Source organism: Haemorhous mexicanus, chromosome 1 (genome assembly GCF_027477595.1).
Source record: "Haemorhous mexicanus isolate bHaeMex1 chromosome 1, bHaeMex1.pri, whole genome shotgun sequence".
NCBI lineage: Eukaryota > Metazoa > Chordata > Aves > Passeriformes > Fringillidae > Haemorhous > Haemorhous mexicanus.
The window spans coordinates 70528358-70672536 of NC_082341.1; the positions used below are offsets into that span (position 1 = coordinate 70528358).

The 144179-nt window shown below is 38.8% G+C and overlaps 2 protein-coding genes and 1 long non-coding RNA gene across 13 annotated transcripts; 2 read left to right on the forward strand and 1 right to left on the reverse strand.

Moving 5' to 3' along the window:
* Nucleotides 1–24445: 24445 nt before the first annotated feature.
* On the forward strand, nt 24446–51141 carry ECI2 (enoyl-CoA delta isomerase 2). 2 transcript variants are annotated; one of them, XM_059853301.1, is made up of 11 exons: nt 24466–24599; nt 35338–35526; nt 39208–39370; nt 40686–40784; nt 42450–42641; nt 43456–43525; nt 44886–44988; nt 46527–46647; nt 48694–48783; nt 49618–49761; nt 50591–51141. In XM_059853301.1, exons 3-11 carry the CDS (start codon nt 39248–39250, stop codon nt 50744–50746), a joined length of 1098 nt encoding a protein of 365 aa, XP_059709284.1. In that variant the 5' UTR covers nt 24466–24599; nt 35338–35526; nt 39208–39247; the 3' UTR covers nt 50747–51141. The 2 variants fall into 2 exon arrangements, with proteins under 2 accessions (XP_059709274.1, XP_059709284.1); XM_059853291.1 differs by lacking the exon at nt 35338–35526 and having other exon boundaries at nt 24446–24599.
* A 7737-nt stretch (nt 51142–58878) lies between these two features.
* Nucleotides 58879–84043, reverse strand: PRPF4B (pre-mRNA processing factor 4B). 4 transcript variants are annotated; one of them, XR_009487388.1, is made up of 19 exons: nt 83932–84033; nt 78943–80136; nt 75858–76031; nt 75426–75581; nt 74612–74693; nt 72891–73101; nt 70457–70530; nt 68987–69077; nt 68465–68612; nt 67132–67269; nt 65786–65939; nt 64766–64880; nt 64129–64280; nt 63584–63670; nt 62141–62918; nt 61587–61632; nt 60980–61066; nt 60113–60158; nt 58879–59069 (listed from the first exon to the last, which is right to left on the reverse strand). XR_009487388.1 is itself a non-coding variant. In XM_059853313.1 (15 exons), exons 1-15 carry the CDS (start codon nt 83967–83969, stop codon nt 62715–62717), a joined length of 3018 nt encoding a protein of 1005 aa, XP_059709296.1. In that variant the 5' UTR covers nt 83970–84033; the 3' UTR covers nt 58879–62714. The 4 variants fall into 4 exon arrangements, 1 of the variants encoding a protein (XP_059709296.1); XR_009487390.1 differs by having other exon boundaries at nt 61587–62918; XR_009487386.1 differs by having other exon boundaries at nt 60980–62918; nt 83932–84043.
* A 21-nt stretch (nt 84044–84064) lies between these two features.
* On the forward strand, nt 84065–97068 carry LOC132330676 (uncharacterized). Of its 7 annotated transcripts, XR_009487395.1 has the most exons (5): nt 84065–84168; nt 84722–86052; nt 88188–88287; nt 90508–90608; nt 92264–97068. It is a non-coding gene; the product is annotated as an uncharacterized LOC132330676 (long non-coding RNA). The 7 variants fall into 7 exon arrangements; XR_009487398.1 differs by lacking the exons at nt 84065–84168; nt 84722–86052 and adding an exon at nt 89941–90056 and having other exon boundaries at nt 86060–88287; XR_009487399.1 differs by lacking the exons at nt 84065–84168; nt 84722–86052 and adding an exon at nt 86060–86967 and having other exon boundaries at nt 89941–90608.
* Nucleotides 97069–144179: the final 47111 nt, after the last annotated feature.

The following is a 144179-nucleotide window of genomic DNA, read 5'->3' on the forward strand; positions in this document are numbered from 1 at the left end:
CCATCTGTAGGGAAGTTGTCTGGTGTCAAGTGGGCAATTCTCTTTATCTCTCTCCCTGAGATCATAATCACTCCTCCCTCGGCAGGGGACATCTGCTGATAACAAGCTATTGAATGTCACTGCATGACTGATAAGAACTAGAACATCCCATTGTGAGATGCTCCGCCCAGAGGGAGGAGCCAAGCATTGCTACCCAGATATAGTCTGGAGATTCTGACACACCAGCACAGCTTTTCTCCACTGGATTCCCCAGAGAAACAGCAGCTGCTTCTACTTTCACGGATCTGTGGAGGAAGAATACACCCTTTCTCTACAGGACCCCCCTGCTCCAACAGAACCACACCTGATACTTCAGGAGGATGCAGCCACTTTTTCCAACTGGACTGCTACCAACACCCTGACCAACAGGGTGTCAGGTTGAGTTCTGACTCTGTCGGTGTTGTTCTAGTATATTGTATTGTTTTATTTTATCCTTTTTAATGTTTTTCCCTTCCCTATTAAAGAACTGTTATTTCCTGCTCCCATATTTTTTGCCTAAGAGCCCCTTAATTTAAAATTCATAGCAATTCGGAGGGGTGGCGAGGGTTTGCATTCTCCATTTCAGGGGAGGCTCCTGCCTTCTTTAGCACGCACCTGTCTTTCCAAACCTAGACACCTACCTTGTTTTAATTTGAATTCATTATTTCAGGAAGGAATTGAGTCTGATCATTGTTAATGCAAATAAAAGACTCCTGCAACTTACCACTAACAGCAAAAAGCCAAAGCAGAAGTTAACTGCCCAGAAAAAGCAATTATACCACCCTTGTGGTGTACTGAGTAATACATATACTGTAAATTACAGATTACCAAGCTTGTGCAATGAATTTCCAGGTCTCTCCTAAGGACTGTCAAAAGCAGTTGCTAATACCACTGACATCCATTGACTTCAAAAGAAGTGTAATCAGGACAAAAAGAAGCACATCTAAGAAAGTGTACATTGTCTTTTAACAGCATGACTACATCTAGACCAGAAACAATGTACTGAACTTCTAATCAAAAGAAAAGAAAGTATAATTTGTTCCTTTTTTTGTTCTTTTCTAAGCAAATATTGCGTAGAAATACAAATGGTAAAACAACAATATATATTAACAACATATATTAACAACTTTTGAGAGTTCCCCTCAAAATAAAATAATACATTTTTATCTATGTAAACAATACCTTATGACAAAGCTTACTAAGTGAGGTTCCTTCAAAAAGAACACCTAGACTCCAGCTGGCAGAGAAAAACTTCCAATAAAACTGAGGAGTATCAAATTTTGGATCCTGTACAAGGCTGTGGATTTATCTTTATGAAATACTCAATGAACTGACTGAAGTCCCCTCCTTATTAATGAACATCAGGCTTTGCAACTATAGGTGGGAGATTTCTTTCTCTGAAGAAATCTCTGGAGCCTCTGAAGTTTGTTTTCAGAGCAATGCCCTCTCAAATTAGTCCTGCAGTTTACAAAACATTAGTACACTTGACTTTTAGTGACTGAATTTCAAGATGCTTTTCTTAAAGGCATTCACTGCCAACTAGTGACTGGGGAGACAAAATAACATGCATTTGAAATTTACCGTATTTTAAACACACTGCTGTTGACTTAGGGAAAGGCACACATGCTTACTTAACATCTGCAATATTCTATTTCTTGCTTTCTCTAAAAGGATGCAAAGGCACAAATTGGTTTATGATTTGTTCATAAAACTATTCATATAAAATACAGTTATTAGAGATTTCAATAGCTAAGCTGAGTACAGGCTGTTCTATTTAGTTGAATTTATATAATCTTTTTGAGGGCAAGTCAAAGAACTGGGGAATCCAAAGAATTCAGCCTTCAAATTGGCTTCAAAAATATTAACACTCCTGGAAAGCTAAACCATAATTTGATTGCAACCATGGGACAATCTGCTATAAAGAACTGGCTCTCACAGTCTTGGCCCTGATTACATTTCTCCCAGCAGCGGTGGTGTGTAATTCAACTGGAAGCAATGTAAAATGAGCAGGTGAGACCACAATCATGTCTTTTGAGTCCAGTATCAACCTCTCCACACTTTTATTTGAAACAAAGTTTTTTTTCCACTTGATTCATGTTACACTTTTCTTCCTAGATATACTGGCAGAAAACCAGTCTCTCTCTCTCTTTTACTTTTTTCCTCTTCAGAGGTATATGGAAATTACACAGCACATGAAGAAGCTGCCAAGGACAGTTCAGCTCTAAGTGTCATAACAAGCTTCATATTTCATGCATTTTTTAACCAGCCTTGATGTACTGCAGGAATGATCAAATGATCGTTGGCATGTGCGAGTGAAGGACACACCAATATACCATGTCAAAGCTACAGCAGGAGGAATCTGTATGAATGCAAAGAGTTTACATTCTGGGAAGTGTTCCAGCCTTGAAACTCACCAAAAGCCCTCAAAAAGAGTTTCAAATTTTAGAAAATAAGACAGGGAGCTGAATACTTACATCTCTTGCTCCTCCTGGATATCTCTGTGGGTGGTGTCCCCTCCACCCTTGACCGTGCAGTGATTCTGTGGGATTTACTTCCAAACTTGCACTGACTGGATTACTACCCCTCAGACTGACTCCTTGTTTCTGCCTCCTGCCTTCTCATGTACAGGCTGTAGAGTAGAACAAGAGCCCCCAGAATTCAGTAGGCCTGCAAAGAGGACAAGAGTGTATTAGAGGCCAGGCTGCTGGGATTCCAGGCAGGCACAACAGAGAGCCATGGTCAGAAACAAAGGATACAGGAAAAGTGCCTGTGACCTCTATTATAACACAGAGCACCTTCAGTCTCGCTAATGCTGTGTTACTGACCAGTAAAGTGAGCAAGAGTGTCTGGAGAAATACTGATTATTATAAAGTACAAACCATCTGAGCCCAGCCTTTTGCCTCATCACCACTCAGAAAGCTGGACTGGATCCCTTACCCCATTGTTTCCTTTGTGCCTGGCAGACACAGCTCCATCATCAAACTGTACCTGATGTAAAAGTGGATGAATCCCACATTTAAGAACACCATCAGTTTGCATTGGTGTGTTAAGGAGGCCTCCTTGTCATTCCAGGAAGCAGCAATTACTACTCTCATGAGAACAACCTCAACAATTTTACAGAAAATGTCAAAGGAGAGTGAATAAATTAAGAAAGGACATTTTTAACCTTGGTCTGTAAAAACCTGAGCCAAAATCCACCCAAGACAGCAGGAAAACCTGGCACAGAACCTCTGCTGTTGCAGCTACACAGCTTATGTCTGTACTCTAGATGCAGCCTGCAGACAAGAGTGGCTCAAGGGACTAATTTGAAGATTGCTGTGTTGTTATCTGTGATATCAGCAAGCTACAGATCCAGATGGATTTTGAAACAGCATTTTCCTACCACAGTGGTAGTCAGTTGACAACAGCAGTTTTTTCCAGGAAACTTTAAAAGAATTCAGGAGAAAATAGGACTGTCCTTACATTGATCTATTTGCAACACATGTCCCACAGCTTTTTTAGCATCTCCTCCCACTACAGATCTTACTTATTCATGTATCCAGCCTCACTTTACTGCAGCTCAGATTCCTATAAAGTCTTTTGCATCTTCTTAACTTTCATAATTCTAAAAACAGCTTTCAGGAAAAATAAGGTTTTGGTCTGCTCAGAAGGACCTTCCTACATAAGTAAGATTTTTAAAGTACTTAAAGTCCTGCAAATTTTATTTAAATAAAACACTGAGTCACCCACAATGAGTTTAGAGTTTCTGTCATGATTTACTCCTTTGCAAAATGGTTGAGATAGATTGAGACAGGAAGGGCATGTTCTTACTGCACAAGCTAGAGCAGCAGAGAGGCTTCAGGGCACATATGAAGGGAGGGAGGGAAGAAAGGAAATTAGGAGGAAGGAGTACTGTTTTTTGAGGTGGGAGGAGGATAATAAACTCTCATCTCCTTTAGCAGAGAAACACAGGACCAGATGGAATATCATAAATTAATGTGTTCAAGTGCCCTGCTAAGGCATTCCTGCTAACCTCAAGGTTATTATATTGATGGCTGTTTTATGCTCATTTGTTCATTGGGCAAGACTGGGAAGATGCACTGCCTCTCTCTTATTTAAAACTCAGTGACTGCCTGTTGATTATGAAGGCCAAAAAAAGATGTCTGTTTCATTCTTATTTAAGCAACTCTTTCATCTAATTAAATCCAGTTCATGTGCTTTCCTTCCTACCTCCCCCAAAATCTTTAGACAAAACCAATATAGCCAAGACCTTCTTTTCAGTTTCATTTTGTTAAAAATGTTTATTTGAAAAAAAAAAATTGAATTTCCTTCAAATGTCACTGAAAGTTAAAAATAGGAAGGTATCAGAAAAGCCTTTTATAGTACAATCATAACAGCACCACATCACTGTTGAGCACCACAATTAAAATGATCCATTGTGACAGTGATGTGATACATCTCTACATTTGGTCTTTCAGGAAGCAGAAGAAGAAATAGTGCAATTTTTGTTCTGCCTGTCAACCAATTTTTCAAATCAGGTACTCATATACTTTGAGATAGTAAAGTATTTTTTCCTTTAGATGTTGTGATATGGGTATTTTTTAAACCCATTTTTTGGATGTTAATGTAACATTATTATATATAGACACCAAATCTGCTAAGACAAGAAAAGGAAAACTAAGACTCTAGGGTACATAATGCTTAATACTTGGGTCCATAATACTGGATCCAAGAGCCACAGTTTGTTTGGAAGACTGTGGCCAGGATAGTTATGTTGCCTTTTGCAAATTAGATAAGAGTTGCAGGTGTGAAATTACTTTTGATATTTCGATAATTAAATTAATTTAGGAGACAAATTCGTGCTGACATTTATAAACATGGATGCTGCTACAGTTTAGCCTGAAAACGAAATGGGAAAATCCTTTAAAGGTGAACCATCTAAAGAGGCATTTCTGAACTATGTGAATATTATGTTTTCTTTACAGCAAAGGGCCATCAGAAGAGAACTGTTTTCTCCAAAAAATAATCCTGTTACATAATGCATAAATGATTACAAGGGTCCACAGTACACCACAATTTAAGTAAGTTAATCTTAATTTATATTCAGCTTTAATAAGATATTCATGAATACTTTGTTCCTTTATTCTATGTGAATTAAGATCAAGGAAAATTGCAAACTTAAAGGAATTTTTAGATGCATTTATTAAGTAGATACAAGGAAAAAGATCTACCATTGCACCAAATCTTGAATATGCAAGGAATTATAATAAATACAAACCTAAGTTTAAGCCCTTATAGGTGTTCAAAGTACTGTGTTACAAACTGTGGAGACCCTCATGACCAGCCTCTAACACCATGCTCTTGAAGCTCCCCTCTAAGCTGACTTAGACACAGAATCATCTTTTATGCATGTTATATACTTCAAAATATTTGGTCAGTACTTCTTTGCAGAGAGAGCTTTGAGAAACTGCAGCTTCTTTTCTAATAGTTCTTTCTGCCAATACAGATGACACAAACTTGCATTTGACAAGATCAAGGTGTCTACCTCAGGATGACACCAATGGAAAAACTGGTGCAGGGGAAAATTAACCTCAGGGGGTAAGAGTTTAAATTACTGCTTAAGCAACACAGCAGTTCACAGAAGAGCATGCTACCAATGCATTGCATGAATCAACAGGGAGTGGAACTAGAGTGTATAAGAATAACATTTAACTCAGAAGGAAGGCAGCAGTGGTTAAAAAAAAAACAAAACAACAAAAAACCCATAGCTATCGATAGTAAGGGAGACAATGAGCAAGGAGGGATGACTTGCCAGGGCAGAGTAGGCTACTTCATATCATTACATCTGAAATGGAACTTTTGGGGAAAAAAAAAATTCATACTATTAATTGTAGCGGTAGGAGTAAGGAATATGGGACAGTATAAAGACCATTTGCAGAAGGTGTACTACTGGAAACACCCAAAAAATGACTGAAGAATGAACTGAAACCATTAGAATTTTCAGATTTTCTACCACCTAGACTGTAACACGATGACCTGGAGAGAGAAGTGCTGTGCAAGGTTTTGTCATCCTGCTGAAGTCAAAGCTGACAATATCTATTGCTCCTTCCTCATTCATTGATCTAGTAATTTCATTATAACATGAATTGGGTTGGTCAAGCATATCACCCTTGACAAATCCACACTGTCTCCTCTCTGTTGTCATCTTATTGCAGGGATTCCATACTGTTGTCTCCTATCACAAAAGTTTCATCCTTCTTGGTGTTTTCTCGTGGGCTGCTCCTTCAAGCACTGACTCTTTCTTCTTCACAAAGTAGCCAACTAATGACAGTTCCCCTCTCAACCACCCAACGCACTCTTTTATAGCACGCTTCTTCTCATTGGTTGCAGCTGTGGCCTGTTAAAGTCAGGCCTGATCCTAATCTTTGATAATTGGCCCAGCTGCAACTCCTTAGGGGTAAGATTACTTTCTACACTATCTTTATTTTCTTATATTCTCTCCCCCTACACCTCTCAGTGACCTTCTTCTCCTTCGTGTGGTGAGGACTGGCTACCAAGGGGACTTGAGCCATTATTTCCAAAAGATGAAAGCAAGGTTCACCCATCTGGTCCCATGTATTTTTACGGGTTGAGATTTCTCAAGTGAACTCTCAACTGGCCATTCATCATTATCTCTCCTATTTGAACATGACTCTGGGCACAAAGCTTGGGAACTGCTGATAAAGACAGAGGCATTTTTAAATCTTCTGCCACTAATTTACCCAGCACTTTCAGCCATGGGCCATTTTCATCATTTGTTCTTTTTGCTGCTAAACTAGCAGTAAGCATGCCCTTGATGTTTGTTGTCTGTTTCAGCTTTAGCTGAACTTTTTCCTCCCTGCTGCCACCCATGCCATTGTGGGCAGCCTCTATATTCTTTCTTTGTAGTCTGCTTCTGCCTCTTACATACATTCTTTTTGCCTTGGGACTGAGCTACATGTTCCCTATTTTGTCAAGCCTTGATACATGTACTCATTTTCCCAAGTCCTGGCATGGAGAACATTTTGCTCCTTATGAGTAATAACGAGCTCCTTTGCTCTTCAGTAACGCCTTCTACAGGATCTCACCCACCAGCTCCCCATGAATAGGCCAACTTCACTTTGAAGTTGAATCTCTCCCTTGCTCCTTGCCTACCTCACCCCCCCTCAGGATCTTGAACACTGCTGCTCTATGGTCACTGGAGACAAAGCTACCGCTGACTGCATCAAGAAACTCCATCATCTCAGGTCATAGTATTCAAAAGGCTGAGATACTCAGTCTTACAACAACAGTAGTAAAGATTGCTTCTGTAAGGCTGTAGTCCCAGGGCTCAGAATACTTGCAGAGGAAGGTTCACTAGGTAGCAGAAAATGTGTTCATTTCCTTTTCCTTCCTAAATAAATGGAAGAAATAGCAAAGGCTGTACAGCATGATTGTATGGATTTCATTATTTAGGGGAATTTATATCAGCTCTTGCAAGAAAGAATTATCAATTTTGGCATGTCACATAAATATATTTATTCTTCATAGAACAGCGCACTGGAGGATTTGAAGCCATGCTCTTGTCCACTTCCCTTTAAATACCCAGTAATGACAACTGTACCAGTCTCCCATGAATTCACTGGCAGCTGTTTATTTCTGTATGCCTCACTGTCTTTCTCCACCCTGTTGTCTCTTAAATTGTAAGCTCTTTGTGGCAGGAAAGCTCTTTCTTCATTGTTTTGGGTTTCCTGGACAGCATCCAGAACAACAAAGAAAGAGGTTCCTAAACTTTACCATAATACTAAGCAACGCATGTTCATAAATTTTTTCTATTTTTATATCTTATATCTTTATAGGTGACATTTTAGACCCTTTTTACCCAGCTCAGCTAGACTCCAGAAGTTGCTCCATTCATATCATCACAAAGATAGTGGTTTCAGCTGCAGTAAGCAAAAGATTGTTTCAAATAATCTTCTTCAAATATGTGTGATGCAAATACTGCCCAATAATGTCATTTACAGATATAATCACCTTTCTGAAGAGACACAGATGCACAAAAACATGACCATGTTAAGGGCTGCTTTTGCCAGAGAAAGTAAACTGATCTTTGTTATACTGAGTGGTTTTGTTCAAAAATAACAGAAAAACAAATGAGAAAGAACATGATGTTGTTCTTCATGATAAAGGAAGATGGTTCTTCCTAATCTCCACTGAAGAATTGACATACTTGTACTTCAGTTTTTACAGTAGGTGCTTGGACCCAGAGAAAGGTTACTTTTCATTTTTGAAAACTTTGGAACACCAGAATACCAGTGTTTCATCATGCCTTCAGTGGTACATAGTCATGTAGAACAAACCTCACCTTTAAAAAAATTACACACTCTCCACAAGCATAGGTGTACAATTTCATGGATGATGAAGAAAGTAAAAACAGTTTGTCTCTAAAGGCGTCAGTTCCTCTTTTCACAAGTTTTTACAAACTGTTTCTTTTACAATTATTTGGTATGAGCTTGGCACATGCTACTTAAAATGCCACTACATTAAGAAGAGAAGAACAAAATAATTATTGCATCTGGAGATGAGACTACTCAGGTCACCAGAGAGGTGGTCCAACAGTACTGACAGTCCCTCTCATCCCAAATGCTTCAGTGTTTAAGAAAATGGTCTACAGCTATGCAATCTATTCAAGCATAATCATAATAGCCCAGGATTACAAGAGCACTGATGAATGACTCTGTGTTCTCATCTGTGTCTATAAGTCAGACCCATTTTTTTGTGGGAATATGTTGAATGGAACATCTTTTTGTTCCAGCAGTATTCTTAGCAAGATTTGAATAAATGAGTCTCTCCTTTCACCAATGTGAATAAATTCGCCAACACTTTTAAGCATCTGCAGATAAATAATAAGAAAAACGACCTTTCCTGAAGTCTGACTTGCGTAATATTTTGTACTTCATGTGTATTTCTCTTGAGAGAATCTCTAATGCTTTGAAACCTGGATGTGTTCCACATGACTCTATCAAAATTTCAACAATTAGTCCTGTATTAAATTTGTGTGTAATAAACTCCTGAAGAAAATCCACCACATTTACTTTACAGCATGACATTCTATCAAAGATCTAAGAACTAAGAAACAAGTATTATATCTGAAAAGCAGCTATAAAGTTCTTGTAGCTTGCACATGCAAAATATTTAGAATTTATTTACACAATTTAGTATTTTGTTCCCAGGTCTGCTAGTTTTACTGAGATGCTCATAGAAAACACTTTAAGACATGACTTCTTTTTAATGCATGTGAAAAAGAAATAGCTAGATAATTTGAGTTCATTTTTAGAAGATTCTGCAAACAGCAAAGGATTCCTGTGCATCATCTAACAAGACTGGCTTTTTGTGTTTGTTTTGCACTGCAAATAGAGTCCCTCACATCTCTACTACCTTGCAGTACTCTAGCTATTGCAGCTGAGGACTCACAAGGGGAAAGAGACTAATGGACCAACAATTTTCTACCTCACCCCATCAGTCCTGGCTGTACCAGGACATCCTGTGAGACAGAAGACTGTGCTGCCTTTTCACAGCCAAGATCAAGTCCCTTAGAGTGATAAAAATCACCAGTAGTGACAAGTCTATTTATAAGTGTGATTAGAGGCTTACACTGTACAGAGTGGCTTTTCCGTATGAGCAGCTTCTGTGAGATGGTCACCAAAACTGGTAAAGTCAGTGCTTTTCCTGCACCTACTAGTACTGTAATTAATTATTTTATAATTACTAATATTTACTAATATTAATAATTATTAATTATTAGTAATTGATGCTGTTTACAGTAGTACTCAGTGCAGGTTTGTAGGGTAAGTGCCAAAGGTATGGAAATAGAAACAAAGGAAGACCCAGTGCATGCTGTTCTAAATGAGAATGTGTAATATAAAATTCACACAGCTTCAAAAGATCCAGGTGTCCACCTAGTGTTCCTCCAAAGCATTAATTTGTGGGACAGCCTCCAAAGAGAGCTTTAATCCCATTGCAAATTCATATGTAGCCTGAACATCTGAACTAGGCTTAAATAAAACAGATTCAATAAAATGATGCACCCCTGTTCTCAGTGAAAAGAGGTTCCAATATCATTGTGTCAAAAGAGCAGGGCAGCTACAATTCCAGCTAAGAATAAATTTCTAGGAAGTGACAAATTTCATGTGAAACAACAACACAGAGACAGAACATTTCTTTTGTCAGACAAGAAACAAAAGCTTCAAGGCACAAAGGAATCATGAAGGATTAATTACTTCACTGATACTGTCTTCCCGAAGTGGGTACTTCAGCGAATCAGCAGTACTTATGATGACATCTACCAAGAAAAATGTAATACCACCTTTCAGAATTATTCATTTTCACAGACCATGTTTACTGAAGCATTCTTTGTTTACTCAAGAGATTGTGGCTAGGAAACCCAATACTTTTGATGTTTCTTCTTGCTATAATGCCCATCATGATCATATAGTAGAGGCATTTAATAAAAGGAGCTGGGTGCTATAAGTGTAATTACTGAGAGGGCCAGACAAGCTGAACTACCCAGGATATCTGTTTGTCTACAATGTGCATATAATAACTTTGTCAGCTTGACATCCAGTTGCCTACATGCATTGAAATAAAAGATTTTGGTTCAGACTGTATTTCAAAGTCCTTTTGAAAGTACTTTCTTAGTCCAGGTGGTAAATAATGTTTCTCAGACTTTAGGGGTTTTAAAAGGGTTTAGTTTTATAAGAAGATAAGCATCAGAGAATTGCTGACACCAGAGTATTTGTATATTAGGCATTTGGATAAACACAAGGCAATTGGATAATTATTCAGAACTCTTGCAGGTGACAGAGGTTTGGGATTCAAAGAGATCAAGAGGATTTTGGGATCTTGCTCAAAATTTTCAAGAACAGCTGGATGGATCCAGCAAGAAGTGATCAGGCAGTTGACAGCCTGTGATACTAGTCCTGCCATTTTTATTTTGAGCAAGGAGAAGACAGCTTCCAGATCTGCCTAGAAAGAAAAGAAAAATGTTGTAGTAAAATACCTACTAGAACTTTACAAGGGTTTGGACTTCATCTGAAAGAAAAGGGACTGTCAGGAAATAGTGTTATCCTCAAACAAGACAGATTTGTTTGGACCATGTTAAGTGTTGCTCTAATGTCCTTTTCATGGCTTCAAGAACTGCTCTCCTCCTCTCATAGTAGGCTCAGTTTCTACAGTCTGGGATTAAAGACCCAGAATGAAGCAGCCTCAGGAAAAGGAGCAGCAAGGAATGCGAGTCGAGCTAAACACAGCTCCTGGCCAGGTTGGTATTATTGCTGGCCTAAGTTTGAGCCAAAGAACAAATATTGTTAATAGTAAATTGCAGAGTCTGTAGAGAGGTCATTGGCAAATCATAACAGTACAAAAACCTAGAATTGATGCGGTAATCCATACTTGCTGGGACACAGCAATAAAATGTGCTGACAGATACAACAGAGACTTATGAAAGTGTTTGTTTTAAGAACACATCTGCAGATCACAATATGATAGATAAATACGTTTTTGCAGAGCTTCATCAATACATTGCATTTCATTAAATGTGGTATTCACATGCCCTCTGAACAGAGAGAATCTGTGAGACAAGCAGAGAAGAAAGAAAACACAATTCTTATCTCGCTTGCTGTGCCTGTATTGTGCTAAAGTAGAATGCAATATGGAGATTGTTTACCCAAAGTGAGGATGTTTTGTTCCCTTGGCCTATCAGGGCCAAGAAGTGTGTGTGTGTGGGACTGTCACAGGACAGTCACGAGAGAATCAGAGATGAGTGCAGTTCTGTGCAGTTGTGAGCAAGAGTGAGTGCTTGGCAGATTCAGTTTAGATACAATGTACACAGCATAGTATAATAAAGTAATTAATTAGCCTTCTGATGATGGAATCAGATGCATCATTCTCTCTCCTCTTTGTCAGAGTCGCCTCTGATTTACAATAATTAAATGCTTGACCAAAAAGGATAATTAAAAAGATACTACAAGTATAAGCATAACAAAGGTATCTGTAACACTTCTATAATACTTAAAGCAGTCTCTGTGCTTTATGATAGCCAAAGAACACTGTGAAGAAGCCTAACTCCTCTAATTATCTGTGGAAGACATATGCATGCCTGGTAATTAGCTCTCAGTAGGTATAAAAAACCCAGTCACTTCTGAAAACACTCCATCAAGAAAAGTATAGGAATGAAATCCTGTATAGAATACCAGAAAAAAATGGAGCAAGGGAAAAACTAAACCAAAGTTTAATCAGAAAGTGTGCTTGATTGTAATCAATACTTGCAAAGCAGGGACCAGCATTTGCAGCATTCTTGTTTACAAATTGCATCAGTAGTGCAAGGGAAAAATGAACACTCTACTCTTGGCAAGCTTGTGAATTTTTAAACAGACCTCTTCTGGGCTTAAGCAAATCTGGAGCTTCCTCAGTTTTTTCCACAGTTGTCTTAAAATTTGCAGGAATTCTTATAGCATCTATATTGTTGGGTCATAGAATAGTTTAGGTTGGAAGGGGAGTTGGAGATCATCTACTTCCAAACCCCCTACCATGGACAGGGACACCTCCCACTAGGCCAGGTTGCTCAGAGCCCCTCCAACCTGGCCTTGAACACTTCCAGGGATGAGGCATCCACAACTTCTCTGAGCAACATGTTCCAGGGGCTCATACCCTCACAGTAAAAAATTTCTTCCTAAAGTGTAATGTCAATGCAGCCCTTTTCAGTCTGAACCCATTTCACTACAAGTGCAACAACTGATATAAGTAAAATCCATTAGCAATTCTTCTGCTCCAGAAATTTTCCAGTTCAATCCAGACAGCTCCTGCTCTGCAAAAGCCATCTATATCAGCTTGCATCCTATGCAAAAGCAAAGCTGGACTTTTGTCATTTCTGCAGTATTGGCCCGTGGTAACAGTCTTAGGAAACTGGCTGGGTTGCAGTAAATTACCCAGAACACAGAGCTGTATTAGCTATAAATTTACGCTGTTCAAATAAACAGTGAAGTAAAGAGTGCTAAAATAATTTTAAGGTTGACTAGTGGAAAGAAAATTAGTAGGTTGTCTCAAGTTTACATTTAATTCCTTATAATTAACTTAGTGTACACCTAATGGCCTCTTGGAGTAAGAAGACAGCTGCCATGTTTATTTATAAAACAATAGGTGTGTGTTATATTTCTTAAATTGTGTTAAGAGTCTTTGGTTACTAAAGTAGCGTGGATTAAGCATTACAGGTTGTGTTTGTCAGTAGGGATAAGGGGAATGATATTACAAATACACATCTATGTTGCTATGTTCCAGGTTACCAAAGACTTCTAAACCCTGGATGTAGAGTTAGGCATCATTAGAATTTATGCTTCAAATGTGACCAATTGCTAATGTTTCTGATCTTGCTTCATTTACTTGGATTGCACTGCACCTTGCAATCTGAAAACTATTCCATAGGAAAATAAGCATCTACAACACTCTCGTTTATCTGTACTCGGCTAAATTATTCGACAGAGAATGAATCCTTTGATTAGGTTTGTTTTATTTTGGTTTTATATTGTATTTGATTATCTGTGCTAGTCCAATACAAAGGATGCCACCTTAACATCTTCCTTGCCTTCATTTCCCAGTGCTTTACCACGAGGAGGAGCTGTAGGGAGCCTTGTAAAGAGACAGAAAACTGGAAAATTTATCTTTGAACACATCCTCAGCAAGCATTTGCTCCAGACTTGGCCACAGCTGGTACAAGTATTTCAGACAACTGCTTACAGCAACTCTTATGATGGGGATAAAGGGTGCACTAGAATCTTGTCCTCTGAAATTACCCAAAGTGATTTTTATTTAGAAAAATATCCAACAATTTTAAGTCACTAATAAATAGATCTAGCTATTTTTCCTAGCTTTTTCTCCCAAATGCTGGATGAATGCAAATAATTGTTATTGCCAGCATTCATACATAGTCACATGTGTTTGCATGTAAAAGTCCTTTCTGTGTGGGAGGTGGGATTTTTTACCATGCAGGAAAGTCTACCAGAAGCTGAAATCTATATTTGAACTGCCTGAGTTCTCTCCAGAGAAGAAGGAAAAAATGAATTAGCATGTATTACACTCCAGTGTCCTCTAAAAATTTAGTGTACACAATATTTATAAATCCCAATGGAGAAATTAGTAAAGAATTTAATTTGATGGCTATAGAATTTTATGTTATTTCCTGCTCAGTTTTACAGCAGCTTTACTATTTAGTTATAGAGATGTAAAACACCAACAGCATACTGTGAACATGCTCTTCAAAGCAATAGTCATGACAAATATTTCACAAGCCAAACATGCTCTGAAATTTTTTAACTTTTATTCCCAACCCTGATTAATGGCACCCTGATTAATTTCTTTATGAAGCAGAAATGTTTGAGAAAATTACCACAATTTTTTCACCTGTTAACAGGATATATATAAAAAATAATGTCACAATATCCTTCTTATTTTAATTTTATTTCTGTGTTTCATCATATAGCCTTCTCTTTCATAGAATGAGATACTTTAGTAATTTCCTGATATCTCTTCTCTCCCTACCTTTTCCATCATTCTCTTTTTGCCAATATATGAGTGGTAGAAATCAGCTCACTCTTCACATCTGTTCATCCTTTTGTTTCTCTGTTGCCCGCTGCTGTCTACCAGCATAACAACTGGTGCCAGTGACTGGTATGATCTGGACACCTTTCTCGGAATTAAAAATGAGCTTGGTATAATTTCATTGCATGCCTCTTTAGGATTGCATCTAACTTTGCAAAAGCAATTCCTATTTCCCAACTTAACATGTTCAAAAATATCATCCCAGCATATTCAGTCAAAGCTAAAGTTTTATTTTAATTGCAAGAACTTTACAATTTTGCTTTCAGTGATATAGTAATTAGGATAATTTGGAGCACTGAGATGTTCTACTAACAGTTTTCATCACTGAAAGCAATGAATCACTGTCATTGCTGAGGGTCTCTAGGCCATCATAGGAATTGGAGCCATACATTAAAAAGCTGCTGTCATGGTCATAACTGCATATATCAGGTACTCTTTCCATAAAATAACACTATTTTCTTTGTGTACTTCCAAAACAGATCCAAAATCAACAACAGACATATTTAGAGTCTTCAGAGATGAACCAGTTAAAATCTTCTGAGAGGAAAACTACAGCTCTGCACCTTCCAAGTAATTAATCATTTAATGTTAAGGGAAATATCTGCAAAGCACTCTCCACACATGACTAAAAGCACTGAACAGTTAAAGGATATTCATTGCATACTGAAGGAAGAGGACCATTATCCTCTCCTCAACCGAGCAGCTCCACCATGACAGAGAGAATAAAATTCTATGGACAAAATTCTTTGTCAGGCACAATTTGCCCCTTTAAGCATGAGGCAACACTTGTGGCTCACAGGGTTTATAGCACTGTGGGATGCACAGATTAAGTGCATATGTGCAGGAAGGAGACCTCATGTTTTACAACAAGCTACCTTTTTCAATAAACAGTTTTACTTATTGGTACAAAATGGGTGCTGTTAGACTGAAGGATGATAACAACTTCTACTCTTGGCTACGCCAATTCCGACCCAAGCAGCTTGGGTTTCTTTTTTGAGCAGAAACAGTCCTGACTTTCATTTCAGCTACAATTTAAGGCCATTTACTGGTTATGCCCAGCATACTTCCACAGGGGATTATAGGGCCCCAGGACTGCCCCAGTTCATTCTGTAATCAAGCCAGAGCCCAAGTTCTTGCTTCATTCATAGTCATAAGATTCCTGATTTCCTTAGTGGTCATTCCATGCAACAGAATTGGAAAATGCCATGGTCTCCATTACAGCGACATAATTTAAAGGTCTTCTCTGTGATTTTAACAGCTAGGGGCTTGCATGAAAACAAAAACATTCTAAGATCTAATTGGGAAAAGGCATTTCTATAAACACTCTCCTCTAAGAGATGCAGCTCAGCTATGTGGATTAACCTGCCTTAGGTAAATATTGAATGAAATTATTTAAAGCGAACAGTAACACAGGAGGAAGTCTGAGGCTGGGTTGGTGGGGAGCAGGGAAGAAGCAGGAGAATAGAGACTGAGGGGGTAATTTGAGAAAAGGAAATAAGAGGTAGATAAGAAAATCTTACAGGAAGAAAGGAGATAGTTTATTTAAGAAAAAACAAGGGACACTAGATTTTAAGTATAAGGATTTCAAAATTTTGACTAAGTATAATAAATAAGTTTTTACTTAAATTGACTCTCAAGTTACAGGACTTCTTAAGGGATGTGTGGGGATGTGCGTGGATGTGATTTCCCTCAGGAAAGGACTCCTATTATTCTAATGATTAATAGATTCCTTTATATGACCTGCTTATCAATCAAACTTAAAACAAAAATGATAACTTTTAAACAAATCAGTCAGGTTAGTTCACATAATTTTGAAGTAATATACCTCTAGTATCAAAGCATCTAGGTAGCAGGTTTACTTTCTTACCCTTATAAGACTTATATGATATAGAAGCATTTTGATCCAATTCATACAGATATGGACAAAGATACAAAAGGTCAGCTCTGTTTTAATTGCTATTGAGCACAAAGCTGATATTATCACAGAATTATTACAGCTCAATACCTTAGCAGATCATTAAAAATAGAATGGATATCATATAAAATTTTCTAGACTGAATTCATCTGACTTTTTATCATCCAGTCACTCAATATCATGATGTCCTTATGCACATCTTTGCCATTGGCATGTATCATTCCTTCTGTGTTCCTACTGCTCCTACTCCATCAAGAGTTGTCAGGCCAATGGAAGAGGAAAGAGCAGTGCATGAAATAATTGTCCTGGTTTCAACTGGGATAGAGTTGATTTTCTCCCTTGGAACTGGCACAATGCTCTGGTTTGGATTGAGGTTGAGACAAATTTTTATAAAACGCTGATATTTGTTGCTAAGTAGTGCTTACCCTAAATTAAGGATTTTTCAGTTTCCCATGCTCTGCTAGGGAGGAGGTGCACATGAAACTGGGAGGAAGCATGGCCAGGACAGCTGACCAAAAGGATATTCCATACTACAGAAGCATGCTGAGTATATAAACTGGGGGAAATTGTCTGGGAGAGGACAATCGCTGTTTGGGGCTGTGTATTGGTCAGTGAGGGTTAGCAAATGTATTCTGTTCTGGTTCATGGGTTTTACCTCTCTTTTTGTTTTCTCCCTTATCATCATCACCATCATCATCATCATCATTAACTTCAGTTATTAAGCTGTTCTTACCTCAACCCAAGGGTTTTACCTTTTTTCTAATTTTCCCTGCCATCCCATCAGTTTCTCTGTGTGTATGCTGAGTGAGAGGCTGTGTGTTACCTAGTTGCCAGCTGGGTTTAAATCAAGATATATATACTGACTAAAATTGCCCATGGTTTCAAAACTAAAGTCTAAAAGCAGAAATAATGCAAATAAGAGTTACAAAGGAAAAATGTTATGTATCAGGGTAGCTTCCAAGAGCATCATCAACACCCCACAAAATCACTAGCTCAAATTTATAGAAGAATCACCAGCCTCTGACACCTGAGTTGTGCAAGCAGTTCAAGCAAAGCTCTGAGATGGACTTACACCATACCCTGCTAGGTCATCCAAGCCTGAGCTGTGGGAGGAAATTAATTAGAACCCAGTCTTCAAATTACACAGGGTACAAGCAGAATGCCCTGCTGTACTTAACTCCAACCCAACTATGATTTACTGCTAAAATTCCTTTGCTGTCACTGGTCACCACATGGAAAGGTGAAATAATGAAGGAACTGTTACTAAACACGTTGATGCAGTCCAAATGTAAATGTTTCAACAATCATGCCATCTCAAAGAGTGACTGTGCTCCAAGCTGTGTCAGCTCCACTATTTTTGTAGAGAGAGTAAATCAAAATGGGAAACTGGTCCAGCTAATGGGTTTTCTTGTATGGGTTATTTTTGAAGTGCATCAGTTCTCTGATCTGGTTCATTGAATGCCCACACAAATATTGGTGTCAGGACCATAAAGTGGGCTGTGCAAAGGTGGTCACAAACAAGCAGAAGCAGAGAATGCTAGCACTTACAATACCTCAAGGCCCAGAAAATCTCACACATGAAAAAATGTTTACTACAACAATTGTTTGATAGAGTACAAAGCTTGTGATGCAGTCTTTGATTACTGGAACCATTATTAGTTTCACTTTCTTCTGTCAACAAAAAAATGCATAGGGATTTAATGTCTTCCCCTAGATCCCTGTCAAGTTTCATTTTAACATGCTAATTGATGCAGATTGCTGTCACTTTATAATATGCTTCCTCTAGAGGAGACAGGTAACGGTCACATTTGTACCTACTTATAGGTAGAGTGCTTCCTGCAAAATAAAACATTTTAGGAATATAAACAGCCCAAGACAGAAAGCATACCAAATCCCTCAAGGCTATGACAGAAACCGAAACAAATACCCCAGAGGCAGTGCATGAATGCTTTAATATCGAGAGCTGACATAACTGCTGCTGAAAGAAGCAATCCCACTGCCTATCAGGCCCCTCCTTGGCATCAGCATGAGCTTGCATTCATGTGTGTGCCAAAAAGGATAAGTTGTTTGATCTGGATCACAATTAACCATTATTCATTTACTTACTGGGTTTTACCTGGTTAATTTGACAATTGACTCAGATTGACTCCCTGAGCTGGGTCAATGTACGGTTATGAAAACAGCCCTGTCAGCAGAAAACAAGGCTTGGGAGTGAACTGGGAGGGACTGAGGAAAATAGAAAAACTCCTCCTTTCAATAGTGTGTTTGCTTATTCTGGCTGAAAGTCTCATCTCTAAAATGACAGCCCAAAACACATTTATTTTTATTTCAAGTGAAAGCACAAAAAGAGGGATGCCAGTTATTTGCCAAAAGGGTCTGATGAGCCCACAACCAACACCTGCATCCCTTAAGGATTCAGGAAACTAAAAGGGACTCCAGTTTAAAAATATTTCAATTCCTTTAATTAACAACAATTCTGCCATTTGTTGATTCATATGTAAAATAAGGATCCTGTAATTGCCTGATTGAATTCCAGGCAATAATATTTCTTTACCAGGTGCTTTTAGTGTGAAAAACCAGTGGAACCCAACACATCATTTTAGATGCATTCATACAGGATTTTCTTATTTTCTGCATTTTCAGATTAATTTCAATGGATATCTTGCCAAAGTACTGACAAATTAAATATGATATGTAACCTTTCACAAATACTTGTAGCATTTCAGAACGGGAGGATGAGAACGTACATGTTCCACAGATTGTGAATAGAGGTTGCAAATCTATTATTTGAATAATATATTTGAAAACATGCAGGTCTTGCAAAAGCTAAACACATAGATTTGCTGGTTACTACGTAAAGCTCCACAAAATACCTTTGAGATTGCTTTTCATGTTATTTCCTTTAAAAAAGTTATTTGCAATTGCACTTTTGTTTCTGTTCTGGTTAAACATCTTTAGAATAATATTCCTATGCAGTTTAAATGTTCCTTCAATTAACCAAGCAAGATGAGGAAAGCGTAGCAATTTCTGAACACCAATACACTGGTTAGAGAGAGGGGCCTCAAAACAAGACTGCCAAGTAGCTTGTTTAAACCTGAAACTGTGACTTGCAAGAGTAGCTAAGTGCTGGTAATAAGAAGCACAAAAGTTATGATGATGATGATGACTATAGAGTAAACAGCCTTCTCCAGTGTCTGAATGCTGTAAGTAAATAGTTGATGATCAAAGTAAATAGGAATCTGCCCACATTCTACCTACGGAAAACTGTACTAGACCCTGCACAACACAGGCACCTCCTGCAACTGTATTGTAAAGGGATCAGAAAGACTGTACAGAGAAATTCTGGAAGAAACTATTAAGTGACATTACAGCACACAGAGAGAACTAAGCAATAAATTACAATGTGACATCTAACCTTATGGTACACTTGAGGTAAGTCCTTCAATAGCAATATAGTGCCTAACTAATTACAGTAGTTTCCAGACAGGAGGCTTAGCCCCCCAGATACTCCTTTGTGAAAATATTTCAGTGAGATAGGCCTAAACTTATAGTCCAGTACAAAGGGTCTTGATAAAAATTGTAAAAATTGTCCAACCTTACTGAATGCTGAGAGTTCTGGAAAGATTCATAAGTCAAGACAGAAGAGATTATATTTTTATTAGATGGGGATAATCTGCAGCTATATGAGAAACATTAATTTACATTCATGGTAAAAGAACTGCAATGGTTTGGAGTAACAGGGATGTTTTTGAATGGAACATTAGGGCAAAGTGTAAGACAGAGGCAGTTCAAGGCATGCACCAGGTGGTCAGTGGAGGTGACTACTGAGAATTGTGGACCAAGAACTTGGTATTTTAGATCCAAAGTAAGCACAATGCTGCAAAAAGACTGTTCCTCCAGAAGTAATGATTGCATGAAAATGAACCAGCAATCCAGCCAAGAAAAGTGGAGTATAATTTGTTAGCTCCTGATTAAGTCTCATGTTTATATTTCTCTGTTGGTAAAAAACTCTGCTTAAGTAAATAGATCCAAGTCTAATTCCTTCTTGAGTGTCAGGAACTGAGTATACCTTTCATGCTGAGAAAAAAATAGGTCCCATGTAAACAGGAGATTCCAAAGACATCAGCGATTAATGCCCTTTGCTAATATTGTAGTTTTCTGCATTGTAGCAGCAAAGATATGTAAATCCCTCTCCTACATGTCTGAAACGGGTTGTCATCATCAATGCAAAAACCATTCTAAAATCATCACAAAGTAAGTCTTGCAGGATTTATTGGACTTGTTTTCAAGGGGAAAACCATTTGTCATGGAAATCAAGTTCTGAATAATAAAGTACACAGCACATCCGCTTTCTGGATAAACATTTCCATCAAAGAGAGAACAGCTGCCTTGTCATGGTAAAGAACTGTAAATACTCAACTCCTTAATACTGAGTTGAGTCCAGTAACATTACAAAAAGCTTATTTTAGAAAATTTATAGAAAAAACAATCAAACACCCAGCACAAAGACTACAGAAATTATTGCAAAGATGCAAGAATGATCATCACAGAAAAAGAAAAGATTATTGCGCTTGTCAGACTCTAGAATGTTGCACAACTGAAGAAGAAACTGGTGATGCAAATTTCCTGAAGAAACTAGTGACACAAATGATAGAGTGATCACCTCAGTATATCAAAATCAGCTTTGATTGTGTCAACATCATTCCTCCCACCACAAAGTTACGCAAAACACTTCTTGTTCAGGCTTGTATCAACACATCAGAGAACCTGCAATTATGCTGAAACACACAGCACATAAGTACAGATTTCAACGGGCAATCATTCTGCAAACAAAACATCAGGATCTGGTGGTCTGAAAACTTAGTGCATGATTTGGTATTTCACAAGAAGGGCCCAGTGTTTTCTCTAGCACATATACATGTGCCCATATATAAAGGGACAGAACAAAATTGCATAACATTGATCTGCACTGAAAGCTGTAAGGTTTGTGACCTTGATCCCCAAGATCACAATTCCAGGAATAAGAATACATCACAAAGAAGAAACAGTTAAAAACATAGTAAGAAAATAAACCATATTGCACATGTAAGGAAAAGATAACACCACCTATAGGACAGAAAGAGATTTATGTGATGGGCTGTTCATAAAAGGGGGAAGTGGTTATGTCTTAGCTCACCTGAGCACTGAGATGAATGCTAGGAAGTTGAGAGAAGAACTGGAGAAGGAAAAAGAGAGAAGAAAAAAGGAAGGAGGACACCTGAAGGTATAGGTTTCTAGAGACAGAGCAAACTACACTCTTGTAGACACAACACATGACTTGTGATCTGTATCTCAGAGAGGTGATGAAGGTGATCAAGAAGTCACTGAGGTTACGATTCCTCTGTGCCACTCTCTGTAAGCACAGAATACTGCTGGTGTCTGTATTTAATCCTATAGTATGCAAGCCATCTTTGAATGCAAAGATGCCTTTTTGCAGTCTTCAGGCAAAACTGAAAAATGTTCATGCATTTTCAGAAGTTCTAATGTGACTTTATTAAAAAGCCTGGCCTATTTAAACTGACATACATTCAGCATAAAGAAATTAGGCAAAATTAAACTCCTAGGCAGTAGCAGAAATATGAAGATTAGCTAAAGGAAAGAACATGAGAATTTTACCCAAGGATAAAAGTGCAGCCAGGAAAAAAAAAATCTTCATCTTACCATTAATAATAAAATGCTAGAGAGGGCATTGCCATGAGGGACTTGTTTGTCAAACAATAAATCTGAAGCAACCTACTAAATGAGTCCTCTAGGGAGCCCACTCTAGATTCATTACTTCATTGCTAGCAATACTACTACAGTAAACTTTCAATTGATATTCATTACATTACATTTCTGTAGTGATTTTTCTGGCCTTTACAAATAACAACACTAAATTTTTTGTGTTCATAAGGTTTCAGTTTAAAAAAAAGTGTTCCTATAACTTGACAAAACAAATGCTAGCATTTTAGAGCCAAATTCTCCTCTTATTCACAGCATAAGCTTTGAATGCTGTATCTCAGAGCAAAACTTAGCTCGCAGTTTGTCTTTATATGTTCAAAATACCATCTCTAACAAGTTACATACTATTAAGCCAGGAGTTTTGCTTGATTAGGGGAAAATAAGGATATAGATCAACAGAAGTATTTACTACAGCATCTTCAGGAGAGTGCTTTTAAAGTCTTCTGCAAATGTGAAATAATTTCACATCACAGTCTAGTGTAGCAGAGATGGAAATTGCTACTGAGAGGTTAAACACAAATAAATACCTGCTTTAAGTAGGTCTGCTAGAACTATAAACCAATAAAGGTTGTTTCTGAAATTGAGAAATGCTACGCTTTTAGATCTGTAATCATGAGTAAAAGTCGTATATCAAGTTCAAAGAACACCCATACTTGAAACCCAAGGCTACATTAGGAAAAATCAGCTACATGTGATTTGACTCAGGTCACACATCATGACCTCCACAGTGTGAGGGAAAAAAATGTGCCATCCTGATTGTTAGTCTCTATCAGTTATGTACTGTCTAGAAAACTGTAATCAAACACTTAAGAAAGCAGAACTCTGCAGGTCATTAGCAGCTTCAAAACATTTATCCTTGAGGAGAGTTTTAAACACATTTACTTTTGGGGAGGAGCAGGGGAAAGCCCCTGGACTAAAAGGTGATTTTATTAGATGTCTTTCAAAAGGAAACTAACAGAGCTTAGTACCTGAATTGTAAGGATCTTCAGAGCACCTAAGCAAACATAGAAACATCTTTCAGAGAGCAAGTAACACTAGCAAGGGAAAATTAAATATACCTTCAGGAGCTGAAGATGAAAGAGCAAAAGCTGAGCAATAAACAGTGATATCTTTTAAGTGAGGGGGCAGACACTAGTGTTTACTCTGCCCTTACACAGTGGCAGTGCCACTGACATACAGACACCAAGCCAACCAGCAGCCTGCCAGGTGATTTGTGTGTACAAACAAGAACACAAACATTTTAGGAGCTTCCTAAATAGAAACTTAGTACAACAAGTGGCTGTAATTAATGATGCAATGCCCACTACAAGTTGCTTATGGAGGGACTGAGACAAGCTTGTGACTTTTGCCCATGAAAGGGTTCCAGTTTCATGTCAATTTGTTTTCCATTGACTGCTCTGGTGACCTTGGCCAACCATCAGGTTTGTGCCGCACCTAGTTCCATTTCTGACCCTGCAGAATTTGCAGCATGTGGAAATGCCTGGTCTTCTTGTTACCCTTGCTATGAGTGAGTTTAGGGTCTTGACCAGCTCCTAAAGAACCTTTAGACTCAAAAGTGTCAGGGACCACATGGGATTTTATCCTAGGGTACTGAGGGAGCTGGTGCACTAAGCTGCTCTCCATCATTTATTATCAGTACTTTGGGAGCTAGAGGTGTTTAGCCTGGAGAGGAGGAGACTCAAGGGCGACCTTATCCCTCTCTAGAGCTGTCTGAAAGGAGGTTGAAGCCAGGTGGGATCGGCCTTTTCTCCCAGGCAACAGCCCACAGAATGAGAGGACATAGCCTCAGCCTGCACTAGGAAAGCTTCAGACTGGACATAACGAAGAATTTCTTCACGGAAAAAATGAAGACATTGGAATGGGCTGTCCAGGGAGGTGGCGCCATCACCATCCCTGGAGGCGTTCAAGAAGCAACAGCACGAAGTTCAGCTAGTTCACTTGGTGCCATGGTTTAGCTGACAAGGTGGTGCTCGGCATCGGTTGGACTCGGTGATCTCAGAGGTCTTTGCCGACCTCAAGGATCCCGTGATTCCCAAGCACAGCTTTAGAGCGCAGCTACACACAGTAGAGCCCACCTCCTTTTAGCGATAGGGCGGAGCTCGGCCTCGGCCCCGGCCCCGCCCTCAGGCCGCCCTCGCCGCGGCCATGGAGGCGGCGATCCATGCCCGGGGCGGGGTTTGCCGTCTCCTCTCCTCCCGCCTTCATTTCCCCTGGTTATGGCGTCCACGGCCCTGACCTTTGTCCGGAGGCTGTGTTGGCGGCTGCCCTGCGGGACAAGGTGGGTGCCGATCGCTGCCGGTCTGCCCGGCGGGGCCCCTCACGGGGCGGGCCGGCAGCGGCGGGCCCGGGAGTGTCCGTGCCGGGGGTGTCCGTGCCGGGGGTGTCCGTGCCGGGGGTGTCCGTGCCGGGGGTGTCCGTGCCGGGGGTGTCGGTGCCGGGGCTGGGCAGCGCCGGCGCTCGGCGGGCAGAGCGGTGCTGCCCTGCCCGTGCCGCCGCATGAACCGGGCGGGATGGCCCCGGCGGTAGTGCACCGGGCCGGGCCCCGCTCTCATCCCAAAAACGGGGGAAATCGCTTTCTGCTAAAGTTGGGGGACCTCTCCGGCCGTGCTAAACACCTTTAAGTGTTTGACCACAGCGTGGGAGCGGGAAACCTGTGTTTGATGCCTTCCTGAGGCGAATATTTCACCACCAGAAAAATTGTTGGTTAGGCTGGGGGTGAGGTATCCAAAACCGTACTGAAATGTTAAAAGAGTGTGTGTGTGTTTGGGCCTTTTCTTGTTTTCTATATTTTATTTTATCAGTCCTGTAGATCATGTAATTATAAATGGTTTCTGTTAAAAGGGACATTAAAGTTAATCTAATTCCAACTGTCCTGCCAGGGACAGGGACGCCTTCCACTGGACCAGGTTACTGAGACCCACATCCAGCCTGGCCTTGATAAAACCAAGCTTAATTGTGTGTCCCACTAACTAGGGCTCCTTGCTAAGACTGTTCTGGCTTTCCAGATAATCACACAGTATCTTCTACACCTTTATTTATTTCATATTGCCTTTAAGCTGTTTCCAAGTGTCACTTACAGGAGCGTGCACTGCAGCAGCTGTGCACCTTCAGAGGTAGCTGGGCAGTGGAAAGCAGAAGGGATGGCTTGAGTTGCAATTACACTTGGAATTGTGTGATATACATTTTTATTGAAAATGGCTATATTGGAAATTCCACTGTGAAGTTGCTTGTATATGTTGCTTATAAAGTTGCTTCTGTATGAATAAGAATCGCAAAGTATGCCAATTCATAGAATTTCCTCTTCCAATCAAAAATAGCTTAATGCTCAAGAAAAAGCAAGGTGTGTTAAGTATACTTTGTAAACAAGTTCCTAAATAGAGTAGTGAAGCAGACATTGTCATACCAATAGATTTAAAGATGTGTGATACTCTGATTTGTAACTCATTCAGATTTGACTGTTAGAATGCACAGTTTCATAAATGAAATGCTTTTACTCAATTATCCAAGTGTGTCTGTTAGGCATGAGCACATCTTAGCCAGAAGACTGTAAGACATTTATGCATTTAATTGTAATATTTGTCACCCAAAGCTTTGTAACAACTTACTTGAAGTAAGTACGTGAACATTCTAAGACAGAGGGAGAAACAAAGAGAATTGTGTGACTTCTACCCTCATTTCAAAAAAAGAACTCTAGGCAAGCTTTCTCAGCTAAATAATATTAATTTTATGTAGCTAAGTTGTTACAATGAAAGTGAGGGAGAGCAGTTCTAAATTGGGAAAACACGTAAAAGACTGGCCTGCTGATCGTCATTAGGCTGGTGGAGTCAGATGTATTTGAAATGGCAAGATTCTATATGAGACAGCAGTTCATAAATCGGTATTAATATGGGCTCATGTTTTTAGGATTTAATCAGATATAATAAAGAAAAATACTGCAATTTTTCTAATGCTGGCGCACCAGAAAGGTGAGCCTTATTTTCTGTCTTAGCAGTATACAAGCAGAATTTTATCAAAGACACTGGCATCATTGCTGTGCAAGTAATTTTAGGAAGCATTTTTTGCAGTCTAAACTTGGAAAAAAGACTCATATCCTTGGAACACTGAAAGAGAAAGACTTGTACAAATATAAAGGCAAAATGTAGGCATTGCTCTTACTTTATTTTGGTTTGTTTGTTTTTCAAAGAGCAAGACGTTCATAATTCTTTCAGACATGGAAATGTGGGTTCCACAGGCTCTTGTGCTGCCCTCTTACAATATATAATATTTCAAGTTGAAATTCATCTGAGGAGGGGGGATGCTGACACAGATGCACATTCAGAAGAGTCTTACTAGGGCTGTATGCATTTGACAGTCTTTGCTCTCAGATCTTTGAGGTTGGGGGCCCCACAGCACCACTGCTGTGAAGCCATATCTGCACTTAGACAGACCCGTGGCTGCCAAATGCTTTCTGCTGGGAAACCTCCATCTGTGCTGTCGTTGTTTTGGGGGTTTCCTTTGGGCTAGTTGTAGTGCAATCCCAGCACTGAATGCCTGTCAGTGGCTGGGGGACATCTCCCAGTTTTATGTAGTTTAGAAGGGATCTGACTTGTATGTGCCAAGCACAACCTGGGGGAGTGGAGTTGGCAGTAGTGCAGAGACTTTATCCAAGAGCACTCTCCTGGTCAAACCCAGACAGTAACATAGTCACACCCAGACTTCCTAGTGTGTTCCTTAGTGTTTCAGCAACTTTAAAGGAGGTCAGATCTTGTCAAAGACCAATTTCCCATGAACTGTTCTTTTATTTCTCAGAAATACCTTTTTCATAGGAGCACTATTAAATGCTGGTCTTTAAGTAAAGTGAATTGAAAGCCAATTAATTTTCTCCTACCCTGTTGGCTTCTCCTTGCTTCTGTAGCCTTGTTGGTCTCTCCCTGGGCCTGGAATGCTTCCTGCTCTCAATAAATCTCCACTACACTAGCTGGTTTTCAGCTTGGGAGGCAGCAGTCTTAAGAGTTCAAGTTCACTTCCATCTGTCTCTTGAGCAGCATTCCAAATCTCTTCTTGGCATCCACTTATCACCTATGACAAAACATCTGGATGTTTACAGCCCACCCACATGGCAGGAGCTCAGGTGTTCCAGCACAATGCACAACAGTTCTTATTCAGTCTCTGCAGCCTTCTTGTACTTCTGCCTGGGAGTTTATTGATCCTGCTCCCTGAATTGCATACTGTTTACTTGGTAGTGCAGTTGTTTTTTTCAAGCACCCTTTAATAGGTTTATGGCAAAGCAGGAGATTATAACCCTTCCATCTTTTCCTTTACCTCTCTCTGACTGCAGACTTACAGACCCAAAAAAAAGAGCTATGGCTCTTTTCTGCCTTTCTTCCCACTAAGCCAGTGAGATGTAAAGTCCTGGGTCTTTAGGGCTCAGGGGCTTTGCTTTGCCATGAAACTGTGCTTTTATAAGGAACTTCCACTGAGGGCAGAGAAAGAACTGATCTCTTGCAGCTGAGATTATTTCTTGTTTCATCAAATGATTGCACTCAGGGGCCTCCTTCTTAGAAGCAGTTCAGTATTCCAGGCCATTCCCTGAAAAGGCTTCTTGATTGCTGTAAATGATGTATCACCTGCATCACAGGTTTTTCTTTGCTTCTTTTTAATATGTGAGGAGCGTGTAAATACATTTTTCCACTGCTACAGACATGCAATAAAGTTTCCTGAGTTTGAGGAGAATTGTGGATGCCAGCACACCCAGAGGACATGTAAGCCTTGCCTTGTGGAAAACCTCTTTGAGGCTACTACCATCCTTGAGGTGACCAGTAAGTCTGGTCCCCTTTTCTTTTCTGTTTCTTTTTTCCAGGTTTGGCCATGAAGACCTAATTGACCTCAGAGAGAGTCTGCCTTGTATCCCTGGTGGGAAATGTCTAGTCCTTTCTGTCAATCCTATTCAGATAGTTGTGGTTGGGTATGGACATACAAATTTTAGGAGCTTTGTTCTGATATTCTCATACTGGCTGAGCAAAAAGGGCACTATTGCTTCTTCACCCACTTCCCCCCCACCAGGCCCTATTTCTGTATTGTAGCAGCTTTCCTTTTCTTTCCTACTGTCTGCTGACATCCCTAATCCAATTCCCTTTACAAGGAGGAAGACTGGATTTTTGTTGTGTTGCTGTCAAGTAATGAGTCAGGCTATATCCTTAAAAGCCCCGTTTGCAAACACTCCTGAGTCTCCTGCGGGTCTGTACCAAAACCTCTGGTGCTGGCAGTAGAAGTTGCTTTTATGCCTGAAACTTTTCCCCAGATGTGAATTGGGTCTTGTTTCCCTCCTGATCTCAGTGAAGTGTGGGCAGCAGATGTCCTGCATCCTCCTGAACATCTGCCTGCTGACTTCCCCACTCACTGGCAGTTGAATGGGAATGCATCCTGGCTCACTGACATGGGAAATGCGTCCACATACAAGGGTTGTGTCTTAGCCACAAAACACAGACCCTGATCCTACACCAGGAAAGCCCCGTGGAGTATGGTTTTTACTCCTTGATGCTGTCTTACACAGGCTCTTGCATTTTGGTTTCTGACTCTCTGAAGCTGTGCCTCTTGGTGCTGTATTTCAGGCTGCACTCGTGTGCCTTGCTCAGCTCTTTGCTATTCCCAATCAACCAACATTTTTTTCTGTGACAGATTTCCATTTATCAGCCTCCTTGACTTGTGCTGGATTCTGTCATGCTCAGGTACTCTGCTCTGCTCCTCCTGCTCAAGACAACCATGCTTACCTTTGCAAGCTTCTTTTTGGTAGGTCTGGTCTGTAGTTATAGTTGGTGGGCCACAGACCCTTGCCTGGCCACCAGAAAAGCAAGCAGAGCACATACCTGCCTTGATTTTTAACCTGTTTTCCCCTAAGCTTGGTCTCCTCTGTCTTGGTGCAAGTCAATAGGAAGTTTAGAGAGCTCATCATACTTTTCTTACCTTTCAAGTAGTAATTTTTTTTTGTTTGTTTTATATATGAAAGAAACCACCTTCTTTCCTTTCTTGAAACCTTGTGCCATTTGACTTTTGCAGTAAGTTTTTGCAAAATACTGGTGAAATGAGCTTCCCCTAACATTTTTAAGGTAACGTTCAGAGTCTTTCAGAAAGGTTCTTCATACCATCGATGGATATTGAATTTCTCTTTTTCTTTAAGGGCTGGGATTCTGAAGCATAGTCACTGGAATAAACGAATCTGCTGTGTTTTGAATATTGGGCTTAACTAGTCAAAGGAATGAACAACAAAATGAACAACTAAATCTCGTAATGGGAGTCTTTCTCTGCAAATACTCATGTTTATTGCAGGAGTTATTACATCTTGTTTGCTCATGGTGCTTTACCAATACAACTTAAAAGACAAAAGGTAGTGGTGAGATGATTGGATAGTTTTCCAGAACAGTGTCTTAGTAAACTTCTGTCTTTATGTAAGCACACTCCTAAACTGTTTTGAATGGAAATACACACAGCAGTTAAAATCAACAAAATGTAATCCAGAGCAGCAAGCTGTATGTAGTTGAGCTGGATTTCACAGTTCATAGCTAATATCAAGTCAAGGTGTTTGGAAATCCTGAGGATGGATTGTCGTGGAACAGAGCTTTCTGAACAATCCCAGTTCTCTAGGACTCTCTCCATCTGTGAGATGCTTCGTCTTTGTGGTTCTCTGGTCTCTCTCCAGTATGACGATGTCTCTGGTACTATGGAACTCAGGACTGGATGTAGTAATCCCAGTGTGGCCTCAGCAGTGTTGAGTAGAAAAGATTCCTCTCCTAATTATGAATAAAAACTATTTCTTGAGGATTAGAAATATTGTGTTGTATGGATTCTTTGCTGATTCTTTGGCCCTCCAAAACAGTGGCTTACGTTTTTCTGGTAAGGTGTTCTGATAATATTTTTTCTGGTTTAAGGTTTGGTGTAGAGGTATGTAGCTTATAGAATGGCCAAAAATTCTTGAATAATTTGGTCCTTAGAACCATTAAACCAGGGTAAATTTTAAATTTCAAATATGCTGTCATTTCATACCGTGATACATACACATACTTGTAAAATTCTTACTGCTTCGAACATGTCAGTATAGTCAGCCTGTTTCTGAAACAAAAGAATCTGTTTGGGTTTGTGTTGATTTTCTTAATTGCCAGTACAATGCCAGATGAAACACACTTTTATTCAGAGGAAGAACTTCAAATTATATGGGTTGTCCACCTCTTTCCCAGATCAATAATTCTTCATGATCTCTACAATGATAGCAGAAGCCAGTTTTACTCCGCCTGTGTTGCATTCCCACTTAGAACTGGCACAATTCAACACAATCCTCAGACCTCTTTCTTGGGAGCTGCTGCTTTAGGTGCAGCCTTCTAAATGCTATAATTTAAGCTTTTTACGCTGTCTTAGTAAGACATGACATGAAGTCTCTTGGTATGTATGTAATTTTCATTTCAGATTATCAGAATTTTGTTGAATAAATTGCCTCAGGTCTTTAAAGACAGCCTGTTGGTCTGTTTGATTGTGGGTGCTGGAAATACTGACAAAACCAAGAGCAGTGTGCTACTTTGTGTTTAGACCTAAAGTGTTTAATTCTAAGCTGTCTGAAAGAGATCTAGATTTGGGCAGGATAAGCCTTTGGCTTTGTTACTGTTTTGTTCAGTATTCTTTTTGTCCACCCTTATTGTGTCTAGGTGTCATGGGTTCAGGAGAGAAAGTAAGCCTCAGACAAAATTTTTGTTTCCTTTCACTGATACAGCTGCACTGTGAGGAGTGTCAGTGGGTGTTCTGATGTGGGTGGAAGCTGCAGGAGCTGATTGTATCCTTGTCAAGAAACCTACCTCTGTTGGCCATAAGCTATTAAAGTATACATTTTCTTGCTCTCCATACAGCCAACAAGATTTGTCCCTGCAAGCCAAATCAAAATGGCATTTTCCTTTCTCCATTGATTTTGAGTATTTATTCATAACTTTTTATTAAGTCACCTTGGATAAAATGTGTAAGGAATGTATTTGAGTTTGCTGCTCTCCAAATGCTGCAATAAACTCTCAGTGATTCTCAGCAAATGTCACATGTATAAGTATTGCAGCTCTAAGTTTTTTCTGCTAACGTTCTTATTTTAAACTTTGAAGTGTGTTTCTGTCTGTAAATCTTCCTGCTTTTAGAGATGTCTTACATGGACTGAGCATATACAGGAGGTTCTCTCATAATTTAGTCATTCATCATGTCCAGTCAACTTAAGTCTGCTGGAAAGAGAGTTCTTGTGGAGATTTCCGGAGATGACCCTAGTGTCCCTCCCAGCAGCTGTGATGAGAGCATAAATAAAATAAACCAAAACAAAACTGTGCATGTATAGAGCACAAAGATCAGATCACTTCATATCTCAGTGAATGGTAATTTAGAGCCTTCATTCTTTGCTATTCTTTAATATTGAGAAAGAAACTATCGAGCACAGCTGAGCCACTTGCACTAAACAACAGTGATTCAGCACTTCAATTTGCCAACAGACACATAATTATATTCTAGTTTTTATATGTCAAAACAGTGTAGGAGTGTAAAATAATAAAAGCTGATAAGGATTTATACACCAAACTTGTGTTTAGAACAACTCTTGAAACGTTCTAATGTAAAGGGGAAAATAATTTGGCTTCCATTTCTTTCTGTTTGTTAAAGTAGCAGTAAGTAAATTGTTTATAGAGTATTTGAACTGATGTTTTCTACTAGTAAGGTACATTGGAAATATGAAACATTCTTATTGCCTAATAGCAATAAATTTTAGTTACTCCATGCTGCAGTATAGTGGGGTACTGTCTGGGGTTATGCTAATGGAACAGGAAGGAATAGTTGATTCTTTACATCTTGGGGATTTTTTAGGAAGGCTGGAGTTCTGTCTACTGAGTCATCAACTCCTTCATGGTGTTGCCATGGTTAATAAAATTTGGTATTTCCCCAAGTGAACCAAATGCATTGATTTCTAGAGAATAACTTGGATGCTGATAAGACCCCGTGGATGGATCAGGGACTGTGAGCACACGTGCAAGAACTCTGAGCAAACGGAATAGCATTGTAACCAGCAACTATTATGCTAATTTATTAAATGCTTTTAACAAATTTGTTCTAACATGCTATGGTCAGATCTGTTGTTACCTCAACCCTTTGTGCCCCACATTGGATTTCCAAAAGGACTGTTGTGGTTTAACCCCAACTGGAGTACCATGCAGCCACTCGCTCACCACCTCCCTTCTACTGTTTATTTCCCAGTATAAGAGAAGAAACTTGAAAGGACAGACCTAGAAATAAAAGCCTGAAGGAATTTGCCTTTATTAGTGTAAAAATTGTCAAGCTGAGGTTTTTTTTTTAACATTATACACAACTCCTGTTTGTAAGAAAATCTGTCTGTAGAACTTAAAGGAAGGGTGCTTTGCAGCTGGAAGCCTAACAGCAGCAGCAGGCATTGTTGATTTGATAGGCACACATGATAAAGTAATTCAATAGCAAGAAAAGAAAACAAAAACAATCTGAAAAGAGTATATGGTGAGAAGTGTGTATAGTTAGGTGATATGAATTTCTTTGGGAACAGCCTGTAATAAGATGGCATAAAGAAAGAAAGGTTTGCCTTTCTTCTATAGCCAGAAGAAACTACCCAGAATTTATCTGTAGATGTACCATCTACACTCTCCATATCTCTCCTTTACTTTTCCAACAGCAAAGGAGCAAAGAGTGTTCCAAATATGCCACAGGATGCTCATTTTGCTTTAGCATTTTCAGATTTCTCTTCTTTTTTCCAGCTCGGGTATAGGTAGCTTTTAGGAGGAGCGTAACTGAAGAGATGTGGAAGAAATGAGCCCTCTCCACTTTAAGCAATATGGGAAGAGCTCTTATATTGCTGTATAAGTGCTTGGACTATGTAAAAAATTTATGAGTCCTTAATGTTACATTATTATCTGTTTGATTTCAGTAGAATATAATCAATGGCATGATGAATGATAACTTGGGGAACCTGCAGATTAAAATTTTCTAATCATTTTTATGTTAACAGCATAGACAATAGCTTCCTCTTGTCAGCAAAATAAAGTGGAGTACAACTTTAAATTTACTGTGTGCAGAGAATACTGCAAGTGAATATGGAAAATGATAAATATTTTCTTGGTTACCAAGGAAGCGTGGTACTGCTAATGTTTTGCTCATTGTCATGATTATTTGGTAATTAAACTTTCTTTTTAAAAATCTTTAGAGATACTGTTACGAAGACTTGGTGGGGGAATGAGAGACGTTGATGTGTCAGGTCAGGCTTAGGTCATTATTTTCAGTTGATTCATTCATTTTCTCATGGTTACAGTTTAAATACAGGTTTCTATTCCCCTCTCACTTCTCATTTCCTAAAAGTTGCTACAATTGCCAGTGGTGACAAGCTTTCCCTCCAGCTCTGCTCCTGCGTTCTGTGATGTATCTAAACTAATGATCGAAGTTGCTATTCCATCTCCAGATCCCTATTCCCCTCCAGGGAGAAAAATCAGGAAAATTTTAAGGGAGGATCAAAGTGAGAGAAGTGATGCTAAAAGAAGGGGAATGAAGCCTGAAACTGGTTGGAGTGGTACTGTCCAGGCACCAGCAGACAAGGACTGCCCCAGTGACCGTGGCAGGGAGCACCTGTAGTTCCTTGCTGTGGATGGATGCATCCCCACAGCAGGACAGAGAGCAAGGAGGTCTGATTTGGTTGCTCTCCTCCTGTGTGACTTCTCAGCAGTCTCTAAGAGCAGCACTTGCTGGTGAAACTCTTGGGATAGGTTTTAGGCTCCTGAACCTTGTATAAAAATTGGAGGTCTGGCTGGTACCTGCAAATCAGGTGTGGGTTGGGCTGGGAAACGTGTGCCATCTCTTCTTTGCAGGGATTCAGGAGAGGCAAGCAATCAGAAGCTTGTGTTAGGTTAAAACCAAACACTGAGCACCGTGAGGTTTCTGGGAATTGATTGCTTTGTGTCATAACTAAAAAAAACCAAAACAACAAAAGCCAACCCATATAACTCTTTAAACAGCACCAGCAAACCATTATTTCATGTAATTTTCTCTTGAGATGGAAAGAACACTAGCAGCTTTGTGATGCTGCAAAACTTGTGAGGGAAATCGTAAGGGGTGGTTGCCATGCCCTTCACTTCTGCATGAGGAAAGTGTGGAAAGAGTAATGGAAAAAATGACAGCACCTTGAAATTATGGCAAAGAAGGGATGTTGTACATGTGGTCTGAAGTTTTACACATAATGGACAAAAGGTGTTGCAGGATTCATCCAAGTGACAGTTTAATGTGCTTCTTGCTTCTAACACCACTTCCTGTTCTTTTTCTTGCTTGTCTCCCTAAAGCTACTTAAAATAATGTAAAATGAGCATTTTCTATTTCTGCCAGGAGTTTTAAACCCATGTGTATCTAGCACCACCCGCTGCTTTTAATCCTAACAGGATTTTTAACTGCTTTTCTATGTGCTTTATTTCCCCAGGATCTACTAATGTTTAAAAGAAAACTTGTACTAAATAAATGGAAGATAGATTTCAGGTATCTCTATCCCTTTCTTTTGCTGAGTGTGTCTGATATTTCCTGTGCAAAGAGATCTTTTGACTTCCATTTAATCTTTGAGGAGAGTGCTGTGTTGCTTTAAAAGTTAGAAAGTGAGCAGTCAGTATTTTACAAAATGTTGGCATTTTTAACTCTTCTAAAGTCCTTATGCAAGGGACAGAAGTAAGCAGAAGTAAGAGGCCTGCCTTTAACAGGCTTTGCAGTCTTTTTGTGGATAATATAAACAGTGAGAAATTACTTTCAGTGTAATTACAATCCTACATTTAAGAGACATTTGGATGTTTATTGTGATAAGGGACATTTATGTGAGCAGGTAGAGTGAATAGGATGAATGATGAGCCTCCAAGGTATCCTGAATGACTGAATGGCAGCAAAGAGATGTCTGAACCAAGGGAATAAATACAAAATGGTTGTCAACCTGAATGTTTCAGGTTCAGACAGTGATGCCCAGGATTTATTTCTTTTTTCAGAGTGTACAACTTTCGAAGTCCCCAGTGACTGGTCTTGCAGGAGAGCACAGGCGTTTGTCATGGACTCTGACTGCACTGCCAAGTTGTGATTCATCTTGCTTCTGTCTGTCTGTGGGAGCTGGCTTTTTACCCAGCTGGGGGAGGTTGCCCAGCCCTCACCACTCTTCTGTGGGTGCCTCTACAGAGAAGGTAATTTGTACCAGTGGGGCAGTGGCAGCTAACTAGGCACTTGGTGCAGGGCAATAAACAGGAAACTGTGAAGGACATTATTTCACTTTGTTGCAGTGAGTAGATGAGAAAGAGAAATACAGAGGGGTTTTTGGTTGCCTTTCGTAGGCTTCTTTTACTGCTTGGATTAAAGCCTGTGTGTCAGGTTCCAGGCTCTGTGCCTGCCTTGCATAGTTTCCACAAAGTCTTGTGTGGCTGCTGAAGTGGGGCATAGATTTGCTCAGTGAGTGACTAGGAAGGACTTCGTGTCACAGCAAAGGAGCAGCAGATGGAGAGAGCAAGCTGTTGCATGCTGTACTGCAGCAGCCTGTCCTGTTCCTCTGTCCTTGGGACTGTGGCATGGCACTGCTGTGCAGTGCCAGAGGTGGCAGTGCTGCTGTGCATGGTGAGAGGTGTCGAGTCATCTCCTCATTTTGTGTGATCTATTTGGGATTGAGGGGTTTTCTTACTGATGTTTGTGTGTGCCTCTGAAGAATGAAGCCCTGCCTGAGATTAATTAATTGTGAAATAAATTTATTTTTCCTTTGTGTTTTCATCCTTTGTTGTTATTTTATAGAGAAATCATAGTAATCAGCTTAGCCTTAGCGTGTTGAGAATTGATGAGCACCTCTTATGTGTAGGCAATATCTGTAGAGATCAGAATGCAGAAGGAATGGGGTGAATCATCAATGTCCTGCAGAGAACTGAGCTACAAGCAGCAAGGAAGAATGAAAGATAAACGGTCTTTTCTTATAAACAGACTTTAATAAACACCTAGGTTGCACGATTTTCTATTACAAATCAGTAGGTAAGGAGGAAGAGAAGAATGAAAGATGAAGTATTTGAAGTGGATAGATAACTATTTTACCCAAACATTTAACTAAGAAGCAAAAAGTGAATATAACCAAACAGCAAAGTTCCTCTGAGCCTGGACTTACTGAAAAATCATTCCACTTTTCCCCAGCCAAACTTTTTTGATTCACCTAATTCTTTTCTTATCATCTTCTAACTTCTCTACTTTGCATCCTTAATAAGGAGTAAGTAACTGTGACCTGCTAACTGCAAAGAAAAGCAAACCAACCTTAACCATAAATATGTGTGTTCATACCTTCAGACCAGCTGCTATGGCATCCTCCTCTCCCTAGCTGCTCAACGTTTGTTAATTTATGATCATTATCAAATTGTATATAAAAGAGAATTTTAAAGCCTTTTTATGATACTGACCATAGCCAGGCTGGAGTGAAATCCAGATTGTGAAACATGGTGTAAACCCAAATCTCCATTGTTAAACATGGGATCTATCTCAGTCACTTCCTAGACTGACGAGAAGATTTGTAGCAGATACACAGATCATCTTGGGGACAGTAGCATTCCAGTAATTCCAAAGATGACCAGCAAAATTGAAGGAAAAGAAAGCCAAACCAAACAACTACTCTTCCAGCACTCTCATTTCTCCTTCCTGTTAACGTGGCTTTAAAAACACGTTTGGGAATAAGAACTGAACGTGTCATGTTCTGGGACTCCAGGACAGACTAATGAAAGAGATGCAGTGTTAAAAATCTTGTATCTGTATCCATTTAGGTGCACTTCTTCCTGTTGAAGGTATATTTTTGATGCTGGAAACAGAGTCCACAAGTTGGATAAATAACCTCCTGACTATTTAAGGGATGAACTTGTTAAACTCTGACAGTCTTCTGAACACACCAGCTTGAATATTGGTTACAGTGAGAGTTGTTTACCCTGTGTTTGTCTGGGTGCACTGCTATCTTAATAAAAGCTTACATCTGATCAGCTTAATCTGTTCTTGCAGCCTTTTCTGATAGCCTGTTCCATTTTTGTATTATTCAGATAGGTTTTTTGCTACTGGCATAAGGTTTTGAAGCAAATTTTGAAATTTTCACTTTGAAAGAAATTCTGGTATAAGAAAAAATATTCTTTCCATGTCTGTCATTTAAACTTGGTATCGCCAAAATATCAGAACTTTGATTTTTATTAACAAAGAAGGGCTGAAATAGGACATAAAAACAGTAGGTCTTACAAATATTCTTACAAGACATCATCTAGCTACATAAAATTAAAGAGAAATAAAATTATTGGGGAACAGTTCACATTCTTCACACGTCCTACCTGAAACTTTTAGGCTTTCAGCAGAAAATAAATTTTCCTTAAGAAATAAGAACAATGAGGATATTTTTGAGGCAGGCAGTAAAACATCTTTTAAATTCTCATTAGGTGTGTATAAAAAGGCAGCATTTCCATGATTTTTAACTGATTGTCCTGTAACTGAAATATTAACATTCAATTGATTAAGCATTCTGTCAGTCTCCGTTTGAGATACTCATTAATTTTTAAATGAGACTGATTATAAAATCTATCTTATAGGATGTTCTAACATGACAGCTGTGTCTGTAAGTTAGAATAGGGAAAGTTGGGCCTTTTATCTTTTTTACTAGAATAGAGAAGAAAGGTTCATACATAAACTGCAAGCATTTTAAAAATAGTGACAGCATGCTTTTGCCCTCTTGAAATAAAACAAAATTGTAAGACTTCTTGGCTTTTGACTCCAAACTTTACTGAAGTAAACCTGCTTTTACAAAGTATTAGAGAATTGTGTTAGGTTTGCTACTTTTGGGGGAGGTTTTGATGGAACTGCCTTTTTCTGGTGGGAAGTTGTTCTCCCAGAATATTTTGACTGCCTTTCTTTTTCTCAAGCTGGTTTACTTAACAGGCCTTTTCCAAAGTACATATTGAAATTAGTCTTCACTTGTGCTGCCCTGAAAGGAGAACCAGACTTTCAAATTCAAATGTTTCCAGCTAGAAGCACACACACTTGAAAAGATCACGAAGAGCAGACAGACTGCATAGTCATCTTAATTAATGGATGTATGAAGCTGCTAATCACAGAACCATTTAGGTTGGAAAGGGCCTTTGAGATCATCAAGTCCATTAACCCAGTACTGCTAAGTCCACCACTAAACCATGTCACCAGATGCCACATAGACACATCTTTTAAATACCTCCTGGCATGGTGGCTCCAACACTTTCCTGGGCAGCCTCTTCCAATGCCTGACCACCCATCTGGATATTAGGAGGATTTTCTTAGCCAATCTAAACTTCCACTGGTGCAACTTGAAGCTGTTCCCGCTCATCCTGTCAGCTGTTACTTGTGAGAAGAGATTGACCCCCACCCAGCTACAGCCTCCTTTCAGGCAGTTGTAGAGAGTGAAAAGGTCCCTCTGAGCATCCTTTCCTCCAGGCTAAAAAACCCCAGCTCCCTCAGTTGCTTCTCACAGGATTTGTGCCCCAGACCCTTCACCAGCTTTGTTCCCTTCTTTGGACACATTTCAGCACCAAAATGTCTGTCTTGTAGTGAAGGGCCCAGAACTGAATGTATTATTCAAGGTGTTGAGTACAAGGGAATGAGATTTAAATAATTAATAAAAATTAATAATTTCCAAAGGCTAATTATATCACAGCAAAAGCAAACTTCTAAAGCAATTTTCTTGTGACTTTTAATACCTTTCTTCTTGTTGTTGTTTGGATTAGTGTTGTATGTAATGTTTCACATTTACTTTAAATGTCTTAAAAAGCAGTGTATTTGTTTCTCCTCTAGTCTTTCACAAAAATCAAGTAATGAGATTTTTTTTCCCCACTTACTCCCAGGCCAGCACAAGCTGTTTGCGTTCCAGCCATTCACCTGCACATGACTGCAGCCACCATGCAGGTCAGCCAGAAGGACTTCCAGAAGGCTCAAGAACAGCTGAAGCTTTTGAAGAAGGATCCTGGGAATGAAATTAAGTTGAAACTCTATGCCCTGTTTAAACAGGTAGGCATGACTTGACTTACTTTGTTTGGTAAGGAGCATTTATAACCTGAGGGGATGGGCCTGTAAAATTTATTTGAAATACTGGCTGTATATATTGTGTGTTAACAGGCTCTTCATTTTATGTGCTCAAATTGTGTTCCTGAAATGCCAGCCCCTTAATACCTAAATTCTGAGGGAAACCAAACCTGGTTTTTCATGCTTTCAGTAGAGCCTTTATCCAAAGAAATAGAGCAAAATTACATCCATTTTGTGATGCCTTCCATATAGTAATATTGATTCAGCTTTGGAAAATGGCTTATGCCAGAAAAAAAGAGTAGGCTGAATGCTTCCTCATAAAGTTCTTGTATCTACAGTCATCTGGGCCTGTAATATAATGGTGTTGACATTTGAAAGTTCATTTCTGGAGTTTTTTTCTCTTTTTTTTAGTCTGGTCCATTGTAGGTTTTGTTTGGGGCTTTTTGTTTGTTTATTTTTAACTCAAGGAACTGTTCCTCTACAGTTTGAGTGAAGGTTATTCTTTGCCACAGCATGAAAGGAGACCTTTGCAGAAATAACTTTATGCCCATAGCAGGGCTTGTATTGCTATTTTGTGAAGTATTTGTGGATCAGGATTGACTGCAGGGTCAGTACAGGCTGTGGCTTATGTTGAGGAAGGCAATCAGGAAGTAATTTAAAAAACCTTAAAGACAGCTGATGTTCTAGGTAGCTTTATTGATTAATAATAGTGAGCTCATAAATGTTTTTGTTTTTTCCTTCCTTCCCTTCCTTCTTCCCTTCCCTCCCTTCCCTCTCTCTCTCTTTTTCCTGCCTCACACTTGAAATATTTCTTTCCAATAGTTTATTTGTCTTCAGGAAAAGTGATCATAGAATACTTCAGGATAGCTCAGACTCTTGCAGTTCAGCTGGTCCAATGCCCTTGCTCATAGCAGGGCAAACTTTGAAGTAAGATCCAAATTAATAGTTCCTATTCAAAGGTCTCTTCACACAGGTAACAAGTCTTTAACATTCTTTATAAGTATAAAATTTTCACAGTTTTTGCAGCAGGAGAACTTAAGATGCATGGGGATTTTGGAAAGCAGTCTCTCACATTGGCTAGGTGCTTGTAGAAGCCCAGTACAATATTAGAAATAGCAGACACTGAAAAACCTCACAGTGTGTGAATTGTCAGAAAATTGTCCAACCAGTATTCCTTCTCTCTCAGAGTTGAATTCTGTATTCTGATCAGATAAGTACTCAGAACAGTCATCATATTTTCTACCAAATCATCTGAACTTTAATCAAAGGTTTAAATAAGTCTATTTCTCTCTCTTTTCAGGCTACTGAAGGTCCCTGCAATGCTCCAAAACCAGGTATGCTGGACTTCGTCAAGAAAGCCAAATGGGACGCGTGGAACTCTCTTGGCAATTTGTCTCAGGTGACAAAACCCATAATTTCACTTAGATACTTTGTAGATTACCTTGAAGTGCCGGGTCCTTAAGTGAGTGGCTGATGAGTAAAAATATTACATGCTAGTTGAGCATCTCTGCTTCAGCTATCAAAATGTTTCCTGCTGTATTCCTCTATCACTTCACTGCTTCACTGTTTGGAGATTTTTTTTTAGTGTGTAAGCCTAGTTCTACATTATTACTGCCAGCTTGTATCTGTGTAAGAGATCTTAGGGGGTGACTTCCAATGAGAATAGTGGTTTTTGCATTATGGTGCATTCTGCTCTGCTCTTTAAGAAAGATGGATTGAGCTTCTCGGTTCTTACAACAAAACACAAATCTCTGAATTCAGCATATTCATAACTTTGCCATTTTAAAAAGTCAGTCTCTTATGCTGTTGACTAAAAGACTAGAAAAAATTGGTATATTGAGAGCCTCTCTTCATTCTTTCTTTCTCAGTATATCTTGATATTTTTAGTAAATTTCATAACCTTTAGAGAAGTCAAGTGAAGCAAGCAGGGAGAATAAAGATGCAGAGATAGATAAGCATTCCTTTTTCTTGCAGGCTTTGGTAAGTCTGCATAGAGAGGCCATGGTTTCCTCAGCTGCTATTAAATGAAGGAAACAAGCTTTTCAAATCATCTGTGTCAGTGCTGCATTAGGCCTGCTGTTTAGTAGTAGTTGCTGAGCTCAATCAAAAGGATTCTTTAATACAGAGGACAGGTTTTGTATTTTTCTTTTTTTTAGAAAAAGAAAATATGGTTGCGTAATCTCATGAATATAAAATACTGTTCTGCTTTGGGTTTTTTGGGGTGCATTTTGATCTTTGTTTAGTTTGGGGTTTTAGGGTTATTTTTGAGATGGCCCTGCAGCTTTTAGGAGTAGTCAAGAAATACTTAAGGAAAAGAATTGGCTCCTCAAGTTAGAGTGGATAGACAATTTCATGTGCTGCTCATTATGGATTATAGAACTGTTCAAAGTATGTTATCCTTTCAAGCCAAAAAGTTTTAACAACCAAGTACTTAAAATTCTAAATTACTGCTTACTTTAGAAATAGGGAGACAGGATTCTTTAGGCTTCTGTGTGTTAGTGCTAAATGAAAACTATTGTCTTCAAGCAGTTTTAAAAGGCCATAAGATCCATTTCAGTGATCTTATTTTCAGCAACACATATTCCAAAATAAAAACTTGTTGGAGAAATGTCTGACTGGAAAGCAGAAACAAGGGATCCATAGAAATGTTTAAATGCTAGGAATATGACAAAGGTCTCTTTGGTAATCTTAATCCTGGATGGAGCACTCTTCCAGCAAAATAAATGTCATCATCTCAGCATCTATGCATTTTCATTTTGTGAATCTATTGCTACTGCCTTTAAGGTGACTTAAAGCATTTTCTGCAGTGGTCAAATACAACATGTTCCCCTCCTCTGCCCCAATTGGAATATGTTATAATGGAGATTTTAATTTTCTTTTGTCCTGAAGCAGTCACCTCCCCCTCCACCCAGGTACCCATTTTATTAGTATTGTAACTGATTTCAATTGTCCCTTTTCATAATCTTGTGTGTGTTATTTTCTTCTTACTTTTAAAAGTATTTTTCTTTTTTTTTCTCCTTTTTTTTCCCTACCTTATTTTTAAATTTCTTTTCTTTTGTTGCAGGATGATGCCAGACAGAAATATGCTGAACTTGTCTCAAGTCTGGTCTCTGCAGAATCTACTCGCCAGAAGAAAGAGGCTTCTCCAGAAGAGGGCAGACACGAAGGCTATGAAACATTAATAGTTACTACCAAAAACAATATCACAAAGATAATGTTTAACCGACCTGATAGGAAAAATGCCATCAACCATCAGGTAAAAAAATGAACTTGTGAGGATTAATGATTTTGTCCTTTCTGAAGGAGCTACTTTAATCTTTAAAGGGTCCTTACTACAGGTTCAACAGAGCTGACTGAAGCATGGTGATCTGACCTTTGTGAGGGATCCAACAACAAATAAAGGAATAAATATCCAGTACAAAATGAAGTCATTCAGCTAAAATTTTACAGATTAGGCTTTTCTGTGTCTCTTGAGTTCTTTCAAACTTGATATACAATTATGGTCCAGAGTAAATTAAAATAGCAAGCTGCGGGAAGCCTGGCCTGTGTTTTGGATGCAAGATTTGACTGCCATGTTGAGTACAAGAAAGCATTTGTGGAGCCTTTGACTCAGTACTGCTGCACGTATGTGTAGGTGATCTTCTGTTTCCCACAGTTATCTTCATTACTAAGTCCATCCTGTTGGAAGCATCACAATCATCCTGGTTCACAGCTGCAGAAATACAAGACCAGGGTCTTCACCCCACTGCTGCTGATTCTTTAGTATGTCTTTTTGTCCCCTTAAATTGCTGTATTGAAATTAGCTCTTTCACATCAGTGCTTGTTTTTCCAAAGGACTTTATTTTGTCCTTTAGATTTGCACCACAAGTTTTCAGTATTGCAAGCGTGTGTCTTTGTGGTCTGAAGTACTTCACATGTAATACCAAACTTTCTGTGCATGACAAATTTTTCAGTAGTTAAAAGGATCATAGCTAGTCTATCTCTAGAGTTCCTTGTTGTCAGTGTCAGTCTCATTTTTATGTTCTTTTGCAGCATCACATTTGTACTTTGTTGATTTTCCTTTTATGCAGATGTACAGAGAAATTATCAAAGCACTTGAAGAAGCTGGAAAAAATGATTCCACCATAGCAGTTATTACTGGTATGTTTTACGTTAGACCAAGGTATAGTACTGACATGAAATACCTACCTGTGTTTAGACTAAGGTAAAATTAAGTGAGGAAATCCTTTCCTCTGTTAACAACCAAAGGTTTTCCAAAGTGTTTTGGCAAATTTTCCTTAAGCTGGTGTTTTAAATTCTCAAGCAAACTTGCTGTTACATCAAAACATCTTTCTCACCTGAGAAGATGGATATGGAATACTCCTAAAGGCTTTATTACTTTTGAGTTGCTGCCTGTCTGGCCCATCCTCATTGCAGAGAAGTGTCTTTTAAGGAAATTAGCCAAAACTTGAGTTTTGGCTGGTAGCTAAGTAGTGTGAATTCAAGGTGAATTTGGGCTTGATCCTGTTTACTCTGAGGTTATTGCTTTCAAATTCTTCTCCACGGTCTGCTTTACCAAGACCTGGTTCCCATTCCAGGATGCTGGATCTCCTTTCTGTAGCAATGACTGTGCAGCACAGCCCTTACAAGAGAAGAAAGGCGATTCACACAGCTGAAGCTGGAAAGTCTAACACATTATATAGCTGTGAGTCAACAGCAAACACCTCTGCAAAACCTTGCTGTTCCTTTCACACAGTGAATAAAAGCACTGCAGTGTAAAGTAGGTCCCATCCTGTGAATGTCCTCATGGAACATAGGGTGATTTAGGCAATTGAGTCATGCAGTAGTCGGCTTTTAAATGCTTCTTGCTTTTTTGCTGGTGCCTCAAATTGACTTAGTCATTGAATACCAGGTTATCTGTTTCTTACTGAACAATTCATCTTCTACTATAGTGATGTTAATGCAGTGCTGTCAGTCTTATCCTTATACTGCTGTGCCTTTTTCTAAATAGATTATAAAAATGTGAAAATCTACCATATATTAAATAGATGATTCTGTCTCCTTTTGATTTCTTCATCAGTTTGAAGGTGGGTGAAGGGAGATGCATCAACTTACATTTCCATTGTCCTATTTAAAAAAAAAGTTTATTGCATCTAATTGTTTGAATGGTTGAAAATTGACAGAAAACATCTCTAAGGAAGTGTGCAGGGAAAGAAATAAAATATTTTTGCCCTCTGGCAGTTACAGAAAAAAAAAATTAATTTTCCCCATCAAATATTTCATAGCTAGCATTCTTTGGCTTTTACTGATTGTTGTTTTCAACAAATTGACAGTCAAAACATATGTTTAAACCCTAGATGTCCTTTAAGATATTGTGTATATTTTGAGAAAATCCCTCTAATTACTTAATGTTATTAGACACTCAGGATGAAATTCTTTTGTAAATGAGATAAATGAAAGCTTCTCTTCTCTTTCCTACTCAGAAACCGTTGGTGCATTTACTCCTATGTGTTCTCTGCAGGAAATGGAGACTACTACAGTAGTGGAAATGATCTGAATAATTTCGCTAATGTCCAGCCTGGTGAAATGGAGAAGATGGCAAAAGATGGAGCAGTATTACTCAAGTAGAACATCTCAGTTTCATATGTACATAAGTTACTGTAATGGGAAAAATGTAATTTGCAGGCATTGTTAGAAAACAGCAGCAAAGACCCAGATTCATCTATTTAGGTGACTGTGTCTAAGGGCTCACCACGTGCATAAACACAAAGATCCTGTGGGAGAAAGTGGTATTAATTGCATGAAATAAATAGATTAATATTAGAAGTCTTTTTAAGTGCAGTGATGCTAAAGACTTGATTTCCTTGTTTAGTCCCCAAAGTGCATACAAGTATAATGACAAAAAATTGTTTTAACTGTATATGGAAAAATTGTGGGGTTTTTTGTAGCAGTGTCTACACTAGCAGGAAATGCCAAAATACCTTCTCTGGCAGACTTCTTTGAACAGAGACAGGTGTAGTGAGCTTGTTCAAATTTGCCCAGTAATTCTGGGATCTTGGTTCTGCCTTTAAGTTTTAATTTACCTGTTAAATGAATTTATTTTCTAAGGCCAAGTAGATCAGGGATATCAACTCACGTAAGGGTCTGCTTCTTTTTTCCCTTACTTAAGCACATTCTGTCTTCTCTTTTACTTCTGTATGTGATAATTGTATCTGAGAGATGCTTGCAAATTGGACTGTTTCCTTAGGCACTTGAAATTGGTGAAAAAGCTAAAATACACAGAAAAGCAGCAGTTTTGGTTTTTGTTTTAAAGATGAACTGCAAGTACTCAGTTTTGCAGCTTTTACTTAGTGAGCTGTTTGTGGATCACAGTTGCCCCTCAAAGTGATAATGATGGAGTGTGAGCCTGTTGTGAAGATGTTACTTAGTGGTACTTGGCGAGTGTTCCAGCCTGCAGTATTGTGCAGGGTGTTCAGCACAATGCAGGGTCTTGTGTGCTTTATGGTCTTAAACCTTGCTCTTGTGAGAAGCCTGTGTTTGTTGGGCTGTTATTATTACACAGCCACAGTGCTTCACTACAACCAATGCACAGAGATGCCAGAGAAATGGAGTTCTTACAACTCTTTTGGAAAATGTTTTATTTTGAGGATGCATTTTGCACCTCTTGGATGGAGAAGCAGCTGTCAGATGAAACAAAATGCTGTTTCTCAGCAGAAGAGCTCTAGGGAATTCTGTGATGAGGTAGCATCACAGTGTTGGTGCCTGTTGGGGCTTCTCTACAGATGAGAGTCTGTGAAGGGATTTGCTGTCCCACGGGTGGAGTTGGGATGGATGTGTAGGCGGAGGGCTCTTGTCAGTATTCAGCAACTGTAGCTGAAGAGGGAAACACTCCCATAACTTGATCGCAGGTACTAGAAAAGCTCTGCTGACATGTACATGTCTGATTCTTAGTTGTTAAGGAAATGCAGCTGTTTCAAATAGTTCTTATTTTGTCAGAATTAATTTCTGAAAGGCCCAAACCCCCTACATTACATATTTCCGTCTAGCTCATGGGTTTTGTTATGCAGTGTCTAATTACATGTTTTGCAATTTGTTTATATTGGATGAAAAACTTGAGGTGTGTCTCTTACATGTTGCATCTTCTGTTTTCCCTTCTCTCTAGAGACTTTGTGGGTCATTTTATCGATTTTCCTAAACCACTGATTGCAGTGGTAAACGGCCCAGCTATTGGAATCTGTGTAACAGTCCTTGGTTTGTGTGACCTTGTCTATGCTTCTGACAGGGTAAGTACATTGCATGGCCTATCCCAAGACAGTCCTTTCTCTATTAAATACTATTTGATTTGGGGTAATCTGAAAGAAAAGAACACTTCAGAAAAGTCTAAAGGCTTTGTATATCAAATCAAGGAACACCTACCTATATTAATAACCAGGACAGGGGTGCATCAGCCAGTAGTTAACATGCATGGAATTTCCCGTGCTGTAGTTTTGCTTATCAAGTTACTGACTCCAGCTTAGAGACTCTTTTCTAAGAGCCCCTCTTCTAAGCTGATGTGAAATGATGTTTGTAAGGCCCCTTTTAGGTTTGATAGGGGGAGCAAAAGTTTACTGTGGACTGGAAGTTCAGTCACTGGCTGAAGTAATTAATTACAGATCACTGTGTCACTCCTGACATATGCTTGTGTAATGTGTATGATTTATTCAGTCAATTATGGCCCATAGATCTCTTTTTTTTACTAGAAAAATGTTGGCTTCTCCCTCTTTCACCCCTCTCATATGATCTTTTTTTGCTACATGGTGAACCTATTTTTCCTTGTTTCTCAGTTTAAAAGAACAGTCTATATTCATCCTCCCTTGGAATAACCTTAGCCATCAGTGTCCTTAGCCTATTAGACATATCTCAGGTTTACCTGCTCAGTCTTTTCCTTTTTTTGAGCTGAACAGCTGCCATTTGTTCAGCTTTTCCTCACGTGGCCTGCACTCACATTCCTCAGGACTCCTTCCAATTGCTCTGAGTCTGTTTAAGTATAGTGGTACAAGCTGGACACATCAGTCCAACTTGTGTCTTACTGACGTGAAACGGAGCAGAAGAACTTCTCCGCATTCTGCAGGCTGTATTTCTGATTTGACATCTCACTGTGTTATTTGATTTACTTACTTGTGAGCTGATCTAACACCTGGATCCCTTACTGCAAAGTTGCCAGTAAATCAGTTTTCCCCATTGTGTATCACAGGCTACATACCAAGGTATTCCCAACAAACTTTAACTTGTCCAGCAGTAGTATCTTCTTACTCATACCTCTCAATTTTATCAACACTATTTGGAAGTCAAGTCACTTGCCCTGAGCATATCATCTCCTTATAGCCATGAGTTAGTATAGATTTAGTTGAAGTTTAATCCAAATACACATGAAATGTCTTGTCCTATTAACATTATCCTTCTTTCTTGAATGGCTTGAATTTCATACTTGAACTTCCTTTTACTTTGTATGTATAATCATTGATAAATGCATCTTATTTTTGCCTTGTGGTTTTTTCTAAATCTCTGACATAGTTTTCACTTTCTATATATTTGTGTTTAAAGTCCATGGCAAGCTCATTATTTATAGTCTGCTAGTACCTTCCTACCAGCACTGGGACAGCTTTTGCTTGAACCCTTGGTAACAGTTCTTGGAGGATTTCTGTAGGATCTAACCTAGCCTTTCACTTAGATTATCCTTCATGACAATTTTCCTATTACCTTCAAGTTTTTTGAAGCCTTCTCAAAGCTGATTGTTCTCTGTTCTAAGATTGTTCACTGTTCAGTTCTAATGTGCAATTATGGTATTATTTTGTATGACTCCTTGCATTTCTGGCACAGGCTCTTTTTAGATATGCTTAACATTTGGTGAAAAAAGATTCAGTGACTTGAATTTTTCAGGAGAAGAATAAACTTGGTGTACCTTCAGAAGGCAAAAATGCTTTTTGCCTCCTAAGTTATTTGGAATATGTATTTAATAACATATTTAAGGCAAATGTGCATGAACATCCTTTCTGTAAAGATTTTGCACCTACACATTAGTTTCTCTAAGTGCTGTATTCAATTAATGTAGCTTCATCAATAGGGTTTTTGGATGTGGAAATGGAGTTACACAAAGTTGGCTCTGGGGTGCATTGAGAGGATGAAGCAATGTTACCAGATGGTATTTGAAGGCTATTATGGCAATAGTTCAGGTGTGTTTGGTGAACTCTGTCTCAGTAGAAGATTTAAAATGAAAATGAAGTCCTAGTATTTGAATTCCATGCTTTGATCTAAGGTTTTCTTTATTTTCTTCTCTTTTTTTTTTCCAGGCTACGTTTCACAGCCCATTTAGTCAACTTGGGCAGAGCCCAGAAGGATGTTCCTCTTACCTGTTTCCAAAAATTATGGGCTTAGCCAAGGTAAGAATGTCTGCACAGCCTGTGCTATCATCTGACCTTTGTGTGTTGGTATCCTATGACCATGACAGCAAGTGTGGTCTTCTGTCCATACTCTTAATTTCTCTGTCTATTCTGGAAATATGGAAACTAATTTATAGTACAAATAAAAAAAAATGGAAAAAAACCTGAAAAATGAAGGGACAACAAAATCAATTTTTTTTTTAAACAGTATAAATCCTTTTTACTTCTTTTGATATCCCTCAGAAAAAAAATCTGGGTAGTTTTAAATACTTATCTTATATTTAATGCATTAATATAATGTATTTTTTTGAGCAGGGTTTAAATCTATAAAGAGCAGAGCAAGTGCTTCATTGACATCCAAGTACCAAGAGTAGTCTGTTCAGTGAGACACAGCCTGCCAGTACATGTTCTAGTAATCTTGGAGTCACTGCAAAAGTGAACAAACACATTTATGATGAGGTAATTCCAGATTGCAACCTTGGAGCTCTGCTCAAAGACATGTACAGTCCTAGTGAACAGCAGAAGCTGTAGGCCAGTCCCTAGTGGTGAAGCCCAGGGGTTGAGTCTGAGTGTGAAACTTGCTGAACCTCTTCCTTATGGCCTGGATGATGGGACTGAGTAAGGCCTGCTCTAGCAGGGCCTTTGAAGTAGACAGTATCTGGAGGTTCCTTAGTAATTACAATAATAATCATCATCTATTCTGTGTTCTTTTCAGAGGGCAGATATTAGCAAGCAAGAGAGTAAAATGAATGTGATGTAGAAGCATGCAGCTTCCCTGTCAGATAACTCAAGTCTTGTGTCTTGTTGAATCACACTTTTTTTTTTTTTATATAGGCAAGTGAAATGTTGCTTTTCAATAAAAAGCTGACTGCAGCAGAAGCCTGTGCCCAGGGACTTGTGACTGAAGTCTTCCCTGACAGCAGTTTTCAGAAGGAAGTTTGGGCAAGATTAGAAGCTTATGCAAGCCTCCCCAAAAATGTCAGTATTTTTAATTTTTCTCCACCTTATAAGCCTGTAGCATTCCCAATCCTGCCAAACCTCTCCTGTCACTTGGTTTCACTTCATCCTTAATCGAAATAATGAGGCTCAATATATTTTCCTTCAAGCACAGATCTGTCCCTCTGCTGCTGGGAATCAGATCCTTCTCTTCTACTCTGTCTGCATCTAAGACAGTGCACTGTCCACAGAGATGAAGTGGCTGAAAAGCTTTACAAATTAACTGATTAATTCACCTGTGCAGTGCCTCTGTGAGTGCCTTAGGTAGCTTCTTTTAGGTTTTTATTTTGGCAATATTTTATATTTAAGAATCTTACCACTGGTTCTGCAATATTGTTATAGTGTGTGCACTCTGGGTACTCAAGATGACACTGAGTGGCTTTAATTTTTGCTGAACTCAGTGTTCCTGCTCCCTAGTTTAGGATTTACAAGACTACTGAAGTCATGGTGGTCTTGTGTTTCCTTGGACAGGAGGAGACAGCTGTGCCAGCTGCTGGTAATGTGAGTGGCATTTGACACTGCAGACAGTTCAATGGGTTTTGTTTCTTTTGCCCATCTACTCTGATTATGAGCACTTATGAGCAAACTGCTGGTTTGCTTCCTATGAGCCTTCTCCACCTTATTAGCAGTCTGGGGAATTAAATGCAGTAAATATTTCCAGCAAAAAGGTTGACTAAAAGCTAAGAGATCTGATGTTAATGCATTTAGGATTAGGGTTAGGATTCCAGTGTGGGTTTTGTATTATTTCCTGAAGTATTAAAGTATAGAAAAGAAAACTTACCTTCCTCATGTTCCTCTCTTTCTCCTCCAGTCCTTGGCAGTGTCCAAGCAGCTGTTACGAAGTATGGAAAAGGAGAAGCTCCATGCAGTCAACAGCAGAGAGTGTGAAGTGCTGACAGAGAGGTGGTTGTCTGATGAATGTGTAAATGCTATTGTCAGCTTCTTCCAGAAGAAATCAAAACTCTGACCTTCACCAGTAGAGTAATTCACCATCTGGCAGTAGCCTAATCTGCCCTTATCATGAATAAACTTCCTCTTCAAGTAGTAATTCTTACACCTTTTCATGTGGTATATCTGTTCTAAGTACTAGGTCAGACCTGGTTCCCAAAATTAATATACTGTTATGTGCCTTGGATCCATTATGGATGTTTAGGTTGGGAAAAAAGGTTCATTATTCTGTAGGCATCAGTGATGTTTCTGAATAATACTAAAGCAGGTTGTCTTCTAAAGGAAGCAAGAGATTCTATAGCACTCTGTTTTGATAGCTCTTCAATAAATATCTTATGAATGATTCTTTTTATTTGTCTGGGGGAAAGGAAATACTGTATTAATGAAAAAATAAATAGAAATATTTAATTACCATTGTGGTGAGTCTTATTTTTTCTGTGAAACATCCTGAGTGAGAGGGCAAATAGTTCCTGGGAGCCCTGTTAATGTAATAATCTTACAAAAAATCAATCACATTCAACTCAAAAGCTGTTTGTTTTGAGCTTTGTGGGTCTAATCCCCAATGTATTTTTCCATTAGTTGTTTCATATGACTCCTTTTCTGTGGGAAAGTGTGATATGTTCACTTTCCTCATGGGAAAATGCAGCCCGTTGATGGATGAAACAGCAGAAACTGGGATGCCTTGATCAGTAGATGCCAGCAAACCTCTTACAGCAATGGGAGATAAACCACTGCTCTCTGTAAGTAATAAGAATAAATCAACATTACTTTTAGGGAATGGAACTCCTGTGTGGTTTTGGTTAACTTTTGGAAAAGTTAAACCAGTGTCTCAGATCACTTAGAAAGTCCCTAACTTTTATGTTTGTGAAATGTTTGTTTCAAATTAGCATCTTTAGTAATTTATGCACATTTTATAGGTGTCTGGTATTAAGAACAATGAAGTCTGATGAATCTCTTAATTTCTATTTACTCCATACAACAAAGCAGCAACTTTGGATAATTTCTTCTGAAATACAATCACTTATTAATTTTATGTATTATAATTAGATGGTGAGAATTCCATAAGTGTTCCTGAATGTTCCCTTCCAAGGTATCACTGTTGGATGGTGGTCATTTTCCTAATTGGGGGTGCAATGTACAATAGGATTCGGGTCCTGCTTGGCACAGTGATACACACACCTACTATCTGCCTCTGTGTTTGTATAGAAGCACAGGTAAATAATCAAATGGACCACATGAATACTAGAGGCTAGATACCAGCACCAAGCTTCAGAAAACAGGGTGTTCTAAGCTTACACTGATTAGACCTGCAACATTCATTGATTACATTCATTATAGTTACTGCTAATACAACACCTGTTTGACTAAAAGCACATTTGAGACCAGCAATTAGAAATCCAAAGTCTGTCAGACCCCACAAAACTGCCTATAAGTGATACACTCAGTATTTTCAGGCTGCACTATGAAGCCAGCTTTTGTGTTTCTAACACTGAATTTACAGTGAATACCCATAACAACTGTGCTGTGTTGAAGTGCCTCTCCATTGTTCCAGCTGAATGTGAACACTTCCATGAAGGTAATGTCATAGATTTCTGATATGAACAAGGTCATAAAAAGTTTTCAAGCAGATTAGAATTTATGATGAAAAACTAAACTATGGTCATCGTTAAAAGGTTTTCTGTACCTAGAAAATTTCCTGGGTACTTACAGACAATTATGCACGTTATATAATCTTGTAGAAATCAAGAAAAATACATTTTTCTACATTTCCAAGATTTTCTTCGAAGATTATTTTTCTTCGATTTGCAAGTGAGTGAACATTAAAATGCATTCTGTATTGCCTACAACATACATAATGTCAATATCAATTGGTATCAATATATTTTAGCCATAAGTAGGTGGAGTAGGTTTAGAATGCAACATGTAAAACCTGGGGAGGAAAAAGCAAGCCCAAAACCTTTGTCCCTTCCTAAAATTCTTTAAAATCTTGTTCATGCAGACCCAACATCCGAGGTATGTTAAAAGCCAAGTTCAGCTCACTGAAACGAGGTTACATGCTTGTAGCATGTTAAAATTTTCTAGTAAAAGATCAAAGAAAAAGGCAAGTTGATAATTTCTGAGAAGTGTTTTCACATGCACTATATCTCAAATTGGATTTCTTTTTTTGCAGGACTCTTATGGACCTTTTGCTAAATTTGAGTTTATCTGAACATCAGTGTAGCATAACAGAAGTGAACTTTGTTGGCCAAATAAATTAGGTATCCTGTTTTATTTCATATTCCTTGTGCTTAATTTCTGATATTTGAACCAAATTTTCCTTACTTCAGCTAACTCAAAATATAAAAAGGAATGAATGTTTTATGCCTGGAAGAAGACAAATTTTTCTGAGCAGGTCAAATAATGTTTCAATAATTATATCAAGTTAAGTTGAGTAGTTCATGTCATAGGCACCCACCCAGGCTAAACAGGGGAGAGCAGTACACGTAAAGATGTGTTAGCACTCTGGAATTAAATATCAACAGTTAATCACATTTATGTACTTTCTAATTGGAGCACTCAACATGTTTTTATTAATTGATGTCAATTTTTTTGTCATCAAAGTTAAGGAAGGGCATTTGGGAGGTAAAGACCAGTATGTTCCAGTAAATCCTTGAGTCTTCTCTCAAGCATGTTAGTCTGTTGCACCCTGAAGATGCTTGTAGACATCTAAATATACAATTTATTAACCCCATTATTAGTATAATTTCTTCAGTAGATAGTCTTTATTCTCTATCTGATTGTTGGTTTTAATTATTGATGAAGTAGGATACAGCAGGAAGGGAGGTTTTGCTTGGCTGTTTGTCTCATTGTTGCTGGGCTTTCTCTTCCAATTTAGTTAAGATCCTGGAACTGCAAGAGCCATGTCAGTACTATCAATGTTAAACAACATTTCTTGTGCACCATGTATTCTAATTCATAGGAAACATTTATACAGATTGAGAACTCCTGAACTTTGAATAATCACTTACCTTGTTTTCCCTGAATGCATACACAAATAATGATCTATCCAATTTGTATCCCTCACAATAATTAGGGATTTGAAAAGTGTTCCCCTTCATTGATATCTAGTGATGGGTAGAGTTTCACGTTTTTCAACCAGTAAAATATCTATTGCAAATGTATTTTAACCTTGTCTTTTAGATAATGGTAGTGTAACTAATTTACAGATATGAAGTAAGGAATTCTTTACTTATTGATATGAATGTTAATTTAAAACCCTGTGAAATATTTGCCTAGCTTATAAGAACAGGAATTAAAGTACTTACAGAAATTCCATGGAGTTTGTAGCAACATACCTAAAAGAAGATAACAAAACAATTTTTAAGTTGCTGCAATTTGCTACAAAGGAATATTTTTGCTGTCTCACAGCACTGCTGAATGTTGTTCTGTTTCATTTTGACATTTAAAGTGATGACTGTGGAACATTTAAAAACTTTTTTTAAAGCATCTCTGCAACAAAAGCCATCTTCTGACATTCAGATATTGTTCCATTAGTCCTCATCATTTGAAAATGTGTGACTTTACAGCTCATTTGTTATACAAGTACAGAATGCCATTTTTTATCAAGGTCTGCCATTGTAAAAGAAGTAAAAGAAGGTACAGCTAAGTACACAAAATCAGTGGAGAAATTTCTTGGAAATCTCCAAGTAGTAATGGAATTCACAGACATAGAACAAAACATTTTGTCAAGGACAAACAGTATGAAGTTCATCTAATTTCCTTCATTAGTGTGACCTGCTTGGTGTGTAAGTGGACAGCAGTGAATGTCTTTTAAGTTTAGTAAGGATTTTGTGCTGTTCTGCTCTGCAATAAACAAAACCAGGAAATGGGATCTAAATTAAATCACAGTTATAGGGTTATAGAATTGGCTGAAACACTCAACTAAACAGCAGTCATCAGGTTATCAAAGTGAAAGGGCATAGACTGGGATCTGCAGGAATTACAGAACATTTGGGCTGGAAAGGACCTTTAAAGATCATCTAGTTCCAACCTCCCTGCAAGGAGCAGGGATACCTTTGACTAGATCAGGTTGCTTAGAGCCCCATCTAACATCCCCTTGAATTTTCCAGGCATAGGGCATCCCCCACATCTCTGGGCAACCTGTTCCAGTGTTTCACCACCCTGATTATAAAAGACTTTGGCCTTAATATCCAGTCTAAACCTGCTCTCCCCTTCTGTTTAAAACCATTACCCCCTGCATATTGCAACAGGTTGTGTTAACAAATCCAAGTATGGTAATGACATGTATCTTCACATGTACTTTTTCCTGGAAAAGCACACAGAATTTGCTGCTGCTGCTTTTGCTGATTGTGTTTGTAAATGAGTTGGATGTCACAAGAAAACATTATTTTATAAAATACATGGCTAACACCAAGTTTTAACAATCATGAGGTGGATTGTTCATAATCAAAAGGATGAATTTCAGTGAAGAAAAGCACCTTTCCACTCATACTACCACTGTTGTGTTTTCTTTTGATGATTCTACTAAAAATTATTGTCTAGTGGTGCTGCAACTGATACCCCAAGCATGGACATAATTGCTCTAAAATTGTTACCTCAGAACAATTTCAATAATGATTAACTTTTTAGCAAACCTTAAATAGGTTTGTTTCAAAATTAGTTCTTGCTAATCTACCCATCTAGGATAAACAAATTTTGCAATATGAAGTAAGAACTCAAAAACCTCTTCTATTAAACATTTCCCTTTCCCAAACTTTGCCCTTACCTCATAGATCTTCATCTCCGAGAACATGCTCTCCCTTTGCTCTTGCTGGAAAACACAGAGAAAGATGATACTGATGGGGTGGAGAGGGGAATTGTCCCAGGTTTTGCTACTATGTGCTGTAGCTAGCAAGAGAGCATGTGGCCAGGTCTTGGAAAGTTTTTTCTTTTCAATATGCTTTTGCAAGTGTTTTGCAAACTCTGTATTTCAAAATATTTAGAAGAATGTCTGTGATATTACATTTCCTGTTACAGGACAAACTTGTAACAGTTGTGCCTTCTCCTTCTATAGTAAATCAGGAAAGCAATGGATCTATGTGTGATTGTCTCTGCTCAGTCAGCTAGAAACTGGGAGAACCATGATGGGGGCTTCTGCCGCTCTCTCCTTCCCTACTCCATAAAGCCCTGTGGAAGTCCAGTGGCTTAAGGAGTGCTCAGTAAATGCAGATAATATTTTACCTGTGATGGATATTAAATCAAGAAACCACTAAAATTTTTTAAACTCCTGCCCCTTGCATTCAAAATCAGCTTAAACCAAATCACAGTTTCCCCTGTGCCCTTCAAGCTTCATTTCCTTTTATCATTCCTATCACAGACAACAACCCTGATAGCACTTTATTTTCTTCTGGCCAATGTATTCTCACTGGGGATTCATCACAGGCCACTGGACTGCTCATAGTTATGGGAAAAATGAGATTGGAGCTAGAACACTTTTTAGACCAAAACCAGACTGGTTTGTGATTTTTGGTTTATTTGTTTATTTTGCCTCCTGGCATCTAGCTGTGTTATGGACGTTTGGATAGCTTTTAATTCATAACATTGCAGCACATACTCTGAACAAGATTCTGCTTTGCCTCAAATTTCTGTCACTGAGGGGCAGCTGGGAAACAGAAAGGAAGCCTGGACGTTGCCTAGATGTTACTTGTGTTTTGATGTCTTGATGTGTTTGTTCTGTTCTGTGATCAGCGTACTAGAAAATCAAAGCCATGTTGTGAATCCAGTAGGAACAGTACAGAAAAGGTCCTCAGCCTCCCCTATGAGCCTGAGAAGGTAAAGTGGGTGTGCACCTTCTTGTGGGAGTCTGGAACAAATCTGGAAGTCGGTAACACAGGATTAGTTGCAGTCTTTGGAGCAGATAGTCTGTGAGATATCTTAAATTGCTCTCAATTTCCTGAATTCAACTGCTATGTAATTTATTACAGGAAATGAGGATTTCTGGATTATTTTTAAAGAAAATCCCCATGAAAAAAAAAGGCATTTGATCTAGGCATTATTTGGGATTTTCATGTAAGCACAGCTCATTTTTTTTATTAAGGCCTTATAAACATAAAGAGATTGCAAATTACTTGCAAACAAGAATGGATGTGATATATTAGCTTTAATGAGCTACAAAACAATTTGGGTCAATTTGTGAAACCACCCATTTCCTACCCTGTCAGAGTGCTGGATGTTCTCTGTAAAAGAAGGAGGAACCTCTATGCCTAAATTTGCTCTGCCAGATTTTTTTTAAGCCTCCTAGGGGGAGAAAAAGGATAGGCATTCTGTGCATTTCAGATTTAATTTAAAAACTCACAGTGACCAAATTGTCATTATTCTCTGTAAGGAGATCACCCAAAGGAACACTGGTTCAGGCAGTCCTCATGTTCAGCCATGATGCTGCATCTTCATTCCAGAGGCTGAAAGGAACACACCTTTACCAGTTTAACCCAGCTGGCCTAATCTGTCTGCATATCAAATCCAGACTAAATTTTTTGAAATTATTTAAAGAATTGTGTGTGTTGCCTTCCTAGCTGACTAGTAGATACTCAAGTAACCATGGTATGGAGGTCAGCTTGGCTTTAGTTGAGCAAAACCTTGTTCCTTCCTATGGAAAAGCTGCAGCCCAAATGTCAGGTTGTTTTACATGGAGTACTTCATCTGGATAACATTTTTAGGATGAGCTTAGTTTTAACATAGAAGGATTTGTAGAGTATCTGAGCTGTCCCCTTTACACAAGGAGTTTTGCTATCAGTAGTTAAGAGCTGTTTGAAAAGTGAATACGCAGACTGTCAAACCCAGACTATTAAATACCCTTTTCTTGCTAAGACAGATTACTGAAGGTGGTTACCTGTCTTTTCATCAATGAATTCAACTTCATCCTCTAAAAAACTATGCTTGTGCCTGATTCTATGTCAGATTCTGTGACAGATCTGATTCTCCAAATGGAAAGGTCTAGTGTAGCTGCAGGTTTAAACTGGCTCTCAAAGCCTTGAACACGTCAGAGTTTCACTAAGTCTGTAAAAAGGTGCATTTCCTCTAATAGAATTAGGGTTTTAACACTTACTGGCAATCAAGAGTAGTTTCTTCTCTGCCTTCTTGTGCCCCGTAACTTTTGTTATCAACTCATTTTTAAAGCTGTACAGACTTCCTTTGCTAATTAGTCATGGTAGCTACTATCAGTCCCATTTTTCAGACTGGGTGTACTTCAGGTATCCTCAGGGACCCCTTCTAGTTTCTTCTGTTGCATTCTCACTTAAAAAGTCACTTCCGAGACTGAACCATCAACACTTACTCTATCAGATATAGCCTATTCATTTATACCTTCCCCTAAGAAGCTTAAAATAATTTCTCAGTAACTTAAGCCAAACACTGAATCTTTGTAAATGTTCATGGCTTTTCATTATGTTATAAATAATTACCTCACACCTACTTTATAGAAATATCTGGGCCAAAATCATCAAAATTGATGTTTATGAGGAAATAATTAAGACAGTGAAGAATTCAACAAATGTATGAGGGAAGGAACACCAAGGTTTTACACTTAGAGTAAGTATTGTCACAAGTTAAAATTAAGTTTTAATTATCTACATACTTAAATTAACAAAACTAAGACACAGAAGTGTAGAACACACATGGTCTCACTTCTGTACCCACACACAAACATTCTTAAATTGATTATGTGATACATAATTTACAAGTTAATAAATGAAAACACACATTCCCTCCACTTCACCTTGCTACTACTCCCCACCTATTTTTTTCCCTTAAAAAGATTAATCTCTAAGTATATATTGCTTCACTTTACTGCAATACAATCCAATTCTTTCATCCCCTGACTCAATATAGTTTAACACCTTGCTATAAAAGATAAAAAAAGACACAGTAAAAATAAAAGTGAATTCACATTAAATCTTTGGTGCTGAGGGGCTTCCAAAGCTACGAGATAGGCAACTTAACAAAAGCTCCATTTTACAGGTTCAGGAAGACTTTTTCCAGAGATTCTCTAATGCCTCTGATACCTAAGGAGACAACCCCATTCAAAGAACCACACCTAATTTCTAGTGCATTTAAAAGTTGTTAATATAGTTCACAGCTTTGCAGTAGGATATGGAGGCAGAACAGAAGACAGGATGAAGGCAAGTTTTAAGCATAGTTTATTAATTTCAAGCAATTGCCATTTCTCAACATCCTCCACCCACATTACAATTTTACACATGCTGTAGAAGATCCCTCTATCTCCAGCAGTATCACAGTCTGGTCTGCCTTCTGTATGGGGGTCAATATACACATAAAGGTTCTTCAGAGGTTTAATGCCACTTACCCTATGTATGGAGATAAAGTATCATTAAAAGGGTTTTAAAGGAATCATTATCCTCTATTAAAACTCTTCAACAGTAATTAATTTTTAAACTAAGTAGCATACACCAAGGTAATAAAAACACTTTCTAACTCCACAGGGCTGGAACCTTGTTTTTCCTAAAGGCTTGGAAAACTGAGTATGTTAAATGTGAAGCTCCTTGTCACCAAGAGGGAGAAGGAAACAGAAACCAGCACAGTAGATTTAGCCAAACTTTCTATATGTAGGACCTCTAGCAAAGAGATAAATTAAAAATTTGTGCTCAGGAGGAAAAGGTAAGTTATCCTCCCTATTAGATGAGCTGAGAAATTGTTCACTCTGTTGCACAGCTGTTCTGTTTGCACCCAGCCACAACCATGAGAATTCAGCTGACTGTAATGGCAGCCACAGCTACTCTCCTCAGAGACCTCAGGCAACAGGGACAGGCATTGCCCAAAACTGGAGAGGGGCCTTAACAGTGTAAAAAAATCCTCAAGCCCAGAGATTTTTGAAGCCAGAACTAAAGAGTTTTCTACTGTTGTCAACAAGAAGTATCAGCTGGATGGGGGACTGAAATCCTTTTTTTTTTTTTTTACATAACCCCTGCCAGCAATTCTCTGTATGGATAATTAAGTTTGACAGAATTGAAATAAATAATGAAACTACTGAAGTTAAAGAAAAAAGTGCATCACCTGCTTAAATGTTTTCTGGTTAACACATTTACATTAACCAAATATAATGGCCCATTTTTTTCCCTAAAGGTAATAAATTTTGTACTGCTCATTCTATCATTTTAAGAAAACTACATTTAAAGAGTAATGCTAGTTTACCTGCATTTAATTGCAATAAAAAATCTCTCCAACCAGAAACAAAATAATCTATGTAACAAATTTTAATACAGCAAGTATGTTTCAGGAATTATCTGTAATGCAGCACTGTTAATCAATTCTAAATTGAAATGCTGGAAATCAAAAGATTAAGACAGAACTAGATGAAGAGTATTTTTCATATCTTTTATAGGACAGAAACCTTTGTTCAAGTCTTCTGGTAGCCTTCATCTTCTTTTGAGCTGCACCTACAACACAAAGAACAAGTAAACGAGCAACTTTATGCTTCTCCAGAGCAGCTTAAAACAATTCTGTAGGCATTAAGGGGCATCTTTTCTACTGCTTTGTTTCTGTATCACCAACTCATTTCATTGTATCATATTCCTATTTTAATAAAGTACAAAGCAACAGAAAGAATAAGCTATTACTACATCTGTGTAAAAGTGCCCTCAGAAGTACTGCCTATGTTGTAAAAGCGCAAGTTACACTTGCTGTATTTAACTAGCAAGCAACTAGTGTTTCACTAAACATGAAAGCTAACTTCTTTCATTTCCTGTATGAAAAAGATATCTCAACATGTAGAAATAGGGAGAGATTGGTTTTTATTAGGGATTTTACAATATAAATTGAGAAGAGACAGGTTGAAGGTTCCAAATAGGTATACAAAATCACCCATCTCCTGCTCGTTTTCGTAGTTAGTTCATTAGACCTCCTCGGTGGGGTATTCCCCACCAGCAGAATGACCTGCTTTGTGGCATTTTCCTCATTCTGGAGTGCACTAAGAGTGCATGACTGTTGCCATTATGTACCTAGATGGATACAAAAATCCTTCTTAGTTCAAAGTATTATAAAGTACGTGAAACCAGTGGGGTTTTCACAGACTGTCAGAATATATTAATAAAAAAATGAAAAGATGAACTTTTTAACATCATCAAAGAGAACATTAAAACAGCAGTATGGACCTGAAAAGGGTGCTTCTGTTTTCCTCACCCTGTATAACCAACTCAATTGCCTCAAGCTCTTTTAACTTGTTGCTAAATGTTTATCTACACATGCTGTCAGAAATAACCTTGTTAGGAAGGTGAAGTTGGTGTCTCAGCAAATCAGACCCATGGAGTAGGCGTTGAGTGGCCTGTGACTCGCTTTCCTTTTTTCTCTTTCAGCACCATCAAAAAGGAAAAGTGAGAAAAACAGCACAAACATTAGTTAAAGCCTGAATTTAATCCCATGTCCTACAGGAATAATTTCATTACAATGAAAGCAGACAGACAGTATCTGTGGGGTTCTTTGCTTTGTTTTTAAGCAGTGATAATTATATATCCAATTAATATAGCCTATAGCTCTCCCAAAGATCATAACATTTAACAATCCCTTTAATTAAATGATTAATAGGAAATGCAGGGGCGGGTCTTACAAATTACCTGATTTACCATCACTGAAGACAGATTCTTTTAAAAATGGCTACAAATGCCTTGTTCACAAAAGACTTTATTATCTAATGATGCATACTGAAAACATACAGAAATCTGCATGGTCCACTTTACATGCAGCAGAACAATCTTCACTTTACAATAAGTAAGTGTCAACTGTTTTATGCAAGAGACAACACTTTAAAGTCACATTTCTTAAAGAAAAGCTTCATTTACAAAAGAAATAAAAGGTAAAGAAGCAATTACCGCTTTTAAAAAGCAGCTGCTTTGTTCAAGAGTGGAAGGTTTATGCCTGTATTGAAAGACAACATGATCACAAATAATGAAAACAATGAACAAATGAAACACTTTTAGCATAAAGCAGTACACTTTCAAAATGACATACAAATAGTTAAAAATTATGTTGTCTATCTATCCTTTAGATATAAGGTCTTTCGAATGAGATCCCAACATATGTAATTACTAAATGAAAACTCTTCTGTAAGTATTGTTTCTATGTCATAGTGAACTGTATTTAACAAAATGTATACAAAGTCTATAGCAAGTTGATTAAAAAAACTAAAGTAATAAGAAACAGTACACTGAAGGCGCTCTATCCATCAAGTGCGCTCTCTCCCAGTTTCAAATGTGATGAACAGAACAGAAGTTGTAACTATGCCACGGTTGCAATGCCAGAAAATAAAACAAGATCATTTCTCAAACATGCAGGGAATTCTGCCACAATGCTATTGTCTCTCATTTGTCAGTTGTTCCAGTAAAATAACAGCTTAAACACCGGTGATGTTGATGGGTTAGCTTACCTTCAGTGTACTGAAAGTTGTACACAACCTGCTTTAAAAGAGGAGACCATCCCTGCGGGCAGGCTCAAGAAGGAACAGACCCCCTTCGGCACTGACTACACCAAGGGCATGCTGCTGTGGCCTGCACACACACACCTAGGAAAACGTGAATATAAACAGCATTTATGCTGGCCATTTTGTAAAGACAAAAATGAAGCCAAGTCTGCTAAAAACAAATCAACCACCCAGTATTACTGCTCTCTTTTTTTTTTCTTTCTTTCTGTTTTTTTTATAACAGATTCTTTTTTTCTTTTTATAATATATACGAACTGCAACCATATACATTAGCATTGTACTTTTGTGCAGTCTTGGCAATTAAAACAGTTCTACAGTGAAAATTTTCACATAAGACACAAAACAGAATTACTCTAACATTTCTAAAAGAAATATCAGCCTTGATGTTAATTCAAATGTATCATTTCTTCCTCAACTTTGCAGGGGAAATATTTATGTTTATATACATTAATAACTGCTGTGAAATTTCTTCAGTCTTTGTATCTTAATTAATCAAACCCTTTGAACTTCTTCATCTGGTTTAAATTTTCTCCTGAATGAAGGCATGCTGCAGAGCCTGGTTGATGCTAATCCGTTTAGCTGGGTCTAGCATTAGAATCTGGTCCAACAAGTCCTTAAGCTGGTGCACTTTTTTACGCTGGTCTTCAGGGAGTCGTTGGCACCCAATCAAGTCTGCTAATAGGTCCTTGGTTGGATTAATGGTGCTCATAACAGTAACCTTCTCCTACAAACATAGAAATGGTAGCCTTGTAGAACAGAAGTAATGCACAAACCCCTTATCCATCCCTTTCACAGAGCTTCAGCAGCAGCTTTGCAGCAGGCTTGTCTTGTTTCTGAGCAGCAACACCCTGCCCCCATACGGCCTCATAAAATCGTCATGTGTAGAGAGAAAAGTGTGGAAAAAACACTGTGGAGGGGGAGGCCGCAAACACAGGTTCACACATGAACCTAACATCCCATAACTCAGAACAGGGAAGTCCACATGGAAAGTTCCCATATCTGACCACAATTTTGTGATTCTTAGATATGTCAAAATGGTACCAAAATTAATAGCGACTTCATACAATATAACCATATCATACTAAACGTCCTTCTACAAAATAAAGGCAGAATTTCTTTTATTAGTAATTTAAGGACAGATTATATGGAGATACCCTGTATATCTACCAGATTAAAATTCGTTTTCTTAATCATGTTCCTACATGCTAGGAAGAAAAAAAATTCTTTGGCCATTTTGTAACTAAGTAATCTGTCCATACTGCTGCAAAAGGACTTTCTAATAGTTTATAAAATCTTGTTTTTAATTAGGAAGCCAAGGTACATTGGAAAGACCATGTAGTAGGAAAGCCTGGAAAAAGTGATGGGTTGGTCAACGCATGGAGGACTTACCCTTTCCGTCACTTTATCTACTTCTATATACATAAAGTTGAGATTTTGATCAAAGTGCTGATCTTTGAACACACCTTTTCGAATCATCTGGAAAATGAGGAAGAGGCAAGAGTTTCAGGCAAGTTCTGTGTCTTACACATTTCACAATTAAAATCAATGTCTATTAATTTGCTAACATAAGTAATTTATACTAATTAAAAAAAATACCAAAGGAGAGGAAGAGGTGTTGAGATTGAATACAAAGATACAGTTGAAACCCTTTGAAAAAGGACACAGTATCTTTCATTGACTTACACATTTTTTTCAGGTCAGTGCTTAGAAGGTTTCTGCTTTCACTTTATACTTAAGTCTATGAAAAAGAAGCTGCATACTTTCACTTCATAAGATTTTAAATCAGTATAAATTACACAGTCAGAGCAAAGTCTAGTATATACTGTTAAGAAAAAATGTGCATGATAACAAACAGAATTCCAAGAGAACAAAGACGGTACGTTCCACTGTACATTAGAGCAGTACTTCATATATTAAGTACTTATTTTTCTTACCTTGTTTGGCATCTTTCCTTTGAGATCCATGGCAAGTTTCAACATATGATTATTTGTTTTGCCAGGAAACAGTATTTTTCCTGTATAAAGCTCATATAATGTGCAGCCTACAGACCACATATCTATACCATAGTCATAGATTTTTCCTATAACTGAAACAGAGCAATTCCAGTTAATTCCATAAAGGCAGACTTTGATATAATATCACAAAAGCAGACAGATGAAAAAATTCTGATTTGTAAACTATATTGGTGCTGTCCTTCTAGGGAATAAAAAGCTACCATAAAAGAAGGACATAAACCTTTTAGCTTTGGAAGTACCTCTATTTTAGAAAGGGAGGCTTTTACCTAACACCTAAACTGATCAGCTTTAAATTAGCAAAAACCAGGAAGTCAGAACAATACCTCTAAATTGAAACATAACTATAACCCATCAGAATGACTTCTCACTGAGCTGATCACCAACATACATGAAGAGTCACATGAACGTGCCTTCAAAGTCTGAATTTTTGACAGCCATCGTATTCTCAGAGTCATGTCTTGCTAAGACTAGAGAATAAACTCAAGTCAAATTTTCATCTGCTAATACTGGCACTTGCTGGTAAGTGAGAGATGTAGCTAATCCAAAATGTACTTACTGATTTCTGGAGCTCGATAAAATCTACTAACTAGATAGGGTGTGATGTCGTTATCTGCGACATGTGAAGCTGAGCCAAAATCACAAAGCTTTAGTATCGTTTTAGACTCGTTCACCTGCAAGTTAAACATAAATGTCCACTAGCACGATTTGGGGACAGAATTGATAACAGAACTGTAAAAGTGACAACACATTTAAGTCAGAGACAGGAAAAACATTCAGCCTTTAAATTGGAAGGTTCTTCCTCTCTATATTCTAAGAAAATTATAAAACTTGCTCAAAATGAGAGTTAATATCTTCAGACCCTACAAAATACAAAAAAAAAGTCAATTTCATGTACTTTTCAAGGATGTACAAAACATCCTTGGTGGACCCAGATTTCATTCCAGATATTGAAATTTTACTGATTTAGACTTGCAACTGTAGTATCCAGAGTACCACTTATAAAGCAGCACATTATTCACATCTCATACTTACATAGTAGATTTTACTGCTGAGATAGTAATAAGAAAACATTTCAGATAAATTAAAAACCTGAGTTTGTCACAGGGATGATGCTCAAAAAAAACCAAAGGAAACCACTGGATTCCTCTGATGTATCTCTCATGCCCTACCAGAAAAGAAGCATTAAAGACCCTTCCCCATCATCTCACTCACATAAACAAAATCTCCATTCAGACTCCAACAACCTGCTTCCATTTTGCAGAAAGCAAGAACATCATTTAACTATTGATGGGAAAATTTGAAATAATTTTCCTGTAAGACAATGTCCTGCTTTAGAAAGTCTGCTTTCTGTAAAAATAGGAGATGAATGTTTGTTTGAAAAATATTTTATTTAGATGCTGTGTTGTATTCCTTTCTTACTATTTGTACCACAATATCATTTTATATCAAAGTGTGAACCCTTAACATTTTCAGTAAATTTGACTTCACCTAAATTAACAGAATGATATGAATTTCAAATACTATATTTTACACTATAGACCATGCAAAAAAAGAATTTTAATTATTTGTTACTCACCAAAATATTATCTGGTTTAATATCTGCATGTAGGATATTGCATCTTTTAAGAAGTTTTAAAGCCAGGAACAACTGCTGGCTGTAGGAACGCACAGCTTTAATGTGCAGTCCAACATCTTTCCCGTACTTCTTCAACACCTCTCGTAAATTCATACTGTTAAGGGAAAGGGGGAAAGAGAGAATTGGAAAGAGCTTAACAGAAAAACTCGTAAATTCTACAACAAACTTGAACAAACCAGTTAGCTTTACATATTTTTTGAGAAATGTGGCATTCAACATTCCACTCTGTGAGCTACATAATTGAAATATAAAGGCTGGTCAATCAGGTCTGTCTTATGCTGTGTAATTACTTACTACACTGGACTTACTTAGTTCAGAGCGTATTTTTAATCAATATTGATATGAAAGGATTTATTTGCACACAAACAGAATTTTCTTATCAATTGTAAACCCTTTGTACTCATTTTTGTCAGAAATAAATGAAGAGGAAGCATGCAAAAGATAAAAGCTGAGGAGATTTTTTTGGTGACCTAAGCAGCAGATAAAAAGACCATCATTCCAAGACAAAACCATAACTGGACATAAATGAGGTAAAAGTGTGTTATCAAGATAGTGTAGCACAAGACAATAATTTGCTCTACAGCTTATTAATGAAATATGATAGTAATCTCACAATGCAAAATTTGCATTGTTGCAGTGTATAACTTATCTTCACCCCAAATATGGCAGAACTTAAAATATGACATACACAGAAAGCTTAGGATTTGAACAACTGATGTCTCTAGGTAGGAATGGGGACTAAGGCAATTAATATATCTGATCTACCATAAAACAGTATCTACAATCAACCTGTCACAAGAGCTTAATTACTTGAACGGAAAGTGAGCATGCAAGAATCACTGTAACAACAGTCTCCCTAAGGCTGTTACTGTATGTGTACCCTTTACAGAATATACAGCATATCTTCAGTCTCTCTGGGAATGCATCTTAACACAAACCCTTAAAATGAAGAACTATGAAAACTAATAAAAATACTGACATAAATCATTAAGAGCAAAAAATCATTAAGAGCAGTACTAGAGAGATGAACCATCTTTAATACAGTATCTTGTTTCAAGTATTTTCCAGGCAGAAAACTCACAACAGTGCTAAAAATAAATCAGAAATAGTCCAGTAGTCTGTGAATTTGTGCCCACAGACAATTTTTTTTTTGTTTCCAAGTTCCTTGCATTCTTGAATCTTAGCACTAGAACAAGGTATCAAAACAACAGCCAAAGCCAGACAGGTAAAGAACATACAGGAGTACTTTACCTTTTACAGAGAATCCCAAATATTTGTCATCTTACCTGAGTGGCTCAAATACCAGACAGAGATGTTGTTTGTGGTAGAAATGCCTGAACAACCGTAGACAATGAAACTTGTCATCAGGATCAGCATCATTGAGCTTCTTTAAAAATTCCAGTTCTTTTAGGCCAGTTTTTTGCCTGAAAACAGAGAAATGTGACTCTAAACCAAAATCAGATTCTAATATCTTTTACAATCTGAACATTCACTTCTGTGGCTATAATTATCCAGGAATGAGAAGTGTCTTGTCAATACCTAATTGTACCACAGCTGAAAAACCAAAATCACAACAATGGTTTGCTGTCAGTGACTACACACTAGGTAAGTTTATTTAATTCCTGGATGTTCACTCTACCTTTGCAACCTACTTACCCTTTCCTCACTCTCAGTTGCATCTAAGGCTAAAACTGTATTTTGTCCTGCAACGTGACAAATTTCGAACAGCACTCACTTAAGTTGTTTAAACAAGTGCTTCACCACATACAACAGTATGAAACGACTTAAACTGAACTGACTATGGATTCAATTACATATCCAAGCTTCTTACCTATATAACTCACCAAACTAAAACAGCTTATCACCCTCCCTTTTGCCTTTAAAACTTTTTTGGATACTTAGTCACATAACTAAAACAAATCCACTTAACACACAGTAAGACAACTTTTAAAACTTCCAAGGTATAATACATGGAAAAGATTTTCATTTAAGTTGTCATTAACAGAAGAGGACACAAGAAATTACTGTATAAATACTGCAGCAGATGGTGAAAACAAGTACTGTAGACAAGTCAAGTCCTCAAATGACATAGTTTAAGAGATCTTACTTGTAATGTTCACTCATTCTGAAAGACCTTTTTTTTTTTTTTGTATTTCAACAGTGAGAGTACCATCTCTTTTTATGTATCTTATATACATGCAAATGTTTAGAAAATATACAAAAATAATTACATGTATGGAGATCTTTTTGTAAGTTGCAGATGATTGACTGGGATCCAACCCACAGCCTGCCAAACAGATTTGGTCCAACGAAACAAAATTTTTATACTTCACAACTCCCATCTCAAGAAACATAGGGCTCATAATTAGCTGTAACCTCGTTTCTTGCTATCACTGTTCCCTGCAGTTTTGCAAATGAGAAAGTGCCTGACAAAAATGCAAATACCCTTCTTCCTGTGATAGCTGTAAAGAAGTGTGAATACATAGGCCTCAAGCACTTCCCATTATCTGGCTTATATTAGCAGAAAAGGCAGGAATCACAGCTGTGATCTGTTAATTCACTTGAAACAGGGAGATTCAAATCACTGCTTTATTACCATCAAAAAACCCCATTACTTACATAAGTTCATTGTTCCTGATGATTTTCACTGCTACTTCTTGGTTTGCTCTGGCCATGTCCCTGGCTCGCACTACGTTGCTGAAGACTCCCTGACCAGTGTAACCATAGACATTGTAACGTTTATCTAGAACTTCACCTATATTAACGCCTGAGGGATAAAACCAAGCAAGTCCAAGTTACACAGGATTAACATAATGGAACTTTTTAAGAAAAATAACCTATTCTCTGTCATTACAAAAAATGAGAGCAAATAGCAAGATCCTTTAATTTCATGACATACTATGTTTTGTATCACCTAGCTTTGTGGAAATTATGGGGAACAAAGGGTGAGTCTCTAAGCCTGGAAGCCTTTCAAAACTGAGGTTAAGACCTGCATGCTTGTTTCATCCATTACATTACACATTCAGAGGGGGATCTGGGATACATCTACATTAGAACAACATTTCAGTACTTTTATACACGAGGACCCTCACTCAGCACCCTCACTCTACCTGTCCTTGTAGACAGACAAACACAACTTACGGTAATAGCCTTCTGCATCTGTCCAGTTATCCCTGAGATTGGGGTTTTCTTTGAAGTCTTTTCCAAACCCAGCAGCCCTTAAACGAGCACTCTGAAATACAAAGAAAAGTAACAGCTTTGCTTGGGTGCTCTGTATTTTTCTTTGACGTTTACCTCCCAAAGCCCTTTCTCCCTACTGAAAAACTGTTCTCTCCACTATACAAACACACTTATCTTGCAGGAGAGAGAAACAACTTAATGTTATTTATATACCAGTATCTAAAGACTGATGCAAGGAAAGAAGATGAGATCAACCAACAGAATTATTATTGTTAAACATTAATGGGCAAAGTTCCAACTAATACTCACAAGGAATTTATGTAAGTCACGTTAGAATGCACATTTTGGACCATCTAAGTAAGACTACTTATTTACAGTAAGTTTATAGTAAAAAAGTTCAGCAGTTTTCAAGGAAAACACAACTGTTTAAGCCTTGAATTTCGGTTCATTACATGCCACTTGTTTCATACTGTAATACATACTACCATAAGACTTCTACAACTGCTGTTGTCATCTCTTAACAGACTGGGCAATATTTTAACCATAAATTCAAAACAGTGAGTAGTAAAGTTTATCTTCAATTGAACAACAGTTTCTGGAAGGGGGAGCTGCTCACTTATAAGCCATATAAAACCCCACTTGTAACTTCTGAACTTTTAAAAATGCACCCTCACACACACACTACCCTTCAAGTATTCATCTTTTTCCAGGTCAGAGGGATACCAGTGTTTCAGGAGTAAAAGAACAGCCTGTGTTATATCTGCTATCCAAATTCTCCAGTTAATTTTGGTTTAAGTTAAGAAGAAAGTTCTTTTGTTATTTCTCAGTGTTGTGCATCAGCAACAACACAGAGGATTTATAGAGAATGGCACATAAAGTCTTGAAAGTAGTCACAGGACTGCCAATATCTGAGGGTCACTGCAGCACATTTAGAGATAAGCTAATGAAAAGTGTTAAAGTAAAACCAGGAAATGTATCTCTTCATCCCAAAAAATCTCCAAACAAACCACCAGATTACTCCAACATAGATAGCATCATTAGCCAATTACAGTATCTTACACATTTTTTAATTACCATACATGAATCTCTGGAAAAAGCTCATATTTAGAACACTGCAACATGGTAACAATAATAAAAAGCTGAACTTATAGATTCATGTTTTTACCGTGTGCCATTGTATTCAAACAGCAGGTGAATTCCCCAGTTGCTAACTCTAGTAAAATTGCCACTAATTTCAGCAGGTTTTATTTCACCAAATAGCAGTTAAAAAGCACTTTGCCTGCCTTGGCTTACCAAAAGATTAAGAATATACAAGTCACTTAGTAGCACATGCTTTTACAAATCAAAGTTCTCACAACCCTCAAGTTATAGCGACTCTAACAGAAATCAAGCTGAAAAAACCCATACATTTCATCTCCAAGAATTACCTACATCAAAGTATGCAGCGAACATATCATCTGATTCTGTGAACATATCGGGAGCTAGCAGCTTCTTCTGAGATGAACCTTAAAATGAAATTCAGATTACTCAACATGAAAAAGACGTCCAACGACAACTCTGTTGCCAGTATAATTTGGCACAACCTAGTCTAAGATCAGTACATTGGCAAACAGGTAGCTCTATAATGTTTCTAGAAAATACCGTTTCACATTCTAGAATATAAAACTCAGACTAGTTAAGTTCTTCAAACAACTCAAAAATTTGTATCTCCTTGAAAAACTACGTGCAATAGCTTTCAAGTAAGCATAGCAGAAAGAAAAAACTACATATTTACATGCTCCCTACAAATAATGACTAATATATATATATGTATAGAAAGAAGTATAAAATTACTATGTGTCTATATAAAAAAATACAGACATGTTTTCAATACACAAGTTCAGGCTTTTGTGCTGATCACAAGATAGTTTACTAAAAGCCAAAGCTATAAAGTCCAGAAATTCTTTCTTTGGAAAATGTTTTCTCCAACCCTACTAAAAAGGACCCAGTGTGCAGCTTTTTTCAAACACAATGTTTACTATTGTGTTAAAGAGAAACAGTTTTGTTACGGGCAAGATAATCCCTTTCTCACCTTTTAATCATCTTTAAATCCCAAAGACATTTTACTTGGTTGATAAGATAGAAGCAAAGAAATATAAATTAAGTACACATTAGTAAAAGCAAGCAAACTTCAAACTATTTCATTCATGCACACATTATGGCAGCCCTCCACGAACATGGTAAATTGGAGACCCTCCTTTCACTACGCAATGAAGAAAAATAAATAGTTCATTCAGCTCAGAGGCTTCAGGTCTCGTGATGCACAAGCCCCTTCCATACCAAATAACCAGACTGAAAGCTGACAGCATAAAAAATCATCCAGCATGCTGATACCACTGTTTCAAGGTATGGATCTGTCACCTGACACTTGAGGGGAAGCAGTTTATACCACTGGTTTGAGCTACAGACCATTCCAGAAAATTCTTCCAAGTTTTCCTTAGTTTCAGTTACCTGTACTGGGCTACAATGTGTTACTGACTAGTTTCTTAGCAACTTACTACTCTGGCCCTATAAGAGGTCAGGATAGAAATAAAAATTTACTCTCACAGAGGAAGATAACCCACTGGTTTCAGCTGTTGTTACAGCCACCTCCAACCCAGAAATCTACTGCCCAGATGTGAATGTAACTTTAAAAATCTTTTTTTACATGTGGAAAATGCCTAGGTAGTTAAGACTTAAATTTTCATATGTTTTAATAGACAAAATCAGAGAGCAGTACATGCTTTGACAAAACACACTGTCTGTTAGACATAATAAGCCTAAACTTGTGGTATGCAAAGAAAGTGCTAAAACATTTCTTTTCACCAATGTTGCAGGAGAACAATCTGAAAACATAAGGCTCAAGGGAAAGCCAGGATAAACTACGGAACAGTACAGCGGTCCCAAAGAGATGCAGCTTTATTATTCTGAAGATCAGCATCCACTAGAGACAGCATATTTAGCCCCCAAAGATAAGTGTGGCACAGGACATGAAATACAAGCTAACTGCAACTCTCCCTCAGAGGGGCTGGGCAGGCTCCACAGCCCTCATTAAACATTGCTGTTGCAATTAAACTGTAGAGAGAAACCAAAGCAGCTTGAACTAGCTCAAATACAACCACACAGCAACTTCCCTACTTCGAAGATGTACAGTAATCCACTTTTAAAAGACAAAAAAAGCAGCAGACTTTCAATATTACAGGGTGTGCTGGGATATCAACCATGTTCCTTTTGCTGCAGCTGGCAAAAGGCAGGTTTTATCAAAATTTATTTCATTTCAACATGGCTGTACAATAGAGTACATGATGGGCGGAAGAGAAAGAAAATACCCATTTCAGCAATTAGCTAAGCTGCTAAAATGGACTTATTAGCAATGACCCTCAAAAGCTTTAATCATTCTAAATTACTACAGACTCGCCTATATTCTTCTGTCACAGTGGCTTTGACCAAAAAAAGGTATAAAAGGAGCACAATTTCCAACCCTCACAAAATAAAGTCTAGGACTAATACTAAGTTTATAAGAAAACAACTTGCCTGAATGAAAAGAAAAATTTGGAAGGGTAATTCTTAACCATATAGACAGGCATCCTTGTTTGCTCTTCCAAATGTAAAGTACAAATTGTGTTAAGAGTTACCAGAAATATAGAGAACATGTTCCACTCACATTATCCTTCCTAATGAGGAAGCTTTATTTTAATGCTATGTTTTAAGCACCATAATATTTGTGAAAACGTTCACAAATTCATTCCAAAAAGTCAATCTACTTCCTAGTCTGGAAGTTTGTAAATAAACTAAGCCAAGCGTTTGAGCTTTCATAAATTGCACTAGAGAGATTTCAGAATCTTACCATTGTTCTGTTCAACTGTCATGAGGTTGTGCTTGGCTTTCACTGATGCTTCAAACGTATCCACATTTTCCCGTTCATACTCCTTAACATCAGCAGCAACTCTTTCTAGGATGTCCTCAGGAGAATTTGAGCGACTACGTGTACTACTCTGAGGGCTGCTTGGTTCAGATGGTACAGATATGTTACTGTCTTCTGTCTGGCCTTTGTATTTCTAAAAAGAAATTTAGTTTTTAATCTCACTGTTACAGTTTATCACAATTTAAACATTTTCATATCCACCCCTTCAATGGTTTGGGCTTTCAGGTGAAACATTAATCTTTCCTTTCGTAATCACCTATGTCTATAAAGACAACAGATTATTTTCAGAATGGGATATAACTTCTGGAAATTCCATTTGTCACAATGCATCATAGTCCAGACCATAAGAATGAAATATTCATGTGTGCTCTTTAGGTCTTTATATTTCTGTAAAAACAGATTATTACTAAGTATTAACTATTTAGTTATGCACAACAAAATGTCAGCAGCAACAAATTTATTACTAAACCATCCTGGCACACAAACACTGAAATACAGTCTTTGATGAAAAAATTACTTATTTTATATCCTACATTCTAGAATATTTCCCAGTTTTATTAGTGTTATGGTACAGAAAAGTAGCCTTTAGATTCAGTCTTTTTAATTTATAAATCCTATTTATTAATTCATGTTGAAAAATTTCAGAAGCATTAAAAAACTTCAAACATCATCTTTACAATTTGTGTCACCCTTAGGTACTATGAAATTATACAGATCTCACTTCCTATCCCAAAAGGTAAAAATCAAGAAGAAGAAATGCTGCCACCACTCAGTTGTCTATGTTGAACTATTCAATAATACAAGCAGAGGTTTTTCCATTTAGGGAATTCAGCTCTGCAAATTGCTTCCAGCCAGCACCAACATCAGGTGTAACCAGTCTTTAAAAAGAATGGTTTGGCTCAGTCATAGTTCTGAAGGATTTTATAACGGGCTTTGCATAAAACCCAAACCATGAACAGTATTTTTAGTGCTATTTAAAATAAGCACTACATCAAAGCCAGTAATTTTGTACCTGATACTAAATAAATATACTACAACATTTTGCTTGCTATTGTATGCCAAATCCCACCTTTGACAAGAGATAGCTGACTTGTGCAGTGACATCCCCTCTGGCCACAGCTTCTTTCAAGGGTTTTGATCCCACATTACACCTGTGATTACTGTTACCTTGTTACTGGAGTAAGAAGTTCATGCAATTCACATTACTTTTAAGTGGAACACCATGACAGCGGCTTTACGTAATTTTGGAAATTGCCATGGACAACTTCTACTTGAAACAAACTGACCAGTTAGGTTAATTGATATGTAACTTACTGTTACACTGATGTTACTGTATCAGTGAGACAGATACAGAAAAAACCTCCAGATTAAAGCTAAGTGACAAACATTTTTAACATGTCTTAAGACCATCAGAGAATGTTTAACTGTAGCAAAAAATGACTCACAGAAGAGTCACTTCAATTTTAAAAGCAATGCTGCGACAATAGAAGTGTAGAGTTTAAGAGAGACTAACATTTACAATGAACTAACTGGAAAAATACAGCAATAGGAATTACAATTGTAATGCAGCAATAGGCAAAGAGCCTTCCATTACCCTGAAATTTTACACTAAAAACACAGAATTAGTTCCTGTAACCATGTACCTGAACAATTGCTTGTCGCTGTAATCTCCTTTGTCTTATCTCTGCTTCTTCATCCTCTTCTTCCAAATCAAAGTCTTCAAGACTACAAAAATATGTTTTTTATTATAACTTCATAAACATATAATTATCTACTGAATTTTACCAAGTGCAGTTGCTTGGCATATAAAGCACAGAATATATTAAACAATAGCTGTTCAAGTGACTCAGAAAGCAATGCAGTGTATCCCACTGCATATATTTACATTTCCTTACAAAGAAAGTTTATCTCTTGGTATCTCATTGGGACTTTCTGCATTCTATTTTTAATTGCAAACAATTAACAGCCCTCTTCCAAAAGACAATAAATAAATAAAAAATCCTTGTTCCTTTTCACTGCAGCATAATTTTTCCTTAATAATTTCATTAAGAATGCATGCTCTTGCACAATTGAATAGGCAGATGTTTAGGAAACAGAAACACAATTTGCAGACTGCAGTTAATCCTTTCAGCTATTAAAGCTTTTCCTCAAGCAGTAAGCTTTAGAAAGCAGACGAAAAATTTTCACAAGACCCTGATCAGCTTGAATTTAAAAACCTATTGATACATCCTCCCCACAGGTCTACCCATTAGCCATCAGATCTTGGTATTTTTGCATATTCCAACGTTTTTCAGATTCTCACAACACTAATCGGACAAGATCGCAAATACAAAGACATGATTATGGTTTTAGGTGGCAACTTAAAACTACACCATCAAGATAAAAGTTAGTTCATTCTTGGTATCAATGGAACTGCAGATTATAAATAATCAGGGTAAGTTAGAAATATAGTCTTACTTTTCATCTGATGAAGACTCCTGTTCAGCTTTCATGCCCTCAGAAAGACTACCTTTAAATTTGTCTTCTTTAACTTTGCTTCTGCTCCGACGTCTATGGCCACCACGTGACCTGGACCTCCTTCGAAGGCGAGATCTACTTCTCCGGCCTCTATCCCTGTTTGATAAGAACAAGAGATTTGGATTTTGGGTTGGAGGATTGTTTCGGTTTTTTTAAGAACAGAAGGAAAATCTTTTCAGAAAACATAAAGACATGAAATGGTTCCAAGTAATAAAACAATTTAATTAACAGAGGACAAAATGAATTTAACTGTGCTAGCACATATTAATATGGACAAAAGAAAAAAAAAGGTCTCTTTACATATACGATAGCAATCCTTATTCTTCTTGTAATATCTTACAAAATACACTTAACAACACAGGGTGTCCTTACCTCCTCCGAGGAGATCTACTCCGCCTCCTGGGAGATCGGCTACGTCGAAGGGGTGTTCGAGATCTCCTCCTAATGGGGGACCGAGATCTTCTTCTGGATGGAGACCATCTGCTGGGTGGGCTGACATCCTTGGATCTTTCACGCCTAGACAAAATGTCATCCCTGGTCCGTGTTCTTAAAACAGAGGAAGAGAGTGGTAGTAAAAATCAGGAGCAAGCTGAAAACAAAAAATTATTCCCTCTAAAAACTCACTTGAAAAATTTTACTGCAGGTGAGGGACTACCAGATGGGCTTCTGAGGGAGGGATGGATAAGTAGGCTGCAGAGCTGGCTGCCCTTCCTGGGTGTCTCTCCCCACCCTGGGAATGTGTGCCCATGCAAACATCTAGTTCAGGACAAGTCTGGAAACAGCTCATTAATTACTACCACAAAGCTAAGAGAGGTTTTAAAACAAAGCTTGTGTTTAGGTCTTACAATAAATAGTGGCCTGTTTTCATGTTTACCAGACACAGTACTGAAACAAAACATAAATCCCAAAATCTTATTCTTGAGAATTATTTCACCAACTTCTCACCATGCTACTGAAATTTAGGCTTAGGATCATGCTATTTCACAGGACTGACAACAATATCTGTTTTAATTTGGGCACTACAACTGCATGGCTTCAACATTTCACACATTCTAAAACAGCAGATGAAAACTAGAATTCTTAACTAAAATCAAAACTATCCCTTCTCAAATTAAAAAATAATTCAAGTCTGATACTATATACACTCTTCAAAATTTCTTTATACTTGCCTAAACAGATTATTCTCACAATTATTCAAGAAAAAAAAAATCCTTGATGGGATTAAAAAGCTTAACTGCATGACAGCAAGAGGTCAGTCAAAAGCTGGAAATATAAATTATAAATTTAACAACTACTCTTATGAGGCTGCATTAGAAATAGGAAAATAGTTTCACCCTATTTCAAAGGAAATGTTGCTACCCTATTTTTTTCCTGCTCCTTATTTTTGATTTTTTCTAAATTAAGTTGGAACAACTTGGAATAACAGGTGTTTTATCTCATCAATGAACAAAATATCTTAGGTCTGAAAGATTAATTCCACTCATTCTGCAACTTTTTTCATTTGAGACTGCTACATCAGTTTCAATTACCTTAACTAGAGACAATGATCAGGCATACAGAACTGATGCAAAATAGTAAACAGTGAGGCAAAACGAAAATTTGTGCATATACAGAGTACTGGCAGTTTCTACAACGAATTACTGTACTCAAATGCTGGAGCAGGCCAATGCCTTTTGCTCAATTAATTTATATTATGTTCCTGTGAACAACATTACAAAAAAAGGCACAGGATGAAGAGTTCCAGGCTTCCTGACTAACAGAGTCATTGTACTGCCAAAACCTCATCAAATTATCTGTTGCAAAAAATAAATTAGTTTAGAGATCACAAGGGTGAGATAAAAAGTGGAAGATGATTAAAAATTCATAGTAACATCACATAATGAGTAACTTCAGTCAAAGACCTGAGAAGTGTCTTACAAGATTAGAACACTGGAAGCAAACTTGAAAAATGAAATTACTGGGATTTTTTTTTGTTAAAACTGTTCATTAAAGCTCCTGAAATTCTCTGGCAGTTGGAGTAATTACAAGTAGTTAAAACTCGAACACAGGTGGAATTAATTCAGATGTCTTACAAGGAAAGATTATTCCTGCTGATCTGCAAACACCTCCAGCAGAAAATATTTTAGTAGTCCCCCACTCACATGCTGTTCACCACGCAGTTACAGAAGTCTGATTTTGACAGCAAAATTCTAGACACATGCATCACTTGAAATAAGTGTCTAGACAACCAATTCAAGCTGGCTGCAATGCAAGCTGTCAAGAAAAATGAAAACTGAAAGATGCAAAACGTTGCAGTGGAAAAGTCAACTACTATGCCAGAAAAACTCAGTGGCTGGGCCGACACATTCCTGATTCACCAGAAAGCAGCCAGATAAACTGGCAGCATTTACAATACTCGCTTGATCGGGTTAGCATCACTGGGGCCACTCTCCAAAGTACCCAAAGATATCCCATACCTGAAAACCAGAGTAACCTTCAGTGATTCAGGCTGAAATTTTCACATTTTTAGGTGCCTATTCACTAAGCTTTGTGGCTCCAATTCATTTTAAAATTGATATTTCTTAGTTCTCAGCCTGGACGAAGCTAAACCCCCCTATTCAAAGTTTTAAATTATTTATTATTCACTGCTGAACTTTTCTGACTCTTAAACTTCTTACAGCCAATGAATTAACTTACAAAAGCATGTACACTCATATTGTTCTCTTCTTGGAAACTTGTTGCCCAGGCATTATGAGCTTTCAAATTTCAAGATAACTGCTTTCATAGGCTAAATCTGTCTTTTTTAAAAAATGCCAAGACTACATCAATACAATAAATAGTTATCCATCCTTCTCCTTTAAGTGTATGCAAAATATGATAATTACATATGGCAGTCCAAGAAACAAAGCAACATTACCATTTCACTAGCAAATGAAAATACACAATATTTTGAAGAAAAAAAAAAGACTCTGAGAAGGACATCTTGATATAAAAATTGGCTTACATTCATACATACTGACTCTATCATAATGGCTTTTTTTGAGGGGAAAGAGGGGTTAATTATCCACTTTTAGCCAACACTAATATGTAACAGTTAAGAGGATTCTCACTCCACAGAAGTTTCAGAAAGCAAAAGAACTACTGACAAAGAAACAAAACAGAAGCCAAATTCTGAATCCAACCAGCAATAAAAAGGAGAATACAGTTACAAAACTTGTTCCCAGTAAGGGTGTGAGCAGCAAATAACTTAGCACTTTAACAACCACAAGATGAATTTGCACCTCTGACAGCTGGCAAGAACAGTCTTAAAAAAAACTGAATACATACAAAGGAAGCTCATGATGTAATGTACTATCTGATTACCTTTTTTAATACCTATTTTCTGAACAAAATGAGGAGATAAACTCCAAACTAGAAGATAGGTCATCCCTATCTTCATAAGGCATTTCTGCGGTGGCTCATGACAGCTTTAAGTTACCTGGGAGAAGAAAGACGCCTCCTTTCTGATTCTCTTCTTTTTCTTTCTGCAGATCTACTCCTCACCCTTCTAACGGGAGTGCGGGTTCGAGAGGGGGATCTACTCTGTTTAGATCTACGGTCGTTAAAGAGAGGGGATCTGCTTCTTCTTGACTTTTCACGCTGTTTGGGAGATAAGCTTCTCCCTTTTGGGCTGCGGCCAGGTCGTCTAGGGGACCTGTTTTCTTTCCCTGAAGAAGCATCTTTAGAAGGAGATTTAATTGGCTTTTTTTCTTTATCAGTCTCTGATCTCCTAGGTTTTCTATCTTTGGACCGTGATCTTCTATCTTTGGATTTGCTTCTTAGTTCTGCTGGAGATTTAGATTTTCTACCACGATCTCTGCTTTTGCCTTCATTTACAACTGGAGACTTTCTGCGGTCTCTTGATTTACTTTTATCATCAGCCTTATTTCTATCCTCTGGAGGAGACTTAGACTTTCTGTTTTTCTCCTGAGATCTCCTCTTAAGTATTGGAGACCTAGATTTCCTGGTCTGATCTTGAGACTTACTCCTCTTATAAGGACTTTTGGATTTCCTCCTCTCTTTTGACTTGCTTCTAGTAGTCTTCTCTTTGACTCCATCAACTCCTGCCTTGGCTTTCTTTTTGTCAGACCTGTGCCTAGTCCTTTCTTTTGATTCACTCTTACTTGCTTTCTTGGAACTAGTTTTATTGTCCACAGGTTCTAGTTTCCCCTTAGTATTTGACTTTGTTGTAGGTCTTGTTCCATTTCGTGCTTTTTCATTAATCTCCCCCTCTTCTTCAGATCCAGACTCATAACCTTGTAATATTAATCCCATCCCAGACTGGACTTTTCCTTCCATTAACTCATTTTCAAGTTCGGCTTTCAGCAATGCTCTTTGTTTCTCTAAGTCTTCCAGAGGAGCCAAAAAATCAATTTTAGTTCTTTTAGCTGGTCCATCTTCTTTGTCAGAGGCATCAGCCACCTCTTTCCATTTATGTTTCTTATGTTTGTGTCTGTGTTTATGTTTTTTGTCCTTGTCATCTTCTGAAGAATGTTTGTGTTTCTTGTGTTTACTTCGGTGTTTGTGTTTCTTTTTTTTGTGTCTGCTGTGCTTGTTCTGAGGTTGGTCTGCCTCTGACACTTCCCCATTTTCTTCATTCACACTTTTCTCAGATGCCTCAGCATCCTCAACCCTGCAAAAAATAAAGAGATCAGTACTATAAACTTACTGTAGTCCCTTATCTCATGTTAAATGGACACCCTTTTATGACAGAAACTAACTGGCATTTATTCACCTACCTTTGGGAGAATTAAAAATGTACCACTAATTTAAGTAAGTTATAACAGCAGATACACTTCCTCAGAAACAGACAGCTATGGCTGCAGAAGGAAATAGTACAGAAGGAACAGACAGCAAATGCACTGACAAAATCAAAAGTGCGGATGGAATCAATGCTTATGCCTTTACATTCAATTTGACCTATGTGTTAATAGCATACAACAACGCTGAATATTTATTTGTCAGTACATCGTCATCTATGTCACTTTCTGCTCCACTGCAATGCCTAACCCAAGGTACAACTTTTACAAGTATTTTCAAGTGGCAGAAAACAGTTGTGCTTCAAAGATCAAAATTTATTTCAAGGCATGATGCTAACCACCTTATGAAACCTTCTTGCAAAATCTCATCCAGAGCTGACTCTCTTGCTGCAATTTTTTTTCTCTAAGAGTACACACCTGTTAGAAATTCAAGAAATGTTCTTACAGATTTATATCATTTATGCAATACAGGAAACACTATTGAGGAATGGGACAAATTAAGGAAATCTAATTTCAGAGCAGCTTTCTGATAGTATGCAGCAGATTAGTAGCTTCAAAGAAATGTGGTAATCTTGACACCTGTAAAATGCCATTGACCAAAACAGCTGAAAATAAGTCTACAGCAGGTTATTAAAATGGTGATATACAGTGTTTCTTCTAAGAAGAGTTTTTTCAATTAACTATAATTTCTCCAAATAGTAACTTTAATGTAAAGTTACTTTAAAAATGTAAAATTCAGTACACATTCCCTTGTATTATCCTCCATAGCCACTGAAACTGGCTTAGCAATAGGGGTTTCTGCAGTGTTTAGCAAATTCCTCCCGATCTCCTTCAGAACATCAATTAAGTTACTGTCTGTTAATATGGCCATTTGCCTTTTGAAATAATATTACAGGTCCCAGAGCTCACCCTTCTACACACTCACCCCATCGAAACGACAGCTTTGAAATTTACTAGTTACCACTTTATAACTTAAACACAGTTCTTTGCTGTATACTAAGCCTCATTAGGTGAAAAGAAATCCCCCAAAAATGACAGTCAGGAGCAGGGGGTGAATGTACACAGAAATGTGGAAATTATCTTCTGAACTCTACTGGTTTCAGTTATTTCTGAAGAATATGATCAATCATCTGATCCAATAAATGTATCAGAGATATTCTTAGCCAGACCTAAAGGACAGCACCACACTATGAATTTGACTAGTGTCTTCCTAATTAAGGACAGGATCTTCAAGCAGTGCACATTTACTCTCTCCTGCGTGAGTTAAGGCAAATTCTTGTACTAGTAAATAAAGCTGACTTTTCTGCAAAGTACACTAAAATTATTGGCTAAAATTATTTGTTAAAACTTTAGTGCTATGAAACGATGAATATCCAAAAGGAACAAACTGTTTGAGTTAAGAATATAAAATATTCAGAGACTTAACTCAGAATGCTGCTTGTCTTTTATGTTTTTATTACTACTTCTGTTTATTCAAGGCACACAGAAAGGTGTTTTTCTTAATTGCTACCTCCTGACACTCCATACCATTATGATAAAAGAATATCAGAACAAAGGAGGAAAAACTGGCTTAAAAAGAACTTATTTGATCTTGCACATGGCATTATAAAAAGTCAAAAAAAGAAGCATTAAATGCAAGACTTCTTCAACTTGGATTTGCCATCCTGAGCAAGTCTATCTGTGACATAAGTGGGGAAATGTGACAATGAGAATTTTAAGGGAACTATGTGCCCTTCAAAATTTCTTTTAGTTGGATCCAGGATCCTGTGTAAGTTCCCAGTTAGCATATTAAAGGTACTTCAAGACATTAAAAAAATATTAAACACAATACAAATCACATCTGTTCAAGCTGTTCCTGATAAGTCTTCCTTCTCTTAACACCAGAAAAGGACATCAAAATCTTTAAGAAAGCTATTCTGCTATTATTTTGGAGTTATGTAATAACCTCATCTTAAATTCTGGAAAAGCCAGCTGGTAGCTAAGGTGCCAGACAAGACACACCACCACAACAGCATCTCAGGCCACTGCAGGCTGCCAATACAACTGCCAGCTGTCTTTGTAACTCAACAATAACATTACATTGATTAATGGGCAAGAGCCAGTTCAGCTTTCTTTATATACAGGGAATACATCTATTTCAAGTCATTTCATTAAACTGTGGATAAACTTTTACTTCCACTAAATGCTTCAGAGATATAATGACAGGGATGAAAAAGCTTTTTAAGAAAATTTCAGGAGGTGATGAGGCATGTCTACATGTTTAGGTGCCAATGGCTTTAAATAGAGAGGAACTGTGACATGGACTTGTTACAGCCCTACTTTTTACTATTTTTGAATTCAAGGAGAAGAATAACAGGAAGTTCATTAGGATGTGCAGCGATTTCACCCATCTTTTCCTTCATACAGGGTTCATCAGCTTCTACAGTATAACCAGCTTCTACCTTATCATTTAACATACAGTATCATCAGCTTCTACTCTATCACTTAACTTTCTCTCTACAATTCTAAACGCTATTCTTCATGTGCATGTGTTTTACACGGCTCACATGTACTCCCACTGCTTTTCCTCACCCGTTTTCTTCTCCTAGGATAAACAATAAATTCAAGCCTCAAATCAAAACTTTTAAGGAGAAAAAGACACAGAAGGCAGTTTATATGGCTAAAATATTAATGTAGTAAAGACGAGCGATAGAGCAAGGATTAGATCGTTAACTCGCAGCAGAATTTCCAAAAGATTGTGTTCACGAGCTCCTGACTGTGGACAAACCCAAACCCCGCGGCACAAACCGGGGCGCCTGGAAAACGCACGCCCGGGAGCCCCGCTCCGGCAGGGAGGCGGCAGTTCGATCTTCGCTTCCCAACGGGAGCCGGGACTTGCCAGTCATTTCGAGGGCTGGAAGGAGGGGCTGGCGGCAACAAATCACTTTCTGCTTCCACCAGCACGGGCACTTTCTACACCGCGAGAGTGGCCGGGGCCCGGGGGAAGGAGGGAGGGAGGAAGGTTCGCCGCAGGGCGGGCAGCAGCTCGGCGGCCCCAGGGCAACCCTGCTGGCCCGGAGCCCCCCGGCCCCGCTCGGAGAGGGTGTGTGGGTTGGCGTACGTTTGAGTGGCGTGGGGGATCCCGGGGAGCGCCAGCCCGGATCAGCCTCAAGGATGCCCGAGCCCTGCGCGCCCGGGCGGGCAGCGGCCTCGCAGCCACGCGGAAGATGCGCACCCCTCCGGCCCACGTCCCTCTGTCCCACGTCCCCCGCACCGGCGGCAATCCCGGTTCGCCGCGGCGGGAGCGCCACCAGGGCGGGAAGGCGCACGCGGGACTCCCGGGGACACGCGCCCGCCGCCGCTTCCCTTCCCCCCTCCCCCCGCGGGCCCTCCCGAATCCACGGGCGGATCCAGCGCCCCAGGCCCCGCCGGGCTGCCTCGCCGCGGGGCCAGCGGCGCCTACAGCAACCCCATTCCCCCGGCGCGGCCGTCTTTCCCCGTCCTCCTCTCCATACCCCCTCGCCTCTTCCTCCCTCACCACTTCCAACCGGGCCGCTCCTGGTCGTCCCCGTCCCGTGTGTGTGTCCCGCCTCCCCAGTCCCCTCGCCCGCACTTCTCCCTCCACCTCCCATCTCCTCCTCCCCAAAGCTCCAGGGCGAAGAGCCTCCCCTCCTCCAGCCGGTCCTTACTCGGGCGGTCGCTGCTCGGGCTCGGCCGCGGCGGCCATTTTGAACTTCCGAACTCCTTCGCTGCCGCCGCCGCTGGGAGGGGGCGGGGGGAGACGCGGGGCCGGAAGTGAACCCCGCGCGCGGGGCCGGGAGCGCGACGGAGGCTCCGCCCCCCCCGGCTCTGGGGGCGGTGGCGGCAGCGGCGGGAAGGGATGCGGCGCGAAGCGAGCAGGCTGGGAATCAGCGGGGTTGGATGAGGTATTGGGAGGGAGCTATTCGCCGTGAGGGCCCTGAGACAGAGGAACACGTTTTTCAGAGAAGCTGTGGATGCCCCTGGCAGCGTTTTAGTCTGGTTCGGCCGGAGCTCTGAGCAGCATGGTCCTGTTGGAAGAGTATCCCTGCGCCTGGCAGGGGGTTGGAACTGGGTGATTTTTAAGGTCCCTTCCAACCCAAGCCGTTCTATAATGCTGTGGTCCTGTTGAAAGACGTCGCTCCGCTTAATTTGCCTTTCCCGGCTCGGCCTGGCTGTGCCGGGCTGCCGGGAAGGGGTCGGTGAGGTTCGGGGCAGGGCCACGGGCTGTGTCCGAGTGCGCTCCTGTGATGGCTCCTGGACTGGGGGGGGCAGGTTTCTCACCAACGTTCTCGCCTTTAAAAATAAGTATTAGATTTAAGATCACTGCTGCAGGAGTTTGCTAACAGGAGCTGTTATAAACTTAGCACAGAAATGCCGTAACATTGCTAACCTGTATTTCGTTTTTGATTTCAGCAGGTGATTTGAACAGTCATTTATGGCATTACTTTTCTCATGCAGGACCCTCACTTCTTTCAGATAATCGTGAAATCTGCAGACATCCCTAGGGCTGGAACCTGAATCTGGATGTTGTTGCTCCCCACACTTTGGATAAGACACTTGAAATCATGAAGTGAATTGTTTTATTGTCTTTTCACAGATTCACAAGTTGGAAGGGATCCACAAGGATCCTTGAGTCCAGCTAGTAAATAAATGTCCAGTACAGGGATTGCACCCACCACCTTGGTGTTACCAGCTCCGTGTTCTAACCAACTACAACTCCGGAAAATTAACAAATTTTACTACAAATATCCATGTGTTCTGTCAATGAACCCACACATCACCATGAGAACATCACTACATCCCAGCTGTATGCTGCTCTGCTTGAGGATTTTGAAGCCCAGATTGCCTGGTCTGGTGGAAATATATAGGTGCAAGCTGTGCCATTTCACAAGCCGCATCAAAAGTAAGGTCAGGAGACACCTGGCTCAAATCTGTGAAACTGATATGGCATGTCGAATTTCAGGCTGCCCTAAAATGGACCAAGGTAAAAATGAGCTTTGGAGATGAAAAGAATGAAAACAAAGAAAATCTTGTGAAGAAATCACTCTCTTGTTGCCTGTGTGTCAGGTGCCTTAAAATAAGAGTCCTTGCTGTTGTGACATGAGCCCAAGCATAATCCTCTTGTGTCTCACTCCTGTGAAATGAACACCTTGTTTGGAGAAGTAGCAGCTTGTTTTCAACTTGAGGAACCCTGCAGTGCTGACTTCTCTTCCATATTCCAAGAGAAAGGACAGATAAACCCACTCTATGCCTCTTAGCCTCTGTCATGTTTCCAGTGTTAGAACCCAGACATTTGCTGGGGAAATTAAAAACCCCTAAGTCTCAATCAAGGTGTAAACATCATAGGAAAATCAATCGAAAATCCAGTTGAAAGCTGGATCTAAAGGCTCAACTCACCCTATGGAAGATGCTCATGCCTTAAAGCTGGCTCTGAGAGAAAGCAGCATTTCTGAATGTGTGGAATGTAACACTAGAGCCACAAGATGCTGAGAAAATCCATTTAAATGGTCATGATGTGGATCATGGCTTTAAATGTTTTTATTGTCACAGGACTGAGTAGATCTTAATGGAAAATCATTGAAAACCACACATGTGGATAAAAGAAACCTTCCAGTGCTTCATCTGTGAAAGTGCCTTTATATCACTTTATAAAGTACCTGGAAAGTGCACAGAAACAGCCATGAGAGGAAATCTCATCTCAGTGCACATCATCTGAAACTGAGCAGATAAGAAATTTTTGTGTAGCTTGTTTGGCATTATGGTTATGTGCCCACGCAGTGATTTTACCAGTAAGTCAGGTTTTATTTTTTGCTCTCATCCAATTGCCTCCTCAGCTTAAACTTATTGCTGCAAATAATTTTGTTTGGTCAACGCAAAATGTATTGGAGCCTTTCAGTATGAACTGTAAATGCTATTATCAGAAGCTATTGTAAAACAACTTCATACTTTTTTGAGCAAAGAAAATGTAAGAACTGTAAAAATTCTAAAAATGTGATGTAAATGTTCACATTTAGGTGATGTTCATTCTGCAAAATCCTTTCTCATTTCATATTTTGGATTATGACTGTTTCTATGAGTAGTTGACCATCATATTCCAACAATTTCAATATTAGTAGATTTTTAATGACTCTTAACATTACTGTGAAGGTACTTCTATCTAGGTGGATGCCTTTTAGCTCTACATTTTGTGACATTTCTAATAGCTAAATATTATCTCCATTTATAAATGAAAGACCTTGACTAGCATAATCTGTCTCCTAAATCACAAAAGGACATTGTTCCACTTTTCTAGTTCTGTTCCCCTTTGCATTAATTACTAATGTCATTTTTTGTACCAATTACACCTTTTTCCTCATTGCTTAAATAATGCTTCTGTTAGTAATTTCAAGTGCTTTGTCCTCCATAAAACTATGCATTTAGTGCTCACCTTCATGTCTGTAGGTAAAAATCTTGAATGACAGTGCACAAAGGTAGTCTGGGCATTTTTCTCTTTAACCATTCCGTGTTGCATGTGGTTGCAGTGATTAATTGATTTTAACAAGGTTGCCCTGGCTGCTGCTTTGATATAAAAACCAAATTCTTGCTTCGTGGGTTGAACTACTGCTTTGGTTCTGATTGCTCACGATGGCCAAGTGAAAGAACAGGTGATTGTGAAATAAGGTGATGGCTCATGGGTGTGTGCTGGAGTTTGTGGCAGTGGTCAGGTAAGGAAACAGGCCAGGTTAGGAATGTGAAGGAATGTGGAATGACAGGGCATCCTGTGGTTGTAGCAGGCATCTGTGTCATGATGTAGGGTTTAGATTAGATCATGAAGGGTTTTGATGGAAAGGTTTAGATTGCATTACATGTTACGCTGTCTAGTTTTGATGCCTTTGTTGTCTTTGGGATACATGGGCTTGTTCTAAGGTTTTAAATGCTTGGCAGAGCAGGAGATAGAATTTTTTAAAAGGTTATCGCAGAATTTCTGGAGGAAAAGTAATTGAGGAAATGGCAATTTTTAGAACTAAAAGCAAAACAGGTTTTTTATATGCTTCACAATGACTTACAGTGTCCCCTTAATTGTGACTGTAAGAGAAGAACAAGGCTGCAGTCCAATATAACTTTTTCTCTAAGAAGGTAGGAAGGAGAGCGCATGGAAAGACAATTGAAATTCACAGTATTTCAAAACAGAGATGACTGCAGCAGTGAAAAAATTTATGAGTGCTTATACGAGCTGTTGGTTTTTTAAGTGAAAGGAGAACAGCTTTTTATTACCAAATTATAAATTGTCTCTTGAATGAGTATTTTCATTCCTTTTGGGTGGGAGGCATAGGGATCAAAAATCCATCTTCCTTACAACTGTAGTGAGAAGACCTGGGACTGGATTTCCTGAGATGCTCTTTTGACAATTTCCATTATGTCTGGGGGCAATGAATTTTGAAGATTATAACTTACTATTCATTGTTATGTTAACATGCAGAAAGTTTACTTAATTTTAGCTTCCTAGTGAAAAATCTAAGAGGTTAAATACTTAACAATTTTTTTAGCTCTTGGTAGTATTGTGGAATTGTCAACATTTTACATTTTTTTCTGAATATTGGTTGCATTTTTGTGATAAATGTGAGCAAAGGAAACCTTTCTAAGTATTTATTTAATACCAAGCTAATTTCATGTTTGCTTTGGTTTTTGTTCTGTTTTGACATTGTGGGTGCACTGAGGATTCTTAGAGCTGAGCTAACCTTGGATTTGCTGCCACAGTCCCCGTGGTCAAATTATGTCTTCATAATCAATAATTGCTCTTTCTTCTTGAATGCTGTGCGTCTCAGCCAAATTTGGCCTCATATTGCCTAAATAACCACAAAATACTTGAAAGTTACATAGGAGTTAAGTTTAAACATTTATGTTAATAACTTTAATGTGAATAAATGTATTTCTTCTATTTTAGATCAACGTGTTTGCTCTGTTTTTAAGCTACTGCAACAAACTGTGGCTTTTAATACAGCTAAGGAATGGATCAAGGTCTGCAAGCATCTGTGCAAGCATAGGTACTGTTTCTAACTGTACTGAATGCAAGATGTAGGATTTTTTTGAAGTTATTTTTATTTTTTTTTCTCTTTCAGTGCTAAATATTTGCTTAATACAAGTGTACGTACATGTAAATTTGCTTTAATTGATGGAAGAAGGCTTTAAAACTCATTAAGATAGATTAGAACAGTGGTTTGAAGGGCAGGGAGGAAGGATTAGGAACTTCTTAGAGTTTGCTTGAGGGCACTCAGCAAGGTTCCCCATCTTTCCAAGGCAGTAGGTGAGCTGGGATGTGCCAGCTGCATTGAGCTTGCAGCTGAGAAGCTCTTATATAGGTAGAGGAGTAAAGGCAACATTCAGTGCAGGAAATCTGGATGGCAGGACATGATGAGATGCTTGGGTTTTGAATACTTCTTGATTGAGTTGATTGGTTGATTTGAGTTTCTGATGGGCTCATTTTGGCAATTGATTATTGCTTGGTTGGATAATTAGCTGTTAGTTTAAAAGGAAATTCTGCCTTGTTAAATTAGTAGCAGCAAGTCACTTCCTTTGTCCAGTGTTGCTTCATCTCAGTGAAGCTTAATTTCCATCTGCAAGAGGTAAAAATCCTTGCTTCATACAAGGAAGACTCTATTACCTTATTATTTTGTTGTTTGTTGTGTTGCTGTACTGGAGTCTGGGATGCTGTGCTGCTGAGAATGTCAAAGCTGAAGGATGCTTCATGTCTGAAGCTTTTCTGGCTTTAACTTTATGTCAATGTGACTGGAGTAACACCAGAATTGTAATACTTTTCATGATGACCATCTAGGTTCAATAGTCAGTTTAGATCTATTTTTACCCAGGGGTTTAGTCTCTTTCTGATTTCTTTTTGGACATTTCATGATGTCAAATGTGCAAATCAACCAAAACGATTTAGCCAGTTTTTTAGAAGGTGTATGGAAAAAACTTTCTGATCATAATGTTTTCAAGTAGAACCTGCAAGACAGTGGATACCTTTTATTTAAAAAGCCCTAACAGTCCATGTCTCAAAGGAAATATATAAGCATTTTTCAGGAGGTGTCTTCTGTTAGAACAGTTGAAAGGCGACATTCCTGATGGAAAAATCTGTTGAGATTTGGCCTTTTCAATGTCTCTGAAAAATGCAGTGAACAATGACAATACCTTACTGCAGGAAGCTAATTGTGACAGACTGTTTTAGGGAGGCAGGGACAGGAACTAGGAAAACTTGCCAATTTCCTTTGGCACCTGGATTGCAAAGGTTTTTAATTCTTTTGTAGAAAGCATATAAAAGATGTTGGATACTGAACACCAGTGGGGCTGGAAAACCTGTGAGTGTTGCCAGAGATAAAGAAAAGATGAGGAGATGAACTTAAGCAGAATTTGGCGTGTTAGGAAAAGTGATAATGGGCCATGGCAAAGTGGAAAAATAGTAAAATAAAGGGGAGTCTCAGAAAATGAGAATAACTTGGACCACAGTTTGGTCTGAAGTGAACAGAAGGATTTAACCTCAGACATGTGAACCAGCATTAAATTAACAGGGTGCACAATCACTTCTATTTACTGTTGCTGCCATTACTCAAATGACAGTTTGTTCAAGCATCAGAGGGTTTTGGTGTGTGTTTATATATAAATTCCCCAATGTGAAACCTGGCATTAATGTTTAAACTTCTTAGGTATTTTGATTCCAAAAATGAAACCTAAAACTTGTCAAGTGTTGAAAACAAAATCACCAAAAAAAATTAAGAGAACTCTCAATACAGGTCAAAAAGCCAAGCACTCATCTGTGTGGGTGAGTACACTTGCAAAATCTTCAATTGCCTGATTTGCTTGTATGCAAATTTCTGCTCCCAGTGATCCTTTTGAAATTCAGCGTGTAGAACGGGTCGTGCTTCATTAGCCTTGCTTTATTCTTTAGAGAGTGGAGTAGATATACAAGAAACAATGAGATTAGGGTTACTAAGGCAACTTTAATTTTGGCAATACCTAATTTTTATTTCTTGTCTTAGCAACCTTAATGAGTTGAGACTTTGAGTTTTTTAATACAGGTTTTATTTTATGTTGTGGGAAATATGTTGGGAATTTGTTTCAATAGACTAAAACAAATGACCAGAAATGCTGTCTTCTTTAGCAGTATGTATGCCCTGAGTTACTTGGTATTACATTGCTATACACCATGTATGTGCCATACAGTGGCTATATAAAAGTTCACATATTTCTTCCTTATGTCCTGTGACATGCAGACCCTTCAGAGTTACTGGCTTCAGCTCCATCACAACATCCTTACATGTGTTGGTGGTGTTTTGACTCAACCATGCTGGTGCACACTGGATTGGAGAGTCAGGTAAGTGTTTATTTGTGCTTCAATACAGCAAATGAAACAAGCAATAAGATTCTCAAGTACTTTTTAATCTGTACGTGGTCACAAAACAGGCAATTTATCTTCGCATTTCTCTTAGTCACAAGAGACTCCAGAATCCAGCAGTAATCTGTTGCTTGCTGTGTCATCACATTAAAAGGAGTGGGCAATTTAATAAATAAGGCTTGGTGACACTGGGTGAGGAAAAAGTCTTTAAATTTTTTTTTTTCTGTAAACAGCTGTCTGATGAAATGTCTCACATGATCAGGTTCTGCTTTTTACAAATTATCTTCAGAGTTAGTACTTCTGTTTTGAGATGGATTTATTTATATAACAGTTAACATCAGCTTTTATATCTTGTTTGTAAGCTTTTGGGAGAGTGGTGAAAAAACAGTTTTTGGTATTTTGGTAGTTTGTTGCTTGTACAAAAGCAGTAATATACAAACTATGTCATCAGAAAAAAAAAATTAGTCAAATTAAGTTATTCTGTGCCAAATGATACTTGCATGGTTGAAAGTATTTAATTTACTCTGAAACAAGCACTGGGTATCTTCTCAATCATCTAATTGGCTTTTTTCCCCTCTAATTTTACAAAGTATGGTGTATGTATTTAAAAGTGCATGCAGCAGTGTATTTCTTAAGGTTATATGTTGTCATCTTATTGCAGGGGTTCCATACTGTTGTCTCCTATCACAAAAGTTTCATGCCTTCTTGGTTTTTTTTCTTGTGGGCTGCTCCTCCAAGCACTGACTCTTCTTCACAAAGTAGCCAACTGACTCCAAATCCCCTCTCAATCACCCAACTCACTCTTTTATAGCACTCTTCTTCTCACTGGTTACAGCTGTGGCCTGTTAAAGTCAGGCCTGATCCTAATCTTTGATAATTGGCCCAGCTGCAACTCCTTAGGGGTAAGATTACTTTCTACACTATCTTTACTTTCTTGTATTCTATCCCCCTAAAGTTATAACTTGGTTTGACATTTCACTGATCTTTTTATTAGTCTGAACAACATAATTAGCATTTTATGTTATTTTAACAATGTTTGGACATTCATAACATAATAAAAATCAATTCCTTGTAGCATGGTAGCTGTATTATGTAAGAAGGTTTGTTGTTCTTTATCTGCATGTGTAATGATCACTGGAAGTTTACCTGAGGAAACTTAGAAAAGACAGGAATGTTAGAAATGTGCATTGTAGGATTAAGCTTTTATGTGATACATTGTAATCTGGTAGAACAAAGTGATTCAGGTCAAATGAGGAGCCTTAAAATCATGTTTCTTCTTCCTGCATTGTCACTTCTAAAGAAAAGGGATATTTATTGTCATGGCAAGTATGTGAAATGCAGTAGTAACTTTTCAAATGCTGTCATTTTTATGGTTATAATTTGTGCTTACCTAATTTTGTTTTTATCTTTTATCACACACTTCATTGTGCTGAGCAGCACTTTAGTAATTTTATAATGCAACTGTGCATCCAGTAATGATAATCTTTATTTCCAAGATGTGTGTGAATGGCAGTTAAACATTTCTGTAAATCACTTGCCTATTCATTGTATTTGCAGTATACACAAAAATAAAACACAGCAGTTCTTTCCTCAAAATTACTTATCTTTAACTTGCATCTCATTTTGCCCTACAGGTTAAAATAAACCCAAACAGCACACCAAATGAAAAAACAAAAACCAACTCAAAATACTTTTCTTGAGAAGCTCTATTTTGTGTGTGTGTCACAAACATGGCACAGAATGAGGAGCAAGGTTTATTTTCTCTACAGCTTTGTCTTTCATCACCTGAAAGTTTCATGTCTCAGATTTTTAAGTCTTACCATCACTGATGGTATTATAAAATATTGGTATTATGTATTTTGGGTTTCTTTTTGAATAAGTTTACTTAGCTTATTTCTTAAAGGGCAATCCAGAGAAGAGTTGAAGGAGCATTTGTAAAATTATGGAACTTCTACCACTCTCTTGTCTTCAGATTGGGATCAAGCAGTAAAAACCACACATTGGTTGAGTGGACATCACAAACAAATCTATCATGAAGAAACAACAAACCCACAAATGAAAGAGAGGAGGAGAAGAAAAAAGCCTTAAGATAATCCTGTGTGTTTCAACACAAAAGGAACTTGAAAGAAGGATTGAAGCTAATTTAAATGTAGCATGTATGATCTGTTTTATAGCAAAACTTGCTATTTTGTTTCTTAATCGCAGAATATTTGGCAATCTGGCACATCTATTTATTTGCTGATTTACTTACATATTTTTGTAAGAAAGTTGCTCTTTGATAGCCTGAACAAAAATAAAAATAGCTGCCTCCTACTTGGTTTGTGATACTACCAGTCTTTGGAGTAGATTAAGCATTTGCTGATCAAAAGGTGCAGCTAAGGTTTTTTGCTATACTTTGTTACAGGCAGTAGCAAAGTACAGCCACTGAAATAGACTCTTTCAGGAGCCAAGACAAATGCTGTGAGACTTTTTGGAATTCTGCAAGTTAACTAGGTGAGAAAACAGCTTCCTTTGGGTCATGGCTGCATTTTTAAGAGGACTATTAACTAAAGCACCAATTTTATCAGTTAGTGTAAAATTCTACTTATCTGCACTTGTAAGAGTTAACACCAAGACTTTGTCTTACCTCAAGTGCATCCTTTCTTCCAAAGAGATTTTGAGAAAGCATTTGTTTTCCTAGTATTCAGAAAAGATCTCTTTTTCTTTGATAAAGAAGATAATAATTTCTAGCAGCCACCTGTCCATGAGTAGACATTACAAAATATTCTGAATGCTTTTCTAATATTTAGGTAGAGAAGCTTGAGTACATCTCTTTCTCTAAGTTTCTTCTGGGTATGTACATTTGGCTTGGGGTGTTTTCTCTTTTTGTTGTTTATGGCCATACATGTCTGTTACATTGTCAGAAAACATTTTTACAATAGTTTAACTAGAGAAGTCACTTTCTTACTTTCACAGTTGTGTATGATGAATTATTTCAAATCATCAAAGCTTTTTCCTCAAAGGCTTCTTTATCCCACTGTTTTCTAGGATTTACATAATTGTCTATACTGAATCTGGCTTTCCTCATTTGAAGTTGTTATTGTTCATGTGGAAAGAATTAAATGCATGTTTTAGTAGCTCTCTGGTATAATAAAAAGAAAGCAAAAATGGGATTTGGGTTCAGCTAGTCAAAGGTCTAATTGCTTGAAGTGGACTAGAGCATTTTTGTTAGTAAGTAGGGAGCAGACCAATGTGCTGATGATCTATCTTGCACATGGACATCTGCCTCCGGGGGTTTTTAAAATCAAGTAGTCAGTTAACAGAACTTATCTCTATTTTAAGTGGCAGAAGTATAATGTTAAGCACTTACCATTGTTACGTCATTGCAACAGATGCTTGTGGAGTTACACTGGAGTATGGCAACCCAAATTTTATCTGAGGTTACATTTGAAATGTGGTGTCTGATTTTTACACTCCTGTTTTGAAGGAAAAATGAGCTTTTATGGATTGGATCTCTGGAGCTCTCCCTGGAAGAGGGAGATTAAGAACTTACTTGAACTTTTCATACCTACTTCTGACTTGAACTTTGCTTGACTTTTGTAGAGCAAAACAAACTTCATGTCAACGCTGTTCATTTCCTACAGTCCCCCTGAGGTGCAAACTCATAAAACTGGCATTGGCCATAGTCCCAGCCTGCAGCTGTCCTGTAATTCTTTCCACTCAAGGCCCTGTCCCCATAGCAGAACAGGATCTGTTGGGAATCACAGCCAGCTCAGTGGTGTGTCCTGCAGCACAGATGGAATAGCTGATGGCACAAGGGTGTGAGGATAACCCTGCTGTGCTCACTGTGACTGAAAACACGGACTGTGCCCGGCACAGAGCTCCAGTGTCAGAGCAAGCTGCCTCATTTTCTCTTTGTCCCACAATTGCCTCTCGTTTTGCATAGATTAGCAGACACACATGAGAAGTATATTTTAGAGTCTATGGATACTGCAAAACTTCAAGGAATTGCTTTAAACTGAGAAAGATCTCCTGTAAGGAGGTTACCAGCAAAGTGTTGGACTTAGAAATCCAGCTGTGTTCCTGGCCGTCCTGTGGCGCTTTGTTTGTTTTCCTCCAGGAGGGGGCAGCAGATGAACAACATCAGGGGTCGTTTCTTTTCAAGCGCTTTTCCAGTATCCCCCTCTGCCTGTGAATCCCAGCAGGGCCTCCATACCTACGGGAGGGTTTAAAATTATAATTCCTACCTATTTGCTACAAGGATAGCTGGAATGTGTGAATCGGAAGTCTTCATTCTGTTCAGTGTTAAGTGGTAGAATTTATTCAGCAAAGTCTATCTCAAGTTTATAGAAAGGTCAGTTCAATATTGAGACTTAAGATTTTATGACCATGGGAGTAGGTGTGTATATATTTTAAAGGATAAAATAACCAAGCAACCCAACCCCATGAGCTTATTAGTTAATGTCACCTAAGTCTTACTTAACATCTTTCAAACACTTACTTTCTATTAAGTTGCATATTCCAATTCAAAATAATGTTCTCATAGCCTTTTTTCTCTCATCAGAAAATAAAACTAAGAATGCACTGAATCTAGTGATACTTTTCATTCGTGTGTAATTAATGTGCTCATGTACATTCTGTGCTTGTGCATTCTGCTGACAGAGCATGGGAGTTAAAGTCCTCAATTCACAGGCAGTGCTAATGATGCTAAAGCATATAACCAAATTTTATTGCATTATTTCAGCCACAAAGTGCAGGCTTCTCATCAAAAACTTTATGGAGGTGTACCATATTACTGATTGGGAATATGGTAGGGTCTTTTTTAAAACTGTAGGGAAAATGCTGATTATTACCTACCATTGTGAATTTCTTGAAAGTGTGTGGCTGTAATTCTCTTTAAGTTACAGATCAAGCAGTTAACAAAAAGCTACAGAGAGAGAGCAGTCAAGCCTTTTCAGCTGCTAAATTTTATCCAGTAGTTTACATAAAGAAAGAAAAAACATAGTGGCTTGTGTAAGTATCAGCTGCTGTAATCAGTGCTCAGAAGCTAACTGGGAAGAATGAAACTAATTCCTAACAAGACTGATTCACTGGTAGACTTGCCTTAAAGATTTTCATTAAAATTGTGTTGTAATGCATGTGGGACCTTTATGGAGCCTAAAACTTTATCAAGTGACTTGAATTTTTTTTTTCTTTTCTGGTGATTTTTTGTTTTCAAAGATTACAAATGTTTAAGAGAAGAGGAGGAGATAATTACAAAGACTTATTCAGAATGGCACAATTTACCTTTCAGAGTTTCCTTTAATCCCACTGTTTAAATCACAGATTTTTCTCTAGGCCCATGGTTGTACTGTAGTCACTGATTTAGCACCTTCTGTGCATCAAACACTTCAACAACTCCCCTGAGTATTTAAGTTCCCTCATGCAAGTTCAGGGCTTTTATTCTTTAAGCAATGTAAGCTTTATTTTTCTAGTGCAGGAAAGATCCAGACAAATAACTGAGGATTAAATTCTCTTTTTCCTCTTTCTTGTTTTGAATACTGTTGCATAAAATAACTCTATGATTCACTCTTGCTTTGTGTAGTAATTAGCAGGAAGACTTTTACCAGTAGAAGTCTTGAGTATAGTATAAATTAATTCCATAGTATTCTAAAATACTTCATTTTCTGAGTGTCTGGACTTGAACTGCCTTCACAAATATGTCATTAAAATAGCCCTGATTTCCTTATAGAGTGTTTAGAGAATGAGTAATTCTGTTTATTACATCTAATATATGAATGTTTTACATGTATTTGGGAATAGTATTTACTCAGTTATTAATTATTTACAGTTTGTTTTGAAAGGACATTGTTTCCTTTTGCTGGAAAGGTCAATAATCTGGATAGATGTGTAAGCACTTTTTAAATCTGCTATAGTTGGTTTTCACAGGATGAGGATTTTAAACTTCTATGCTTGCATTTCTCTCTTTGAAATTATTGTGTGTTAAAGATGTGATTTTTAAAGCATAAAGACTTGTGCTTGAATTTGTGAACAGCCAGTGCTTCCTCTGTTGTTTCTGAGGTATACTGATTTAGGATTACAGATCTGTAATCTGCATTAGCCTTTTCAAATGTTTTACCATTTCCCTTCCAAGGAATGTTCTCTTTGTATATTAGCACATACATAATTTTCATATGGAGTTTTTTCCCCCCTTTTTAAATAAATTCCATTTGCAGGCCTGCAAGAGTAACAGGTCATATAGCAGAGACAAAAAAAAAATCTAGAAAACCTTTTGGATATTGGATTATTCTATTTTGATGTTTGAATGGTGGACCATTCAAACATCAAAATAGAATAATCCAATATTGTTTTGCATTATGCAGTATTGGCTGCTAGGAAATTAATTCAACACAGCAAACCGTGTAATTTTGGGAATATAAATAAATAATTGAAACATAATAAACTGAAGTATTTCTTTGTATACAGGTCTGATAGGAATCTTTGTGCTCTTATCTTTCCCGTAGTGGTATGAATCTTTCCAAATGAATAGCTTTAAATACTGATGATAAAACACATTAAAAGCCTAAATTAACACAGTAACTGAGAAACATAATCCCTTCAGACCACTTACACAGGAAGAATAGGTGATGATTTTCCAGCTGTGACAGGGTTCATTTCCTTTCTGACAGGAAGCATTCTTGTAGTTAGCTTTCCAGAAATCCATGGGAGTGTGTGCTGGCATCAAAACCCTTCATTGCCAGCACTGGGAGTAGAGAACAAGGTCTCTCTGACCCAGCAGGTGCAAACATGGGTGGATTGCATGGATGTTACTACTTACATGAATTGCTCAGGGAGGAAAAATACTGTTGAGTATTGAGTGCTGTGTAGGAGTGATTATTTTGTGACATGAAAAGGATTTCTAGAGAAAAGTGGTATATTTTCTGAACTGGTACTATTCTCTCTTATGTTGAATATGCAAAAACCAAACACTGTGACCCTGATTTAACAAAACAGGTGAATTTTTAACTGATGGGGTTTTTTATGGCAATTCGGGATATTGATCTTTAAGGATATGTTTGATCCTGGTTGAGAATTTGTGTTCAGAAGACACCTATGTAAAAATATAAATACTGCAAAGGCAAGGACTGCTTATGTTCCTGCCTTGTTAACTGAACAGGGTGTCTTTGCTAGTTCAGAGGGACGTGGACTTTAACCACACCTTTTTTTTCCTCATCTGGTACTCCACAGCCAGATTAGAAATAGGCATGTCTTCTCAAAACTTTTAAAATCAAAAAATATAGGCGTATTTGAAGATTTTCAATATCATAGAGTAGAGTTTCCACCTTGACTACATAGCCTTTGATTTTCTGGAAATCTCCCTGCTTCAGTTTTTTGTTTTGAACTTCATTGAACCTCTGTCAAAGGGCCAGTCTCTGTGACTGATGCTCTGGCATTCTTTCTGACTCAACCAAGTGATTTGTTTAAATAGACTTTGTATTGCCATGGTTATAACAAACCTTTATTCTGGGGGTAAAAAAAAAAAAGGCAGTTACATTAGAAATTCTGAATTACACAGAAGAAAGTACCTTGTAGCACTGTCTGCTTGGAACTGTTGCTCCCTCTCCATCTTGTTGGTATTTAAAAAGTGAAGCCCTTCTTCTTTCTTCTGAATTGAGCATTTTATTGGGTTAGAAAATAAGGTTAAGTGAATGCATAGGATGGAAACAGGTTATGTTGGGTTAAAGCCTTCCTGAAAACACCTACCTGGGGTGTGCAGTGAATAGGTGGACAGGACAGTGGGAGCCGATTCGATGCTTGTGATAAGACTTAAATAAAACAGCTTGTGGAGAACTTGTCCTATAGGACCTGGCAGCATAGTGGATGTGGAACATCCACCTTTGTCTTTAGTGGCAAAATTACCTTTCCCTGAGCTGAAGAAACAAAATATTTTTGCAGTCACTTGGCAGTAGCATGGTGCTCCAACACTTGAGTGCCGTGGGTGGTGCTGCATCGCACAGCGTCGTAGCCGTGGCATCACACGGTGGCACAGGAGAGTAGGCAGATGCCTGGCAGGAAACCTGGGTGTGAAGGGGCTGATAGACGTCTCTTGCTACTGGGACAGATGGCTCTCAATCTCTGTGGCAGCAAGTGTGCCATGTCTTCAGAGACAGACATTTGCTCTATTAAATATTCTTAATTTATGTAGAATCCAACTGACAGGCCTTTAAAAGTTACAGGAGAAAGAGAGTGATGGGCAAAACAGCTTCTGCTGGGAGGCTATCTGGGCAGTGCTGCCAGGCACTGTTAATGGTGTTTAGGTGCATAAGTAAACAAGTATCCAAACCCCTCCAAAATAAATTAAACTCTTGCAAAAAAAAAAGAAACCAAAAAAAAAAAAACCAAAAAAAAAAACCAGTCACTGTCAAGAAGAACAATTGCAAATCTTGAACTGTCTCCTATTCTTTGTTATGCTGCTATGTGACCCACGGCAAACGCATGTAACCGGTTTTAGGAAGCTACTTATTACCTAGGAAAATACAATTTGCTACCTTGACAGCTGCTCATGAACATGATGTCATCCGCTTCCTGTTCATTTCCCCGTCGACAGTTGGAGGTAAACCTAAAGAATGTTGGCTATGCAGTGGTCATGCAATGCATTAATTCTTGAAAGGTAACAGTGGTAGAACTGGCACAGGAGAGATGCTTGTAATAATGCTGGAGTGAAATGCTCTCTTGAGGAGAATTGTTACTATACCTGGGTTGGTGTTAGGCGTAGATTCTTAAAATATGTTCATTTTTCACTATTTTTTTTTAACTCACATGTTTTCATTGGTATGTTTTATTTTTGGATGTAAAAATGAAAATTGGTTTGCTTATGTAGGGCTTGTCCTCTATTCAACCCTGTCCATTCTGTGATTCTGTTTCATTTTTCCAGTCTTTCTTTCTGATTAGGTTCATTTCAGGTTCTCCACTGTAAGACTAATATTTCAGAATTTTCATACAAATATGAAATTAAACATTATAAATTAGATTTTGTCAGTGGGAATGTAAATGAAAGGGGTGGCCTGTCCTTTAAGAACATACCTCTTGATGTTTTTTGTTTTGAAAGTCATGATTTTCCTTTGTATTTGTGACCTAAATATTCTCCTTGATGACTTTACAGAAAATTCTTTGTGTGTTTTCTTCATTAAGTTAAAATTATTTTACCTTAACGTACCTGTTGCTTTTTGAAAATTTCCTGTTCTGCTATATTTCCACTTTCTAGAATTGTTTGGTTTTGTTTGGTGGCATAGAATACACTTAAAGCTGTCCCTCTGAACTTTGATTCAGAAGAAAATATCAGAACTCAATTTCGAAATAGTTCTGGCCGGTCTATCTTGGTTTAATTTATGGTTGAAGCCAAATTTAGATGCAGTAGGTTTGCTACTGGTAAAACAGACTGCAACCTTTAAGTGCCCAGAGCAGTGTCTAAGATGATGCTTCATTAGCAACAGGATCATGTGAAAGATGAGCTGTGGCTTGGAGGATGTGCTGTAAATGCTGATCCCCTGATACTCTTCTGAATTTCCCATGCACACTTGACGTTTGCCTGGAAGATAAAGCATCCTTCCTATTGCTTTTCATTTCCTGGTAGGTGGGAGGCTTTGCACATATGAGCGCTGCTCCTGTGCCACTATGGTGGTACTTGCAAACACATGCAAGTGAGAGGCCCTACAAATGTTGGCTGTGCTCATAGAGTTGGTAAGTGTAAATAATCCCTCTGCCAGACAAATTCTGTAAATCTGCTGGCTTTTAAAAAATGCCAAAATCCCACGCTTTAAGGTAGGCACTCTTACCCAAGCCAAGCATTTACATATATTCCTGTTGGGACCTTGGCTCTGTGCAGGCTTTTTTGCTTAAGGGAATTGCTTTCTGGCTCTTCTTTACAGCTCTCTCTGTTTCTAACTACCACACAAACCCTGCTGGAACATGAATGGAACGCTAATGGGATAAATACAAAAATATCCAGTAGGTGACAGTATCAGTGCATGTGTGTGAAGGGGTACGGGGGCAAGTGGTAGTGACTTGCATAAAAACACCAAAAACGTGTTGATTCACTAATTTTATGCCTTAATTTGGTGGTTTAGGCTCACTACCCAGTTTTTTCACTGATTGGTCTGCAACTTTGCTTGTTGTGTTTTGGTTCCACCGCCCCACCCCGGCCCCGCGGATTGAGGAAATGATCGCATTCTTCCTAGTGCTAGACACATCTCCCTTTGCAGTGTTGGCAGGGCGTGTCTTGTGATAAGTGGGAGCACTAGCTGGTCCTAGCAAAGCCAAAATGCATGTTCCAAGTACATACTTAGCAGTCTTAGCGGATGCTTAAATGTCAAATTCATGTGTGTTTAAACTCTTCACACTAAATAAAGTACTCTTTGCTTCGTGGGTTTTTTTTCCCCTAAAGCTGGGAGATTTAAACTAAGATAAGCTAATGTCCACGAGTTCACTTCTTGAGGTGTGCAGTGGTTGGTGGAGAGAAGGTTTGATTAGCTTGGGTTTGTTACTTACTTAACAAAAAATAGTAGCTTAATCTCTTCTGGTTCTTTAGCTGTCATAATAATGGTTACTCTGATTATAAAACTTGTGCTGTGTTTGGAGAGTCTTTTGATGCCTGAAGTCTGGAAACACATTTATCAAAAGTGATACAACACCTTGAGCTTAAAGTAACTTCCTTCTTCACCTAGAGCTTTTCAATATCTGGTAATGGAATAACAAGCTAAAACACTTTTTCCTAGCTTTTGGGGCAGGTGGGCAAAAATGTGGAATTGTAAACATCCAAATGTTGTAACAAAAAATGAATGAAATTCATATAATGGAATGATGACTACTGACCTTGTTACAATGATTTCCTTAGTAATTGAATATGACTTAATGTCAGGGAGCTGGAATCTTTAAGTCCTGTGCCACTAAAATTCCTTTTGAAAGTAAGTAATTCTGTAAATCTGTCATGATATTTTGTCTCTATTGTCAGTATTACTTTAGAAGCATTTTTTTTTTCATTTAATTGTAATAAATTGGTCTTTCTTACAGGGACCAACAATTTTGCTGCTTGCAAGTTATCAGTGTGCCTCCTTCCACCAGCCTGCTTTGCCCTGTTAGGTGCATGTTAGCCATCTTGATACTTTAAACACTTGCATGCTCCACTTCTGCTGTGAAACTGGTTCCATTGGAAATGAATAGAATTTTTCTTTAATAAGTCAAAAACTTATAATGACAGTCTATGAGATCAGGAAGTGAATAACTTAACTAGTGTTCATTAAAGTAAACAATAACACTGTCTAGAAGAACTCTTTTGTTTTATGTGAAATCTGTACTTAAAAAATATTTAGTTCTTATCTGCATAATGTTCCTGACCTAAATAGTTGGGATGTTTGGAATTGCCACTTGTGAAAGACTTTGCCTGAATTGGATAGATACAGTTAAGGCTGGGGTTTTGTTGTGTTGTTTTTTGGTTTTTTTTCTTAAGTAGATTATTTCAGGTCTGTGTTGGTCTTAAGATTTTTAGGCACAAAAGAATGTAACATCCTCTACTTCTGAAATTGTATCAAAAATCCAATAATATTTAAGAATACTAAAGAAGAAAGAAAAAGAAAAAAAAAAGAGAAAAATCTAGACAAACCCCACCCAGTCCCCAGGCATGCACTTTGCACCCACACAGAGCCCATTGACTGATTCAGTGGGCTGTGTTCAAAAGTGAGGTGTAAAGAGCAGAAACAGCACACAGATCTGAGTGTAAGCAAGACTAAGGATGGTATAACTGCAGTGATGAAATATGCTGAAAAGTGTAATTATAAACCTACACACTATTCTCATACAGTTAATGAATAAATATAAATTGTTACTTGATACTCAGAAAAGAGTGCATTTCTACATTTGTTGATACTTGGACATGTGTGTGTGAGTATGTAACTGGATTGTTCACAACAATCTTTTCTTTAAGGCTTTTGTTTTATCAAGAGCTTAGAGCTGTGTAGAAGATGGGATGTAAATTTGCCTGAGATATTTGCCATACTTAGTGACTTAGAAGAGGCAGATGACTGCTTCTGATGGCACAGAATCAGACAGATTCATTTTTTGTAGCTTTGCTGTCAGAGACTGCAAGAAGATCTCCTGAAAATTGTGTGTTCCTGATGATAGTAGAGATGATGAGGGTTCTGTGCTGCTTTAATAATAATGTATGGGAAAATGTTTCATCTTTTATATAAATCCTAGTATGAAAATTTTTTGTTTGTTTGCTAGATCAACCAATTAAATTTTTTGTTAGGTGTGAAGGAAAAGGAAATATGCTTTCCTATTAAGCATTCTTGTAAGGAAGTCTAGGGGGTTTTGTGGCTTGTATTCATTATAACACCACCACCCAATTACCACTGCCCCAAACTGAGAAAACCCATAAATATTGGCAGCACAAGCTATGAGATTTTTAAACTAGTGTGGTGTATACATCAGTTTAAAAATTAAATTTAGCCAACTTAATTGTTTAATCTGACCTTTCTGTGGATCCCCTTTTATACTCTTGGAAAATGATGGGCATTCCTACAAGACATCATAATTTCATATGAAGCATTACTTAAATGTGTGGGCTAATTCACCTGTTAGGATTTCTTGCTGCCTGCCTACAGTTAACTTTGCAGGGGAAATCTAGAAGATAATACAGCAGTTTGCCAACAGTATGTGGGATGAATCCTCCTGTAGGTGATTGTTTCAGTATCTTACCTTGTAGGTCTGCAGAGTGCTGCCAAAATAAATGGTTCCTCAATATTTGTTGAATGGAAACCTTAAATTCAGAGAAGCTTATGTTACAAAATAGTAAGTTTTGGAGTCTCACTGTTTGATGTTAGGTCACAAGTGCTGAGACTAACCCCCAAGTTACAGACTGGATTTTGTTGTAGCCTGTGTACAGCTGTATTCTTGGCTGGTCTTGCATGAGGAAAGTGCCAGAACCCAAAGGTTTAGGTTCTAGATTTGGTATTCCCGAATATAAAAGAGCTGAGGTTTTGATTAGTATCAGATGATAATTACACTGTCTCAGGGCAGGATTTTGACCCATAGTAAATGTGTGGCAAATCTCACGTTTTAATATAGAATGAATCCTTGACAGTATTTGTGTTATGGTTAAGTTCTTTATTCTGAGGTATGTCCTTCTGTCCTAATGCAAAATAGGTAGAATAAATGACAAATGTAAGTTCAGAGCAGTTTGCAGCTTTCACTACACTGAGCTGGAATAATCTGCACACACAAAAATGTGCAGCTCTGGTGTAGGTGGTTGCATGCTGGAGCAATTGTATCCAAAGGATCTCAATGCATGTAGGTCCTATTAAAATGGAAAAGTAAATTGGGACACTTCTGTTTGTAGAAGTTTAGATTTTTTTATTGTCTCTGTGGAGGTTTTATTTTAAAAGAATAGATACATCCACGGTCGCACAACTGAAGTAGAAGTACTACTGAAAACATGGTGCAAGCACCACCAACTTACTCCAGCAGTAGGAAAAAAAAAGGTGAAAGGCATCATCTTGCTTGTGTAAAAGGAGAGGCACTTTAGGTGTAGAATCCCTCACTTGGGAATACAGCTAAGCTGTCAGTGAAATTGCTCAGGAGAGCTGCTTTGGGCTAGCTCTGCTGCTGGGCAGAGCCAGGGGATATTGCTAGGGGCGGCTCATGCCCTGACCCACTGTTTGGCTATTTTGGATTTGTGAGCACTACAGCTCTAGACTGACAGCCTGCATTTGTGCAGTGCTCACTCACTGCTGCTGCTGGTTGTCATCACTGAGATGTTTCTGTTTTATCACAGTGTTCAGAAGAGCTTGGCCCTTCACACAGACTGACATCACACTGCCAATGAGGTGTTTGGCAGTAGTTTTTGCTGCTCTTCTTCTCCTGACAAACAACTTCTCTGAAAATACATTAAGAAATATCACCTGAGTTGAGCAATCTCATTAACCTGTTCCCAGGCCATCTTTACCCTCAAACCACTCCTAGTGGAACAGGAGTTCCACTGTTTAGGTTCTTAAACTTCCCACTAAGCATTCCAGCAAAGGAAGAAGTTGGCATTGTCAGGCTTTTGTGCTGAAAGCCAGGGGTTATATGTAAGAAGAGAAGTGGTTCTTATGTGGCAATTAAAAGCACTTTCCAAAGTGCTTTGCTTGGGCTATGGTAAGGTGGTAGTTCCAGTGCTGAGAGGATTCTGGGATTTGTCCTGTCCAAAGGGTGAATGTGTTGATTTCTGTTCTGGTTACTTCTTGCTGATGCATTCTGCTTACTTACAAATGAAGAGTTTGACATTTCAAGGCAGGATCAATTAAAATGTGTCAAAGCTGACAGTGAACTTTGCAAGTGGTTTCTTCTTTTCATCTTTCATTTTTAATACGGTCTCTATATAAAACAGTAAATGATTCAAGAAAATGTACTGATGTTGTAGCATTCAGTGGAGTAAACAAAACTCACTAAATTTCTTCATGGTTACTTTTTATAACAAAATGAGTATATTATCATAATTTTATCCAATATTGAAATAAAAATATAAACTATTAAAATATGATATCAAATAAACTTGACTTAAAAAATCAGTGGCTAAGTATACCTGAATCTTATTTAGCCAAATATAAATTGCTTTTTGAAATGGTTTTACTCTAAGGCTCCACATTTATTATTTGACTATGGCTTAAAAAACCTATGGGTATAAAAAACCTAATATCACAATTTTCTACCAGACAGAAGCACTGTTCTTTGAAAGACAATTGTGAAGAATATACTACTACAACATGGTAAAAGTTTCCCTTCAGGTAAATTGTAGCCTTCTTGATTTACAGGAAAATGTTAGTTAGAGGCTTATGTGGAGAGAAGTCACTGGCAATTTATAAGTAGAATCTCCATGAAAGAATTAAAGAAAAAAAATTTTAAGAGAAGAATATTGTCACAGTATAAGAAACTGGTAAGTATCCCCAGTCTCATCTTCCTGTTGTACATTTGGCACAGAAAAGGTTGGAGGTGCATACCAAACATAAACACTTTTGTCCCTCTTCTTCTGGAAGAAGAGTAGTTGGACATTTGCAACTGAGTACATATAGTATTACTGTATGTACAGTATTACAGTGGGAAATGTTTTCTTTCCTAAAAATGTCACCATGTGAATTGTATTAACTTGTTTGCACAACAGTCTGATGGTTCTTTAACTTGAAATTGCTTGAGTGGGAAGTATTCATTTATGACAACAGCAGTACTTTATTCTGAAGGATTCCAGAGGCTTTTCACTGCCTGCTTTGGGGAAATGTTTTGATCCTTGCTGGTGTTGGGCCCAGAGGACACTGATGTAATGTGTTGGTTGTTTAATAGCATTTAGCAGCAGTAAAGGGATGCGAGGGAGATGTAGCTATGTGGAATTTAATTAAACAAATTGGAATCCAGCCAAAACTCAGATCAACAGTCCCAATCTTGCAAAAAGCACAAAGAGACTTGTAATAGTTGGAAAGTGAACTGAGCTTTCATTTTGGTGTCACCTTGACAATTGTGTTGTAAGGAATCTGCTTTTCTAGGGAATTTATTCAGTAATGTTGTGACGAATGGTCTGTACCACTTACTAAATTACTAGTCATGACTAGAGATTACTTCTGGCAGCATTCTGCCCTGGTTTTACATCTTTCATATGAGCACCGAGCTCAATCTTAGCATTTGAGAACAGGCAAGAGTAGCTTGGAGGAGCAGAGCTGGAGGTGTATCATGCTGCAGTTGCATGCCCACTAGAATTTTTAATATGCTGGGGGTTTTTTCCCATTTTTTTTCTCCACTGTTGTTCAAGCAGGCTGTATAGTAAGCTTGATAAGTTAATTAGAAAGGGGACTTTGAATACAAAATAATTGCTCTATTTCTTTTGTGTGTGTGTGTGTTTATTACCCTATAATAAGTATGCAGAAATATTCAGCATAATGAGTTTACTGAAAAGACTGACTGCTGATAATGGGTCTTGTATGTACAAATAATTTATAGAGCCAAATTCTAATCTGTTCTTTATCCCAACCCCAGGCAGCATAGTTATTCTGAAGTAAAGTGAAGGATTTTGGTATGTCCTTGTAAGTGATTTTTCAATATGAATATGACAGGTTCTATCAGAATTATTTCTTTGCACTCTAGAAAAGGAAGAAAATTTTGGTGCAGAAATTAATAATTTTGACATATTTCTGGTTTGCTTTTTAAGACATCTTGGAACAGCTGCCTTTTATCAGAAGTTCACACACTTTGGTGTGTGGAAGCTAGTAGTGGAAGTCTGATGTGGCTTTCATGTGTAACTATTGTTGAATAATATAAAATATTTTAAATGTATCTTGACCAGTAAACAATTATTTTCTAGTCAACTGCAAGGTATAGTAGAAATCTTCCAGGCCTACTTCTGACTCCAAGCCAAATTTTTCAAGGAATATCTGAATTAGTATGCTTTATTTTCTCTCTGTGTAATCCAGCAAAACCAGTGGTGTGTGTGGTTCTTTGAATGTCAGTTTCTGTGAGTCTGAGGGGACTCTGAGCTAGGTCTTAAGGTGTTAACTGTGCTTCCTCTTGAACAAGCTGATCCTTGCATTCTCTGTCCTTCCTACTTTGCTGTCAGGAAAGACCTTTCATAGAGCAGTATCTCCACAAAGTGCAGGCACAGCATAGGTTAAGGGCTATAGCAGAGTTGACAAAAGACTCTTGTGTTATATTCAGGCAAGGGTTCTACTGCTATAAATAATGCATGTTTTGACTGGAAACTTTGAATGGAAATATCCGTCTCTGAAGGCTCATTGATTTCAGTATAATCTCTAGGGGCAGATTCTGCTTACATGCTGCACATGCAACACATTCCCCAAATTTGTAGTTTGTTTTCTTCATCAGCACTACCTGCACAAGTGAGCTCCTTCCTATAAAATAAGATAAATGTCATATCTACATAATCATCTGGGAATTTCTGTCACTGTGTATTATAAAAGTTGCATGAAACACCATTACAAAATGGGGTACGCACTAATGTTGAGAATTCTAGTTTCCTTTTTCCTAGGTTGGTATTAATTGAAGGGCACACTAGACCTATTAAGTTTGATTATTAGTAGGGAATGACTTTAAAAGGAAATAATGAACATTCATTTCTTACCAGATTTTCCTGGGTTTAATCACACTGTGCCTGACGTTAACCACAGGCTTAGGCCGCCATGTACAGCCACAGTGGCTAGGCTGATACCTGGCTAATTTGTGAGTCTGGAACTCTAATCCTATCCAACAAGATGGGCACAACTTTTCATACTATTTTAATTAAACTGATTTAAAACCACACCTTAAGGCCTCATCTAAACATAATATTACACTGACTTCACTGAGGGTGTCTGAAGGTTACCAAAGTGGTGTCTAAGGGTATGAATACAAATCTATGTGAAGGCTAGTAGTTTGCTTGGGCTTGGTTGATTTTTTTCATTAATTTGGATCCTTTGGTTTGCATGCATTCATCAGTCTTGTTTTGAACTCATTTAACAGTGCCAAAATGAATTTTGCATATTATATTAGTAATTTATAGTATTAAAATAGTAAATGAACTCCTGCCACACAGCTTGCAGAATAATAGAAAAAAGAGAAACACATTGGGGTGGCCAATGACATTTTATTGCTGTCCTCTTTTGGCCCCCTAATCTTCTCTTGTTTGTGGTCAAGCCTGAGCAACTTACACCTAGAATGCATCTAAAATGGAGAATTTAGGAATACCATAAGATTTAGGTGTAGAAATCCTGAGTGGTGTGGACTCCTTCCAGAAGTGCCCGAAGGCTGATTTCAAAAAAGGCTGGAGGAACACCAAACCTCAACCTCTGAATCCCTTTAGGATCCCAGTGTTTCAGCATGGGTGTGTACTGAGGTGATCCAGGTGCCTCAGAGTGCTGTCCAGAAGATGCTGACATTGAGTAGGGAGCCTTCAAGAGGCAAGGATTGGCTTTTTAGCCCCAATCTTCAGACTGAAGTACCTCCAGCTGGTCATGATTAACTCATCAACTCTTAACTCTCGTTTCATGGCTGGAGTTTCCATTGACAAGACACAACCTGGGAAAGTTCTGGTGCCCCTACTTGAATTTATTTGTCTCTGTGAAAATACTTTGTCATGGTTCAGAAGACTCCTTTGCACAGTAAGACAGTGTTTTGTATTCTGGGGTTCCCAAGAGGGTACAAAAGGATTAAAACCTCTTGGAAATGGGGATTATTAAGTGCTTGTATGAAGGTGTTATTTATGCATGAGGAGACTAATTTCTATTTCAGAGAATATTCAATTATGCTGTATTAAATGGAACAGGATTTAGGTCACATCATTCAGTGTAACACATCTTAAATGTTATGTTGTGTAGACTTTCTCTTATTTTTCTAATGGCTAATAGTGACTGGGTTAGTCGGTTAGCAGTGGTTTCAGATGTCCTTCTAGCTTCATGGTCAAAGCCCTTCCTTTAGGGGTGGCAGAGGTAACATAAGGCAGAAGAAGGTTGTTTAGTTTTTTTACTGAGGCTTCAAAGTAAGTCTGGGGCACAAGTCAGGCAAGGAAAAACAGTTCTGTCTCGTGCCTGAGTATTTTCAAAGATACCTGTCCTCTTTAGGACAGTGTTCAAAATAGAGAAGAAAAATAACTTCCTTCCCTTCTTTCCCTTGAAGATTCTTCTTGAAAGCTAATTCATGATAGCTACAAAAAAAATTAAAAAGTAGGGAGGAGAACCAGACAGAACTGCTCAAATCTGATTTTTGTTGAAGAACCAATAGTTAATGCTATTATATGTAGTTAACTCTAAATTCTGCAAGACAGTGCATTGTATTAGTGCATTATTATTTTCTGGGTCATAAATATAGTGGACTTAGTGGTGTACATGATGTACACTCTTGGATTGCATTGCACCTAAATCAGCATTTCCAACTTCACTTTCCTGTTCCAAGGTAATTCTACATATAATAGGAAATCTAAAAGGCCAACAGAAATAAATTACCTACAAACAGAGCAGCAGTTTTGGCAGAAAATATCTTGAAAATATCTATGGATTATGTTTCCTCATTTACACTCTATTTTCAAAATAAGCAGCTCCCTGTGGACTCTTAAACACAAAAACTATGTGCTAAGAGAGCGTGTGAAGATGAACCAACAGAGGTAGGGTAGGTGAAAGTCCAATGTTGTAAATGTATATTCAGCATTCTTTTGGGTCATTGCCCTGGTAATTCCACACCCTCTGAGTAATATGGTCATACAGCAGTGACAAGCCACCATAGCCCTGGGAGAAGGAAGCTCTTTTTGTGTTCCCAGCCAGGCATATGCAAAGGTATGCCCATAAACTGTTGCTGAAAGTGCTGATTGCATCTAATTGGTGTTAATTCATTCTGGTCTGAATTGTGCTGAGTAATAGCTGTTAGCAGGAGCAGAAGAATTTTCTTCTTTAAAGGTGGCGATTCAAGCCTTGCTGAAAAACAAAGTGCACTGCTGTGCTTATTAGTAATTCTTATGCCTGAGGAAAGAGATCTGTAGCATTCCTCTTTTGTGTCATGAAGAATACTTTGGCCAGAATTTTAGTATTCTTGCCAGTACGGGTTGGCAAGAAAGCGTGGCTCCCTGTCCTCTCTATCTCTCCAGTGGCCCTGCAACTGAGGTTACACGTACTAACAGCCCTTGTCCAGAATGAGATTGCTCAGAGAGTTGTTCCCAGATTTTTGCTCTTGACGCACTTACTGTGAAACAATGTCTCTCTCTGGCTCCCAGTTTACAGGAGTGGGTGTGCCCAGTGTTAGAAAAGGCCATGCGCTGGTAAATAGCTGCATTACTGTTTCATTGTCCTTGTTCTTTCTTCCTGGGCAAATACAAGGAAGCGACAAGCTAATATAATGTTTTAACCTAATACTGAAAAAGCTTTACTTCCTCCACCACAGTTGGTGCAACTGGCTCAAGGCGTTTGATTGTTGTCTGAATTTCGGAAATGATGCCTTGGTGATTGGAATGCCCTTTCTTCACTTGCCAGCTGCTGCGTGGAGGTGCCTTGGTTACATTTTCCTTTAATTTCTGTTCCCTTAAGAGAAAGTGAGCAATGCAGCACACCTTTCCTAGCGTGCAATTAAACCTGCCTTCGTCACTGCTGGCGGAACAGGCAGAAACAGATCTTTTGATAGAAACTGTCTCTAATTAAACTGAGGCAAACATGTCCTGTTTAAGGTTTGAGGAAATCTCTTCAGGCAAAAAAACCATTCTGGCTAAGGATGGACTTAGCATGGCCTTCCTTGTATTGTACTTTCCTTCCTGTAGATGACAGATATGGTTAAATGCTGGTACCGTTTCTGCAAACAATGGCTTTACTCCACACCCTGCTGCAAGGGGTCACACTGGCTGCAGCTGATTCTTCCCAATCTAGTTTTGTACTAATTTCAAACTTTCGTGGAGCCGGATGTGTGATTTAACTTTGCAAACTTTAGTGGCCTAAGAAGTAATGCATTCCACCTACAATTAGGTACTTGGATACTTTCTAAAGGCAATGGAGACAGTATTTGCTCCTGGAAGTAATCAGTCCCATTCTGGTTGGGGTGGTGGGGTAGCAAGCTGTTTGCTTCCTAGGTGTAGCCACAACAGGAAGTGTTCTAACAAGTGATCTAACATCTCTGCTCTCTGCAAACCCAGCCTTGCAAGAGGGTCTGGCACGGGATCCTTTTCAGTTGTATTTTCAGAAAAATTAAGTGCTGTCAATGGTCAAATTGGTTATTACAATTCCTTTCTGCAGTCATCTGAAAATTGTAATGGTATTTCAAAAATACCAGTCCCTGCAGTCTTGTGTTCAATGTGGAATATTCATAGGTAAAAGGCATATTGTCCATCATGCTTTTCTCTATGATGTTTTAGAGAGCTACTAAGACTAAGATTGGTGGAGGAATCCAACTAATCGTAGATTTGAAGAAAAAGTAACAGAATGGTATAGATCTTAAGATCAAAAGAGGTCACAACAGCAACACATCCCAGATAACTTCTGTGATAAACATTGCCCCTCTTGCTATCTGTGGCCACAGCACAAAATTGCTTTTTTGTTGGTCTCACTTAAGCAATTTCATGAACAGCAAAGCTACTAAACCCTTGTTTCCTAAATGTGTATATGCATGATGTATGTCCTCCCAAGGGGATTCTCTGATGTTCTGTGTTCCATTCCTCTGTGGGAAATAAGAGATTCATGGGTTAAGAGGACATCTTCTGTGTTAAAGACTGGCTGGGCTGTTAGATATCTTTATTGATGATCTGGATGAGGGGACTGACTCTACCTGTAGTAAATTCGCAGACAACACCAAGTTGGGCAGGAGTGTTGGTCTGCTGGAGGGCAGGAAGGCCCTGCAGAGGGACCTGGACAGTCTGGATCAATGGGCTGAGTCCAACAGCATAAGGTTCAACAAGGGCAGGTCCCAGGCCCTACACTTTGGCCACAGCAATCCCATGTGGAGTTACATCTGGCACTGGTGAGGCCACTCTTTGAGTATTCCGTCCAGTTTAGAAATCCTCACTACAAGGAAGACATTGAGGGCTGGAGCAAGCCCAGAGAAGGACAGCAAAGCTGGTGAAGGGGCTGGATCACAAGTCTGATGAGGAGCAGCTGAGAGCTGGGGTTGTTTAGCCTGGAGAAAAGGAGACTCAGAGGTGACTTTATTGTAGACATAAGCCATGCCAGGGGCGGTTTAGGTTGGACTTTAGGAAAAATTTGTTCACAGAAAGGGTGAATAGACATTGAAATGGACTGCCATTCCCAGGCACAGGAAGGTGGTGGAGTCACCATCCCTGGAGGTATTTAAGGAAAGACTGGATGTGGTACTTTGTGCCATGGTCTACTTGACATGGTGGTGTTCGCTCATAGGTTGGACTCAATGATCTCAGAGGCCTTTTACAACCTGATTGATTCTCTGTGTAATTCTGTGAGCCTCTCTCTTTTGTCTCTTTTTACAAATTATTTAAGCATTTTATATTTAGCAGCCCCCTACCTTTTTTTTGTTTCAATAAGCTTTGCTACTGTGTTCCAGAATTACTCAGAGGCACTGGGCAGACCCACGTCTATGTAGAGCACAAAGCTAAGTTTTATTTTCATGGGAAACTTGGCAATAAATTTAGACTAAGGGGTGTGGTGATGTGGTAAGAATATTGAGAAATTACTGATTTCATAGTGTGGTTGACCCCAAGAAGCACAGAAAGGTGCCTGTGTCCAGTCTCCCACCTGGCCTGTTCTCTGTAGTCCATTTCACAGAATTCCTGCTAGACAAGAGATGCCTTGTTTTTTAAGAAATCTCTCTATAATTTGAACTTAAAAAAAAGGAAGTTTACCACTTCAGTTCATAATCAGTCTTAGCAATGGGTCACAGCTGAAATGTTACTTATTTTATTTCTAAATTGGTGTTATTTTTTTGCTTTAACTTTTTGCTATTGATTCTTACACTGCATTTTTCTGCTAACTTAGACAGCCCTTTGAGACTTGCTATTTTTTTACAATAAGGGATGTGTGTGCTGTAATTGGATCAGTCATGATTTTGTTTTTTGATAAGTGAAGCACGTTGAATTCTTTGGGCACCTATGATAGGGCATTTTCTCTAGCCATCATATTCTGGCTCCTCACTCTGTAATTGCAATCTATGTGGTCAAAAACATTTCTAAATTAATTGTCAGATTCTGGCTATAGTATGCTTTCTAGCTGGCACAGATCCTGCAGAAAGAGAGTAATATCCAGTTTCTAATCTGCTTTGCATGATAAAGTTAGAATGGCAGCATCAACTAATTTGTTGGGGGTTTTTTTGTTGTTTTTTTTTCACTATGGCTGGGAAGATGCTACTTCAGTACAAGCTGTAGAACCAGCTAATTTGAAGTTGCATTTTTATATTTATATTTAGTTTTCCTTTTACAACTCTTGCATTCATTAGCAAGCATTTGTCGAACCATGCTGTTCCTTTGAGATCCTCAAATGCCCTGCTCAAAGCCAAGCACTGTGTGCATTCAGGAAGATGTTGGTCTATCACTATATGTTTCCATCTTTCTCTCTATGAAGAACAATTTAAATTTATTATTGCCAGCTGTTTCTTTCTACAGTGTTGTGCTGGGGCTTTTTCTCATGTGATTAGTGATCCTGATTGATTCAACTCCTTGCCCTGCACAGGGATAGCATCAAGGCTGTTCTGTTATGTTAAATTGCCTGGCAAGCTAGCATCACAAAAGATTTAAAACTGTAAGCAGAAAGAGCACGTGTTTGACCAGATTTTGCTCTTTTATAAATTTCCTCTGAAGGAGTAATTTATTTATTTATTTATTGCAATGATAAACAAATGTGATTAAGTTTCCAGCCTGTCTCAGTTTTATCTAGTGTGGTCATCCTTTTATGATTTTCTTGGGTAAATGCTTGCACTAGTTTTGTTTGCTTGCCCCTATCTAACACATGAGAGCATCATCTCACTGATTGCTGAAAATCTCTTGCTCACAGCGAGTTTCATGTAAATACAGTAAAACGCTTAATCCTCAGTCTCTGAGTGATCAGAAGAGTCAAGTTAACCATTTCACCTTATGGCTAAACATTAATTCCATAGGGTGCCCTAGTATGCTTTTTTAGGAAACATTTTAACCTAAAGCACTCAGTGATTAGTGCTGGCAGGTCTTTTTTTTTCTGAGCTGCCAGAGAGAAAAGTTAAACTTCACGGGCTGCAGCTGTGCCTCTAGCTGGGTGATGAGTTGGTATAGGTTTAGGACAGCACTACTGACAAAATGGATGGATTGAAAATCAGATTCCTCTGTTGTTACAGAACAGCCAGGCTAGAATGAAATGGCAGTGGTTCAAGCTCATGCTAGACAGACCATATGGTCCTTACAGTGAAATGAAAGGGTGTTGTATATGTGTATTGCTAGGCATAAGGACAACAACTCCAGCTTTCAGAACTGCTGGCAAGAGTCCTACATAGAAGAAATGTTCCTTTCCTCTATCCCTTAAAAGTCATTTAGGAGTGAACCCAGTGTCCTTGGCTGTCTCATGCTAGAGCAAGATGTACTAGGAAAACATGCCTCTTATAAAGAAGTGGTCATCCTTAATATATTTCAATTATATAGGCAACTAAGGTCTGAAATAATCAGCTAAAATCACCAGAAAATTATCAATTCTGAAATAAAGGACTGCAAAGGATCTCTTGGGTGATTTTGTCTTACCCCTCTTCTCCCACTAATTAAATGAATGCTGATGAATTTATCAAATTTTGATAAATTTTGAGCGTTTGTCATTTTTCTGCCCTATTGTTCCAGAGCTCTGATTCTCTCCTACCTTAATTTTCTAATTCTCACCAGAAATTCTAGTCTTGCTGGGTGATTCCATTAACAGCATATGAGATTTTTGAGAGAAATACCCAATTGTTTTGTGTCTGGGAGAAGAGTTTGAGATGACAAGTGTGTCTTGAGTAAAACGTGCTGGTTGAAGACCTAGCTGGTTACTTACAGCTGCATCGTAGAAACAATAACTTTTCCAGCATGCAAGTGGTGAGTGAGCCAAGTTATGAGGCAAAGGAAGTAAACCCTCAGCCTTCCAGGAAATCTACTTCTAAAGGCTTTTTCCCCTTGCAATTTCATGGCCCTACTGAGTACATACCTGAATTGGTAGATCTCCATAGGAGATTTTCACAAATCCTATTGTCTTTTATGTGGTGCTCAAACTAAATCAGAACAAGGATAAAAACAAATAAGCTCTGCTGTGACTCAGGCACGGGTAAGTCAATGGCAATGCAGTCATATGATAAAGCAAATTCCTCAGGTTGTGGGAAGTGTATTTTTACACCCTCTACACCCACTCTCACCACTCCTGTCCTTACACCCTCTCTTTCATCCTCTGGATTTTTCCCTTCTCTTTTCAGGTCATGGTGCCATTAGTTGTGGTGCTGTGCTCTGCATACTGGGTAGCAGAATGAAGTGTGTGTGCTTGTCAGAAGCCTAATCTCACAGGTTTGCTTTGGCTTTGCTTTCTGACTTCTAGGTTTAGCTGTTGATGTCATTTGCTAAAAAGCAGGAGGGATTGAGCCATTAGCAATAAGGCATTTCCTTCTGTTTTTTATTTTCCTTTCATGAAATGCTTTCACGCTCTCAAGCAGAGCATTATTTCTGCATCAACCCTGCCTGAAATTGTGTATTATGCTGGCTGCCGTCCAGGAAAGGAAAGAACAATTTAAACACCTCTCCATGCAGTGACAACTGAAAAAATTAGGAGCTACTATGCAAGTCTGGAAAGTGTGAGGGTTATATGGCTTAGTGGTTTTGTCAGTGCTGCCAACAAATATAAGGGCCCTGCTAGCACTATGTGTATGAGGCAGAGGTAGTAGAAAGCCCACAGAACCAGAAGAAACTAATATCTACCCCAAACTCTGTCACTGATGAGTCTCCCAAGAGACTAAGAGAGACACAGTGCTGCTAGAAAGGGGTTTAGGAGTGTGAGAAATGGCATTGTGTTGTGCAGTTTGACTTACACAGTGTTGGTTTTTGAGGTCAGGTCTACAGCTGGTATAAATCATGACAGTGAAAACAAATGTTGATGCTAATTTCCCTTGTAGTCTTTAATTCATTTTTTTGTAAGTCATATGACAACTGCAAAACAATTTGAGGCAAAAATCCAAAACACTGTGATAATTTAAGCAAAAAAACACACCACATCTTCAGATGAAGATGTAGCCTAGATCCATCTGCAAACCGCTCAGCCTTAGTGGAAAGTAGTTCAGAATTTGTATCACAAGTACCAAACACTGCAGCAGCATTGGATTTAGAGCTAAGTGTCTTCTGCTTTTATACAGGTGTAAATTTGGATCATATCCAAAGACATTAATTGGCTTGCACCGTTTCTGCACTGGTGTAAGGGAAGAGAATGGTCTTCACTGGAGGGTCTGGGCCTCTCCTAGAGAATCACAATTCCCTCTCTAGGAAGGGATCTATATTACAGACATCTGTTGACACAGCAATACGAGCCAGGGATACAAAAAGGTGTCATCTCTGGCTAGTGGAGCCAGGCCAGGAAAATCTCCTAATACAAATGCAATTGCCCCAATGAAACTATTATACAGTTACAGGGTGACTTTCAGAAGGGTTGCCAAGTGCAGTGGTTCTGCTGCTCCTGAATTACATCTGCATAAGGGATGCTTTGCTGGATGCTTTGGCTGGAATGGTTATTCCAGCAAAACGTCCTGTAAGTATAGATCAGATACACATCTTTTAAAACCTGCCTTCTTTAGCATTTAATAAATAGTAAGCTTTAGGCAAATGGGGGATCTGGGTTTTAGGCAAACTGTGGAAGACAGGTTAAAGCTGCCCAAACCATCCTGACTCCGGTGAAGAAGTAATTACAGTCCTCCCTTGCAAGCACAACATTTAAGAAAAAATTGTGGTTTATTCATAAGCTATTGGATTTGTTCTTTTGGGTTTGGGTTGTTTAGGTTCTTTTGGGTTTGTTGTTATTTTTGGGGGGTTGTGTGTTGCTGTTGTCTTGTTTGTGTTTGTTGGTGGTGGTTGTTGTGAAGAGATACCAGAAGACATTATATACCCTTGGTATTATACCAAGGGAAGTAGAAATGTTTTGCAGGGACTTTAAATTGTAATACAATGTTTGGTTTTGAGTGATGAGGGAGAAGCAAAACTGCGTCTGATTTGGATATTATATATTTATCCTGCAACCTAACTCCCAGGGCTTTCTGAAGCTGATCCCAAACTCACATACCTCCCTGGGAGCAGCTGATGCTTCATGTCTGAAAGGGCTCTTTTCTGTCCCATTCTTCTTATTTATGGAGCTTTTCTCCTGATCTGGTGATCTTTTGCTAGTTAAAAATAAATTGTTTGAGAAATGAATGAACAATAAACAGGGCTAATAATAATACTAAATAGGCAAGCTGTTCTCTTAAAAAAAAAAAAATAGAGAAAGAAAAATCTATCTTTTTCTAGCTGTTTTCTTTATTTTAGCAACATGACTTGCACTAATGCTTCCAGCACAGAGATTCTTAGAGAGTAATAATTCTTCTGCTTTGTAATTTGTTGTGGTTTTGGATAATCTAGGCATTGTTGCCAATGGCAGAATGGGGAAAGTGGGACAAATTTGTTTGTTTGAGTACACTAGCACTTGCATTCATCTCTGGCTTATATGTGCCTGGAAGGATTCATATCTCTCCCCTCCAAGTATATGGCCTCCATGTGTTTGGGATTTGTTGTTACATTCCAGTCAGTGCAGCATAAATCCTTATTAGGTAAGTCATAATGATTCTTACTACTCAGCTGGGCATGTATTTGATAACTTTAGCACTTGCTAGTAGAATTTGGAACTAACTTCTACTGAAACAAGTAATAATGCAGCCTTTGAATTTTTAATATCTTTTATTGCATAAGTTAAATAGTTCTGTCCCTTCACACTGGCTTGTTAGCATATCTCCCTTAATACATTGCCAAATTAAGATTTTACAGAGAAAAATATTGGAAGAGAAGGAAAAAAATCTCTACAGCCAAAGAGAAAGAGAAAGAGAAAGAAGTTTGTGTTTATGATCTGAAATGAGGCTGAGAACAAGTGAGGTACCACCAGGAAAACTGCTGTCGTCAACACTGCTGGGAAGAGCTGTGGTGAACATCTGGTTCTTGAAGCTCTGTTGCTCTGCAACACATCTGGAACACTTAAACACATTTTTAATGACATGAATGCAAAATGATGGAAAATAAGGCTCAGCAGTTTGTTTTACTGTAACACATTAAATTATCCAAGGGTCCAAACCAGCGATGTGATGAGCCTTTTCCAAAATCATCCAGTAAAAGCAGATGAGAAAAGTGACCTATTTCCAGATGGACTCCCACAGATCACCCACTGTATGTCCAAATATTTCATAGGCAAGCACTCCAGCTAATGATATGTAGGTTAAGCAGTAGCAAGGTGATAAGCTCCTCTCACTGATCCAAAACTATAATCTCTGCTATGTTTCAAAAAAATTCTTCTCTAAAATTTCTTCCATGCATCTCTAAAGTAAGTAGCCTTTTGTGGGGATGAATTCTGATTTTAGCCTTCAAGTGTTCTTTTTGTTGTTACAGTGTCTCTTGTAAAAGCCAACTGAAAGTGATTTTGAAAGTACTTATTATGGGCCATCCACTGTGGTTTGGCATCTCTTGTGTTTCTGATCAGATTAGCTCTGCTGAAGGGTTTTGCATGCCTATCACAGGAGACAAATAAGCAGCCTTCCAAATACCAAGGGAGGTCTTTAAAAGAAGAAAAAGACAAGCTTTCATTATGTCAGAATGGGATTTGTGTAAAATGTTACAACTCCACATAGTTATTAAGAAAAGGGCTTTTTTATTTGAAAACTCGAGACTTGCACCTGAATCTTACCCATTGGTCAATGTGGCTGTCATGCTACATCAAGAAAGCCCTGCAGAAATAATTTAGTTTTGACAGCTATTATGTGATTCTGCCTGCATCACAAATATGCCTTTAATTCAGAGCTTACTCATAAAAAACCTAAAATGCCTAAATGTACATTGTTGAATTTGCTTCTTTCCTGGCATGAAAAACCAACCAGCCATCCTCTTGCTCCCAGATACCACTGCTTAGGAAGATGCTCTTTACTCAGGGTGTGGTGAGACCCTGGAGCAGGTTGCTTACAGAAGTTGTGGGTGCCCCAGTGCTGGAAGTGTTCCAGGCCAGGTTGAAGGGATCCTGAGCAACCTGTTCTAGTGAGTGGTGTCCCTGCCTGGGCAGGAGAGTTGGAACTAGGCAAGGTCCCTTCCAACCCAAATCATTCTGTGATTTGTGGCAGTGACCTTGGGAATTTAAGCCTCCAACGGAGAGGAACATTTTGGTATCTGAGTGAGTTTTATGAAACCAAATAACTCTAAAAGTTGGAGATCTTTTTTTTGCTGTTGAAGTCTCTAAAATCTGATTAACTGTCAGCCTAGAAAGACCTCTTTTTACCAGAATTACTCCCTGCCTCGTTATTGATGGTGAGACTTGAATACAGGTTCACTCTGAAAATGTAAAGTACAGAGCATAGCTTAGTAACCAGCTACCTGTCACTGTTACCGAATCTCCAAAAACCAAAATAAGACCTCTTGACGCCATTTTTTTTTTGTATTAAAGAGAGCATCATTTATTTAGTTGCCTGGAAAGCATGGGGGATCACTTTTCCTAGCATGCCCCACACTTTCTACGAGCGTGTTGCTAATTTTCGGTCACTGTATGAATATTATAATTTGTTTATTACCATTAAAACCCTCCCCATGTTTCCCAAGTTCCTAAGCCCAGTCCTTGCTTTGCTGTAGCTGCATTCCTGAGCCCAATGTGTCTTCTTTTTCTTCTAACAACCTTACTTGGAAAACAATTTCTGCATGCCTTGCTTCTCTGAAAAAGGTCTGCAGGCACAGTGTCTTCTCTGCCTAAAGTTCACAGTAACAGTGTCTTTCTACTAAGAGCTCACAATTACAGTAGAAATTTAATTATCCCTTTTTTGGTATCAGGGAAATTTTATGTGAGGATAAGAAGATGAGACATTTTACCAAGCAACAAGCAAAAAAAAAAAAAAAATACAGGATTTAAAACTAGTAGCAGGAAAAGCTTTTAAAAAGAACTGCCAAAGCTTGTGCTGATCTAATATGATGAAAAAAAACCTGACCAGCTCACCTGCAAATAGAAAGCATTCTTAAATAAAGTTCAGGAGGCCACTCCAGTTTACTGTCGTTGAAGATACAAGATCTGTCCAGATGTTTGAGCTATTTTTGCAGCAATTGGGAATGTGTGTTTTCTTTAAAGGTATAGTGTTGTCCTGAATTACTCTGCCTGGAGAAACTCTGTTGTTCTCATTAGTTTGAAAAATGGATAATGCAAGGCAGAGGCAGACATGCTGCATCACCTCTCTGAAAGGCCCTGATGGTTCATTCACCATGTTCATTAACTGTGTTATAAGTGGTCTTCTGGGTTTCTCCTTTGGGGGCTACTCCTGGTGCATCCTAACTCACTTAACCAGCTGCAGTAGTTTGAGAACATTCACTGTGGCTCTACAGGCCGAATGGAAGACCTATCTTGGGGATTCTTGTTAGCTTTTTTCAGTTTGCATTAGCAAAACCATCCAGTTGTTCATGGTCACTCTAGCAGCCCTGCTTCCAAATCCTGCCCTCTAAGTCAGTGAGGTGGAATGACAAGCTTCGACCCCACCAGGTCATGACAGTGAGACAGGCTGCATCAGTGTAGACCAATTTTCACACTACATATTTGTGAGGCTTTTGCTTTGGTGCTGCTGCACTGGGTGAGAACGGAGACGGACAAAAAGCCAGGGTAGAGACATTGCTGGCCTGCATCTGTCCTCATGGAGGCAGGTAATGTTCTACCAAGATAAAACAGGGCTGGAGAAGATTCTGCAGCATAAGGGAACACCGCCCTGGTCTTAACTGCTCCTGTTTTTTTTTTCCCCAGCTGTCACATTTGTTTCACTAGAATAGACAGTTGTATGAATAGCCCTTCACTGCATCTTCTTCTGATCTTAAAATTTCTGTTTAAGTACTATGCAGCCACCAATTTACTTCCTGCCGTGAAATGCATTGTGAATTATCACCGTGGAATAGTGGGATTTAGAGTAATTGAGTTTCAAGCTCTGGCTTTCTGATCCAAAGCTCTTGGAGAGATACACATCTGCCTTTACAGACAGCAAAACCCAAAGGGATTAGAAGCTGATACAGCTCCACTCCTGTTCTCTCTCAAATTAGTTTCCTGTCCATGTTGATTTGAGAGTACAGTTGCAAGGAGGTGCAACATAAGGTAGTTGGTGGTTTTGAGCATTTCGGGTTCCACCTCCAGTCAATCCTTTTTGTCTTGTTTGTGCTGAACTTATTACAACGTGTCTGGATAAGAAACAATTCCAGAGTAAATGGCAAGCAGCTTTCAAGTGAGCTACACGTGTAGATACGTTATCAGTGGCAGCAGAAGGTGATGGTGCCTCCACTGTCAGATTGCCACTTTGAAGGGGCCTGTCTCCCTTTGGTACTACACATAACACATTTTGGGAACCCCATTGCAAGTAAAACATTTTCTATAAAGAGAGTTGGTTTGCAAATTGCAGTGGTCAGAACTAAGGCTCACAGTATTCAATCCCAAGCCTTGAAGCAATGAGGGTGTCCTCAAAATATATCAGTCCTCTCCAGAGCTCCTTCTGACTTGCAGACATATGGCCAATTCTGCTGAACAGAATGCTAGAACTATGATAAAAGATCAAATTATTCAAGATCCCTAGTGTTATGCTGTGTATTGAATTATATTTTTTCTTGATTTAAAGCAATTTTTTGTAATATTTTTGCTCTTTGCTGTTACTTCTTTTTTAAAAACTTTCAGTGGAAAGGAATGTAGAGTTTGAAAGTCAGGAATGGTTAAAGTGTTATTTGCTGAAATGTGGGAGATGAGTTTTCTGTTCTGGGCCACTTTGTTTTGACATCTGGGAGGATGCAAGTTTTCAGCTGCTTGCTAAGCATTTTTTCGTGGTCTTCATATAGTCTAATCTAGCATTTCCTTCTTTGAATAATACTTTTCACACTTGTTCTTAGTTCATCAAAATCTTTTCTCTTTTTCCCTGGAAGTTCAGCAATTTTTCAAGACTAAAAGTATTTGACTTTCTTCTCTGGGGGAAAAAAACCCCAAAAAACAACAAAACAGAATCCAACAATTTTTTGTAGCATTTTTATAAATATATTTGGCTTCAGCAAGAAGCAGTGAAAACATATTTGACAGAAACAAAGAAACTCATTAAGAAAAACTTCAAGTATCATCTGAAATTTTGATTCTGGTTGTAGCTGGACTGGCAGCACATTAGCAAAGGCACAAAATTAAGTGTAAGCCTGAATTTTTTACTAAACTGGTGCTAGGAAGGAACAAGCTCTCAGAGGACTGAATTAATAGACTCCTAAAAATCTGTTTCCTTTGCATATACTGTTACTGGTCATTCAATAAGACAAATTCTCTCTGCATTTCATTAGCTTTGCCCATGCATGCGTATATAAAGAGCATGGCAATGCCCATTGAGCAGACAGTCTCTCAGTGCTCCATTGTGTTTGCACATGCATGCATAAGAATGTTGGTTTTTAATACAGAAAGGCTGCTGTTAGGTGTTCTGTGATGATGTTTGTGTAAGCAAGCAAGGCTTCCTGCCTTGTTCTGTCTCTTGCTGCCAACAGCCCTGTCTCACCGTGTGTCTGCACTGGGCAATTGGGCAAAGGGGTTTGGCTTCCCAGATCCAAAACCCATTAGGGATTTGTATCCTAAAAATTATCTGTTGAGATTGTTAAAAAAAAATTCTACCCTTGTGATGTGTGTTATGGTTCAGTCTTTTTCACTTAGACCCATCATTTTAAATTCTATAACTAGAATTAAATTCGAATTTAATTCTAATATTTGGCAAGAGACAATGGAAACATTTGACAGAAACAAAGATCCTCATTAAGAAAACTGTCAAGTATCATCTGAAAAGGTGGGACAAAGTGACACTGATCTGTGCAGCAATCGGTGTTTGCAAATAGGTGTCAGTGTGACACCCAAACAAAGAAATTAAATTATTTTAAATTATTACTGTATTTACAGACATCTTTTCTGCAGAGGGAACAAGGCCAGGTCCTTGTGTAGTAAACAGCACGTGATCAAATCATTTGGAAGTCTGCTGGAGTGTACAGCGTGGAGGAAACATGATTAAAAACCCTGTTGGGACTCCTAATGTGGATTTTTGTGCAGGAAAAGACACAGGTGGTATTTAGGAGTGGGAACCAGTAATTAAAAGCTACATAATAGATACATGCTTACACATAAGTGATGGAGATAACCAGTAGAGTAAGATGATGCCAAATAAAAAGTGTACAACTTTCCATGAATTGAATGTGCTTTGGCTGCGAGCTAAATTACACATCCCTCCTGTTCTAGTTTAGAGACAGCTGTGGAGGGATGGTGACCTTCCTTGTTTGTGTGATAGAGCTAGGTGTTATCAGTGGAAAATTAGATCAATACTGCCTTCTTCAAGTTTGGTTGTTTTTTGGTTTTTTGTGGGGTTTGTTTGTTTGTTTGTTTTGTTTGGTTGTTTGTTTCTTTGTTTTTTGTTTTTGTTTTTTTAATTCCAGGTTAAATGTCTGTAACAAGAGAGAAAAGCACTTTGTTGTACTGTTCAGTCTGAAGTCTCTCCTAGATATCCTTGCAGACTAGCAATGCCACTCTCCCCCAGCTTTCCTCAGTGCCTCACTTTGCTGTGGGGTGTTTCTGTTTCTCCCCTGGGGAAGCTGGTTAAGCTGACTCCTCTGCAGGAACTTGTGCTGATGCCTTGTGAAGTCAGTAGGCATCTGCTTATTTAATCAAATGATTATCAAAGCAAACCCTCATCTACAGTGCTTCCTATAGCCAGTAGGGAAACACTAACTTCTGATCTGGCAGGTTTTGGATACCATCTGCCCTGCCAGGCTGTCAAAAAGTACAGCTCAGTAACCCAGCTGGAATTGTTTGAGAATATGTCATGGATAAAAAACGAGCAGAACGTGATGGTTACTTCTCCATCCTCAGTTATTGCTCTATAGCAGGCTTTCAGGAGGTTTCCAACTGACATGGAAAAATCTTAGATCCCAAAGTAAATATAACAGGAAGTGGTGACTCTCCACATTTCCTCTCACAGGCTCTGTTTTTATGAAGACACTGCTCTTGGAGGGAAATGACCAGGTAAATCCTGGCCTCTGTCAAATAGAGTCCCAGGTAGTGCCATGGACAGATAAATGAGCTGACAGATAGTGCTTGACTGACCAGAGTGGAACTGATCCTCTCAAAATCAAAGTGGCCATGACCATACGGCAGTTTCCTCTATCTGAAATGGAATTCTTGAAACCATTTGGGTTTGAAGTGCTCAGAAAATGAGGTTTTATCTGCTTGCAGAGAGCTGGGAGTGAGTGGGGGGAGATCAACGGATTTGATTATTTCTCTGCTTTTAGCTCAACTATTCTGTGTTATGAATTATTCATGGCACCAGTGTATGGTACTGCTGACATTTGTCGTTGCAGGTTTCATTATATGCAAGTGTGCAAACCCTTCTCACAGACACCACACAAGACTTTTTTTCATTATGTGAAAGAGTGAATGTATAATTAACAGTGTACCAGTGAAACCAGCACTTACTTGGCCCTATCATAACAGGAATCTGTTCTTCTCTAATAACATTTTCAGTTCATCACACACACTGTATCTCCTTGCAATATGAGTTACAAGCTTTCCTTTCTTGAGTCACCTTCAAACGGTGCTTTTTTTCCCTCCTTATTGCTGTGAAAGAAGTCTGAACACTGTAGAATGTGGTAATTTAAGCCCCCGTGTTCAGATATTGCTGGCCTCTGCTGGTACATAAACATCAGGCTTTCATTAGCCATAAGCATGAGAATTTAGCTCTGAATATGGTTATCCTGATTTATCTCTGGAATATGTCCACTGAGAGCCACAGCCTGACTGCAGATGTCGGGTTGTACCTGGGGTGGTGGAGAGAGCTTGCCTTGGGAAAAGAGTCAAGGCAACTGGTATTCTGTAAATAAGGGCCTAGATTTATGTGTAAATAAGAGAGGATTTTGGCTCTGGAGTATGAAATTATACTCAGGGGATGGTGTTTTCATTGCATTTATTTTAAGAAAAATCTGCTGTTGGAGCAGGAGCAATTTCGCTCTTATTATACTCATTTCTGTGAGACTCACTGAAATATTCCCTGCTGGAATATTATTCAGAGGGGACTTATTCTGTATAAGGTTCTTCATCTATTTAAAGTTTCTTAGGTTAAAACCTCATCTGCTAAAGAAATTGTTATAACAAGCACTTTCTGTACGTCAGAGTCCACCCAAACTTTCAAACTAACAAAAGAATATTGCCCTTTTCCCTGCCTCTTTTTCTTTAGGTCTGTATTCACCCTTCCAACACAGTGCTCAGATAAATAGGTTCTGTTTGCAGCTCTTTGCTGGAACAGCAGGGGAATAGAGAAAAAAATTATTTATTCAAGTTGTCATTACTTCAACAAGGGGGAAAGAACACCACAGTACTGTGCCTGTTAATCTTTCTGGGACTGCTCAGTCTGTGTTGGGGACTGAGATGAGGACCAAGCCAGCCCATGAGGAGCACAGACATACTTTGCAGGAGTTTTCCTCCCCTCAGTCTGTTGTTTCTGCAAGCTCAGCAGTAAAGGGAATCAGAACAGGGAAATTTAAAAGTATGTTTTTTAAAACATTCAATGTATGCTGTCTTAAAGTCTGCCATGGCTGTGCCAGAAGGCAGAGCTTCCTGAGAATATTTGAAGTTTTTCAAAACCTTTTTTCCTCCCTTTCTCAGTTGGAGTTTTTTGGTTTTCACCAAAAAGGAATTTTTCAATAAAAATGGAAAGTGTTTTATTCAAAAGTTCTTAGAGCAGAAAATCCTTTTGTTTCTTAAATTAAAACCAAGCTATTTTACTTCAGAAACCCCATTCTCAACTTGTATAAAATCTCCTTGGAAATAATTTGGGATTTTTTTGTTGGGTTTATTTTCAACAGCTAAACTAATAAAATGCAGTAGACTCTCAGGAATATTCCATTGTTGTTACAGTGTCTTAGCAAGTGAAGCCTTCCCTGGTCTGTGATTTCATCTCATTACCTCTGCACACAGTAACCTCAGCAGTGCTCAAAAGCCATTCACTGTACCAAAACCAGATTGAGCCCTGCTGTAACTCAGCAGCTCAGCGGGTGAATTTGCCCTCGGAAATCTCCAAGGCAATTTAGCAAATCTTATTTGCAGAAGGGATCAGATGAGAAATTGTTGCTGTTTTGTTTAATCTCGTTCAGTTTTCCAGTGGAGATGGGACTGTTTATCGCCTGTTCTGTAGCAGAATTTTCAGTGCATTGTGGAGTTCAGGCATGTGAAGGTCACACACACCCCACCTCGGCTGCATTTTTCCTCTGGAAAGAAGAACTTCTCAAAAAGGCACGATTGTTATTGCTACTTATATTTATGCCTTGAAAGAGCTGCCATTATGTAGTAAATTACAGTGTTTATATATCGATTTGGGACCTTGAACAAAAATAGAGGGTTTTCTTAAGCCTGTTTGTCAGAGACAAAGATTAAGTGTAGATGATCCACTGAAAGAAAAATGGAAAGAGTGTCTGGATTTGATCTGAGCCTGACAGAAGTGGTAAGCTGAGGATGGAGCTGTTCACTTTTAAAGGCAAGCCAGGGATTCTCCTGGAAAACATTATGTCTATTGATAAATTCTAAAGAAATCCTCAACATATGAAAATATAGCACACACAACATTCAGAGAGATATAAATGAAGCCAAGCAGAATTCCTAGACATTTCTGGCACTGTTGCACAGAGAAGCCTTTGTGGTGTTGTGAATAAAAAGTATTTAACCTCTGGCTAAAGCAGTTTGTGAGTACCATACATTTCAGAGTAGACAAAGACTCCGCAACATGGCAAAGGAAGAAAATGTGACATTCCACCCACTGTAACCCCAGATAGTTTCCAATCCCAGATATTCTCCAGGGATTGGGCAGTGCATCTGGGACTTCTGAAGCATCTTTTGCATTGTAGCTTGAAATCTAAAACCCAACACTGTTAGATGTCTCTGAGCTCTTGCAAGCTGCTCAGGCTGATGTGAAAGAGGCTTCCTAAGATTAGTCCTAGTACACAGTGGGTTTTGCCATATCTGGCTGTAGTGGAAATTATCTATAAAAATTTATAGAGTCTGTCTCAGAGTTCAAATCTGTTTGACATGTAGGAAGAGCCTGGGTGGTTAAATGAAGCTTCAAAGGTGACAAGTGTGTTTTGAGCTTCAAAGCCAGCTGGATCAGCTGTAGAAGGACAGAAGTAAGTCTTCTGCTCAAAGCATTTGAGAAATGTAACAGAAAAAGGTACCTGATTAAGTGTTTATTAAGATATTTCAACTTAAATTCACACTCCAGTGACAGAAAAGAAAATGCGTTGCTTGCTTGTAGCTGAGACTGTTAAAGCCTTGCTGTCAACAAATGCTGAAATGCAGCTTATTTTATTGCCTCTGGAAGTGATCACTGTGAGAAGTCATGGTGATCAGCAATGCGTAGCCTTTCTCCCAGCAGGAAGGGGAAATGTATTTTCTGCTTTAAGAAATCCAAGAGTTGACTTCAAAACAACTTGTTGTACATCTACTGCTATGCAGGAGTCAGAATTTGTCTACCACATGCTCTGTAAAAAGCCCCAGATGAATTTGCTGAGATGCTCTGAAAATTTATTTCCAAGAAAAATCCAGTAGTGGAACACTAGTGGAATGATACGGACAGGCCATGCAGTCCTGCCAAAATTGTTCCCTTTTCTGCAGTGGGAGAGAAGCAAAAGGGCAAAAGAGAGTTAAAATCCATGCCAACCTATCAGCCAGTCCTGGAGTAGTGCCGCTCCATACAGCAGAGTACTCTCACCTCCCTTTCTGCTCTGATTTGCTGCCTTCTTCTGCCATGTGTAGAAACAGACCCTTACTTATTCTTAGGTATTGAGGAATAGATGTATGGAGCAAATTGTAGTGATAATGTGCTGCTTTGATACCTATAACCCTTGAAAAGGGACTTGGACTTTCTTCCAGAAAATTATATGATGTTCTGCCCTGTGCCCCAGATTTCCTTACTCTAAAAGTCAAACTAAAACTCTCCAAACAAAATCAAGTTCATAAATAAACCTTTTCTTTCTTGATGTCACGCCAAGCACAGCTCCTATTCCACAAAGACCACTGCTGGTATTCTTTAGTGGGCACTGACATGATTTGAATGTCTTTTAATATGTTTTTCTATTCAATTCTCTTTTTTTCTTCTGCTGAGCTCTCTCATTATCTGTGGCTCTGGTCTTGCTTATCTGCATTCAATTTATTTTGTGGTTTTGAGAACTGCAGTAGTTAATGCTGAAAGCTGTGAAGGCTGATAATTAATTACAAATCTTCTCAGTGAATTCTTCCAAAAAGAGCTTGGTGCTTGAGAAAGGTTGTGAGCAAACAGAACCAGGACCCAAAATCTCTTCCTGCCATACTTGTGTAGGAAACTCTAGCAGGGCAATACTCCCCTTGTTTTTGTGAGCTGCTCCCTTGCTTGTGACTGACCTGGTAAAACACAGACCTTCGTGCACCTGGCTGCTGCTCTTGGTTCCACCAGAGAGCTACTGGCCAGCTGCTCTACCTGCCCATGCCTTGTCCTCCTCTGAAGAACAGAGATGCTGCTGCCAGCTATCATGGCATGCCTTTAGAAGTGCTCTGAAAAGAAAGGGAAAGTGGTCAAAGTGGATATTTGAGAAATAGATGGTGAAATATCCTTTAAATGATAGGATAATGCTAACATTTTCCTGGAGTGCTTCAGTGTAAAGCTCGGTTGGCTTGAAAAGCCCTGCAAAGCAGGACTGCTTCTAAGTACTGCTATTAATTATGTACAATCATTTATTAATAATTGATACTGCTTTTTTAGACAGACAAAAAGGCTTGGAGCTAGTTAAATGTGCCTAAGGAAACAATCCCTCTGCTAAGGGGTTGAAATTGGCAGGAATTGCACTTGGGGACCAGCATGAATGCAGTCCTGCAGTTTGTTGTTGTTTCTGACAGTGAAGCTATTGTGGGGTAGGAAGGGAGGGAAGGGGAAACAACCACAGCTGGAATTTTCCCTTCTGCACACTGCTGCATCCCTCTCTGTGCCTCACAGCCAAACTGCAAAGCTCTCTAGAACTGGCACAGCCACTGCAGAAGGAAGTCCTGGGTTCAGTACCATCCCCAAGGTTGCTCTGTGAGGCTGAATTTTGATATCTGCTGCAGCAGCAGCTGAGCTGGGATCCCAGATTTTTTACTTGTGTTCATGTGACCATTGATTTCTTTTTGACTGACCCTTTTGGGCTGAAATTCTATTTGCAAGCACTCCACTCTTAGCCTTGTAGGGTCTGGATGGAGAGAGCCTGTGTCTCAGACGTTGTGGAAGTGATGCCTCTAGAACTCATTGTGGTTTGGCTGTTTCTACATTGGTTTTAGCAGCCAGCTAAAGGGGGCTGAGGGGCTGAGCTAGAGAAGAAGATTACTGTAGTAATTTGAAATTTTAATGCTGAGAATGGGAGGTAAATCCAGAGAGGTTCCTGTTGTCTCTTTCTAACAAGCATTAAATAGTATCCAGGGAATCCCACTCAGGCACAGAATTCACCCCCCTCCAAGTGGTTTCTCATGACCTTTTGTTTCAGATGGTGACTTTAACCATGTGTTGGTTAAACTTTCTCTTAAGTTTAAGTTACCTGTTGCCTTTCAAGAAACTTAATGGCTTTGTGAAACTATCAAATGCATGACAACTCTTCAAGCCCCTGTTCCTTTTCCTCTGTAAGGTTCAATGATTGTTAACAGTACAGAATACTGGAAGACGTCACTGCAGACTTCACTAATCACATATATCAAATATTCAACATCCTTTCTTTCTGGAAGGAACTGAGAAGAGTGTCCTTCAAGTTAGATTGGATTATTAATGAGCACATGGCTTCTATTTTTCATGAGTCAATATAATAATGTGTCAAAAGATAAATATGTTCTCTATAAAAATTTTATTGCTTGTGTTACAGGGAATTTTTTACTTCACTAATAATAATATTTAACAGATGTATATGCTATTTTATAATTGCATAAAGTGACTTAAAATGGCAGTGCAGTGAAAACAGTGTTTTTAAGGGCTAGAATAGAACTGTGCCATAAGAGCTGAAGTAACAGTATTGTAATGAGACATCAATTAAAGCATGTGTCACTAGCAAAAGGGGGAAGGAGGCAGAAAACATGTTTTACAAAAGCCAGTTAAAGGCTTACAGTGCCTGAGTTTCAAACAGAACCTGGAAAAGTTAGCCTGGATGACAGATGATATTTCTGGTTATATCCTTTCATGGAGATATGGAGGTGGTTTCATGAGTTCTCACAGGGCTTTGTTACTCAGGTGAAAACTCCCACTCTATACAAAAGTATTTTATAATGCCTAAAAGGTGGTCCTGCAGCCCTTATGGTTTGTGCTGTAATAACTTCAGCACGTCTGCAACCCTTTCCCTCTGAGATCTACTCCAGCATCTCTTGAGGGTAAGCATCATCTTGTATGGCTGATCAAAAACCTAAAAATGACAATAGCTGCTATAGGTGAAGATGTATTTCTTGTGTTTATCCATCCTAACTAATGATTTTGGAGGGAAATAGACTGAGAACAAAAAGGCAACCAAACAAAAAAACAATCAAACAAAAAAACCAAGGTGTGTTTTTAAATGTTTGTAGCTTTCCAAATTTGGCCTTAGAATTGAAATAAAGATTTTTATTTATTTTCTGTTTTTTAAAATTATTTTTAATTAATAAAAGCCCTGTAGACATTTTGCTCTAGTTGTCAGCTGCAAATAACTGAGCAAGAAAAGAATTTAAACAGAATAGAGAGCTGCAATAGGCAGCCAAAACTGTGGGTGGGCCTTCCACAGAGCTAAAGAAATGAAGAAAAAAATGGGAAAGTCACCTCCCTCTGAGGGATTTTCCTCCAAAAAGCTTTAATGAGATGGGAATTCAGCTACCAGCAATTGAGGGAGAAATAATCTGAATGTCAAACATACTGCAAAAAATCTGTGTCTCTACTAGCACAGCATTGCTTTCCTTGTGCTGGATGCTTGAGAGATTGAATTCTGTAATGTTATTTTTTGGTGGCAGTGGGCTTTGTTCACCTGATGTGCCAGAATTTGCAACTAATTTTTGAGTAGTAAGGTTCACATGGGTGCAGTGCCAGTCAGTGCCTGCACGTGATGGCATCAGCTCTTAGGGCTGGTGGTTTGCTGGTGTTGCTGATAAAATCAAGCAAATAAAAGGGATCCGCAGAAGCCATCTGAAATAGGAAGCTCTTCAGAGAGGCTTTTGATTAGTTGTTAGCTGGATTATGGCTGCTTCAATTATTACTTTGTTTTTACTCTATTAGTTTCTTGTCTATGACAGCTATTCTTTAAAAAGCAGGCTTTGAGATGTCATATTACATGTCAGAGATTTTAAGACTTAGGAAGTAATAAGGACCAATAAAACTCCAGCATTATTGTTTAAGTGCTGAGTTTGCAGCTGGATCAGATTACCATTATATGGGCCTCTCTTTTAAAACACTGACAGGTATGACTGCAGTGGCATATATCACAACTGGGCTGTATCCCAGGGATCAGGACACATCCTCCAATATTTTTGCAGCATAGTTTGAACCATTCTTAGGAGTGATCAAATGCTGGAATAGTTTTTTTAGGTGTAATGGTTTATGTATGAGTCTCTGACAAATACATCGCTTAAAGCTAGGCTTTTCCTGCACTAGCTGTGCTTCCAAATAAACATTTTGAAGGTGCTGAGTTGCTTAGGGGACCTCCTAAGCTTCATATGAACTGGTGGCATTCAGCTGAACTGACAGCATTAGAAGAATTCTGAAAGCATGTTTATATGAGTTTCCCTAGTGCTGATCTTAGTTCTAACACATACAAATTTTAAAATCTTGACTCATATTATTTTTTTCGAAGAGTTAGTTACTTTCTTGTGAAAATCTCAGAACAAAATGTACTCCCTACATTATCCCTGGAGAAAAGCAGAAGACACATTTCTTGCTGTACCTTTCTTTTTCTCTTTCTTTATTACTGATGATGTCGTTCTGTTCATTTTCTTCATTGTTCACTCATACAGGTGAATGAGAGGAGTAATGACCCCTCCTCAAAATCGCCTTAGAATATCTGGGCACTTAATAAACGCATGAACTGACAATCAGAAGGCACATTTGTGGAGTGACCTCTATGGCTGTGGCCACAAACAACCCAAGCAGGTGGCCACCTATGCAGAACAGCTCACCTCCAGAACAGGCTTGTCACAGGTGGACTCCTCTTCCCCTCTCAGGAAGGGTCCATTGGATCATTCTAACTGCAAGATCCTGTCTGGTGATGGTTTAGGGAGAGTGCAGCTGAAATTGGTACATTTGTGACAAAGAGGATGTTCAGGCAATTCAGTGAAGAGCAACATGTTGGAGCACGTGGAAATGCTTTTGGACCTGGTTGGTCAATGAGGCCTAATAGGTCAGTGTGTGCTGATGCTCTCTTCCTCATGGTATCATCATATAGGGCAAGAGAAGTCAGAAAAGGTAATTTATAACTCTGTCTCAAAAGCAGATCTATTGCTTGATCCTAATCAATAGCTGTCACTGTACCTTTAGCTGAAAACCTGAGGAAAATTACATTTCTTAAATGAGTTATCACATTGATGCTACTGCTATTACTGAGATAAGAGCAGCTTATGGGTCTGCACAGTCTGACTGTAGCCCTTACTGCTGCTCCAGACAAAGACTATTGTAATTTCAATGTCACCTCATGGGGAGGAAGCCAATTTGACAATGTCAATTCTCAGAAGTTTGAGTACTCTTTCCATTATATCAACACACACAAATGTTAGTAGTGGTTGTAAAATTATGCACCCTTAAAAAAAAAAAAATCCACACACATGCCAGTTCTATTATAGACTCCATCTGTGAATCTACGGGTTCAAAACAGAAAAAAAATCCCTTGCCTAGCATGTTGATCCACTAATTATTATAAACTACATCTCGCAGTAACATTCTGTTTCAATGGTGTACAGCTGTTTCTGTGTTTCTTTACCCTTTTTCTGTCTTTTCCCAGTCATATTTCTTAGTGCTTTGTAGTCAGAGGAAGAATTGATGAAGTCTTTAAAATATTTGATTTGTAGTCTTGATCAAGAAGAGTGCACTCAGTCTTTCAAATGAACTCAGAGACTTCAGATCAGTATCTAATCATAAAAGCCACTGAAACATACTCTCTGCTTTTACCCCCACAAAGCTATGGACTTTTTGTCTTCTTTTCATGGCCCACAGGGATTTAAATCTGCTTCTCAGGCTGTCCTGTGGCGTGGCAGGATCAGAAGGGTATTTCAGTAGCATCAGAGCTGCCTTATGGAGCCCGGTCCCTGTTGGGCCAGGTCAGGGCTCCATGAGCTGTTGTGCTGGGCAGCCAGATTTGCTCCACCTCTGCCCGCTTTCCCTTTCTCCTTTCCAGGCTCCTCACTCAGTAGTGCTAACACAGTGACTGGTGAAATCCCACCCTAAATGAGCTTAGGGAGCCCATAAGCCAATACTCCTTATTTCCCTCCTCCTCCCCAAATTTTCACACTCAATTTTTTTAAGCTGAACTCTTCCCCAAGCTGGTTTTACGGTTTGTCCATGCAAAGGAAGATATTGGCAGAGCTGAAGACAAGCAGCATGAGGGTGAGGAGCAGGGCAGACAGCAGAACTATTTGCAGGGTGTTTTCTCCCAACCAGTCAATGCAAAGCCAAGGAAATGGAGTTAAGCCAAAATACTAAACTATGAGGCTCAGGGTTCAACATTTACTCTGTGAGTATTTCCACTGAAATTGCTGCTGCTGCTCCCAAGAAAAAAGTGTGAACACTGTCTAACTCCATCAGCCCTCAGCTCCAAGGCAGACCCATCTGGTGATGGATCTCTTTCAAACATGAAATAAATTTGGATGCATTTATGCTTTACCTAAAAATCATGCAGTACTTCTAGAACTAAATGTTCAGTTGACTCTGAACCAGGCAGCATTAGAGCTATGTTTATTTTAGTTGTTTGTCTCTGCAAATCAGCTCAGACTGAAGGCAGAGAAAGATCTGCATGAATGATTGCAAACAAAAAACTGCTGATTTCCCCAAACTCTAGTTAATTGACCATCTACCAACTCTAGGAAAAACAGATGGAGACTGTGGCCAGAAAAATAGTTTTTAAAATGAAGTCTTTGAAACACCAACAAAGAACTTGCAACACAAATCTGTAGCAATGGCTGTCTTTTGGGAATCTTTAGTATTCAGTCAGAATCCTAAAGTCAGCAGAGCAGGGCATGCATGACCCTTGGCCCCACTTCATGTTGGCTGAAAGCCACCCAATTGTAGCACAGTATAAACATTGCCTCCTATTGCCTGGCACTGACAGGTTTTCCCACAGTGGGAAACACCAAATGTTTTCTGAGGGCTTCTTGAAGAAAGAAATTGAATCTGAAAACTGGAGTCCAAGTGGCAAGCCAAGGAAAGGCCTCTACAACAAGTCATCTAGAAAAGGTAGAAAAGCCTCTGTCTGAGGAGGAAGCTCTTTGACCTGAGTGTCAAAGAGTATCTCTGAGGAAATGCCTGTGGAGTCTATGAAAATACCCACAGAATCTTTCTCCTGTCATAGTATTGCAATTTGGGCTGCAATTTTATTGCACTGTACAAACTAAATCCAAGATCTAAGACACTCTTCCCTGTTGGTCTCTTGGCTGTTCACATAAGAGGGATGAGGAGAGGACATAGAAATGTCCCCATTTGCACTTCTTGTTTGAAGGCTGTATTGTGCAGTCGAGACAATGGGGAAGATTAGTCTGCTTGAAAGATGTTGTATATTTAAGACAATCTTTGAGCAATGGCTGGTCTTGAGGGAGGGATATGGAACCTCTATCAGTGCCTGAGGAAGAGGGAGATGCTTAGTGTTTCACTAGAGACTAACCCTCACATTCATCTACTGGCCCTGATCTCCAGGCTGATGATGCAATACACGTTCCTCTTCAACTGTTGGAAGAAGAAAGCAGTTTTGTGCAGTGACTGTGCTGGGGTTTAACTACTTCTGAGTTTAGTGAGGAAAAAATTGTTAAATTGGTGGGATACTGTTTTTCAAACTGCTGCTTCCACTGTTTCAGTTAAGAGTTTGCCCTGTAAAGTGAGGTCTCTGAGTAAGCCTGTGCACTTCAGCCAAATGATGATTTTTTTCCAAGACAAAAGTTATTTCAGATGCCCCAGAGCCAGAGAACATTGTCTTTGCTTGTCCTTACACGTCATAGCTTACAAAAAACTTCCCTATAAATTAAAGATGTGAGAGCAAACATCAAAAGCCATGACTACCATATGTGCCTCAGGAAGAGAACATGAGACATCAAGGGACATCTCTTTGATTATTTTTTTCCCAACAGTTTTAAATCACTCCACAGTTTACAATTGCAGGGGTATTCTGCAATGACTGAAAATACATTAAGATACTTCCTCTATGAAAATAGTGATTTCTCCCCACCCTTTCAAAGCAGACTCAGATCTTCTCCAGTTCCACAAGCATTGCAGCTGGCTTAGATTTCACAGGGAACTTTTTTTCCTCCAAGTGTCTTAAGAAATTTCTCTATTTGGGCTTCATAGATGTGAGCTTCATAGCTTCACCATCCACAAAATGTGTGTAGCAAGTGCTTGCCATGCCAGGACGTGATTAGAAATTAGATAGCTTAATCCTCAGCCACAAACCAAATGGCGTCTAAGAAAAGGAGAGGCATTGCACACTCCACCAAGACGCCAGTCACTCAGGAAGTACACCACCTTACTTTATGCACCATTTTTTTCTACCTCAGGCTTTGATGTTATCACTCACTACATCTTTTGTAGAGTTTACAGGTCACTGCATGAGTCATGCCTTAGAAGGATGCTGTTTCATCATGGCTGAGGCCAATCCAAATCCAGCTGGTTGTCAGTCAATGCTTGCTCTCACCACAACAGGTTCTGCTGCTAGGCAATGGAGTGGTTCAAGGAATTGATCTGGGTAAAAATGAGTTTGGCAAAAAGTAAAAAATTAATTTTAATCTCCTTGAAGTGGCTTATTTTCTAGTTGCTATACTACTTATTGCTGGCACAAATTAAAAGGTGGGGAAACAGTCTACAAAGACAGAAAATCTGGGTGATTCAGCAACCTGAAATATTCTTAAGTCCAGTTAGGCACAGTCAGACTGATTCCACACTGGCTATTGGATAGGGATTTTTTAGGAGTAGTGGACAGAGTTTCTTTCTGAATGATGGTAAAGAAGCAATATTCCATGAAGAAGCAGAATTAAAGGTCTTTATCCTTGTCTCCAACAGTGAGAGCTGTAGGAATGTCATGGAGGTCTTCTGAAGAATGAAAGCATAGAACCATAAAATCATAGAATGGTTTGGGTTGGAAGAGACCTTAAAGACCATCTGAAGGGGAAAGGCCACCTTCCACTAGGCCAGGTTGCTCAGAGCCCTATCCAGCCTGGCTTTGAACACTTTCAGGGATGGTGGCATCCACAACTCCTCTGGGCAACCTGTTCCAGTGTATCACCACCCTTAAAGTAAAGATTTTATTCATAATATCTAGTCTAAATCCACCCTTTGTCAATGTAAAGCCATCCCCCCTTGTGATGAGCATCACCCATGCCCTGACAAAAAGGCCCTCTCCAGGTTTCTTGCAGGCCCCCTTTGGTACTGGAAGGCTGCTCTGTTGATTCCCCAGAGCCTTTTCTTCTCCAGGCTGAAAAACTCCAACTCTCTCAGCCTGTCTCCACTGTTCTGTCTTTAACATAAGCGCTGCTCAGTTTGCAAAGTTCAGAGTAGAAATATCCAGCCTAGGTATGTAAGAGCTGATATTTCGTTCTGCTCTGGGAGAGCTGAGACCATTCTGCTAACTTTTCTAACTTCCTGAGCAAGCGTGGGGAGCTCGCAGCAGAGACAACAGCTTGCTGTGAGACAAACAGGCAGGAGAGCAGCTGGGGCCTGCTGACTCAGCTGTAGCAGCTCCAGTGCTTCCTCACATCCTGCTGCTTTGCATCCTCAGCACTGGTGTCACAGCTTTCAGTCATGGGCATGTCACCTCCTGCCGTCATGAAAGGCAGAAAGAGAGGTGAACAGACACACACAGAGACACACACATGCACTCATAAGGCCACAGCAGCCACAGCAGCAAGTGCATCCTGGCCCTTGAACAGCAGCAGTGCCCTCATGGCTCACACAGCTGCTCTGCATCCAAGGAGGGATGTCCCCGGCGCTGCCACGGCAGATGTCAGACACGGCAATTTAGGGGTCAGGGTGCCAGCGCAGCCCCAGCCAGGAGGTCATGAAAGAAAAGGCACAAAGCAAGGCTGCATCTGTTCTGAAACAAAGGACATCTGTCCCTGGCCCTAGCAGCTTTCTGGCACGATTTCACAAGGACAAAGGCTCAGGTTGACTGATACAAGGCCGGTAGTCAATAAAACAAGCCGTAAGGTCTTAGGCTGTCCAAATGTGTGCTGACAGTGAAACGGCACTCTGGCAGGAGTGTGGTTTTATTCTTGCATCTAAAGAAGTGGGTAGCACAAGATGGGAATCATCCTGTGCACTGCCTTTAACCACACATCTGCCCATGTGTTAGGATCTTTTGCTCTATTTAAAACCTACACTACTATCAGATTGTAGACAACAGATGTTCTATTCAAGTCATTTTGTGTGTGGCATACTCTTAGTAGGAAAATTTCTTTTGCTTCTTTAGAATTTGGGTTCATCCATTCCTTTCTCCAGGTTGTTAAATTTTACTTATAGTAACAACTTATGTATTGAAAGGCTGCAAACCACAGATGTGTATCTGCCATCTGTATGAATGTGAGTCTTACAAGAGAAAATCTTTTAGAAAGGACAAACTTCAATAAAGTGCTCGGGGAAGAGGCTGACCATAGCAAATTCTAATTATTAACTTGCTTAGCATCATTGTTGAACAATATGCTGTGCCTCCTTCCCTTCTCTGCTGGTGCCAGTAGTGGCTGTAATGCTTTTTAGCTGGGGAGAATCACAGCACAAAATTTTGTAGCTGAGTGTGAGTATACATGTGCACACCAGTACAATGCAGTGGAGATTTAGTTGAACAATATCACAAAACCAGAACAACCTCGGACTGCATTAACAAGATGAGTGTATTTAGTGTTATATACTGAGAAACAGAAGGAAATGACCATTAACATTTTATGAGCTTGTAACTTTTCCCTATGCATTCCTTTTTATGTTCAGCCCGAGCTACTGCATGCCTGTCTGTGAGGGTGTAGGGAACAGCCAGCAAAATCCTCACAGCTGGGCTGCTGCACAAGTACACAAACCCATGAGAACTCTGTAATACTTAAAGACATTTAGGAAAACCCCAAATCTATGGAAATTTTTTACATGGTACTGCTTAATTACATGCTGGCTGCACTGTGCTTGCATATGCTTGATAGTGTTAAAGCAGAACATGGAAAAATTTTAACCTGGTTTATAAAGCTCTTGGGATGGTGTATTCACTGTCCTGCAGGTAAAAGCCTCTTGACTTTGCATCTCATAGTGGTTGTTGTTGAAACTGTTGGCTTTGCCTGGCTATTAAGGAGCTGATTTTCTTACTGCATCTTTGAAGAAAAAAGAAAATAGAGTGTATTCCAGGGAATGAAGACCAGATGTTCATATCCTTACTCTGCTCATTGAGTCGGAAATATGACTGAGAAAAAAGGGAAAAATTTCAGAACTGTAACATTTTGCTAGATGGTTTGAAGCTTCACACCTGCCGCTGCATCTGCTACATCTGCAGTTTTAACAGGGCAGTGTGAGGCCTAAAATTCACACTGGTGTTGAGATGAAGTCTGTATATCACAAAATAAAGACGGTAAAATAAAGAAGATAGAAATTATTCTTGTGCATACAGGGGTATCCAGATAGAATTTCAAATGTCCACTAATGGTATGACAAACTGCAATGAGAGAATAGTTACAAAAGATCTAATTTTCAACTGCTAATTGAAGATTTTCCTCTACAGAACAATATTTTACATACTGTTGTTTGATGGCTTCTGAAAAGACAAAGTTTGCCCAATTCCTGGCCACCTCTGGCTAGAGGCATGGCCCCCAGCCAGCACATGCTAAGTATAGGAGGAGACCTTCTCCAGATCAAGTTTTTATCTGAACCCATTATCACTGGCAAAGGATGAACTCCTTGAATGCTTTTACTGGTTCCTGCTTGGAAGCTGCTCTTGAATTTAATTCAAGGCCGCCACAGATGTCAATATGCTCCACCAGTAGATGAGGTAAAAACATCAATTTGGGCATAAAGCCATCAATTTTGTCCTAAAGCAGCTTTCTAAAAGTTTGGGGACCTGGGAAGAAAGTTTAAAACATCTATGGATGCTCTTGAAGCTAGTGCCTCTATCATGGCCCTCAGTCTAAATTTTGTTTTGTTCTTCAGTAGTTATAATGATGAACCAGATCTGGGAACTTACTTGTGTCAAAAATATCCTGATTTAAAACGTGGAGCAAAGTCATACTACCCGAGGTTTGTTCAAACACAAGTTTCTAATCAGTAAATGTCCTGGCACCACTGAAGGAGTGGTGAAGAAGTGGAATTGAATAGCTGTGAAGGGTACAGGACCTGATGGAGCTTCACATGAGCACTGCCACTAAAGGAGATGTGCAGGAGCCATGGGCTGGGTGAATTGCAGATGTAATGTACAATGCAGAGGCAAGTAAAAAAATAAATTCTTGGATTACCATTAATTAAGAAATGCAGTGACAGGGCTCAAGCTTCTGCTACAAACCTGAGCAAATTATTCTGCTGGAGATTTTTCATTCTCCAAATTCCTCAAACACTCCAGTAGTTATATATAGCCAAAGGTTTTGGAAAGCTGCCATTTTTGAGGAAAAGGACAGTATTTAGCCCATACTGCTACTATGACTGGTACTCAGAGAAACTAATAATACACAAAGCTGAAAAGGTGTTGTATTTATAGGTAACAAATTCTTTAAGAAATCATCGTTACCATCGTTCACTCAAAAGGATGACTATATGTTTATTTTGTCAGCAAAATAAGAAAAGCTGAACTTGATTTTTTCTGGTTTTGTGACTTGGCTACCCTCCCCAGCTATCTGAAACAAAATGAGAGGCATTGTTTGTTTACTGGTTTGAAGCCAGCTTCTTGCACTGAACTTTCCAAAACCTTGTATTGTAAGCATCAGTACTTTGCAATGTGTATTTTAGCCTATTGATGTGTATTTTAGATTGTTGTTTCAAAAACAAGTGTTTTAAGTAATCACAGTAATGACTGAGAAAGATTAAGGTTCATCTCTTGCAAAATGTCATTCCCACTCTTTTTAGTTAGCCTTAGCCCTCAGCCAAGATTTGTGTCCAAGTTATATACCACACCCCAAAGAAATACGAAAGTTTTCCTAAGAGGAAAAGAATGCTTTGGGATTGCCAGAATAAAAGCTTCCAAAAATATCTTGCCATTGAGTCATAACAAAGACATTCTGTAATGGAGGGATAAAAGTCATTGGGATTAGTACCAGATCTTGCATGTTTGTAACTGTTAGGACTTCTCCAAGCCTGCAGTGGAGGTGAACAAATGCTCCATGTGGGCATGCTGAGTCCAGAAATGTCCAGGCTTAGCCTTGGCCCTGCTCCTTGTTGCTCTCTTCTGTCTGTCCAGGCTCTATAGCCAAATATGTCAGTTCCCTGAATTGACACCAAGACCTGAAAGGCCCTGCTGGCCTGTAAAATCCTGTGCCCTAAAATAGTGTCAGGATGAAGCAATATGGAAAAGGGATTGTTTATTAATGCTGCAAGTAGCAAACAGAACCCTCTGTTTCTCCACAGGATTTAGCATCTGAGTTATTTAAACAGCCTCTGGGTTGTCTATTGTGACCAGAGAGCTCTCCTTTGCATTGGATGAACAAATTAGTAGTTCTCTTGCTCATTTCTTGACAGTTTCTTGACAATATATTGAGCCACTTATCTTCTGGTGGAAAGTCTAAAAATGAACACTGGAAATTCTTAAATAAAACCTGGCAATTTTAAAAATTTGAGTGCACTGTCCCCCTGCCCTAAATCCTTCATCACTTACAGTTGCAGATGGATGGTAGTCAAAACCACACTCTTGTGTTCATGTTTTGTCTTTAACAGATCTTTCTGTCTGCATTTTATTCCTTGGAAACTTTCCTGATGGATGTGACAGAAATTTGAAAACTGTAGGTTTTTATTTATTTATTTACCTACTTACTTTGCCATTAAGCTCCAGGAATGATTATTTGCTTTCCTCTGAGAAGTTGTTCATAGTGTAACATTAATTATCCATGGTTGTAGAGACTGCAAATCCTCTAGTGACACACTGGCCCCTGTAGTAAATGGTGGAGAAGCCTCATCATAGTACACATTAACAATATTTTAGTTAAGAACTTGTCAGCCTCCATTAAATCCCCCCATTATTCAGGATTTCTGAGCAACCTATAAATATTTGCTCTGGTACAAAAGAGCTCAGCTGAAGAGCTCCTATTTTTAGCTGGAGGTTAGGTTGGGTTGTTTGTTGTTTTGGTTTTCATCTCCTTTTAAATAGATGCTGTCAAGGTTAATGGAACCATAATTTGACCTCGCTTTTTAATACTGTGCCTGTTTGCCCTGTGTGTGTATTTTTGTATATGTGACCATTCCCCTGACAAATGTGTCACAACGTGTCACTGCAAAAGGTGGAGACAGGACAATAAAATTAATTGGCAGCTTGGACAAGACTGAATTCAGTAGTAGTCAGGCACTGCCTATCTTGTGTCACAGGATTTTGAACTTTTGTTAAAAAAAAAAAAGGTCCTGTAATTAATCCTCAATGCGTCTCTTAGGGCTTAATCATGCAGTGAGATGTGCCTGCACTGCCCTAAATGCTCAGTGAATGGAGTCATCATCTCCTGCCCTGACCCAGCAAGGCACTTCAGCATGGTGGATGGCTCTTGTGACACATAGCTCTGATGGGTTTGTCTTTTATTAAATGGTGTAGATGTTCTCCTAATAAACACAGTGGTGGGGTTTTCTTCCTGACTGTTCATAGTGCAGCAAGCCTCCTAATGGAAGCAGTCAGAATTATCATCAGTCATGGTGAGCCTAACTCAGCTCCTCTGGCCTTATGAGGGGATTGGAGCAATTTGGAGGACTTTGGAGGGCAAATCATGTCTCATAAAACTCCTCTGGTGAAGAATACTGCGCATTTTGATTGGTTTATTGATGCTCATCTGCATAGCTGGCATTGTGTAGGTACATAAAAGCACAAGGAGGGGAATGCCTGTTTGGGCCTTGCTCATCTGTCTCTAACTTGGGAAATAGAGTAAGGGGCAGGCTTTTAGCTATCAAGCTTTGCATTGTCCATGTTGCACTCTACAGTATTTTACAAATACCTACTTAGTCTTGTATTGAAAAAAAATATTGCTAAGTTTTGCCCTTGGGATATGAGAATACTGCGAATTAAGGTCACAGCTCATTCTAAATTTGGCTCATTTGGGCATACAGAGTAGAATAAAATCTTTGTTGACTCTTAAAATTTCAGTGCACGTGACACACCAGCGACATGTCTGGGGTTCTGGGTTGCCCTTTAGGGGGTTCCAGTTATCCCTGGCTGCCTCAGCACAGTTCTGGGTTGTCCTCAGGGGTTCAGTGCTTCCAGTTGCCCCTAAATGCTCTTAGAGGTGCTCCACGAGTTCCCAGTTACCCACAGTTTTCTCCTCGAAAGGGGTCTTTAGGTTGTCATTAGGAGTTTTCAGTTGCCCCCAGCAAACTTCTGTGTTGTCACCATGCTGCAACATGGAAAATTCTGACTTTGTATTAGGAAATTTTTCTACTGTGAAGGTGGGCAAACACTGGAATGTGTTCTTAGAGAAACTGTACACTCTCTACCCGTGGGGATCTTCAAACCACAGCTGCACAAGCCCCTGAGCAACTTGCTTTAACTACATCTGCTTTGAGCAGGAGATTGGACTGGAGGACTCAAGAAGTCCTCTTCCAACTGGAATCACTGCATGCTGATTTTAAAGGAAAGAAATTCTTATGTTTATTTAATGGGACACCCTAGATCTTGTGATTGGAGTTAAAAATAGCATTTGGAGTTTTCCCAACCTCCAGTCGATCACATCTGTGTTTCCAACTTTGCTTGCACAATAGGAGAGCAGTTGCTTTCTTGGTAATATTTTAGATGGCACCTGGCTGTGAGAGGTAATTGCAGTGACATGTAGAAAACATTCAGTGATTGCAACTTAGGTCATAGCAAAATTTGACCTTAGAAAATTTTCTTTTAAGTTCTTTTACCCTTGTTATTACAAAGGAGCAAGTTCATCACAGCTTTGCTGGAGTTCTGCAACTCCACTGTTAACTGTGAAACTGTATCAGTGTATTAACTGGAGCACAGGATAAGTGTAGTGAGCCCAGAAAATGCCAGACACTTGCAAAATAGCGTGCTATTAAAACCATATGTATAGCAGCTTTTCAGTGACAATTTGATTTGACTTTGTAATTTTGTTAAAAGGACGTAGGCTGGGTCTCTATCACTTTATTAACCGTGCCTGGGAATGGTCCCAGGCAGTGAGGCCAGCTGGAACAGCCTGCATCTATACTGGTGGACTGGCTTGGCCTGTGCTAGGTGGCTGCAAGCAAATTGCTGCTTGGGTGTGGTTCCTGGCAGAACCCCGCTACCAAAACAGGTCCAGAAGCTGCTTGGGAAAGTTGGAGCAGGCTACATTCATGCCAAGGAACTCTCTCACAGTTTATTAGCATAGGTAACAGTGTTGGAGCACACAGGCTCATTGTGAGCATGCTAGAATTTACTTTGTACTCAAAGGCAGATGAGCTTTTGTGCTGCAAACTGTTTGTGTATTTCAGACAGCTCCAAAGGAAAAGACCGAGAAACAAAAATTTCTTGTTGCCATTGTCATATGAACCAAACTAAGCGTGACCCACAGACCTTAGAAAGGC

Coding starts and splice junctions, on each gene's coding strand:
- PRPF4B (XM_059853313.1), bottom strand. CDS start 83,969: ATGGCCGCCGCGGCCGAGCCCGAGCAGCGACCGCCCGA. Junction 74,694..75,425: donor GAGTCTTCATCAGATGAAAA/GTAAGACTATAT, acceptor ATATTTTTGTAG/TCTTGAAGACTTTGATTTGG. Junction 65,940..67,131: donor CTGGTATTTGAGCCACTCAG/GTAAGATGACAA, acceptor TTCCCTTAACAG/TATGAATTTACGAGAGGTGT.
- ECI2 (XM_059853291.1), top strand. CDS start 24,538: ATGGCGTCCACGGCCCTGACCTTTGTCCGGAGGCTGTGTTGGCGGCTG. Junction 44,989..46,526: donor GATGGAGCAGTATTACTCAA/GTAGAACATCTC, acceptor CCTTCTCTCTAG/AGACTTTGTGGGTCATTTTA. Junction 48,784..49,617: donor AAATTATGGGCTTAGCCAAG/GTAAGAATGTCT, acceptor TTTTTTATATAG/GCAAGTGAAATGTTGCTTTT.